Source organism: Centroberyx gerrardi, chromosome 10 (genome assembly GCF_048128805.1).
Source record: "Centroberyx gerrardi isolate f3 chromosome 10, fCenGer3.hap1.cur.20231027, whole genome shotgun sequence".
Taxonomy (NCBI): Eukaryota; Metazoa; Chordata; class Actinopteri; order Beryciformes; family Berycidae; genus Centroberyx; species Centroberyx gerrardi.
In genome coordinates, this window is record NC_136006.1 from 28715003 (window position 1) to 28859181 (window position 144179).

At 41.2% G+C, this 144179-nt stretch overlaps 1 protein-coding gene across 1 annotated transcript; it reads right to left on the reverse strand.

Moving 5' to 3' along the window:
• Window positions 1-18616: 18616 nt before the first annotated feature.
• On the reverse strand, window positions 18617-77046 carry LOC139924703 (contactin-associated protein-like 5). The gene is made up of 24 exons (XM_071915815.2): window positions 76962-77046; window positions 67268-67378; window positions 63946-64139; window positions 58154-58301; window positions 53004-53207; window positions 51414-51598; window positions 50504-50647; window positions 49117-49384; window positions 45692-45835; window positions 45358-45517; window positions 42788-42894; window positions 41030-41149; window positions 38084-38284; window positions 33805-33961; window positions 32890-33017; window positions 30827-30997; window positions 29472-29690; window positions 28074-28313; window positions 25545-25769; window positions 23199-23332; window positions 21321-21408; window positions 20547-20750; window positions 19237-19311; window positions 18617-18813 (listed from the first exon to the last, which is right to left on the reverse strand). Exons 1-24 carry the CDS (start codon window positions 77044-77046, stop codon window positions 18617-18619), a joined length of 3909 nt encoding a protein of 1302 aa, XP_071771916.1.
• Between the last annotated feature and the right edge of the window lie 67133 nt (window positions 77047-144179).

The window sequence follows — 144179 nt, forward strand, 5'->3', positions numbered from 1 at the left end:
TTTACCTTGAACTCAATTCAATGAGTCAGTGGAGCCAAAAAAGACCATTTCAGATTTGTTGTCGTTAAGCTGTAAGAAATTCTAGGACATCCAGCTCTTAATATCAACAAGGCACTCATTTTGGTTGTCAAGACAACAAGGGTCTCTGGGCTTTAAAGGTAGGTATAACTGTCATCTGCATAATAATGGACAGATACGTTATGTTTCTGGATAGCATGACCAAGAAGGAGTATGTACAGGATGAATAGGATAGGGCCAAGAAAAGAGCCCTGTGGAACCGCACAGGATACATACTGTGAGGAAGATGTATTACTAATTGAATGAGAATATTCTATTAGAGATAAGAATTGAGCCAATCCTATGTCAAATGCTGCACAAAGGTCTAAGAGAACTAAGACTGCACAGTTCCCTGCATCTACTGTTAAAAGAAGTTCATTAGTGACCTTAAGAATAGCAGTCTCTGTGCTGTGAAGTGGTCTAAAACCAGATTGGATAAAATAGGAGTATTAAACAGTATTAAAGAGCTCATTCAGGAATTTGGTGGAGACAATATCAAGTGGACAGGCGGAAGACTTCATGTGGAAGATAGTCTTTTCTAAATGTTGTAGCGAGATGAATTCAAAACTGCTCCAAACTGCTTTGTTTTCTGAGCAAATACACAGATCACGAATGGGGGTAAAATATGCTGTCTAATACTTTTTCAGAGAAAAATGCCAGGAATTCCTCAGATTTTGCAGAGGAGGCCTCAAAAGCATAACTGGGGGAGGGGCTAATAACTGAATTAAATAAGACCCTTGAATTATGACAATTCTTAGAGATAAGATCAGAGAAAAAAAATTACTCGTATCCTTAACTGCATTTTGATACCTCTGCATTGATTCTTTTAGAATTTCAAGTGAGACTCGTAACTTATTGGCTTTGCTTTTTCGCCCTTTCTGCATTCTCTTTCTACAGCCTAAGTATGCTCATTGAGCCCTTATTCTTCAATTTTATAAGGCACAACAGCGGCAAGAATACTTGAGGAGGTGTGATTGAAAAGATGAATAAATATCTCTGTATTTAGCAAAGGAATTTCTGATATAGCAGTAGTGTAGCCGGACGACTAAAAGGTCTCTGAAAACCTAATGGTAGAGTCTGAGTTGAAGGTGAGTAAACCAGGACACAGGACTTGGTCAGTAATAACAAAACCCAAAACTTCAAATGAATTAAAACTACCAATGGAAATGGGGTAGCATTTAAAACAATGTGTGTGTATATCTGCTACTCCTCCACCGCAGCCCGAAAGCCAGGGATGGTGAAGAACTCTGGTGGAGTTGCTTCAATTAAGGGAGTAAATTCACACTCATTCAGCCAGTGTTTGTAGCCATAAAGAAGTCATTTATTAATAGGCTAGTAATGAAATCCTGGAAAACAAAGAACTTGTTAACCAAAGATCTTACAGGAATATAAGGAATATACTGTATATCTATATATACAGTTCTTTGTTGGATTCAAACTCAACAAAAGCCTTTCTAGGTCTATTGCCCCAGATCACAGGGATAGGTTTTGTTCTTGTGGGCTGTCCAATTTGTATGATCCAGAGGTGAATGAAGATCAGTCCCTAGGGTCCAGAAGTTGAGAGTACAGGGAGTGGAGCATGTCTTTGATCTCTCTCACTTCCAGATCTGATGGTGAGGAAGGGTGAGTGATGGGAGAATGTTGGGCTCTGGACAGAGCTGCAGCGTAAAGGGCTTTTTACACAGGATGCAATAGTCACCTGGTCCTCATTCATTTACAATGAGAGGTGCGCGGGGAGACGCGGGGGAGCGGGCGGAACGAGACGCGGGGGAGCTCTTGTGAAAATGTTGCATTCGTGCTCGTATCACGACGTACATGCCCGCCTGCCTGCTCAGCCAGAGTTGAATAGTCTTTAACTTTTTGACACCGCAACGCAGAGTTTCACCACACAATTGATTAATCGGTGGACGCAATGTTGCTAGTAGTGAAATGAGAGATTGTTCTGTTGTCACCAGGTTTAAAAAATGGAGGAAAGTTAATTCTTGACGTCTGTGATTTTCCCAAACTTCAAGACTGCTTTCTAAGCAGCTTCTGGGACATTAATGAGACATCCTAGTGTCGGTGCAAGAGTGGGTGTCTCAGGTAGGCCTACGTACATTACAATGCAGTAGTTACATATATGGCTATGTACTGTATATGCAAACCTTAGCAACATCTTGTAGACTACACAGCTGTGCATTGCGGCCGTTTCTTTGGCTACCACACACGGAGCGGCACCTGATATTCCCTTCACAGGAGGCACAGTGAGTGCCACGGACAGTCTGCATGCGGTTGTTGCGTAATTTGTGTAAAAAGCCCTTAACCTAGCAACCACTAGTAATCACAAAATAACCACCTAGCAGCAACCTAGCAACTACTATTAATTAACTAGCAACTATCTAGTAACACCCTTAGCAAGCAGTAGTAATCACCGAGCAATCACCTAGTAATGCCCTAGCAACCCCTATGAATCACCTGGCAACTACCTTGTAGCATCCTAGCAAACACTAGTGATCACCTAGCAACCAACTAGTAGCACCCTAGCAACCACTATAAATGACCAACTACTGAAAGTACTACTGCAACTACTCCTGATTTACTGCAACTTCTTCAACTACTAGTACTACTACTACAACTACTACTACACGCACTACTGGAATTACCACTTCAACTAGCACTGACGTTACTTTCAGTCAACACTGATGCTGCACAGCCAGTTAGCCACTATATCCATGGTTTGCCAGCGTATTTACTAACTTTACCACAAATTACACTGATTTGAAGCCTCGATAGCAGCGTCTATATCATCCATGGCCATGGCCATTTTTGTTATTATGATCTGTCTGGTTCTGGCACAGGTTGAAAATGTCACCAACTTAAGTCCTGCCTGCAAAGGTGCTGATTGGCTCAATTGTTTCTCCAAGCAAGAACAAGCCGTTGATGAGGGCAACACCAGACTCTCTGAATCATCTGGAACCAGGCTACACACATCTAGCTATCCTTACAAATTACACTGATTGGCTTAACGGGGGTGCTATAATTAAAGATCAAAATTTCTGAGCACATGCATGCAAATTTCAGTGCGCTGAGGTGACTAGATGAGTGGCTTAGCCAATAGAACCTCGTTATAGGGCTCTGCCTGTGATCATAGAACTAGAGTTACAATACGTAACTATCGTTACTGTGGTAACAAGTTAGACTAAATTTTAAGCTTGCTTCAAGGAACAGAAAATCCCAGGCTTATATCAGAGATATAATAAATGTTTGTAGCGTTTCCAGGCCATTTGCCCACTCTGGCTATAAAAGAGAGATTCTATGAAAGAGCAGGTAGCTTCCATTATTTGACTATAGTTATCAATAATGAATGAAATTTCACCATTGCATATTAAGTGTGCTCTTTCATAGGATTCCTGAGAGTGATTGATGCATTAGATTGCACCCATATTCCATCACTGCAGCCCTGGAGAACATGAGGCCGACTTTGTGAATAGAAAATCTTTTCACAGCCTCAGTGTGATGGTACAGTATTGTATCAATGAAAAGTATGCCAACTGTGCCTTAATGACAGGCAGTGATAAACCTATTTACCTATGCATTTACACTATCTGCAGTTTTCCTCCTGCAGTCCTCTCTAGCCTTGGCAGCAGTGCTATGTTTTGCTGTTCCAGTGTTTTTGTATTGCTCATATGTATTCATTATAATAGTTTGTTTTTCTTGAGAAGAACGCAAATGTTAGTAATCCATTTCTGTCCCATACACACTTTTACAGTCTACTTAACATGTTGAAATTGTCGGCAGTATATATTTACATAACCCCAGAATTATTTATAGTCTATTGTTTTTTTTGTTTTTTTGTCCCATTCCTCCTATTGCTTCTTTTTATATTCTACTTGTGCGCCAATATTCTATTTCCTTTTCATATTACTTTTGCCAATGCAACAACCTTATTTCCCCACAAGGTAATTCATGCTTTTATTTCATCTCGTAGACTATTGCAACTCTCTCTATACCTGCCTCAGTCAAAAATCAATCTCACGTCTCCAGCTTGTTCAAAATGCTGCAGCTAGAATTTTAACTGGCACTAAACGTAGAGGCCATAGTACCCCAGTCTTAGCACATCTGCACTGGCTACCAGTAAGATTTAGAATTGATTTTAAGATTTTACTGATTACATTTAAAGCACAGAAAGGTCTAGCCCCTAGCTATATTGCTGACCTTTTAACTCTTTATGAGCCGGTACGCAGCCTTCGATCCTCAAGCAAGGCCCTTTTGGTTGTTCCACAGTCTAGGCTCAAGACTAAAGGTGACTGCGCTTTCGCTATTAGGGCACCTAGACTTTGGAATGACCTGCCTGAGGAAATTAGGCTAGCTAAATCAGTTTCATCTTTTAAATCCCTTCTGAAAATACACTTATATAAACAGGCTTTTATGTGAATCACTCCCTATGTACTGCCGTTCGGGAGTTTGGAATCACTGAGGGGTCTTTGTGTTTCCTGGGGGAGGCTGGTGGTGCTTTTGTTCTCTGGGGTGGCGTTGAACTGGTCGGGGAGTGCAGCCGGGGCGTTGATGGTGTTGCGGACTGCTGCCTCTGTTTTCGGGTGGCTGTTCTGTTCTTCGGACTTTCTGTTCATCGGGAGGCCTCCGTTTGTGGCGGTGACATCTTTGCTGGCCTTGGGCGTTCTGGCTGTCGGGCTTTCGGGATTCTCGGTTGGGGTTTCGCCGCGCGCTTCCTGCAGTGCTTGCCATGGGTGCGATTGGCTTGTGGGGCATTTCTCGCGGGCCTTGCGTTCGGGCTGTTTCCCGCAGGGGCTCGATGGGGTTTGGATCGGGCGGTTTTGCTGGTCGGTCTGTCGGAGGCGGTGCTCGTCTCTCCTGACTCGGCGGTTGGTTGTTGTTTTGGGGGATGGGGGCTGTTTCCGTGCGTGGGTTTTCCGGGAGGCTGGGGATTTCATGCTGGGGTGTGCGCCTTTGTGTGACGGTCTTCGGTTTCTTGGTGGTGTCACGTTGGGGTGGCTTTCGTCTCTCGGGGCGGCGGCCGGCTGGCGGGTTTGTGGAGACGGGTGCTGTCTCTGGTGGGTTGGCCGGTGCGGTCGCCTGGTCTGGGTCCTGTCGAGCTTTTGTTGTGGGGGCGGCTTGATTGTGGGGTCCGAGGGGGATGCCCTGTGGGCCGTTTGCGCCGGTGGCGGGTGCTGCGGGGGGCGTGGGGTGGGGCTTCGCCGGGTGTCTTGGGGACCTGGTGGCTGGAGTGCCTGGGGTCTGCGGGGCTGTCGCTGCTGCGCATGGGGGGTTCTTTGATGGGCGGGGGGTTTGGGGAGTGGAGCAGTCGTTTGGAGTAGAGGTATTGGTTTGTGGCATTGTCGGTGTCTCGGCTGTATTTCTGATCGGTTTGGTGCTGCCCTGGTGGATTGGGGTATCGGTCTCTTTCGGGGGCATGGAGATTTCTTGGTGGTTCCGGACTCTTGAACGGTAGTTTAGACTACTTGTACCTGTATCTCCATTTTATTGCTTTCGTGTGTTTTGGCACACACTTTTATTAAGTTCCATCTGTTTTTAATTGTATCTCTGTTTGTTTGTTTGTTTGTTTTTAGTTGTACCTGTTTACCTCATATTTTATTCCTATTTTCTATTATTGCTGCTTTTGGGTTTTATTATATGTAAAGCACTTTGTGCTATACAAATAAAGTTATTATTATTATTATTATTATTATTATTATTATTATTATTATTATTATTATTATTATAATCAATCAAATAGTTTAATCTTATCTCATACTAAATACGCAGCTCTGGATCTGTCTATGTTGCATGTCATTGGTTATTTGTTACAAACCCCACCCATTGTAATTTGACCATGCAATGTGGTCCTTTCACGAAAGTATATTTTTCCCATGGCGCAGCCGAGGGCATCACAAGGCAAATTCAGGTCAGTCAGTCAGTCAGGCAGTCAGTCAGTCAGTCAGGCAGTCAGTCAGTCAGTCAGGCAGTCAGTCAGTCAGGCAGTCAGTCAGTCAGTCAGTCAGTCAGTCAGGCAGTCAGTCAGTCAGTCAGGCAGTCAGTCAGTCAGGCAGTCAGTCAGTCAGTCAGTCAGTCAGTCAGGCAGTCAGTCAGTCAGTCAGGCAGTCAGTCAGTCAGTCAGGCAGTCAGTCAGTCAGTCAGTCAGTCAGGCAGTCAGGCAGTCAGCCAGTCAGGTAACGCTTAGTGAGATGATGCGCTTCATCAGATGGCCTCTAGAGGGCGATTTTTTTGACTGTGAGATGCAGTGTTTCCCATACAAAGGCACAAAATCAAAAGTTGGTCAGTGTGTAGAAATGGATCTAAATCGATCTCTAATGCGCCTGATGTCGCATCACATCATGTCTGTAGTTTGGAGATGCACAGACAGCAGACCAGCAGCACTGAACTCAATCCACAGAGTCTCCCGGTGTGAAGACAAAAGTGAAACTTAACATTCCACAGTCAGTAACGGGGATTTGCAGACAGTAACTCGTCTTCGCTGCCCTACAAACTTTACGGTAGGTGACGTCAACTTGTGGTATTTAAGTAACGTTAGTGGAATTAGGCAATTTAACCGTGTCGTAGTGCTTCAGTGCAGAGAATTGAATACAGGCGCCGTGGGTCTGTACAGGATCTGTGCTTGTTTCTAAATATGTTGGAGACATGAAATAACAGGAAAGTGAAGTTAATTAATTTTGTGACAGTAATCCTAAACAGCAGAGTTTGACTGAAAGGAATAATTCCTGATTGCATCTATAGCACTACTGATTAACCACATCAATTAACATGCTGGGAGTAGCCACTTGACCAGCTAGTTGGTTAGGGTTAGGCACTAATTAGGCACTAATTGTTAACATTATGAAATTTAAAATTCATACACATCTGGAGCAGTGACCTTCATGGATTCATCTTTGAGCTGTACAATATTTGCTGTGACCACATCATGGTCAGTGATTAAAGGATAAGTTCAGTGATTTTGGACTTCTATATAATTAATCTCTTACATACCTGTAGTTCTTGGACCCACAGAGAATATTGACTCCAGAGTCAGCTCTCAGTTGAAACAGCGAGCTCTGTTACCTCTTGCTGCTAACAATGAGTCCAAACAGGGTTTGTCAAAACATCTCCATAAAAGCCAGTAGTCTGTGAAAATGATATGGTGACCAACCAACGTATTTCTATCCACGGCCCGGAAAGCAGCAGCACCGCACCATTTCCACTCAGTGGATCGTCTTCTACCAAACTCTACTGTTTACAATCTGACCTGACCGTCCAAAACTAGATCACTCCGCCTGTAACACACTTTCACCCCACAGCAATCTGTGCTGCATCTGAGAAAAGTAGTTCTATGATTTCCTGATTAGTTAAAGTGTGAGTAATGGCAGAATTGTGTCATGTTTACTCTCAACTCTCCTGTGGAGCCTACAAAAGGCTTTTTTGGAGATATTTTGACAAACCCCATTTGGACTCCTTGTTAGCAACAAGAGGCAATGGAGCTCACAGTTTCAACTGACAGCTGACTCTGGAGTCAATATTCCCTGTGGGTCCAAGTACTACAGGCATGTAAGAGACAAATTATATATAGGTCCAAAATTGCCAAACTTATCCTTTAAGTGACACAGGTAAGTCAGAGGAGTTATCTGTAGTGGTGGTAAATGAGTTCACCAGAGTGAATTAATAATGGTCAGGAAAAATGTGTAACAGCATTGCGCAAAAGAAGAAAAAATATTTAATCAGTAACTGATAAAGCAAGCGAGTAAACTTGTTAAACTAGTAAACTTGCTACCTGTCTCTTCACTTGTCATTGTGGGACATGTAACCTTCAGCGGGAGAAAACTATGGCAAAGTGAGACTGGTAACCGGTGACACTTCTCCGTAGGTACGGTTAGCTTAGCTATTATCCTTTATGCACGGTTTGTCCTTGGGGGCCTCCGTAGTCCACCACCTTTGCTGTGGTTTGTTGACAAATGTGTTGTGGTTTCTGTCACCCTCTAGTGGTCGGAAAAACGCTTAGTGTAGCTTTAAGTGTGTATATTGTAGGCTAATATAGCCCAAATAACTAAGGCTTATAGAATTAAACATAACTTACAAAATTCTAAATTATATACTATATTATTGGATAACAGCAGGGTAATTCTGATTTTCATCTGTGTTGTTTTATAGTGTGGTCTGGTCCTGCAGTGTTCTGTTTGAGCACACTGCAGTCTGAACGTTCCCTAACCGTATACTGAATCATCACTTTAATGTACAGTATACAGTACTCAGTGGTTAGTGTGTAGCATGTTGTGGGTTAGTATCTGGTTTCGAACACAGCGCTGTTCCTCGGGTCTCAGATTACTGCTGGTTTTCTATCCTACCAGGTAGTTAATTGCACTCACCTGGCATCCCAGGTATAATACAGTTCCTGATTAGATGGCTAGAATGAAAACCAGCAGGACTCTGGGTCCTGAGCAGCAGGGTTAAGAACCATTGCCCTCTACTATACAAACATAATGGGTATGGGTAACATAATGCATCATATGTGGGGGAAGACATGTTTACTGTTGCCTTGTTTCCAAGTTTGCAATGGAGGTTAGAATGACAACTATGATAATGTTGCTTTTGTATGTGACAGGTCAATTACCTGTTGCATGCAAAAACTGACAGGTATAACATAATAAAAAATTGTACTTAATGAACCACTGTGCTTCATATATAGCCCTTCATCACAAAAGCAAGTCACCAAGGACAAAGACAGGCCTACCTAGATCTAACTAATCAACAATCAGTCGCAAGACACGCAGGTCAGGTGGATTGAAGACCCTAAAAATTGCCCATAGGCATGAGTGTGTTTGTGTGTAGCATATGGTATATAATGTATATAATCTATAAAAATTATGTATATGACATAGTATATGATATATAGTGTGTGTATGATGTAGTTTAGGATGTATGTGATGTGTATATATGTAGTATATGATGTAGTATGTATATGACATGCACTGTGTATGATGCTATGTAAAGCCCTTTGAGACATGCTTGTGATAAAGGGCTATATAAATAAACAAGACTAGACTAGACTAGACTAAAGCAAAATGGAAAAAAATTGAGGAAACCTTGTCTGTTTTGCTACTCTCTGTGGCTGATTGCTATAACACAATAGTGATTCAACCTATAGCCAATTAATGAAAGCTTTTACATTTTCTATTCTAAACACCCGGTGTCTGGTAGAAGAAGAACTAACTGTGTAGTTAGCATGAGCAGTGATAGCCACCATGGCTGAACAGACAAAGAAAAGAGAAACTCAAACTGCATCAACAGAAAAATTGAAAAAGACGTCACAGTACTGGACACACTGTTTGATTGACAGGTGATCTGTGGGAAGAGCAGTGCAGAAACAGCACAGCAGCAGTAGCGGCTGCAGATAATTGTGGCTGGGGGAGCTAAGGGGGAGCTTAATTATTTACAGCAGGTGCTAACTTTTTTCTAAATAATATAAAAAATAATAATAACAATACAATAGACTAGGGTGTAAATTAGGCTATACTGCTACACAAGGAGGGCCACTGTTTTTCCATTGGGAGCCAAATCCCCAACCCAACATTATATGCATGCGCGTGCTTCAATGAGCTGAAGACTGACTGTATATTTAGACCTATGCCTATTAGACTGTATATGATATAACACCGAGTCCAGTTAGACACAAGGCTATGCAGCTATGCACACAATTTTAGACGGCAAATCAAGTGTTTATATAGTCAGAAGTTACACAAAAGATGTGCTATATCAGACAAATTAATCACTGTATTAGTCATGTAAACAAACAGTGCCACATACACAGGCACATCCATTCATCATACAGTATATGCTATAGTAAAAAGCAATAGAACCATTCATATAGACAACGCTACATAACAACCAGTTTTATAGAGAGCCTAAGTCCCTCCCCTTCCGGTGGACCACCATGGGACCTTATTTCGGAAAAAATATGTATGGAAGTCAACGGCGAGAGACAAATAATTGTTTGATCCCGTTTGAATTGTGCCATGAATTACACATATGATGTTTTGTCAATTTAAAAGATAATTTTGCAAGTCAAGAAAGTCGCAGTTTGTCGTAAAACTGTTGAAGTATAAGACTGAAAATACGTAATTAGAAAGACTACACACCCAAAAGTCGCGTAAGTGACGTCATAACTTCCTCTCTCCACAAGCTACCCAGAGCCGCTGAAGCGAAGTCCCTCTCAGATAGCAGTAGTATTATACACAACCTGGAAGGTAGACAGTAAGAATGGATTTAAACTGGTTTAGGATAGTTTTAGTACAGTGGGGGCCAACGTTAACTCGATGCCTGTGTGTTTCCTATGTTTCGTTCCATGTTGGTGTCGGTGACGTATATTGTGCGAGACCAGAGATGTAGTTCACTGAGCAGTTTCACACAAAACTAAACGTTACTTTACTGTTTTACGACAAACTGCGACTTTCTTGACTTGCAAAATTATCTTTTAAATTGACAAAACATCATATGTGTAATTCATGACACAATTCAAACGGGATCAAACAATTATTTCTCTCTCGCCGTTGACTACCGTACATATTTTTTCCGAAATAAGGTCCCATGGGGGACAGCGGAAGGGGAGGGACTTAGGCTCTCTATGGTCTAAAAGCAAGCAACTGAGGACACTCACTGTGTAGATGGTACTTCTCACATGATCACACTGTTATGATTGGCCCACTCATTGCTGATAATAACTAGTCACTTAAAATCGACAACCAAAAAAATGTGTACTCTACTCACTAGTCACAGAAGAACGATCCGCCTGTTTTTGTGGTTCACAGCAAAGCGGTCAATCACACTGTCAATGTCCAATCCATAGCTTCCATAGCTTGTTTATGCCAACATGCATAACAGAAAGCTGCATCTGCCGTGACTTTGCTGAGAGCCAAATGGTCGAGTGGGGTACAACTTTAGTTGAGGACACCTTGGTCCTTCACCTTGACTTAAATCCACGGGGCCAGTGGTGGGATTGCTTGCAGGGCTTTTCCCCCACACTTTCATTTTCAGTTGGAGAATTTTCCTCAATCTCCGAGTCCCTCTCTAGGCTTCGGGTCCCTCTTCCGCCATCACCTTCCTCTTCCTCTGTAGCGATAACGTTATAGGCCTCACCACCTTGCCATTATCCATTTTTTTCACATTTGCCGTCCTCCACCCTTCCTCGTTTTAAAGAAATGACAAATCGGTCTATCTTGACACACCACAGTCCACAGCTAAGCAACTTAATTGAGCACCTATAGCTAAATTATCCTAATCTCTTTGACTCTTGCAACAAAACTCTCTCCGATACATAATGAACAGAGCAACCAATCACACCACACTTTAGCAGAGGTCAGTGGGATCTTTTTTTTTTTTTCAAAGAATAATAAACTTCTTATATTTTCATAGGGAGCGAGGGAGCGAGTGAAGCGTGTCCCGTCAACTGGAACGTCTCCGCACTCGTTACTGTCAAACTTTTATGCTTTCGCGACTTGGGTTAGGCAGTGATCATGTAATGTTTTTTAATATTAAATTTCCATAGATCTAGTTGTAAGAACATTGACAGTGAAATGCTGTTAATGAGGTTTAGTAAGAATTTATTATCCCCAAAGAGAAATTTCATGGCAAGAAGGATTAATACAGAATGAGACACACATCAAGGCTTCTTACAGCTGTGGATTTTATCTGTCATTTTTTCTACACATTTCTGATGGTATGGAGCTGGGCTTAACCTATAGGCACGTGAATTATCTTCTCTCATTATTTCTGCATTGAGGATACACCTGAGTCATTGAGAATACACCTGAGTATCCTCCGTCCACGCCTCATTGGAGGACGGAGGCGAGGAGACAAGCGCCTTTTAACCAGTTGGAACATCCCTAATGATGGCGGCTCATTTTTGGATGCTGAGTCAGCGAGGAGGCGAGGCCGCGAGGACGGAGGAGAAGCACTTTGGCCAAATGGAACGCACCTAGGGTCTTGCAGATGATCACTTTAAAGCAGTATTCCACTTAGTTTTAACATGGGGGTTATTTGGCTCTTGACCACCATGAAAACCAGAATATAAACCAATCACCAAGATCAGATGCAGCTGGACGAGTTTGTAGCGTTTGGGATTTTTACTTCCCATTCATTTGAATGAACTGACACAGATCCTACTACTGTGATTTTCAACTGACTGTGGGTCCAACATTTTAGGACGTCATTTTGCCAAACCCCACTGTTAAAACTAAGTGGAATATTGCTTTAAGTGCAGTTGCATTGACAGTTGTGTTGCTGGCTCTGCAAGGGGATTCCACTTCAGCTGAAAGTTGAATTGCAAAATAGACCTTATCTGTATCTTATGTCTTAACCTGATGTTCAGTCTCAGCAGGACTGCAACTTTTCTTTCAAAGGAAGTGTTGATCTCTGCCCACTAACATGTTGTAGGTGCTGAGGGCCACTGCAGGGAAAATTACAGGCCGCTCCAACCCGAGACCACATAGTGGAGCTGGGTGAGTTTATTAGATGGATGCTGCCTTCAGGCTGTGGCAGGAGAAAGACCTGCTGAACTTACTGGAATTACTGGCTTTTGGATGTTAACCTAAGCCTTCTGGATTAAACTCACACTTGAATAAGCCTTAAACCCTATCCCTGTGTTTGTTGGTTGACTGGGAAGCCAAAACTGCTCCACCTGCCTGTTACAGCATATTGTGCATAGTGATTTTTGTCATGTGATATACCATCCATAACATCACACCATCGCAGCGTTATGTTACGTTTAGGTTTAAAAATGGGGTCAGGTTGAGGGTTACATAGTCTGTGGAGATGCACCAAATAAGCAAGTAACACTTCATTGACTTTTTGCAACCCAATAGTTGATTATCAACATTGGACGATCCAAATAAAGTGTTACAAAGTAACTTTTCCTCATTTTAAATAATGGCCTCTGGTAGCTCATTAGCGGTACACACCGGTAGTGGATTCATTGAGGAATGCTTAGAAAATTAATGATCCATTTCAGGGCAGCTTAAGGACAAACAGCGAAACATATTTCCAATAATGTGACAAGTATCTGCCAAAGAAAATCAATTGAATAACATTCTAAATGAAAAGGTGTCCCTTGACTTTTATAGCCGTTAAAAGCTCCATCACAGAGCCAGAAAAAGCCTCTGTATGGAGACAGAGTGAGAGAACCCCAGGCACAGAGAGCTGCCCAGAGCAAACACAATGAAGCAGTGTATTTGATGTATTCATTTGGGTCTAATTCTCCATACAAGGCTGTAGCCAAAGTAACAGCACACCAGCAGTCCAGAGGCAATGGGGGTAAAAACAGTACAGACTGCAATATTCCTGCTACAGTGATTCTCACCTCGCTTTCCCACCAATGTCCATACTGACACCAGAATTTAATTTAGGCAAATAGGGTAAATGTACGGTGTCTCAATTGTGCGGATGGGACACTCTTCTGTGCTGCAGCCTCACTTTATTTAGCCTGATAAAACAGGTGTATTTTTATATAAAAATGTTGCCTAGTTCAGCTGTAATCCGATTAAGGCAATACTCCAACTCCTGAAATTGTCATGTAAATGCCTTTATCTGATTATCTTTATGGGTGTAAAATCATAATCAGAATAAGTATAACACCATTAACACCTAGATTTCTGCTGAATGTTTCCATTTGTTGGGGCATGTATTTATGTGTGAAGGATTGCTCGATTTGAAGAAAGGTTGGTGCACAGGGAATAGGTTCTCAACAAAGCAAAAAACTGTTTTCTCAATGATGCCACTGACATGCAGAACCTTTTTTGATGAAAAATGAAAAGCTTGTCAGTTTTTTGGCACAGTATTACAAAGAATGCTAAGCCTGGTTACTGTACCAAATTGCTAGTTGCACCTAAAAGCCAAGCTGACGGCAGAAACACGAATCCTTGTGACTTTTGCACAAACATACAACAATGTTTTTGCTTGGTAGATGAGGCCAAACATAGTAATTGAAAGCAGAGATGCTGTCAGATGTCGCGGAGGTCTTGTCCCGCTGCTAGTCTGAGGGAAAAGGAAGCGAAAAAAGCAAAGATGTTTACCAAAAAGGCTGTGGAAGGGAAGGGTCCACTCAGTAGAACAGCAAAAAGCTTTGTAAAAGTCCACATTTTGTTCCATCACTCTGCCACCTTCTGATTTCAAATTACCTCAGGTGCCACTAGAGTGATGTCTTTTTCTCCCCCTCATCAACCTGCCCAATGATGCTTTGGAAAAACTCAAACTGACCATAACAAACTTACATTCCACGAGCAACGTATTTGAATATTTACATGAGCGATGGACTGGCAGGTGAAGCAAATGAAAAATGCTGTTCATTATCTAAGTCATAAATATCCCAAGACATGATATGGTATTTTACAAAGTTATTGCAAGGATGGAAAGGTCACACATCTACCACTGAGCCATGTTGAGAACAGAATACATCATTTGATATAGGATAGGATTACAATATATTGGATATTTTGTCCTATATACTATATGTACTGTAAAAATCATTATTACAGTTTGTCCAAAGCATTAAACCTGTTTGTCCCTCTTGGAGCCAGACAAACATCTTTCTGAGGACAGAGAAGAAACAATGTATATGATAAATTAATTAAGGTAAATTTCCTCATACAACCCCTAACCCTGCACAAAATGAAAACGCCAACACAGTAATCCAAAAGCAGAAGTAGAAACATGGTGAAAACACATTTTGTGCCTATTACTGTAATCCTAATCTGGATTTGTATTTGAAGCTGGGAGAAAGGACTGCAGCTTCCCTACATGTTTTTTCCCCCTCACTCCTTCCTTGGTGAAAGGCCTGGTGAAGAAAAATGAGAGAATAGAAGATAAAGGCAGGGAAAAATGCCACATGTCCATAGACAGCAGTCAGTGTTTGGCAGTCTGGTCTTTTTCGGCAGTGCATGCGATGTAAAATAAAACAGACTGGCCTTCTTTTCTTTACATCCTTACTTTTGGTTTTAAGTCAGAATGAAATAACACACATGACTTTCACCTTGTTGGCTAGTTATTTTTTTTTGTTTTTTTTACATTTTTATCTAAATCAAAACATTGTATCATGGCGTACCTGCAGGCAAACATAAAAATTTCAACCAGTGGTATGATGCCAGACTTTTGACTCTGGATTTAACTGAAAAAGTTAATGTCTGTTTGGAAGCACTGAAGGCTGCAGACTGCAGACAGTTATGGAATCATGTAAATGGCTTAATCGGACTATTGCCTTACTCGCAGTATTGGCAATAGTCTGGGTTGGGTTGCCTTTATTAGTTGCACCTGGGTAGTGGCTGACAGGGCTGAAAAGGGCTGCTTCTCCTGGCAGTCTCTCTCTGTTTGGTTTTGGCCTTTGACTTTTCACACCACATCACACTTTCCAATCATTCATGCACTCCGCCTCATCACTGATATTGCTGAACTACACACTCCATTACTTTGTTTTTGGTTATATTCTTTATAATACACCGTTAACTGGTGCATAGTCTCCCTCATTGTTACTTCCCTGAGCCAGGTTTTAACAATGTGAAGCAGGATGTTGCTGAACAAAGAAAAGGTACTCAACCATTCCTGGTAGGTAAAGGTAAATAAAAGTTTGATCAATGTTTGGTAGATGAGGCTGAGCAGTACAGTCTCAGTCAGGAGGGCAAGAAACAATTTCAGGAGTCTCGATCCACTCCCTCCCAGCAGTTTGAAGGTTTTGCGCAGAATCTTAGCTGTTCCTAGGACTGCACTCTTCTGGACGGAGATCTTGTATGTTGTTTCTGGAATCTGTCGGAGCCACTCTCCCAACTTTGGGGTCACAGCCCCAAGTGCTCCTACCACCACTACGACCACTTATGCCCTCACTTTCCACATCCTCTCTACTTCCTCTTTCAGCCCTTGGTATTTCTCTAGCTTCTCATATTCCTTCTTCTTGATGTTGCTGTCTCTTGGGACCGCTACATCTGTCACCACTTTTCTTTTCCTTGTCCATTATCACGATGTCCGGTTGGTTAGTACTTGTTTATCTGTCTGGATCTGGAAGTCCCACAGGACCTTAACTTTGTCATTCTCAACCACCCTTTGTGGTGTCTCCCATGTGGACTCGGGAGGGTCCAGCCCGTACTCGGCACAGATGTTCCTGTACACGATCCCCGCAACTTGGTTGTGCCGCTCAGTGTATGCTGTTCCTGCCTGCATCTTACACCTTGCTACTATGTGCTGAACTGTCTTGGAGGCATCTTTGCACACTCTGCACCGTGGGTCCTGTCTGATGCGGTAGACCCCTGCTTCTATTGACCTAGTGCTGAGTGCCTGCTCTTGTGCTGCTATGATTAGCGCCTCTGTGCTATGTGTCCTTCAGTCCAGCCTTTTCCAGCCACTGGTAGGATTTCCCAATGTCAGCCGCCTCTTCTATCTGACGGTGGTACATCCCGTGCAGGGGCTTGACTTGCCATAGCACCTCCTCCACTTGCTCTTCATCCATACCCTCCATCTGCTGCTGTCTGAGATATTCTCTTGGCAGTTCATCCTTGGGAGCCTTTTTACTGATGTACTCATGGATGATTAGTGTTTCATTCAGGACAGTGGCCTTGACGTTCACTAAGCCCCCCTCTTTCCGACTGGTGTATAGTCTCTGGGTGCTGGACTTGGAGTGGAATCCTCTGTGCATTGTGAGGAGTTTCCGGGTCTTGATATCAGTAGCTTCCATGTCCTCTCTTGGCCAGCTTACTACACCAGCTGGGTATCTGGTGACCGGTAGGGCATGTGTATTGATGGCTTGGATCTTGTTCTTTCCATTGAACTGACACTTCAGGACCCGTCTTGCTCTGTGGAGGTACTTGGATGTTGCTGTCTTTCTTGCCTCCTCCTCATGGTTCCCATGTGATGGTGGAACCCTCAGGTACTTGTAGCTGTCCTGTCTGCTATGTGGCCTTCTGGTAGTTTGGCCCCCACTCTTGAACCTGTATCCGTATCCGCTCTTTGTGATGATTTGGCTGAGGAGGCCTATGCAGAAGAGCAGCAGGGATGGCACATCACCTTGGTATATGCTGCACTTGATGTCACCTCTGGTATTGTCTGAGTTGGCTCCTAGTGTGTTCTCCACAACCCCATTGAGTCCACTGTTGCACACACAGACACACACACAGACTGCAGGTAGGTACATGAATGTGACATGAAAGATGACCATGAGTCAAGCCATGTTCACTTTTATCTTCACTTTTATTATTAAATTATACATCTATACAATATACCCTTAAAACTGCAGCTATACAAATCATTAAGAAGGAGAAGTAACCACATGATATTACCCATTGCAAAATAAACAAAACACTCTGAGAGGTATGTATTCAATTCATCGATACTAGAGATCTGCAGACTATTACATCTTGAGACATACTTGGATGCAAGCATGTGCACAGATAGGGTCAAAAGGTTCAAGTCCCTACCTTTTGGCGATGCCACTCACATAGTGCCCTCTTACAATGTGTCACTCATGTATTTTTTGTGTGTGTAAGGATTTTTGCTTAGCACCACCCATTCAAATAAATAAATAAATAACTTAAAAACCAGGTGTGGGAGTGGCCTTTTGCTTGATCCCTTACCTACAAAAAGTTCTAAGCACTGTTGGCCTGGGTAATTCCAAATCAGCTAAACTCACGCACTGGTGTTCTTGTAGACAATTTACAGTTACAAACATTAAGGGATTTGAAGGGGTTTCCAGGTCTGCAAATTTCTATGCTACTTCAAACACTGCAGTGCAAAAGAACTGTAGAAAAAACCCAATTGAGAGTCACACAGAACTCAAGTCTTGTTTTGCAACGTAGCCTAATGGTCAACCAGCAAATGTTGTGGTTGAGCTACTCCATCTATTGTAGGTTGCAGAATTGAAGGACAATAAGCTCCTCTTTATGTAGATGTGATTGCCATTGTGCCAATCACTCCAACATAGTTAAAATGTTGAAATTAAAAACTTATAGGCAAATTAGGCACTCGTACAGTAGGCAGTATTGGCCCCCTTTTCCCATTCCCTTTCAACACCACAACATTCACCACCATTTCCATACCGTGGAAAAAAAAGACGGCAGCGAATGTGCGCGTATCTTACAGGCCTGGCCTACATTTCTTGAGTGTCATTTAGCGTATTCCACGGAAATGTGGAAATATTCAGCATTTTGAATGTTGCTAACAAAATGTTACATTGTGCGCATTCAGGAGGTGCGGCAGCTTGTGTTCACTGCACTTACAATTGGTTTCCCTCTTTCCCTGTCTCTCATTCGTCCGCTAGTTTACATATTTTGCAGAAATCACACCAGCTTAGTTCCAAGTTTCACCAACATCAAATACACTCACATCCATACAGATTCAGCTAGCTGCTGTCCACTTCCTACATGTCCTGGAGCGTTTAGACAGTGGGCCAGTTCCTAGTCTTTTGTAGCGTCCCTGGGGGATTTCCAGGACATGAGTACAGAGATTTGTAGTTCTAAGAAATGCTGCAACAACACATCCACCTGACAGTCCTTTATGAGAGAGGTATCTGGTTTAGGTCCAGGGAGGACACGCCGCTATGTGTCCGTCATATGTAGTACTCCTTCATGTTGTCCCTGACTGAGTTGTGGAGGTGCAGCTCTGCCCGGTAAGCTGTTTCCATGCTGTGTCTGTGCTCCTTCTCCTTGATGCTGGCGCTCCTCTGGGCCTGCCGGTGCTGGTACAGGAAGCGCGTTACCACTGCCAGCACACACACAGTAATGAAGACCACCGCTGTGACCACACCTGAGGAGCAGCCAAGGCAGCTGTATTAGTAGATCAGTGGTGAACAGTGTCAACACCAATATGGGTCAGTTTCAAGTGCAAATAATCTGCATGGGCATCTTGGCTTATTCTAGATCTCAGCTGAGAAAAATATATATTTCATTAAACTGCAGAAACAGGCTTCCCTGTTATGAAAGCATACACAAATACTGTTTAAATTATCATGATTAACTTAATTTCAATTCCATGGTTTAAAAACATAATTGCACAAGTATCAATAATTATGTGAATGAGTGGGAACTAAGGAGACAGAGACAGCGAGGCATCAGGAAGAAGAATGAAGACGGAGGCAGACGGAGACAGAGACAAATAACAGACAGCTGGGACTCATTTTAAATTAACACCAGAACAATAAATTAGCACAAAAGAGAGAGGAAAACAGACCTACTATTACAGCAGAATCATTCTGGGTATCGTTACCACGCTGCTCCTTATCTTTATTTGCCGTTGCAGCTTGATCTGGAGAAGGAGAAGTGAGAAACAGGCAAATTCATTAACTTTCAGTAATTAGTGAATGAGCCGTGCCGCCAGCGGATGTTGTTTTCAATGGGGTGTTAGCTCCACAAGATAAGCCATTTCGTGTAACTGCCAAAACAATGATAAACAAAACTTCCATTACACTGGAAGGTATCAGTTCATTGTTGTTTCAACTCGTTCCTGAATTATGCCTGAAATGTAATAATGACGCATAAAGCTGTAGGCGAGTCTGCGAACATCCGTAATCGAGTCAGAGCTCTGCAGCGTGCCGCTACGTGGGACAAACAACTGTGTGGTGGAGGAAGCTGGATAAAGGATGTATCAAGGAATTCATTTATTTGTTCATTCCGAGTTCATCCAACAAGCCGCCTGTAAAGTGAGTTTGGCAGTGATCAGTGTCCGAAATTAACTTTTTGGCTCACCTGCCAAGGGCTGGTAAATTTAAAAAAATGACATGCCAAGAATAATTTTTAATGGTAAAAATAACGAATATACATTTTTTATAGAAATGTCACCTTACCCGTTTTCAATACTCTTTAGAAACAGGTACTGTGTGAAACATTCAATAAAAATAAAAGATTCATTTAGATTTTAAAACTTTCTCTTTTCACTTTTTGCCTTGTCCTTCATTTTTTCTTTTTGTTAAATTTCAACTAACCTTTGACCTGTTAACCAACCAGATAGTGGACAAACAGGAGGAAAAATGCGCACAATTTCAGTGCAGTGTTGCCAACTGTCTTCCAATGAAAGTAGCTACCAGCTGCTCAAAAAGTCACTAGAAGTCACCAGTTGATGTCGCACTAATTTGCATATGAATGTGTTTACTACAACCCAGAGAAGCAACATTGCAAGAGGCATCTGAAAAGTCGCTAAATCCTAAATCTAGTAACAAAGTTGCCATGTTGGCAACAGCGGTTTAGTTGCTACTGCAACTTTCTGTAGAGCCAGCATAACAAGCAGCCAATCAGAGCCATGGTTTTGCTTTTATTTGATTGGCTTACGGTCAGAGAAAGTGTACGGTGGTCAGCAGGGACAAAGTTTGAGAACAGACAAAAACCAAAGACTGCATATAACAGACATGAAAATGTTGTCTCAAACAGTTACTGGCAAGTGTGGCAGGTGGATTGATTTATCCACCAAGACCACTGACACTTTACAGATGTTAATTTCGGACCCTGGCAATGACCATAACCCAGCAGAGTGTGTGAGTGTGTTACCTAGCAGAGTGTGTGAGGTGGTGGAGTCTGCAAGCGCCCCGCAATTTGACTGGACCAGTGGACCGCGGATGGTGACCAGTGAGCTTCCTCGATTCAGCAGCGCCGCTTTCAGAGGAGCCACATGATTGAACTGGACCGAGGATAGGCAGCCAATGAAACCCTTTGATCCGGCTTGCATTACTTCCTCATTGAAATTCTCCCTTCCTACAGACAGACAGACAGACAGACAGACAGACAGACAGACAGATAGATAGATAGATAGATAGATGGATAGATAGATAGATAGATAGATAGATAGATAGATAGTGGTTATGTCAAATGTCAATTATTTCAAACAAATAATTTTGACATCTGCATCCTCATTTACAAGCATGGGAAAGTGAGTTGTTATAAGCAAGCTTGTGCTGTTTAGAGACTCTCTCTTTTTTGCTAGCAACCTGGAGCACATAACACCAAATGAATAGTGGATTAGATTGAAGTTTCAACCCTCTTCCATCCTCTGCTGCATAAAAGATCTTTCTATAGCCACAGCAGTGAGCAAGATAACAGGAATTATCCCTGGGTATTGACGGTCAAGTCTTTATTCTTTTGAAGCATAATAGATTTGTGAACATGCACAAATTGGGATCTACAATTGAAGTAAAGAATGGAAGAGAAGCACTTGTGGGAAATGACAACTCAGGAAATGTACCTCTCCAGGGTGATAATGTGTTGGAATCACAAAGGCACTCAAGCAATTTCTCAGGAAAAGCTTAACGCCATGAGACGACTTACCAATGACTTTGCCCAATGTCAAGGATCTGATTAAGATCAACTCTGCATCAGATGACAGGGTGTACTTTCTGTGGATGTCCTGGTCGATCTGGTTGAGTGGAAAGTAATCAAATAATAAGCCGGTTACAAGAAATCTAAACCAAGGCAGTAGCGCATTTCAATACATTATAGATTGAGTATTATGTTCTTGACCGCTTCATACAAATGGCATCTGCCCACGACTAGCTTTTAAGTGCTTCGGTTCTTCCACTTCCGCGCTAATACACTGGCACAGATGCATTGCTCAACTTGATATACATCAGACAATCTAGCACTGAACTATCGTTGACTCACGAGGTACAGATGCAAACATATTGAAGAAACACTTGTACTGATGCGTTCAAGAGCCTGTAGGACTTTCATTAGGTGCCACATCTGAAATACCTGTGGTAACTTACCCAAAGGTAATCGCTCGTGTTCTAATTCCCCTGGCAAACTCTACTCTAGACTAACTTATCCTCCTGAGCCAACTTACTCAGGCCAACAAACTCTACTCTAGACTAAAAAAAATCCTCCTGAGCCAACTTATTCAGAGCCACGTTTATATAGCGCTCTAATTTTCTGGAGAGCGATTCCCTCAATATTTCCCCTCTCAGGATCTCTCCCATGGGAAGAATCCCCCGAACCCTCAACCCATCCAGCAGAGAGTCTGGTCTCTTGTGTGGGGATCCTGTTTGTGATGCCAACTGATGAATAAAACTGAAATAAAGACTATTTCGCCATCATCCAATTCAGTGCTCTCTTTAACGATACATGCAGCATGGAGAGAAGTGCACAGCAAGACTGGTACAATTCTTATATGGACAAGGCCAAACATTTCCTAGACAATGCGTTTGCTAGACAAGGCAACATCTCAAGATCACACCACTGTCACAGGAATCTCAAGATCGCAACACTCTCATAGGAATGTACAGCACTTGTCCTTTCTGAGGACACATACACAAAGCAGGTGTCCCAGCCTAAAGCAAAGAGATACAGCAACAATGCAACATTTCTCCAGTTAACTGATCCTGTTGACGCTAGTTTTGACTGCTGTATATTGTTTGATTCATTAAGATGAGAGTTAGGTAGAAACAAAATATTCCCCTACATGTTCTTCATAAGTTCCACACTGCATGATTTCATATTTATCAATAAACTTGTCAGCAACTCTACTCAGCCAGCTAAAATGGCACCACAGTGTAAAGTACAAAAGTAATTCAAGTTGTCCATGTGGATGTAATATCAGTATGAATAATTAAGTCAATGTACACAATTAGATACAGTGTATATAGAGGGAATGGATGAATAAATAGATAAAGAAATATGTGGATAATACATTTTATTTACTGTTTTTTTTGTCAGGTTTGCTTTCAGTGGGTAAAGGCCTGCACTGCAACCAATATACCACTCTCAAGATCTGATAATCGTCTTATGAGTTGTTGTTTTTTAAAGCAACTTCAGTCTAGTTAAACCTGTTTTAATGGCCGCAGAACATTGCAGAAATTGCTGATTCACAATCGCAGGATTTTAAAAATCCACCACAGAATTTTACATTTTTACAGCAGACTCCTGCTCCTCTTGCTTTGTTGAGGATGTAATAAAAGTGCATCTTAGCAGTAATGTTAATTGTTAAGTTGTAGTAGTGAGATATTATTGGTGATTTCACTTTAAATTGCATTGCCATCACAGCTGGCTAGTATGGAACTAGGACTAAGCCAGTTTTCAGTTGTTTGGGCTTTATTTACCCAAGGAATTTTGTTTATTTTTGCAGTAGTATGCAGTAGTAGTTTATCCTGTACTGCCCCCCCCCCATCCCCCCCATATCTACATATAGGACATTATGTGTCCATCACTCACCTGTACATAGACGTCTTTGCCCTCTCGGTGGATTCTGATGCGGTGGAGGCGTCCGTCTGCCAGGCTGCTGAGGCTGGGGCTGAACACATCTGGGTTTCTGTCCATCTGGAGACGGTACCAGATCTGCAGACTCCCTGGACACAAAGCAAGGCAAACAGTGTGAACAACCGTGCAGTGCTGGCCTCGAACGGGACCGCTGTGGAAATCCCCACCTGAGCCTTTTAGGATGTCTTAGAATCTGTATTGCCATGCTGTGTTGCTGCTATTCAACTGCCAATTGCACCTGAGAGACCATCTCAGACGCTGATCGATTTAAAAGCCGCAGACTCGAGTCCAGCCCGCTGAAACAAAAACTGCGTCTTACCTTACACGTATTAGAACTTTGATTTCAAATACGGTTACATCACGCTGCAATCCAGAATAACAGAGAAGAATGCACCTATTGACTGGAAAGAGTTGGCGTCTTCTTTATAAATAGACTTCTCTATCTAAACTTCTCCAGTCGCCTTTTGAGATATATAAATATTTATCCCAAAGCTCTTTGCTCCCGTACTGAATATGTCAATATGCGCTCAGTGTTACTCCCACACACACACACCACCAGATCAAAGAGTCAGAAAGCTTTGCATTATCAAGTGGAGTTGGGTCAATATTACAATTCCAGCTCTGTTGGTGAAGGGCTTTGAGTTGTGTTTCAGCAAGTCCTGAGAGTGCCTCCGTGGATGGAGATTAACGTGGATGAAGTGTCCCGTCGATCCTTCAATATTTACAGAGACCCGAGTCACTCGTGCATTCTGATTAAACACAAAAGAGCATGAAAGGGCACTGACTCAGGGAAACATAGAGGTATCACTCAACACGATGCTCAGAGGCTCGGATACAGCCTGAGGGCTGTCGGCTTAAAGGTCTGAGGTTAGCGATCCAGAGCGTTCAAGGCTCTCATGTGGCAGAGGCTGAATAGGCTTAGACGCATCGCTGTACCTCCGCTATCTGTTGACAGGCGCAGCCTTTGCTTCAATCTGGGAGGGGGGTGGTGGTTGGAAAAATAACCCTAATATGGGAAATGGAGTGTGAATGGATTATGATTTGATCCTTTTTTTTCCCCCCAAGGAATTGCATTTTCTGTTTTTTTTCTTCTTCAAATTGAAAGCTGTCCCAGGCGACAGTTGGTTCTTCTCATCTCTGTTTAATATGGGGTGATTGGGATTGGCACAACTTGGAATCCTCTCGAAACCTACTTACTGCTGTTGTCAGACAAAAGCAGCGTATCCGACAAAAGTATGTTTTTCAGGAATGAAGAAAAGAAGGCTTAGTTGTTGTTTTTTTCATCAGTGCACATGAATATTTTAAAACGTACCGTGTTTTTCTTTTTGACGAGCCTCAAGGGCCAACGGGTCAAAAAACTCATAAATGACCATGTAAACTTAAGGTAAGAACGATTTGTAAGGAAAAGAAAAACGCTGAAATTGCAGTTACATGTTTTTTTCTGCAATGCCAGCATTACGCCATAATACTGTTGGAATACCTCACTTATACCCTATAGTCACTCTCCATTACTATATCATATTCTCTATTATAAAGATATTTGATAGTGCTTATAAGCCAGAAAAGTTGGCCTGGGAGACTAATTTCAGGTGCAGGGAGAGTTACACTCACACACACTGTAGCCGACTTTAATACCTAGTTTTAGTCACTGAGCTGCTCAGCTGGAAAAAGGGTTTTTGTTCCATGACCGTTCATCCAGTGTACCTCAAAAACCTTCAAATCAAAGCGGACAGTCTGCACTTTGACCTCACACTTATTATGTCGCCCCACATCACTGTCATTGTGAACTAGTGAACCGAAACACTCAGGGCTTAATATGTCAAACAATACGTTGCCGTCCAAATATTTATGGCGCTCACTGTAAACCGGTTCAGATTTGTTGTCAAGAGCCAAATTCAGCCAGGGCAACTGGAAGTGACACACTTCATTCCTTATGAATTAATTCCTAATTTTGTACGAATCAACTGTGTTCTTTAGTGAGCAGTATATAATGAAGTGAAAGTTGTATTATTGTGAAAAATGTAAATTAAATCTTCACTCGTTAGCTGCGGTTTTAATCTCCCACACTCCTCTTTGTATGCCAATTCAGCGATGTCACTTACTTCTGGGTTGCTCATCTATTAGTTTACATGGACTGCTGCGATATGCTGCCATATAGTGATTTATATAGCGTTACATACAACTTACAAGCTCTTAAACAGCGCACCAGCGTGCATAAGAACAGATGCTGCTGCTGTAGTTTGTGTATTTGTTGACTAATATTTCTCCTCACTGCCAAATGTCAAAGCCGTGTGTGCGTACCGTTCCTGGCCAGGACGACGGCGATGTACTGCTGGCTGAAGGTGCTGACAGTCAGCAGCATGGCCGGACTCTGGGAGGTGAGGAAGCTGAAGGCCACGTTCTCTCTGGCTCTGCTGGTGTCTCTGGAAACACTGGAGGCCTGGGAGCTCCTGTTCTGCATCACCGAGAAGGGCTCCTGGAAGGTGTAGGTCACCGAGGATTCTCTGTCGAAGGACACCGACACCTCTGCACGCGCGGGGACACACAGAAAGCCACTTCAGCACAGTGACACTCTCTTAGAACTGTATTTTTTTATTTTATGTTAAAGCAATATTTCACTTGGTTTTAACATGGGGAGTTATTCGGGACTTGACCGCCATGAAAACCAGAATATAAACTACTCACCCATGTTAAAACTAAGTGGACTATTGCTTTAAGCCCATTTCTCTAATCTCTAGGTTACTGCCCAGCCATTGCTTATCATTAACTTTTTTTTCAGAATAGTCCTTGGCTTATAAATGAATAATACTGAAAACAGAAATAGTCTGCTTCACCAAGAGGTGACATTTGTTGTTTAATCGTACAGCTTTCAGTGTGAAAAAAAACAACCTTCAATGACATATATAGCTTTGAAAATCTGAGCTGCCACCATACTAACGTGCAACTGAATAAGTGTATGTAGCGACTACATTTTACTCCTGGAATTTCAGAAAGTTTAACTCCTGAGCCGAGAGAGACATTACGCATTTCACTCGGCAGGCGATGGGATCAAAGGGAGAGTCTATTGTATTTCATACTGGTGACATATCTGATAGGCCCTCTACCACAATAATAGAACTCCAGATGAGTGTGAAAGTGAAAGCTTGATCCTTCCAGACAGACCAGAGACTGCGAAGCAGCCGTAATCTGTCATCTGCTCCGCTCCTACTTTGATCACCTCCTCATATTGAATCTAAATTCCACTTTTTGAATATCGCTAATCTTAACACCCTCCTTTCAAGAGGCGGCGAGCGTTGCGACACACCAACCTGAACATCATATTCTCTTTTATTATACATAGTCGCTCACCGCGTCCCCCTTCGGTGAATGCGATGCAATTCTGTTTTTGTGAGCGTTTTTCTGACGAACTGAACTTAATTGAAAATGCTTTTTGCTGAGGAACATCTTGTAATCACAAAACTGCACCACATATACTCATAACAAAGGAATACAGCGTTCAAATTATTCAAATTCAAATGATGCTGAATGAACCTCAGAGTGAACAGGAACGCCGTCACATCTAGGAGGGATTGGAAAGTACAGAAATAATAGTCACAGAATGCTTAACACAAGACAGGTGCAGCTGCTCATTTACTACAACTAGGGAAATGTGAGACTATGCTGACCCCAGTGGTCTCCTTTCCTCATTTGTCAGCCTAGAAAAGTTGACTGCAGCTGAACCTTGCCCAGCAGCATTCATTAATTCAATGTCTTTACCCGCTTGTTCCTGTTCAGGGCCACGAGGGGGCGGAGCCTATCCCAGCATGCATCAGGTGGAAGGCGGGGAAACGCGCTGGACAGGTCGCGAGTTCATCACAACGCTATCACAGAAAAACTCACATCGATGGGCAATTTAGAGTCTCCGATCCACCTGACCCAGGAGGAAACCCAGGAGAACATCATGCAAACTCAATTCATCTGAGACGGAGCAAACAAGCGATTGGCTACAGTATTTCAAATCAGCAAGATTTCCACGCTTCCTTGTTTCCCAACCGATGCGATTATGTTTCATAAACAGCGGTTCCGCCTCGCAACTGCAAAACGGACAAGAACTTGATTACAGCCGTTCATAATTTCCCAGTTCTCTTCAACTTTTTCAAAGCCTGCAGGAATAACAGTCTCAAAAACAATGCTTGGAGGCTGCATCCATCATTGGTGCCAATTAGGGATGCAAATTTTAAGTAATTTCCTTAATCGATCATCAGCCACGTTAATGACGAATTGATCAATTGATCTATATATAAAAAACTTATGACATAGAAAATAGAAAATAGGCCTTTAACAAGTTAATCAACAAAGCAAGATTCAAAAGATTAACCTTAATGACTAAACATGCAGGGCAGGCATAGCAAAACAGACATTTTTTCTATGAATGAAAAGGGAAAATTTACACCATGTGTTGGAAAACGATTTCAGAAAAAAAACAAAAAAAAAACAATAGCATATCCTACATTGTCGGTTAATATATGCTTGATTGATCAAATTCTTAATGGTGATTAATCGATCCTCAATTAATCATTAACATCCCTAGTGTCAATAGTGAGCACTGAAGCACTGTTTATTTTTTATTTAATGCTGTCTAATTAGTGCTTGCTAGTTATATTAAAAATGATTTAGTGATAGGCAATACAAAAGCAGCCAAAAATAGATGCTTTGCCTTTTAAAAACTTTGTAGCTGCAGACCAATACATAGATGCAACTGGAGCCTCTCACACCGCACAGTGAGAGCACCGTAACATGGTGATGTGGTTGCCTGTCATCCGAACACAGAGTACGTTAACCAACACCCACCTTCTTTACAGGCCGGCCCCCCGTATGCGGACTGGGAGCAGTCGCAGACGTAGCCGCTGCTCTTCTCGATGCACCTCCCTCTGTTGTGGCAGAGGCTGCTGGAGCCGCTGCAGTAGCCGGGGCAACCGGAGCTCACCCCCGGCGTCAGCTTGGCCCTCTCCTCCAGGTCGAAGGTCACGCCGTTGACGCTCAAAGTCCTGATGCAGCCCAGGAAGCCTCTCTGCCGGGACGCCGTTCCCCCTGGGAGAAGGACGGCCGTTAGTCCGCCCCTAACGCCCACCACTGTGCTACGCAGCATCTATAACTACTTTATAATCATAATTCCCTTCAAGGCTGATGGGGATTTACGACAAGCCTTCATTTAATTCCAGTAAGCATCTAAGGCGACTCTGGGAGCACTCGAGTGTGTGAGGCCTCATTAAAACTAAATATACAAAGTTATAGAATAATATGGATTAGGATAAAGTGTTGAGTTGATCATAATCTAGTCATTCAGTAGCACTTTAGATTACAGCCTTTTACTGTAATTACTGTGTAACTAGACAGTAACAAAATGTAGTTAAATTCAACACAGCTCTATTGCTACCATTATTAATGTAGTAGCAATGGCATCAGTGTGTCAAGTCCATATTATTTACAGTATTTGTTAGTTGAATATGGTTTCACTTTTAGAAAAACTATTGCAAAAATAGTGTTCAGCCTTTTCCTTTCTCACAGTGTTTTTTTGATAATTCCACATTTAACATGCAGTATTTTGTCACTGCTTACTGACACAGTAATGAAGAAGGGAGGTAGCTTTAATGTAAATACTTAAAAGTACTACTGTGTTACACAATATATAAATAATAGTATTTATACTCATAATCCCCTGTGAAGCACATGAGGATTAATAGCAGCCATTCATTACGGTGTGCTACACTTTAATACACTCATTCCATTTATTACATATGAAAAACTAGTCTTCACTTAATGACAGAATCTTTGAAGTGGCTGCCTAAAATATAGTCATTTCCACTAAAGTTAAAACAATGATACAGCACTTCTTAGATCCATAGTGGTTAAAGTGGTTAACTGCTTTCATTTGTCATTTCATTCTTCTACCAAATGATTTCTTAACAAAGTAAATGGCCCATTAAGTGCAGGAATATTGTCAACCCACTTCAAGAAAGACTTTTTAAATTATATCTCTGTCTCTCCTACAGTGGCGGTACATTATTAAGCAGACACACTGAAAAACCAGTGGGGGAAACAAGGTTGTTGGAGAAATGTGAAGAGTGTGGTGATGCTGCCCACCCAGAGCTATAACAGGAACGCGATATAATAAATCAGCTGTTCCGAGTGGCTTAATTAAATCCCTGCCTCTGGTGGGGGGTTCGGTGAGGCGGAGGCCAGGCCTACCCACAAACAGCTGGCTGTTGAGCCGCAGGCGGAGGTGTCCGTCAGCCGGAGCCTCCAGGAAGCGGAGGGGAAGCTGGTCCACCTGCAGGGACGCCTCCTTCACGTTGCGCTCCGCCCTCACGTAGTGCCACTGCCTGTCGTTCAGGGGAACGTGGGACTTCACGGCCAGGACCACCGGACCGTTCCCCACGTCGAAGGAGAAAGTCACCGCCGAGGGAGCTGGGAGGGCGGCGGGGGGCACAGACATGACATGTCGGGTCAGATTCAACGCGATACTCGTTTTTTTATGTTGTACTATATCATCCCTCGGCGACGCAATGTGATACAATGATGCTGGGAAAGCTTGATGACCTGAATGGATTTATGAGGGGGCTCGGCTGACGGCTCGTCAATATTTCACAAAGTCTCTCGGCTACAGGAACCTGCGGTAATACATTATGGCTCCAAATATCCTGAGAAAAAGTGAGAACTTCTTCCTTTTTACAAGGCTTACAATGACTCGTTGCACAATAACTGTAAAGGGTGATACAAATTCGGTATACATTAACCATATTATTCATTATTTAACCTCATTTTGTTTAAAACATATTGTATTCCACAACCTCACATATTTTTAACACCTATGATAAATACACTTATCTACTTCTGCCTTAAATACCTCTCTGGTGACTGGAAATGCACTCCATGCATATTAAAACTGCTGAGAGGAAGATACAAGCTGGTGTCCCTGAATTGTTTTATATAATCTAGGATGCTCAAACACTACAGTGTATTGCTTCATTCAGCAGATGGTGCTTACATATAAGTAAATCGCTATTTATAGCAATAAATAGCTTGATTTGTCTGAAACGCCATTAAATCACTCAGTAATGTTTAATTCATAGCTTCCCTGGATACCTGGTGTGTGCTGCAGTGACACAATATAATTCTTTTTTGATCAATTGTTACTTACTATATTCATCTCTTCTATATCCTCCTTATCGAGGATCTCAACTTCATTACACAGTTGGTAGGGAAATTATCCTCTGCTTTTAAGGCCTTGTATGACAGCTTGATCATATTGCTGTTCACTGTGTCATTAGGATTACATCATGCTGTGCACAACTGACAGCTACATTCTTGGGAAATTTAATTGTCAACTATAGCTAGCATTTCCATCTGAAAAAAAAGAAGCAAAAACATCACTGCCAGCTTTTGTGTGGGTGTTCACATGTATGGAAGTATATGGCTGTTCTTTTTTTGCTATTTATTGTGAACATGCCCATGTCCTTGTCCTTTTCAATCCTATTTCAAGTAATTTGTGCATGCTCTGCAGGTCTCTTATTACGGTTAGCAGATCTGGAATGTTCACTCACTGCTGAGCTCCACTCTGATGAAGTCCTTGAGGCCGAGGTTCTCCAGAAACACTCCTGAAGGAGCGCTGGTCTTGAAGTAGAAGGAGATGTCAGAGCCGAGCTCTGCCTGCAGGGTGGGGAAGTGGAGGTAGGACGACTCTTGGTAGAAAGAAGCTGCATTCCAGATGGATTCTGAAAGAAAAGAAAAGGAAAGGAAGGAGGTAAGAGGAGGAGGTAAAGTGGAGGTAGGATGACTCTTGGTAGAAAGAAGCTGCATTCCAGATGGATTCTGAAAGAAAAGAAAAGGAAAGGAAGGAGGTAAGAGGAGGAGCTAAAGTGGAGGTTGGACGATTCTTGGCAGATAAATTCTGAAAGAAAAGAAAAGGAAAAGAAGGAGGTAAGAGAAGGAGGTAAGTGGAGGTATGGCGATTCTTGATAGAAGAGGCTGCGTTCAAGATAGACTGACAGAAAAGAAAAGAAAAGAAAAGAAACAGAAGGAGGTAAAGTGGAGGTACGCTGATTGGTAGGAGGCTGCACTCCATATAGGCTCTGAAAGAAAAGAAAAGGAAAGGAAGGAGGTAAGAGAAGGAGGTAAAGTGGAGGTTGGACGATTCTTGGCAGATAAATTCTGACAGAAAAGAAAAGAAAAGAAAAGAAACAGAAGGAGGTAAAGTGGAGGTACGCTGATTGGTAGGAGGCTGCACTCCATATAGGCTCTGAAAGAAAAGAAAAGGAAAGGAAGGAGGTAAGAGGAGGAGGTAAAGTGGAGGTTGGACGATTCTTGGCAGATAAATTCTGACAGAAAAGAAAAGAAAAGAAACAGAAGGAGGTAAAGTGGAGGTACGCTGATTGGTAGGAGGCTGCACTCCATATAGGCTCTGAAAGAAAAGAAAAGGAAAGGAAGGATATAAGAGGAAGAGGAAAAGTGGAGGTAGGATGATTCTTGATAGAACAAGGACTCTGAAAGAAAAGGAAAGAAAGGAGGTAAGAGGAGGAGGTAAAGAGGTAAACAGGGCTCTATTTGCTTAACCATTCATCTAGTCGCCTTTGCATGCACGTGCTCAGCCAATCAGGAGGAGCCTACTCAACTTTATGAGCCGGTTGCTCAGCATCCAATTTTCTTCAGCGCCTGAAGACGACAACATTGCCGAGGACGGCATCACCTGAACACTTCACAAGTGCTGAGATGTGCCCCATGCTGGTTACTGTTGTTGATTCCCTGTGCATACTACTTTGAGTGCTTCAGAGCTGATGACAGTGAGGCAGGCTGAGGCGACGCCCCTATTGGGCTGGCAGCCTCTCGTCTATCTCTGCCCAGGTGGCGACATGCTCTTAAGTTGTTCAAGCTCAAGGCAGTGAGGTCATCAAGCTTCGCCCCCTAAGTCAACAGAGCCATGTTAGAGGCCGAAGCCTGTGTGAAATAGAAGGATAGTTACGTATTGTAATTGCCTTATATAGGGCGAGGCCTCATAGAGTTGAGTAGGCTCGTCCTGATTGGCTGAGCACGTGCATGCAAATTTCAGCGCCCTGAGGCGACTAGATGGGGGGTTAAGCCAATAGAGCCCTGTTAGCCGGCTCCGCCTGTGGTCATAGAAGTAGAGTTACATAATAGAGTTAAGTATATATTGTTAGTGATCCTCATCATCCTCCTTATGCCCAGAAGCATGTGATAGGCCTCTAAGTCAAGAGGCATGTAAAGGGTTGAGAGAAAGAGAGGAAAAGAAAAGGCAAAAAAAAGTAGGCTAGAGTCCACATAGCCAGTTGACACGGTAAAAGAACAGAGAAGTTTATCTAATATTTTAGTGTCATCTAAATCACGGCTAAACACACAATTAGTTCCAGTGAATGAAATACAATTTAAAAAAATGAAAGAAGACATAATTAGTGAACGGCAGCTGAAAATCTGTGATAAGCAGGTGACAGGACTGGACTCTCACAGCCATGAGGGGAAAAAAGGATGAGTTGAAAGGTAAACAGAGCATTTGAACATGTTTTGTCTCAGATCAACTTCAAGCGTAGGAACCAAGCCAGCCATCTGCAGCCGAAGCCCATACTGTAGCTCCGAAACTGAAGTGATCACCTACTGTCTCCATAACAACGCAGAGGACCGACTCGATAGACGGCCTCGGATCCTGTTCTGTTGGTGTCTCCAATCACAATCTGGCTCACTGGCAGGTGGTCTTTATAGGAGAGGATTCCCGTGTCATTAGCCCTGTAACGGAAAAAAAAAGGAGAGCCCTCTCACTTTCAGGGTCCAGATAAAGGAATCCATTCCTCTGCATTAACTGGAACGCAGAGTAAACACATTAAAAGGGGAGCAATCTATCACAATCCAGACAACTGCCTCTGGAAATATGCAAATGAAGCTCCCCAATGCGGAATCCCAGGGCAGGCTCGCTGAGGTGAAGATTAACATACAGTATACAGAGATTTAGAAAGTGTAACGTACCAAATTGTAATAGGGTCTTTATTCAATGTTTGGATCTTCATTTGGTGCTGGAAAATTCGGATTAGTTTGATTATAATTCTAATATATGTACATACTGTATTGAACCATTTCTCAGCAAATACTGGCATATGAAAATTGCAGGTTTTATGGTCAGAGGAAATTCAGCAACATGTGATTTATAACTACCACACAAACATAGCACATAATTGTCACCAAAAATTAGAGTGAGGAAATTATATTTTCATCCAAAAACTTTCTAGATGCAAATTTTGAACGTACGTAGATGCAGATAGATGCAAAATCTGGACACCCAACAGAATACCGTGCTTGTTTTTTAATGCACTGTGAGTAGTGATTACTGTGAATTAAAGAGCCACATGTAACATTTTGGTGGTTCATGAGTATTCATTTTGGACTTGAAATAACTTCATTTCCACATGATTATGCGCACTTCTATCTCCACTCTTACTTCATTTCCACAGTTTGGAATTGCAGGAATAGCTTATGTTGCCGTATTAATTTTGTATTTGTATGTGTTTGCGTTATGTACCATGCATCCGTGTCAGCGTCGCAGTTGCAGAAGTAGTTCATGTCCATGCAGTTCTCCTCCAGGCTGCAGGAGCACTGCTGAACTCCAGGCAGGAAGCCTCCCCAGTAGGTCCGCCTCTCTCCTCCCTGGTCCAGCCACCAGGACAGCGGGGTACCATCTGCACCGACACACACAGCGAGACAGTCAGAGAGGGCTGCGGCAGCCTGTGTGCCTGCCAGTGCCAGAGCCCAAGTGGGTCAAGGTCATGGATTATATTTGGAGCATTGTGATTTTTTGCTCCATTGGTTTTATCTTCAAAGGTGCAAAGATGTATGCGAAAGCACATCGAAAAACACAAACAGATGCCGCGAACGAAAAAGCCCATGCATCTGTATGAGCAGGGTGTACGTGACACATTAAAAACTCATTGATATCTTATTACATTTCAGTGGGTCGTATCTAGGCATCTCTAGCAATATGTACCAAGAGCATATCAATGGTATCTACACTGCATAAAATCACTGGCATCTACAACACTGTGTTTAAAGATAATCCTCTTCCTGCTGCTCACAGAAAGTCATCCATGCCTTACTCAGGCGCCCGCTAATTGCCTTGAGGGTCATTTTTGTAGAGCAAGCAGGGTGAGTGTAATCAGAGCTATGGGTGGCCTGTCTGTTGGCATCCCATGACATGGTGTCTGTCAGTGTCAATGAGGCCTCAGCGATGCCACTCAGGCAGGACTCATTACCTCCAGTGTGCCTAAGTGGTCCGGCTTCAGTCATCTGTCACACAACGTGACCCTGCATTAGAGGTAGTGCAAGCTAGCAGGGAACAGGACCTCGGCTCACTTAGCTACACCGCGCCATGCATAATCAAGTGTCACGTGCTGCGATGCTTTCTTCCCACCCAGCATACATTAAAGTTGCACTAGACGAGATTTTTATGTAAAAACGCAGCTCGGTATAAATCACAAAGCTGGGCCGGCGACAGAGAAAAGCGACCCATCTCCGCTAATTGAGACGCTGTAGAATCACCACATTGGCACAAATGAAATTCTGGTGTCGGGTATGGTCACTGGTGGGAAATCTGCACGCACACAAGTGACAAATTGAAAATTGAGAGCGAAACACAAACTTTCTTCGGTCATCGACGTTAGATCTTTCATCTCTCTCGCCCCTTTGGTATCCTTTGGTATAAAGCGTCACAGGATTTCTGGGTATTGAAGTTCAAACAGTTTTCAAACCTCTCACTGCAGCTACCTAGACCTTGCCTGATATCAGACAGAATTGTCAACTTGTTACACTCCATTTCCATCTTCAGTCTGACATTGCCTCCACTCTAACCGATTTCCGTGGGGGAGGGGGATTCGATTTTCCCTAACCAATCACTAGAGACCAAAGTATCCGCAACGTAATTTTAAGTCGACACTTATGCGTACCATGACAACACCAGAGACGGTTCAGAAAGTATAGAGCATCTTTGACAACACGGAGCGAAGTAAAAACAAAGTACGAAGTACTTTTAATCGATTAAGAACAGCCTCGATAGCAGCGTCTATCTTGTCTACAGCGGTCGCCACTGTTGTTATTACTCCTCCTTGGTTCCGGCGCACAGCTTGACAACGCTTGACAACAGCTTGACAACGGTGTTAGTCCCGCCTGTGGCGCTGATTGGCTAATTGTTAGTCCCCCCCGGCGCTCATTGGACCGAACATTTTTCAACCGAGAGAAACCGCTGTTTCATGTCACGATGCGGAAGTGGGCGGATTCAAAGGTCTGGACCCAGGCAAACCTAGACCAGCTTTAAAGGTCTCATACGGAGCCTTTCTGACACATTAATGACTACATCAACACTGAAAATGGTGGGTCGCGAAGAAGGATGCAGAAAATTACATCATGACTGCAGTGTAAGACCGCAGAATAAGTAATTAAATTGATGTTGTGAATGTTAATTACTTGTTTCTTGTCATGTTAAAAGCCGCTGCGTTGTCTCTACCACAGCACTATTTTGCATCCTCAGTTAATCCAATATGGATATTAAATAATGAACGAATTAAACTTGTAATTAAAATAATTCATAACAATACAAATTAGGCTGCACATTTTTCTGGATTACAAATGATACTTACACATATTGTTCCAATCAGTATTTTTATTGTAACTCATTAGCTAATTTTCAGCAGAAAAACTGAAATATGTTGCTTGGGTTAAGTATTCAAACCCCACACATTAATATTTGGTAGAGGCACCTTTTGCTGCAGTAACTGCTTTAAAGGATAAGGCTGGTGTTTTTTAATGCATTGCTTACCGTCAACAAATCCTATGAAAATAACAAAATCAGCAATGATTTTGTTTTGCCAACAAGTCTCGTCCATGTAGCCGGTGCCCAATGCAGCCATGTCCCAGCAGCCATAGAACTCCATTGTATAAAAAAAACGATTAAAAACACGTCACAGAGCCATGTCGTTGCTCTGGGCAACATATTTCATCATCACGATGCACCGGACCGGCTGTAAACACGTTTGCGATCTCAGGAAAGTTCGTTAGTTCCGTAGCACCGAAAATAGTCCCCGGCATAATGAAGAATTTGTTCCAATTTGAATTTGATTTGGTAATAACTACAACAGCCTGACTTTTCGTGGTAACAGTTAGCGATTTTTAAAATTGGAACTATGTCTTTGTGAGCTGTATTTAAAGGTTTTTAGCTTACAATTGGAGCCAATTACTTCCGGGTTGACGGCTAAAAACGGTACATGGGAAGTCAGAAAGTAACGGGAGTAGAGTAAACGCATTGTTGATTTTGTTATTTTCATAGGATTTGTTGACGGTAAGCAATGCATTAAAAAACACCGGCCTTATCCTTTAAGTCTTTTGGGTATCTACCAGCTTTCTCCATCCATTCTCCCTCAAATTTTAACAAGATGTCCAGTGCCTGCTGATGAAAAGCACCCCCACAGCATGGTGCTGCCACCACCATACTCCACTGTAAGGATGGCATTTCTTGAGGCATGGGCGGTGTTAGGTGTTCGCCACACATGGCGCTTTGAATTTTGCCCAAAAAGGTCTGACTCATCGGACCACAAAACCTTTTCCCACATCTCAGCTGGGTCTCTCTCTAGCTTTGTGGTGAACTCCTGAAATGTTTTGAGATGGTGCTTTTTGAGTAATGGCTTCTTTCTTGGATTTGTATAACTTATCTCTCACGTCTGTAGAATTCTCTTCAGTCTTCATTTTCACAATTTTCCTTCAGATACACAGCCTGACCAATGTTCCAGTGTGGTTTTTATCTAGAAAACGTGACAGTTGAATGGTTCAAAGGTAAAGGCCAATGGTAAGGCAATTGTGTCCTCATTAGCGCAGTTTTTTTTCATCTGTGTAAGCTTCCAGAGCACAGGGGTTGAATACTTATGCAAACAACATATTTCAGTTTTTTTGTTTTTTCTTAAAAGTATTTTCTAACATAAAACCAATGTCACCTTAAACTAATTAGTTTTAAATTTCAGTGTTTTTAAATAAAATATCACATAGAACGAAATTTCAGTGTATCATTTGTAATGCAGTAAAATGTGAATACTTCTGCAAGGCACTGTGCAGCCAAGCTCCACAACTGGATGTGAACTTCACAGGTACCTGGCACATGCCTGAGTCTGCAAAGCCAACAGGCCGCTTCAAACAGCTGTTTTTTCCCCCCCTGTAGATTAGCGTGATTAGCGAAATTAAATTAATGAAATTATGTCCAATCATCTATTCAAATTTGTTTTAAAGTGTGTTGTTAAATAAAGGGATTTGTCCGCGTCTACGTGTGCAACAAGGCAATGAGCGAGAGATTGAGAGTCGCTGACCTTTTTTCCATAGGAGACGTCTGTGTTCAAGCAACAAAGGCAACCACTAAGCAATTCAGGCTATATCTGATAGTGTTCATAGAGCTATAAAATAGCTTGTTTTCTGTCTCTCTTTGATCTGGTGTGATAATGAACTTGTTTGTTTGCACACACACGGTACCTAGGGAATGGTGGAATTCAGGACTTCATGAATGTTTCATGATTTAGGAGCAAATGTGGGATGTCTGGGACACCACAGGCTCCCACAGCAATTCAAGATGAATGTACACAGAAAAGATTGGAGATCGCCTTTCAAGTTATTGCAAAAAAAATAATGAGAATAGCAGCACAGGAGGCAGTTTATATATTCACTCACTGGGGTCAGAATCAGGTTTTCTCTCAGTGTAGTACAAATGGGTCAGGGGGAGGAGGGAGAATTTGACGTTTAGAGAAAATAATACTCTTAATCAGCCGGCTCACCTTTGGTGTTGAAGAGCCGGGACTTCCTGCAGCTGTAAACCACTTCCTGTTGGCACTGCTCTGACCCTGTGATGACGGCGCGCAGCTGCTCAGCCGAGGCGCTGTAGTTGAACTTCATCATGTAAGGCTTCTGGACTGAGGATCCCTGGACTCTGACTGGAGCTGTGCTGTTGTGGGTCACCACTGTCCACACCTTCTCCTCTGCATACAAAACCACATTAAACTGTTAGAACCCACTGTCCACACCTTCTCCTCTGCATACAGAACCACATTAAACTGTTAGCATCATATCTATCATGCTATGCTAAGCTATCATGAACCCACTGTCCACACCTTCTCCTCTGCATACAAAACCACATTAAACTGTTAGCATCATATCTATCATGCTATGCTAAGCTATCATGTACCCACTGTCCACACCTTCTCTGCATACAAAACCACATTAAACTGTTAGCATCATATCTATCATGCTATGCTAAGCTATCATGAACCCACTGTCCACACCTTGTCCTCTACATACGAAACCTTAAACTGTTATGCTAATATATTAGCATGAACCCACTGTTCACATCTTTTCCTGTACAAAACCACGTTAAACTATTAGCATCATCATGTTAAACTATTAGCATCATCAAATGTTAAATTTTTACTGCCCACACCTCCTCTACATTCAAAATAACATGTTAAATGATTATCATCAGCCCACTGTCCACACCTTCTCTGATAATAGTTCAACTATTATCATCACATATATTAAATTATCATCATGAACTCACTGTCCATGATGGTGTGCACACGTTCTCCTCACATACAAAACCACACAGGCCTATGTTAAACTATTAGCATCATATGTTAACATGTTAAACTACTATCATCATACGTTAAACTATTAGCATCATATGTTAAACTATTATGTTAAACTACTATCATCATATGTTAAACTATTAGCATCATATGTTAAACTATTATGTTAAACTACTATCATCATATGTTAAACTATTATGTTAAACTACTATCATCATATGTTAAACGATTACCGTGCACCTACTGTACACACCTTCTACTCAACCACATATCATGTTAAACTATCATGTACAGAAGTTGATGGTACCCACTGCCTATACCAACTCCTCTACACACACAGAAAATGTGTTGATGTATAGACTTATGATGCTTGTTATATGTTCAGTATTATAGTGTATGGAAGATGTTGGTTAGCACTGCCCATCCCTTTCCCTCCACACACACAGAGAACCACAGCTCACTTCCACAGTCTATTTCATAAATTATCATGTGATATCTGTCTATTTTGCAATTTTGGAATTGGCAAATTTAGTTTTTAATTCAAACGATGGCAGACACTTGTGATTTTGATCAGTTCTTCTCTTATCCTGCATAACACCCCTCAGATTCTGTTGAAAACAAGGCAAGCAGACCCTCAGTCCACTGGCCCAGTCACAGTGACGCTATCACCTAGATGCATTTGTGGGGGATTTTCACAGCTCGATATTGTGACTCAGTTCAATAGTGAGTCAGTGAGAGCCATTCCCTGTGGTTGGCTGAACCATTGAGTGCCCGGCAAAAAATGTTGTTACCAACATTTTCACAAATCCCTGCAATTTTGTGGCACTAAAAAGCCTAATCAATGTATTTGTTTCCAAGCAGATCACTTTGACCACTTTATCTATCCCTGCTCTGTGGAAACAAATAAAAACAGAAAGCCTTACAATTTCTAATCACAGGAAAAAACAAAGCAAAACAAAAAAAAAAACCCTGCAAACAATTTGTATGTGTTGCTTAAGAAAAATGTCTTTCAATCTATTTGCTTCGAGTGCTGAAATCTGATAAAGATGCAACATTGGTGGTGAATACCAATAGATACTGAATGTGCAGGACCAAATTTTGCTGACCGTGAATGGAGTAAGATTTTGCATACATTCCCCGATGAAAGGGTTAACAGTTTGTACAATTAATTGAGGTGAGGACTCCAACTCATTCACATCCCCCACTTAGTATGTATTATGGGGATTTCATGTTTACCTAGCCTAAGAGAAAATCCCACTCCACTTTGCGATTATTCACATCCTAGGTTGTTAGGCTGAGAGTTATTTACATCTCTAATGGATTCTTTAATTGAGGTCAACCTGAGGCATCTCTACAGCCAAATGATTAGGGTTTGTGAGGGGAGAAGATTGAAAACACAAAATGGTCCAGAGCCAGACAGCAGGAGGCAGCGGCGCTCACCTCTCGCATGACGTCACTGTTGAATTAACCTCTGGGAAGGACATACAGTAGTGTGTAGTGCGGCTGTGGAAGTTGTGACAGCTAAATGAGTACCGTCTCTAGTGTGTCAACACTCAACTGAATGGGTGTGTGTGTGTGTGTTGGGGGAGGGTCAAGTGCTGTACACAAACAAATGTAATGACAAAATTACACTATAATTAAAGGTCAATTTTAAACTTTGAAAGGTGATAACTGCTACACCACCGGTCCGATTTTAACGAAACATAGAGGGATGATGCATCTTGTTTCTGATTGGCCCAAGGGGTGCCTGCATCATCCGCGGGGGACGACATGTTTACCCTCTCTTCACTCCAGACATGTGTATGCGGTACTTTAACTGTTGTTTTCAGTAACAGTAACCTTTTTGATGGGTGGTATAATTTCACACGCACGCACATTTGGAGTATCCACATGGCCCTTGATAAGAGATGTTTACTACACACAAATGAAGTTCCAAACTGTCAGTGATTCTTGGCAGGAAGCGTATCGAGTGACCGTAATGATTTCTTACTGGATGGCAAACTGTCAGATGCCAGTTGTGGCAGGGATCAGTGCAATGTGATCTGTAAGCGACTGAACTCTTTTACTCGGCGCTTTCTGTTGCGATCCCGCCGGAGCTCCGGGAGAGTAAAGGTGACAACGGTTGCACTATGGTGAACTCACCTGTCATGTTGCAGTAGACCTGCGTGGGCCCCAGGGGGCCACTCCCATCTGGATCAATGGAGTAGAAGCCCGAGGAGCTGCCAATCAGCTTGTAGGCCTCGCAGGATGGCTCATAGATGGCTGGAGGGAGCAGAGCGTGGATGGGAATCAATCACTCCTTCTAGAATAAACAAGCGCTCCTACAGCTTTCTACCGGCTGAATCATCAGAAGGCACTTAATCATCATCACTTGGTCAACTTATTCATAACTCGTGTTTCCGTTGTGATTTTTTGTTGCACTTTTGTTGGTAATCTAGGTTTTGGTTCTATGTCCATTTATATTTTAACCTCAGTTTTGGTTCTGATGCAGGTCGTAGCACAGAAAATATTCTTACCTGCATTATTTCATTATAATAAATTAACTTAAAAACACTGCATGTTGTGTTGTGTTTTAGGGGGAAAATGGCAAATCATTATATTTTTTTTTAGATAATGTAATGAAATTGTGGATTTTCCAGGTCCACAATTTCATTACATTATGTACTAATTATAGGGAAAATAGAGAAAGATTTCAATGGCAGCTAGTTGGTACGTACCTCGTAATTTCTTTTCCAAGACAGAACCATGAAATGATGTAGTAGTTATATAGAAAATTAGAAATTAGAGGAAGGAATTCAAATAACTAAATTACATAATTATATGAATAATGACTTGGGTTACCAAATTGACCTCTGCCTATTATTTTTCCAATAAATAGTTTATCGTTGTGCAGTTCTTTCCAGGAAAGTCTTTTTTACAAACTGACAGTATCTTATCAACTCCACCAAACCAACTGCTTACATTTTCTATGTAACAACTGCATCATTTCATGGTTCTTTCCAGGAAACTTCCCAAGACGTTTCCTGGAACAGTTACTTTCTATGAAATTATTAGGAAATTGTGAATCCAGACAATACTCATTTCTCTATTATTGGTGAACTGATTGTTGAATCAATATAGGAAACACTGCACAGCTCTTACTGCCAGGCGCTTTCACTGCCAAGGACAGGGGTTCACTTCTTTTTGTGGCACCCATTATAAACACTTATGGTAGTGAAATGGCCTTTGAATCAAAATGCTTAACAAATGGAATAGGTCATGCGCTACGACATCAAATGCGCAGGCGACACCAAACCAAATGTAACAAAATAGCATTGTGCATAATGCGAATAAGTTGATGAACAAAGTTGGAAAGGGGCCTATTTTTAATTCAGGTGGTGCTCTTTTCTGTCACGTCGCCTCCGACATGCAAGGACAACTGCATTTGCCTGCATACAAACAAGAAATCAGTATTCCGGGGCCGGGGAGTTTCACACACACACACTCCAACACCCGGCTCCACTGTGAATATCAAGGGGCTGCCGCAGGATGTCAAGAGTTGACACCAGCCAGGAAAAACTACATATATATGTCAGTCTGAAGCTATTTAAGGATATAGTAAAAAAAAAAAAAAAAAAAAAAAAAAAATCAATAGATTCTCAGAAATTTAACAGCGAGAATAGCAGGCAATGATTATAAGGTCACGCTGAATTGAACCAGGACATGTTGTTGTCTTGCCTTTCAGCAGCGGTGCGGAGAGATGACAGCCAAGGAGGCATGGCGCGCGCTAGGTAAAGATGCGTGTGTGCGCTGAGGAATACGCCACAGCTCAGTACACCGAGAACGTATGGGAGTGGCGGCGGAGTGTAAGAGTAGGTTTGAGACTAGCTGGGGGAAATGAAAGTGAGACGAACTGCTCACAGTTGTGACAGGTCGCTCCGGAGTAGCCCGTTCCCGAGCAGTCGCAGTAGAAGGAGCTCCAGGACTGGGAGCACTGGCCTCCGTGTTCACACAGGTTAGGAAGGCATCTGGAAAGGAAAATCACAGTTTTTACACTGCAGTTTCTTAGCTGTAATATACTTCTATCTTCACAGTCGACACCACACTTTAATACAGCTTTTTCAGAGAAATACTCGAAGCATAAAAAGCTGTTAGGAGGGACAAAACATGATAAAGGAAGATTTGAAAGGTCATACAAGGACATGAAGTATTTTGATTTGGTAACAGATGCATGTTTTGTATGTGCTTGCTTGCCTAATCTTTTCATTTTCAGTTAAGCAGGACTCCTCCTCACCAAACGCCATTATTAAGACCCCCCCAAAAAATGAAGATCTGAGACGACAATCTTGCTTTTGTATTTTTCCCGGCAGGCGTTTATCCGTGATCTGCGAGCCTCGCTTTGTAAATCCCAAACAATTGTGGAGCGATCGCGTCTCACATTGTGGTGCGGTCGGGAATAAAAGCTAACACATTGTGGTGCGCGGCTAAAAAAAGAAGCATCGCCATCACGTTCAGACTAGAGTGCATGTTTACGGGATTCGAAAACAAGCGCTTCACGGAAATTCCAAACCACACTCTTCTGATTAATAGTCCCTTCCTCAAGCCTTCTTGAGTTTCACATAATTGCCAGCCTTTCAAGCATGCATCTATAATTTCATACACTTTCATCTCTCGCCCATTAATTGCAGTGGAGCGGGCCGGCCGCAACACGGATAAGGTTGCAGCCCATACTTTAATTACCATCAAGCTATTTCTATTGTTGTGTTCATGGGTGCCCTCGCAGGTCATGAAATTACAGTAGCCGGTGCACAGAAGTGCACACTCGCCGTAAATTGACTCATGAAGTTTGATTGGACACAGAGAAAAGGAGATTAACTCTCATAAAGGTTAATCTTCCCGTCCTCTTAACAAAGCATAACTGTGGTCATTACCCTAAAATATGCCACAGTGAGAGGAAGTAGACATGAAGGGAAAGATTTGCAGAGAGCTGAGCAGGAACGGAGGATAAACTCGTGTCTGTACAACAGCCTGGTCTCAAAAGTCTCCGTGCAACAAAGGATTATAGTGGAGGATATTGCATGGTGGTCAACTATAAGTCACACTCAAGGATGGAAGTAACTAATTACATTTACTCACATTATTGTAACTGAGTAGCTTTTTTGTGTACTTGTCCTTTTTGAGCATTTGTTAAAGTCAGTAATTTAACTTTTAAGTACATTTTTACTGAAGTATTGTACTTAGCTACATTTTAAATCAGAGAACAGATTTTGTGGCTCTCCATCAGCATCAGAAACTAGACCAGACTAGACTAGACTAATTGTGGAGCCGTTCACAGTGAAAATGGTCGGCAAAGAAGAGAAGAGTAATGTGGGTTTACTTTGTTTCTGCACTATTTTGTAATTTCCAATTTTTCCAATGAAAAGAATCTAGTTTGAACTCTGTCCTCTTGTCCTTTTAAAATTGCACAGAAAAGATCACATCTAAAAATGTTCTCTTTTCTAAAAAGTAACTCAGTAGCTTTTACTCTGAGTACATTTTAAAAGAGCTGCTTTTTACTTTTACTTCAGTAGATTTTTACACCAGTACTTTTACTTAAAATATTAGGAAAGTAACAGTACTTCTACTTGAGTAGGACATTCTAGTGCTCTTTCCACCACTGGACATACTCTGCTTAACATACTGCATGTGTAAGTGCATTAATCTGATTCTACAAATGCTACTATTCCTATTGAAGGCTTAGCTGACACAATTCATTCATAATAATTCATAAATGACATAATGTAAGTGGTGATTCAGTGGTGGCCAATGACGTGATAAACAGATGTAGCTCAGTTTGGGAAAGGAATAACATCTCGTTCCGTCATTCAGTCATTCCTTACAGTGCATCCTTTACCCCACTGACAGTGCTAGCACCCGCTCATCTGTTGTGTTGCATATATCCTCTGACAGAGTCTGAGTCAGGCTGTGGCGAGCAATCTGGGCAACAGAAAGCAGGTAGTTTGAAATCTGACATGAGAGGGATTCCCCTCAGGGCCAATACAAGAGAAAGCGGCAGCTAACTTGTTTGTCTCCTCCCTATAAATGTTCCAGGCAACTTGCGGCGCGACATTCATCGAGCCGGTAGGTCTGCTAATCCTGTTCGCGGGGCCCACAACAGTGTGGAGTAATGAGGGACAGGATGCCATACAGGACAGGGAGCAGCTTGTTAGCGGGGTCCTCTGCCAGGGAGGGTGTTACCAAGCTCTGTTGCAATTTAATTGGATGATCCTGTCAGTAAGCCTGTCTCCATTGGACAAGATGTCAGCGACTTTCCGGCACTGAATGCTCTGGAGACAACATGCTGCCATCAACAAATTAACAATGTAGCCACAGATAATTCTCCGTTACCATGCAGACTTGGAGGAGTTTTTAGACCAGGCGAGTCCAGTTTGACTCCTGAATAGCCAAGCATTCTTGACAGTTAGTTTCCATGAATGAGAAATGTGCCTTACCTGTCTCTTATATTACACGTATCAAATTGAAGCTCATTGTAGTATCCCAGCATCCCTTGCTGTACATGACTGAGGTTGATTGGCTGGCTGTTGATAAATATGAGCCGCATACACCCCTGGAAGGCCAGTGTCGGGTTCATACAGCCCGTGGAAGGACAGCCTGGGTTGGAAATGACACATGATGCAGGCAGACAGCGCTTTAGTTTCACATGCCACTGTACTGTACAAATCATGTCATGCAACTGGACAGTATAAACCAGAAAGTTTCCAGAAAAGATGTGTCTGGTATCTTTACATTGCCGCCACATACAATTTCCTCTGAGCATCCACTGACCTCCAAAGTAAAAATTGCCTCTTGATTCCAGTTGCTCCCACAGTTCAATAGTGGAGGCTGGTTCATTATCCAGGGTCAAGGTGATCTGGAGATTCCTTGTGTCGAGGCTCACAGAATGCCACAGTCCGTCGTTGACTCTGTGACCTGAGGAGGAACATTTGATTGAGATGGCACACAATCCAGTGGTCTATAGCACAAAAAGAGGGCCAGGAGGCTTCGAGGACTTCCGCCGCGCGACGGTAGCCTCCCTTCACAACATCAGACAATCAATTAGAAGTCCTGGCACAGCACTATGCAAATCCGGTGTGTAATAAGCCGAGTCAGCCTGATCCACTGAACCCCTTTCTTTTTCTCTTTTTTTTTTTCAGCGAGACTGAAAACTGCATCTCGCAGTGCCACAGCTATCAAAGAAGAAGATGCGGCGATGACAGGTGTGAATGGAAATTACTGAGACATGCCGGGGCCGCTCTGACAGCGTCGGTGTCAGATCGGGGAAAAACAACCGCAACCGCCGTCCCCCCTTGGCTTTGAGCTCAGAGGAGCCAAAAAAGGAGTCATGCAGAACGCACAGTGATGGGGATTTATTTTAATAAGTCATAAATAGGGGGCTGTTACGTGTAAGTTTTGGTCCCGGCTCTCGGGAGAAACGTACACTACGCCCCCGCTCGATGAGTCTATCAGAATCCAATGATGCCTAACGCGTACAGTGGGGCGTCATCCCAGAAGACCGCGAGCGCCACGGGCTGCTTTTTCTCCACTCGATTGCTTGTTTCATGGAATAAGCACCGTAGCCGCGAGGGACCGCCGGCGAGTGCCATCAGTGGGAGGTGCATCCCCCCCTTTACTAGCTCACATCTATCTTAGCTTGTCCCCCGCTGACCCGCCGGCGGCCAAGCTTGAAGTGACGAAGTAGCAGGGTTGCAGCACGCGCAAAGTAGCCGCCACCGCCGCACTACATCTGTGTGAACGCTCTACTGCCTTGTATATGACATCAGTGATCTGTTTATCTACTGCTCACCTCATGTGAAATAAAGTATTTGCCTACACAACATCGCAAAAATACATTTTTTCCCTTACCACCCTGGTAATTTCCCCTATGGCTGACCTGTCAGTTACGTTTGAGTCTAGATCTATCCTCAGGAAATATCCTCAGTTTGTTGACATCACTCCCCAAGTCTTCTAGATGAAAGCCAGTGTGATGGCTGCTTCATGAGTTCTTTTTTTTTTACATTTTGGACAACCGAGTGCAGATGAACAGCGAGGAGAGTGACACAAAAACTGTCGTTTTGAATACTGCCACTCATAACAAAGCATTTTAACCACAGCAGACAGCTGAGTCATCTGTTTCCTTTGTATTTATAATATCCTCTTAGCGCTGATATTTACATACATCCTCACAAAGCTGTTTTTCACACAGGTACAGCTAATAAGTTTACTGTTGTTGACATTTGTATTTAGCCAAGTTATTTTTTCTCATTGTTTGTAGCCTACTTGTCAAATCTCGGAGCATCTATAAAAAATAAGAAGCTGTCAATCTAACCCTATCATCTAGACTGCAAAATTTGTCTCCTGTTTTGACTGTAAGGCGAGGATGTTTGCTCATGTGAGAATTAGACTCCAGGTGCAATCAAGACTGCTTTTTCCCCCCCAAGATAAGCTATGGACTGGACAGAGTGAGGTACAGATCAATATTCTTTCCACATTAGCGCTCTTGTGCACTTTAGCACAAATACAGTACTTTATCAGGCAAGGCCATCGACAGTGACAGTGCTCTTCAAACTATTCTATTATTTACTTGTCAAATTGAAAAAAAAAAAAAACATGACAGCTGTTGAGTAGTTCAAAATTCCGATCAGTCAAGGCTGGAATAAGTGAGAAGGACATACAGTAAGGTATAGTGAAACAAAATGACGCAACATCTTTGCAGCTCAAGGTTATGCCGAAACACCCCCACTGCACTATATTTGACATTGCTGTAGGAGAGCAGGCATGTGATATTGTTGTGACTTGGGAGGAGAATGGAGAAGCAGAGGGCGAGCGGTCATTGTTTCAAATCCATAGAGCAGATAGACTTTTCAAAATTGGAATTCACAGATTCCCTCTTTTCAGTAACTGAGGTTGGCATGCATGGAGAAGAGCATGAACTCCCACTATTAATGCATTCATTTCAATTTAGTGCAGTTAGTGAGGCAAAAGATCTAATGTTGGTGAGTCCATCCTCGCTCTCTGCTGTTTAGGATCTGGATTTCACTCTTTAAAGTTTTGATTTATCACTTTCTGTGTGGAGAAGATTGCCCACTAGTGACCATACTGATGCCAGAATATGATTTGGACAAATAGGACAAATCTACGGCATCTTAATTAGTGGGGATGGGACGCTCTGCTCTGTTGCAGTCCCACTTTGTGGGTGTATTTTTCCATAAAAATCTGGCCTAGTGCAGCTTGGTTAAAGATGTAAATAATATGAAAGGGAATATTAGTTGACAAAACTTCCATTAATCTGTTTCCCCTGACAACAATACAATAAACAACCCTTGACAGTTGGAGGTGAACATACTAGACACTGAGCAGTTGGGGGGGAGTAGGCTATTCAGTCTTCCAGATCTACAGCAAATGCCTGTCGGTGGATCGAGTGGCTGCACATGCTGCTATTATTACATAAGGGGTTCATTTGGCATGGGGTTCAGCCTTCAAAAAGAACCAATTGGTGGTTTATGAATTTTGATTGAGCATAGCCTTTATGTTGAAGGGTTCTCCAGCTGCGGCCGTCCTCTCTGTCTGTTTTTCCGTCTGTGCCCGCCATCTGCTGAAAGTCTGGCTTTCCCAGTCAAACGTGATTATACGTGTTATCTCTAAAAAAGCAATCCCACGATCCCCTTTACGAAAGGCTGCGTGCAGAGGATGACATTTTTCTTCAAGTAATTCCAAGGAGATGAAGAATTCGTTTGAGTTTATTGAGGGCAAAGGTGGCGAAAATAATGAGGATGAAATTATGTGTACTAGCCAACACAGTCTCTCTCTGGATGATGGATTAGGTCAGCACTGTCTCTCTGTGTCTGCCTCAGTAGAATAAAGCATCACGCACATTGCACAGGCACAGAAACAAGCAGCCAGATGGACTTTGTGCAGCCCATATTGCAGACAGGGCATTTTGGGGTCAGTGTGTGTGTGTGGGTGTATGTGTGTGTGGGCATGTGTGCATATGTGAAAATCCTCCAAAGTGAGGACATTTTGCAGCTCCTCACTTCTTTAGGTAGTTAGATAGTTTAGGGTAAAGACTTGGGTTTAGGATTAAGATTAGAATGATGATGTTTAGGGTAATGGTTAATGCACGTAGTGGAGAGGTGCTCACAAGTATAGTAATACAAGCATGTGTGTGTGTTTCTGTGTGTGCGTGAGTGCATGTGTGTGGCCCGTAGCCTCACCAGTGGAGACCTCGGATTTCTGCTGGCCAGAGGTGTGCAGGGTCAGCCGGAGCCGGCTGTTGCTGATCCGCAGCTCCAGTCTCTGGGGCTCCGGGTTCAGCCGGGCGGAGAGCAGCAGCCCGTCCGGGTTCCACGTCCTGAACTGGAAGCGGACGGAGAAACCCCCCATGGCGGACGCCGCCGCCGGCAGCGACAGGAAGCTGCTGCTGGAGCTCAGGAAGGTGGAGGCCACCAGCTGGGGCTCCGAGCACGAGAAGGTCACGTTGCCCTGGAGAGCGAGGAACCCCGAGGTGGCTTACACTTACACATATCTCCAACAACATTATTAATAATGCATTCGGAAAATCATGTTGAGACGACCATCTTAACTGCTACATGAAAAATCTCTCTGAGATAATTAACAAATAGCAGACCTAATAACTTATTCTATTTTATCCATTCTTTCCTGTGGAATAAGATGGATTTTCCCCATGATACTAAAGAACATGATTAAGTTCAGAGGCTATGTGAAATTTAAATTGCCCTTTTAAGAAGAAGCAGAAATGCAGGCAAATGCCGCATCCCGAGATGAATCTATGACATTCTCAATTTGCTCCCAACCAATCTGCTCGGGCCAATGGTAAGGCAGACGAGAAAAAAAACATAGACTTTAATTCTGAGTGGTGCAGAGGTCGAGGTAGGTACATGCACCCGAAGACCAGTCATGTCAATTGAGGTCAGAGTCATATCAGTCCCGGCGCCTGCGAGGCAGCGAAGAGCAATCATAGCTCTTTGACTCTCAATGTGATTCCCTCCCAACCACCTGAGGGAGAATTCACCATTGAAATTCCATTACAGGTTCCATCATGGCAGTCAGTGAGCAAAACTGGCCGCTCTCTCTCTCGCTCTCTTTTTCTCTTGTAAGTAAAGGCCTTTTAACATAGCAATCAGAATTTTGACGGCAGAGGGTGTCTGAGATTAAATGTGGCTCGTGGCTCTTTGGCCCCCGTCTGATTTGTGTGGGAGAGGAGGACTCTCCAAATGATAGCTTCCTCCCTGGGCCCAATCCATTGATAGATTTAGACTTAATGACATAGTAGTTAGGATCAGATTGAACGTAATGATGAAGCAAAAAATATATTTGTTTTCACACTGATTTTCTCCTTCCGTGTAGGCAATTTCTGCCCCGAATCCCTTCAATCCATGTGACTACGCAAATGTCATTATATGTGGTCGGCTCGCAGTTTTGGAAAATGTGAAACCCCGCAGCAAGGACAATTAAAACTCACTCACTGTTAATTTTTTTTGTGCTGAGTATTAAGAAGTCATTGACTACCCTCCTGTGAGCCATGACCACCTCGTGCCTCGTGGCTGAATGATGCTTTAATAATCTGCGGATCTAACTCACCACGCTGTATATCTGCGGCTTGCGTCTCTTTGCCAGGTCTATGATATTGATTCCGTTGTAGTAGAGGTTTTCGATGCAGCCGTGGAAGTTCTTCCTGAGGAAGGTGCCAGGTTTGCCAGGCAGCGGGATGCCTCCGAAGCTCAGCTTTGATGAAGGGAACAAGAGGTGGAGCCCTTAGCACTAGATACACAAATTGCTCCAATACACACTAGTACTACAATCTATATTCACAACTATGCACTATGTTATTTATAAAGAATCATATTCATCAAATTCTACTATTTGGCCATATAGATTTTAGCTATTCACAGATTTTTTTTAAAGTTTGACATGGCAAATAATACTCAACCCATCTTTTACAGCCTTAAAATACATGTATAGCCTTGCAAGTAACTGTATGAACAGCTAACACCAATAAATCTTCAAGTGAAAAAGTAGCACCACTTCAATGAATCAAAACATAAACAAAGCCAGTAGTAGAGTGATTGTGTTTCAGCATGGGGTGCCATTGTTAAATTACAACCTGGAGATTTTCTATGTGTAGAATTTTGTTTCTCAAAATTACTGTTAGACATTTCCCATAAACCCCACTGTTACAGGATGTTGCTACTTGTCCTTCCTCCTCCTCCCTGGCGTAGTTTGTTTTGAAGAGCAACAGTCAATATGTTTCACAAGTACGTAAGCTAATGTGAAGTGGAAATTATGCAGTTAGAATAGTGGAACTGGAATAAAGTTGCGTGTTACTTCCAAAATAAAAGCGTTTCTGTTTTGTGCCGTAAAGCAATCCAGCAGATTTCACGCCAAATTCAACCCGGTGGCACACAATGTAAAATGCAGTGTAGAGGCCGCAAGAGGCTGACAATCTTCTCAGTGTCTGGTTTGTTTTTCAGTAACAAATAAAAGGACCCACCTCATAGTCCACTTCCAGCGAGTCTCCTTCCCCTTTGGTGCGGAAGTGCTGCGTATGGGAATCCACCGTGAGGTTGACCTGCTTGTTGAAGCGCTCGATAAGGACGGAGTGCCAGTGCTGGTCGTCCAGCAGGCTGCCCAGAGTGACGGCGACGCGCCCGCTGCTGAACCTCAGCCTGGTGTCGTCTGCAACACAAACAGCGTGAAAACACTCGCAGCGGCTCGCGCACTGCCGGTGTGAACCTTTAAACTGAGGGCAGCCAGTCAATGGAGCTCAGGTGCACTGGTAATTGGAAGAGCAAGGATACAAACTCATGTAGACACACACACACACACAGACAGACACACCAACATACTGTACACGCACACAGAGGGGAAAGAGACAGAAAGGGATAGATTGATAGACAGATAGATAGACAGATAGATAGATAGATAGATAGATAGATAGATAGATAGAAACAGAGAGCTCAAGAGAGAGTAACCAACAGAGGCACAGAGGGACGCACAGGGAGAGAGAGTAATATTCCCAGTGGTGATTGGAAAGGCCAGGACAAATACCTACACACACACACACACACACACACACACACACACAGAGCCAACTGTAAATCCCCACATCACTCCCCCGATGCTAGTTGGTATAAAGAGGCTCATCAATCCATCCTTTCATCCACCCAGTCCCTCTTGACCAGTTAACCGTGACCCATTGCCTCCTTCTCCTGTGTTTCTCACCGAGGTTGACTACATTAACCCTTTAAATTCTATATATAGAGGCGTCACAGATCTATACTATGTTAGTAGAAGCCTATATCTTCCGGTATATTGATTTCTAAAGGTGGTTGCTATGGCTGGTTATTAGTAGCATGTTTGCTAGGATATTGATCTGTTGTTATGTTGTGTTATGCTGGCTTGTTAACTTGTTAACTTAATCGGACTGTTTTTGGTAGTAGCATGGCTGATGTGGTTTGTTAATGGCATGGTTGTTGGTGTGTTGGTTCTTTTGAATATTGATATGTTGGTGGGATGGCTTTTGTCTGTCTCTAGCATGCTAGCTGACATGTAAACCATTACACTCAAAAACAATGGCAGAAACAGCAATGGGGATGGGTCTCATCCCAAAAAAACACAGAAAAGAAATTACAGAAACCAGCAAAATGAAGAACTGAGTGATTGACTCTTCTTTTTTAACTATTGGAGTGCTACGTCTGACCTTGTTTTTGAGGGTAATGGTTTACTGTTGACTAGTTTATGGCAGCCAGCAAAAGTTTTTTGGAGAAGCGCGCTTCTTGGTTGTTTTTCTCACCTTTTAATCTCCCTAAGGGGAAACTTAAAGGTAAATGAAGTTGAGTTATAACAGATAACACTATTTGTAGTCAGTGATGTAGTGAGAATTAAAAAGGTGGGTAAACTATGACTTTCAGTTGGTGATTATTACCAAGCACCAATATGATCAAAAATCAATTATACTTTCATAAAAATGTTAATTTCTGCTTTTTTTCCTCTTAACTAATGTCAGTTTGATGGCACTTCCTCATAGGTACATTATGAATTTCTGTCGACCTAAACAGCAGGTAACAGGTGTGCTTCTCACCCAGGTTGAGGTAGAGGGCCAGTTTTCCTCGGTGCAGCTCCAGAGTGATGTAATCCCCCCTCTGCCCCTCTCCGTGGAGCAGAACCCCCTCGGCCTGGCGGCTCTTGAACCGCAGAGAGATCACGTCCTTCACCGTCGACATGGATTTCTGGTTGAACCGGTACAGCAGGGAGCTTCTGCCGTCAAAGTCCGCCACATCCGACTCTAAAAGAAAATCAGTTCAGCAGGATTCCCCTTAAAAATTGTATTACACACTGTACTTGTGGTGAATAATCAAAATAAATACAGGATGATGATAATAATAACAACACTATTACAGAAACTATTATAGTTGCTATTATTATACCACTACTATTATTACTACTAGTATTATAACAACTATTATAGCAAAAATAATAGTGATGATAACAACAATAAGAAGAAGAAAGATTATACTATACACTGCACTGAACCCCTGATAATAATAATAATAATACCAGAAAAAGAAGGAGAAGAAGAATAGCGATACTACATATCGCCAAGGAAGATAATGTGCTACACTGGAGGATGCCTCCATGTCGAAATGGGGAGAATCTCAACTGCACAGCTGTTATTTTGCTTATATGCTCCCTGGTTCACCCTTGCCGTTCATATGAAATTGATTCTTGTGTGTCCTGAAGAACATGGTTGAGACCAGTTATTAGTTTGGGGGGCTTTTTCAGCGTTACCTATATATAATTCTGCTCCAGAGAGACACTCATGCATAGATTCATGAATTTATGGATTGCCAGTCTGTAATGCAAAAGTATGAGAGCTGCATAGCAATGTTCCCTATCTGTCTATGTCTCTCTGTCTCTGTCTTTCTGTGTTTCTCTCTCTCTCTCTCTCGCTCCTAAATTCTACCTTCCTTTGCATAGTTTGAGATATGAGAAAACTCTGATGATTCTATGATTCATGTCCATCTGCCATCATTCAAAAGTGCTTTCCTGGAAGAGTTGTCTCATGTAATTTAAGTATATAGTAATTAATATAGTAATTTATATACATATATATATAATGTGTTACTCATTACTATATATATATATACACACATGGTGCTTCTGAGACAGCATATTAGTGGTGTACTCGCTCATCCAACATTAATACAGGGAATCATGCTGTGGAACGGGTGGGCATTATAAAACTGCTCACTCAGGGATAATTATAACTGTCTTTCACAGTGCAGTAATTCACTGGCTCATCCAGTTAGTGCTGCTTCACAATGTGTGGGAGAGGCATCCCAGTGACTCCCCTTTATTTTATTTAGGATTGCTCAGGCAGAGGCTGCCTGCCATTACCTGTCTCGATTAATGTTACTGTGTATGCTACTGTGTCTGCTCAGCGTTTCCTCCTATCATGCAAGATCACAAAAATCTGGCCTTTTTTTACTTCTCATTACTATCACAAGTGCAGCCTTTAACCTCCAGTGTATTAGCTGCAGTGACGAGAAAGATAAGTGAGGTAAACAAGATGGTGAGATTAAGATTAATACCCGTGTTATATACATGATGATGACACAATAATGTAGATAAAATGTGCTGTATAAATAAAATGCGTCACAATGCATTAGTAGCATTAGCATTAGGAGTGAGCTTGTAGCCACAAAACGTCCGGTTTGAATCTCTCGACCTGAGAATCTGGGTGGGGAAAGTGAATGAGAAATACTCTCTCCTCCCTCAATAACTTCCACTGCAGTGCTCTTGAGCAAGGCACTGAACCCCCAACTGCTCTAGAGGAGCTGCTCAGTGGCCACCTAGAAGCATGTGAGTTCAGCTTATTCACACGGTGGCCACTTGGACACTCTTGGAAACTACCTCGAAGAGCAAGCTACAGTCCAGCTCTGTCCTACTGTTGTGTACCAAGCTGTACACCATACAAACATTCACATATTCCCCACTGAAAAAACATTAGAAACATATGAATCCAGATAGGCCTATAGGTTCACATTTATATGTAATTGGCCTAGCTAGCTAGTAGCTTATAACTAGCTAGACAACTAACCTACCTGCTAAGCTGAAGTCCTCACTTATGTGTTGAAGTAATGCTAGTTGTATATAGAGCCTATGCCAATCTTCCAGGGAGAGTTTCCCACCCCGAGTGTTCAAAATGGCCACCAGCTGCCATGTCTGTAACTGTATGAATGTGAAGCAGGACATTGCTGGAAAGGAGCATGGTGGTCTGTCCCTGGATAAATAAAGGTTATAATAAATTGGATTTATGTTAGTATTATTTGGCATTAATTTTAGTATTGCTACTAGTATTAGCATTAGCATTATTAGTATTAGCATTAGCATTATTAGTAGGCTATTTGTCAGTGGCAGCAAATAGTGGCAGCAAATAGTGGCAGCAAAACTCATATTATATATATTACTCATATTGTTGTTCACAAATAATACGAAATAATTATGAATGGGATAACTTGCAAATTCTCCCAAAAAATGTTTTTCCTATATTATTCATATTATATATCTACTGTATATTCCACTCACGAAAGCCATGGTAGACAAGCATTTATATTTATTTTTGTTTTCCTTTTTTTGAAACTCTAGTGATGACCCTGGTATTAGCATTAGTATTAGTATTAGTATTAGCATTAGTATTAGTAACTGTGATGTAACTACTTATCTAATATGGGCTCAATAAAGAGTCAAAAAGATTTTGAGCTTGTAAAAAAGATTCTGAGCTTGTGAAATGATTTTTGCAAATAATTTGAGACTTGCAGTTGTATATCACCATTTGTGAACATGTGAAAACATTTTGCATGAATGTATTTGAATGTGTGAATGTGTAAAAAAGATTTAAGGAAACAAAAATAATGTGTAAATGTGTAGAAAAGATTTGTAGTTGTAAACAACATTTTGTGAATGTGTAAATAACATTTGTGGACAAATTATTTCAAATGTGAGGTTGCAAAAAAAATCAGAGCAAACAGATATAGTTTTGTGAATGTGTAATGAAGGATTCAGCGCAGCAAACTCTGCGTGAAAAATGTCGCTCACAGTTTAAGTCTGTTCATGTGACATCCAGGTTACAAGCACGGATTTTTGACCCTGTTTTGCCTCGGGAGTCTACTAGCCAATGGGAACGCTACTCTTTTGACTATCCAATCAGGGAGTGAGTTTTACTATCCAATCAGGGGGCGATCGGTTCTGGCACTCTGGTCAAACAGCTGCAGTCCTCCTCCTGTCAGAGTTCGTAGCAGCTAACAGCTGGAGAGCTACAGAACTAAGGGCAGCACATAGCAACAGACACCTGCTTTACATTAATATCTCAGCTGAGTAACTGCAGGCTGCACCGTACAGGTGGCATTTTGCTAATGCGTTAACGGTTACCAAATGTCCCAGGAGATATATCAGCAGCGTTCTGACAGCGAGCGGAAGTCTGCGCTTGTTTTTAACACCGGGGCGCTCGGGCTTGACGTAGGCGGAGTTAGCCGATAAAATAAAGTACTAAAAGGCAGCCGGTAGTGCTGCCTCAAATGCTCCACTATTGTTTCTGATATTCTTTGATTTCATAAAAATTACATTGTTTATGATTTTTGACCTAGTCCTCTGGTTGTTGTGCAGCATGTGACGTATATTTTATCGGCTAACTCTGCCTACGTCAAGCCCGAGCGTCCCGGCGTTAAAAACAAGCGCAATCTTCCGTTCGCTGTCGGAGTTCGTCATGATGAGCGCTGCCGATACGTCTTCTGGGACCCCACGTGGGTTAGGGTTGAATAGCGTTCCCATTGGCTAGTAGACTCCCGAGGCAAAACGGGGTCAAAAATCCGTGTTTGTAAGCTGGATGTCACATGAACAGACTTAAACTTTGAGCGACATTTTTCACACAGTTTGCTGCGCTGAATCTTTCATTACACATTCACAAAACTATATCTGTTTGCTCTGATTTTTTTTGCAACCTCACATTTGAAATAATTTGTCCACAAATGTTATTTACACATTCACAAAATGTTGTTTACAACTACAAATCTTTTCTACACATTTACACATTATTTTTGTTTGCTTAAATCTTTTTTTACACATTCAAATACATTCATGCAAAATGTTTTCACATGTTCACAAATGGTGATATACAACTGAAAGTCTCAAATTATTTGCAAAAATCATTTCACAAGCTCAGAATCTTTTTTACAAGCTCAAAATCTTTTTGACTCTTTATTGAGCCCATAAGCTAAGCTTGGGCTTGATTTATATCTGTATGATTTATATTGTGATCTATGTTGTTAGCATTGTTGTAACAATGTAAACAAAACAAACACCTGTGTTTTGTGCATAACGCAAATATGAGATTCAGATTACCTCTATTTGGTAGATGACAGCAAAACAAACACAAACACAATCAAAAACAAACACAATCATAGCAGTTGCAATCATATCAAAAGTAGTTCCATTCTGGCAGAATTGAATCATCATCATGCATATTTGCCTCCCACTCTTTGTTTTGCCATAAAGTACGTAACAGTGCGCAGTAATAGAAAAAATTTGTTGTTCAATATGATAGATTATGATAGTCAAGGCCGCAGTACATCTCTGCCAGCTGTTTTTAATGTATTTTTGAAAACAATGGGACTTCCAGGATGTAGGACTAAACCTGCAGGAGAACAGACAGTCGTAGTTTCTGACTGTAGCAAATACATAGACATTAATGGTGACTGGAAAAACTAAAATGACACCAGTGTTCAAATCTATACCAATCACAAAGGAGGAGATGTAAAGAAACAGATGAGTTACAGAATGATTTTTAAGCTTTGAGACAATTGAGATGTGGACTGTGCAAACGGGGCTGCATCTCAATATCAGGAAGATGTCCCTAATATTTTGTACATTCAGTGTATAAATCAACCATCCTTGGTGGTGTAACTGCAAGGTTTGCTGTATAAATTTACCCTTCTAGGTGGTGTAAATGCAGGGTTTGCTGTATAAATTTACCTTTCTACTGCAGGTGTTTGGGTGCAAATGAGTTCTTGTATGTGGTGGTGTAACTGAAGTGTTTGCTGTATAAATGAATTCTTCTATGTGGTATAACTGCAGGTTTTGCTGTATAAATGAACTCTTCTATGTGGTGTAACTGCAGGTTTTGCTGTATAAATGAACTCCTGTATGTGGTGGTGTAACTGCAGCATTACTCACTGTAGGAACAGCCATACACCTCCACTCTGAGGCCCAGCCAGCCACTGGGGTTCCAGTCCAGAGGGATGAAACGCAGGAAACGGGTTCTGACAGAATGGGAGAGCTTGTTCTGGACGACGGCCTCCGAATTCACGTTCCCTACAAACCTCTGTTGGCCCACAGAAACACATAGATTGATAGTAGATCTTGGTTATGATGGCAGTATATAATTGAAGCAGACAAATTACCATAGTTCCACTGAAGAATAACAGAACCTGACCTTAGATGCGTATAAAATGAATAGTAATCTTTTCACCAGGGAGTAGAAAAGTCCTTTCATTTTAGCTGAACGCTTGAAATCGAAGCAGAAAAACATCTAAATCCTTTGAATAGCACGGAGAACAACAAAGTGCTGACGAGGCAAACCCAAGGGCAATGTCTTTTCCTCTCCTTGAACATACTATTTGATGAAAAGAGATAAGAATCATTGTGTGGTGTGGAAATATGAGAATATCCGCTGAAACAGGTCTGAGGCAGGGTGGGGTGGGGGGGGGGGGGGTAAAAATGACCAGTGTGGCAAGTGGCAAGTAGAAAAACAAGGGGTCTTGCATTGTGTCTTCTCCCCGGGAGATAAAAATGAAAACCTCTCAGTGAAATGGTGAGATGTCATTATTCTTCTTCATTTCCATCCCCCTCTACCCTCCACAGCATCAACAGTCTGCGCCCATAAAAGCCAGGGGATATAAGCAGAGAAACAGAGAGAGGGAGAGAGAAATACAAAGACAGAGAGAGAAGCCGGGGGGAGAGGGGGGTGTTGTGGGGTAAGAAAAAAAAAACCTTCAGATGACTGATTACCAGGGCTCTTCATAACGGATTTGAGGCAGGTGACGCGTCAAATCGATAACGACGTGTATTAGAAAGTAACGGAAAGATAGATTGTTGACACCGGAGCTCCGGGCTTTGTGAATAGCCCAACAAAGTCAAGCAAGGCCAATAATTCAGCTTTCTCCGGCAGCTGAAAGCACAATGGCATACGGGGAAGGAGTGCTGACTGGTGGCACAAATGACTGTACGATGCCTTTGGAGCGCTGCAAAGTAGAGGCAGAATCTCTCTCCGAGGAAATAAATACACCAGGATCCGGCTTCTTTGTAGATAATGAAGGAGACACTCCGACAAGGTAACTATTAAGGCTGTTATTGTGATTTATGCCAGCGCTTTCCTATTTTGAGCCATTTAAGTGGAGCCTTGCGGCGGAATCTTAAAAGAGGTGCAAGCTAAGCACTTACACATGCACAGTAATTCACGTCGGTGCAGAGAGAGGCATTAACAAATTTCACTGGGGGTTTTACACGTTCGTTCCGAGGCACATGTATTATTTCAGTGTTCCGAGCCGCGAAGAGCATCTTTTGGCAAATGAAATTACAGAAAACATGTTTGCCTCGTCAAAACATGGAATACATATTCATGACACTGGAGTTTCCTAAACGCTTTCAGCCCAAGACTCAAATTTAGTCAATTTTGGTCCTGTCCTGGGAATCAGGCTAATGAAAACATGCTGGTATTTTTGTCATGCAGAGGTTGAGCCATGACCTATTTTGGGCCTAGTTTAAGAAATGCTGCACTGGGCAGACAAGTCTCAGCAACCCGAAAGGAAAAATAACATTCAATATCAAATTCAAATTTAGTATTCTGAATAGAACAGCAGAGGCATTGTGTTATCTCAGTCTTTTCTAGACTCCCAACTTTCTGTCTGGCTAATTTGATAAAACAAACAACCACTGATGAAAGCTGCAGTACAGTCATTCTAATGATTCATTAGCCAACATAGCAACAGAAAGGGCACTTGTCGGCGTGAGTCATTACCAGTCATGTGTAATACCCCTACAGACTGTTTTTATTCATACATCGGAAACCGTGGCGAGCACACCTTGAACCATGACGTTTCTTTTTTTCCGCTTTGGAAAAGGCTCGCAACGATACATCCTCCCAATTACGGCGCGGAGATGAAGCAGAGTCTCCGGATAGAGGCCTGAGGGTGCAGAAGAGCTCCCAGAGGGCCGGAGGGCTGAGGTTAGTCATTGTCCACATAAACAGTCCTAACCCCACAGTGACTTCATTATTTCTATTCCTGTATCGACTGTTGAGCCGCCTCCCTCCCCGTTCATTAAGACTCTTTACTCTTCCTCTCCTGTGATGAGCTCCCTCGTATCACTTTTCCTGTATGTCGGTGTTACGTACGGTAAGCAGCGGCACATGCGTTAATCCGATCCATAATCAATTCAGTATGGAGAAATATACAGATACAGTGATGATAACAGTGAGGATCCTATATGCTGTAATGTCATTCAAAGGCTCATTGAGCAGCTAATCAACTGAAGGGAAAGACATGCTGCAGAGAAGGCAGGGGTGAATCCAGCTCCACCATGACCTCGGCAAGGCTGAATCAAAACATCCCAATTACCCTCGCATCAATTCCCCGAGTGCCAGTCAGTCAGCAACACATGAAGTAACACGACCAGAATCAAAACAGTCTTACAGTAAGGATACCACTGTTTAACAAATGATCTTAAACAAAGTCAGCAAAGTCTCATTGCAATTAGGCTCATAAATTTAGAGTAGGGATGGGATGATATGCTAATCTCACGATATGATTCGATACGTGATATGAGGTTCACGATTTGATACAACCACGATAAGATGTAATAAATAAAAGTTCAATGACAACAAAGTCTGACTGTGCAGAATTCTGTTTATTTCTGAGCCACAAATCTTTCTAGCGATGCCATTGGCTTGCTAGAATGTAAACAACAATTTAAAAATGTCATCACAAAGTGACAATAATATAATTTGGATGGAGAGCTTGTGAAACTGTGATGGTCAAGCGTCTCATTTGTGATTACTACAGCAGAATAAAATGGAGCTAATATCACGATTCATTTTTCTTCCCCACGATACGTATCGTCACATTTTTGTATCGCGATATATTGAATTTCGATATATCGTCCCATCCCTAGTTTGGAGAAATCAAATCGAGCAAATTCTGTTTCCAGCAAATTCCACCTTCCGCAGCTCCAATTTTCATTTATGAAGTTAAAAAGGCAATCAATACACGGGTATTTCTATTCTGGTAATCAAAGAAATTTGGAGCAGCAAATATGCGCTCAGTAAAAGACCAATTAGCACTCTCGCAAACGAGCTTTCCTCCTCGTTACAAATCGCATGGGTATTCCCATCTAACATACCTGAACAACTAACAAGCATGAAAATGAATGTTTAAACGATCCTGAGGAGGGGAAAAAAATCCTTCCACCTCCATTCGTAGCTGTATAAATAAGCGCTCTTTACACACGCCTCTTCAAGGGCGATGATGGTAATCTGGACCCCCCACCAGGAACTATTTTCAACTTGCCCACCACGCACATTTGCTATGAGTATTTAGCTAATTTGTTTATACCGTGGTGTAGATTGCAGATACTGCACAGGGAAATAGCGTGGAACCAGTTAGTGATAGTGAGTTACCTTTAATGTATGATCAAGCATAAAATGTCTTTGCTTCTACTTCCTCTAAAAACTTGTTTTCTCATATAGAAGAAAGGGCATACAAATAAGCCAATGCAATTGTTCTTTGGATTGCATACTACATTGCTCAAACAAAGTCCACATTTCATCACCTCAAAGCTAGTCTTCCGCAGACAGAAGTCATTTTCATGTCTTTTTCTCCCTGACTTTGGCTAATTAGGTCATTACCAGCTTGTAGAGGAGTGCCATCCTGTTGTTTCACACGTTCTCCGCAATTCCCATTGTGCCTTTTTGCAGCTTTGCTTATAACACTCCCACAGACAAGCATCGAGGAAGATTTGCAGGAATAGATAATGATGCTGCCGCTGTGGCCCGGGTCAGGGACAGGGCACAGATAAAACAGGCAAGTGAATTCTTGAGAGAGAGAGAGAGAAACAGTGAGACAGAGAGAGAAACTCTAGAGGCAAATGTGTTGGTGTTTGCACGGGAGAAGAGATTACAGGCATATGCATGTGTGTGTGTTTAATGCGGCTATCACTGGGTAAAACATTAATTATTTTACTTCCACCTCCTGTATTTTTATGTTTTTTTCTATGGAGTTATACAACATAATGCTAAACCTAATCTGGCAGGAGGAGGGTGGCTGAGAGTTAGCAGTCATATCAGCAGCTGCTGCTCTCTCATTAGCCCCCTCAGTCCAGGTACCGGCAGCAAGCCATTACCTTTGAACTTCACTTGTTAAAATGCCAGACGGACGTCAATTAATATCACCCAAAGGCCCGGGTTAAAGCTGTGGTTAGCCACCTTTGGAGTGGGTTTCATTAGAGATGCCTCGTTAATTAGCTGCCACTCATCCCACAACATCCTCAGATCCAGGTCTGCCGTCGCATATCACCAAGAGAAGAACCCAACGAGGTCTCGTCTAATAGAAACCAACAACAAAACAAGACATGTCTGGTTTCCAGCTTGTCAGTTTTCAGAGGACTGATGCTGCTTATTTTGAGTAGTATGACATGATATGCCCCTGGTTGGCTGCAATACGAATGTTAAGATTTGAAAGAATTGCAAAGTCTCTCTGTCTCTCTCTCATGAGTCAGACACCAAGTGCAAAAGGCCCCAGGTCATGTTAGGGACAGTTAAGAGTTGATCTTGAATACAAACAGAGTGAGAGAAACTCTTTCCTTCCCCCTCGTCTAGTCTGTTCCCTGTATAGTAGCTTTATTTCCGTCTGCAGTCCTTTGGGGAGTGACAGGACTATGATCTGTTACTGTTTAAAATAGTTAAAAAGCAATAATTAGTTGGGCTAGTTCAAAATGTTTGAAGGGAAAACAGCATGTAGATTGTAATATAAATACAAACATTATTTTACACATCTTTAAATAATCGATGCAGCACTTGTTGCAGGCGATGATAATAACACAATTCAGATTACTGTCTTGACTACTGTTAGTCAGTAGTCAAGACTTGAAAATGTCTCAAAATAAAAATGTCTTAAATTAACTTTGACATATTGTTTGTTCTGTTTGATTTCATCCCTAAATTTTACATGCCAGTGTACTGTAAATAATACATTTTCACAGATCTGTGGAGGAAGATCAATAATTCAGAACAGTGCACAGTAGTGGACGCGCTGCTCACCCTCACATCGCCATGTTCTTTTAATTTCAATACAATGAAAGAAAGACCACGACACAGCTGTGACATGCCAATTCACACTCTGTTAATAGCACTGATTAGCAGACAACCCCACAAATGTGAAGCTTAACCAATTCCCCTTTAATGTTTCCACTGTGATTATTGTTACATTTTTTTTTTTTTTTCAACCAATTTAAACACTTCAGTAACAGCGTTTGACATAACTGGGGCGAACACAATAGGTCATAAAGAATTGATGCAAATGCCAAGATCAGGCGGCAAAATGGGCTCTTTTTTTTTTTAGACGTTGACTCAATTATGCACAGGCTGGGCTAAAAACATCACATGGGAGATGAAAAAAAATGCACTTAGAATAATGTATATACACCACACACTTGGTAAATCTCACGCCAGGGAATATCTCACTCAGAATGAGATCGACACATGTTACCGTATGTGAGGACAACCTGCAAGAAAGCGTCATACATGATGTTTGGCCCATGGTGATCAATGCCCAAAAAAGAATTGAGAACATTTCTGTCATTGACCCGACACCAGAGGTGACCATAGCTTCTATGGCAAAAAAATAGAAAAAGTCAAATTCCTGCTATGTACAAAAGAAAAAAAAATCAAATAAAACCTCCATGCAAAGACTCACCCCTACTCCATCCTCCTGTCTGTACTGTTTCCAGGCCCGGCCCGTGTCGCTGTAGAGCAACAGGTAACTGCTGACCCAGTCGGAGCTGTCGTAGCGCCCCTGTGTGGCCACCGCCGTCACCTCCATCCTGTCCCTGAGGTCCAGCTGGAGCCAGGGCTCTCGGTCTGTGACCAGGGGAGACCAGCCTCCTGCTCCTTGGGAGAGCGGAGACACACAGGACAAGGGGATCCGTTTAGCATTCTGTCGATGAGCGGTGGATTGTTGTGGTTTATGCTCAGTCTTGCTGTCCCCTCTGCCAGTGGGCTCAGTTTGCAGGAATTGTTGAATTCCTGCACATGATGCCTGCACAGGAATAGTCTTTGCTCTGCTGCTGTTTGTGTATAAAAGGCTTTGAGGTGACGTAACCAGGGAGGCAAAGTAAAAGTGTGGATATTCAGTGGTCAGCAGCGGGGGAGAGGTAATAAATAAAAAATAATCTCTTATATGAGCAAATCAAAATCGTGACATTGACTTGCCTATGTGAACAAAATGTATTTATCACAGAACTCTAACTTTGGTAAAAAAAAAAAAAAAAGGTACTGTATTCTATCATGTAAACCTTTATTAATCTACCTGTAAATGCATTTATATGAATATTCAATCCCCACAAAATGTCTTTTAGTGCCCAGCTATAAGGCAAGATAATCTCTCCATTAAAAAGCCATCTTTATTATTAAAAATGCAAGAACCTTCATCACAATTTCAATAAATAAAGATGGCTTCTTAATAGTGAGAATGGCGCCTCATCTTCCATGGATCCTATGCTCATTTCAGGTAGCACCTGTCCTCCAGTTGTTCGAGCCAGTGTCCAGCTATTATTTAACTGCTGTGTTCATAGCGAAAATAAAAGACACCAAAGGTGAGATAAATCCAATCTGGTGAATTAAAGGGTAATTCTCAATTTGATGTAGTTCTCAATTTTCAAAGCCTGTAACTGCTAGTGCATTTCTAACTTATAACTCACTTAGCTGTACAGCTAGCAAAGTCCAGCAGTCTGTCACACAGTAGCTAACAAAAGTAGAAAAGAAAATATTAAAAAACGCAAAATGTTGGAAGATAATTGGTAGAAGGAAGTACGGACTGGAAGGCCTTCAGAATGTTATGCGTGCTCGTGTTTCTAACTACGTCAACGCTTTTCCCCCCTGGTTGTTAGCATAGTTACAGCTGCTAGCATTTATAGCGTGCAGACTCTATGGGCAAAATGGCAACCAGGGAGCGAGCGAATTCTAGCCGTGCTTCGCCACTGAGCACACCCCATTAGAAATAAACGAGGTGACGTCATATACAAGTCACTGTGTCTGTTATTTTTCACAGTCTGTGGACGTAACACACCATCTGACCGTGGTTCAGTTCGGTGCTGTTTTTGAGTGGGAATGGACCATTTCACCACTGATACGTCTGGTCAATTTTGGGTTTAGATAATGTTAGCTTGTTAGCTAGCTAACCATAGTATCTGAACATGAGGAAACAGAAAATAAATGTACAAAGTTGAGTGAGTTTTATGAGACTTGTAAAAGATTCCACTGTTTAAAAAAAAGGGGAAGAAAAAAAAAGAGGTAATAGGGCATGGGATGCGAGGTCGGTGGGTGTATCTAATATCTAATATCTTGACATGATCTGGCTACTCTTACATCTGACTCGAACAATTTGAGAACAGGAAACGGTCAAAAGATCCCTCAGGGGCCATATTTACGATGGCTCCATATTTGAATCTTTTTCTACCATGGAGAGCTACCTTTGTGCCAAATTTGGTGCTTGTATCAGATTCTACAGCTTCGCCACCCTACTATCTATAGCAAGCGTGTTAGAAGGATACAGGGGTGGGGAGGTTATTTGTGGAATATCGAACCATCGTTTGGTGAAAAAAAAAACATGCTGTCAGGTATATAAACAGCAACAAAAATAGTTTCTTACGCTAGCACATACTTCAAATGCACAGGTGTATTTGATATGCTAAATGCAGTGCTGAACAAGCGAGGGGCACGGACTACATGAAAACGCTAATGTAAACATGTGATGTGACTGTGTAGTGTACAGTTAGGTGGAGACCCCACACATTACTTCAGCAGAAAGGTTCATTACTCAGCCGCTGTGGGCTGGGAAACAACACCATGGGAGCAGATGAGTGCAGAATATCAAAGCAGCGCCCCCCCAACCCCCCAAGGAAAAGGGTTATACTGTTTGTTAGAGGCACACATAGCGGAGGCTGCGCTCGCTTCGGGCTAATAATAGCCTGAGGTCATTCCGGACCATTTTCTCAGCTCCATCTCCTCACATTAAACTAATCTCCCCTGTACTGCTCACATAATGTTCCATCTGCCATATTTGTCTTCAGGATGTTATTATTTCATGAAAAACTTTGCAGTTCAAGTGCCACGGGAATGTTGTATCGCAACACAACTGTTTTCCGTTGTCGTATTTTTCCATTCTAGCATTCCTTCCTCCATTTTCCTGCTTTGCATTTTCCACTTTGGATTGCCCCTTTAATTTCTTTTCTAGCCTACTAACTGTCGTTTCCCTGATGAAAAATTGTGATTTCAATGAAACGGCTGCATTAAAAGTGAATATCACAGCATGTGGGAATCGTTTTGTTTTTGCACCATCTGCTTCCTTGCAAATATAAACAAACCATTGTCTTGGAAATAGACACAGATATAAATAATACAGATGAGAAAAACACGCCAGTCAGATACACATTCATCCCCTGTTCATAGATTCCCATCCATTTTGCAGATTGTCAGTGAACCAGGACTGACAAGATATTTTGATATTTTGTTAGCCTGTCATGATGAATGAAACAAAAAAACTTTTCTGGAATTGTAACAGGCATGAGGAGGGATTGATAGTAATAGTAGCCAGCTACTATTAGTGGTGAGTGGTGTGTTTTTATAGGGATGGGACGATATGTTGGAATTCAATATATTGCAATACAAAAATGTGACAATACATATCATGGGGCAGAAAAATGAGTTGTGATATTAGCTCCATTTTATTCTGCTGTAGTAATCACAAATAAGACACTTGACCATCACAATTTCACAAGCTCTCCATCCAAATTATATTATTTGCACTTTGTAATGACATTTTGTTTACATTCTAGCAAGCCAATGCCATTGATAGAAACATTTGTGTCTCAGAAAAAAAGGCAGACTTTGTTGTCACTGAACTTTTATTTCGTGCTTGTATTGAATTGTGAACCTCATATCGCGTATCGAATCGTATTGTGAGATAAGCATATCGTCCCATCCCTAAAAAATACTGAATACTGAATGGAGGAACTTACCATCTCTTCTGTTAAGCTTGGCGTTGTAAGGAGCGTTACTGATTGAAGACTGTGAGGAGCTCTGAAAGGAGGCTTGGGGTAACATGGACACCAGAGGACCGTTGCAGTTATCTATGCGAAGAAAATAGAAAACAGAGAATTCAGAGTCAGTAATAATGAAAACAAAATGATGAGCTCACAGCGGCAATTTCAATGAAACTGGCTTGAAAATACATAAAATACATCAGAACTCTAGTTAGACATGCAAGAAAGGAAATATCCCATGTTGTGAAAATTGTTAATTGCAAACCACTGCTGTTTTGTTTCATTTTGTTGTGACATCATTTATTTCACCTGCATATTGGGCTATATCTGTGTATATGTGTTTCATAATTTGAAACATTAAGCACTTCACTGATCTGAGAAAGATTCCTGGAAGGCTCCGATGGGGTTCCACTGCTTGCCATACATGGATTTACTCTGCTGAAAGAGAAATAAATAGAAAAAGCACCCTTCAGTAGTTAAATGCTTTGCTTGAAAATAAATCTTGCCAGTGGTGGGATCTTCACACTATAGAGTTTTAAAGCAAGAATTGCGAAAATAACTTGGCTGCCTCGCTTATCCGCACCTCAAATCTCTCCAACAGTCCATTAACTCAAGCAGTGACCCTTAAAAAAAGGACAGTGGAACCTAGAGTGCTGTGTGTGTGTGCGTGTGTGCGTGTGTTCCTTGGGAGATTAGAGCACTTCCAACACACAGGAGGAGATTAAGAGGCCAGTGATCTAAGCCTGTCCGTCTCATCTTCCCCTGATCCGGCCCTGCCAGGCACAATAAGAGCAGCGAGTCGGGGCGGAGCCTCCCTCCCTACGACGAGCGCAGATCTGCATTAGAGCCCGCATCTGAGGACATAATGAAAACTGGCACCGGCTTGATTACAATTATCCCCGTGCTCTCTCCATCAGCGTGCGATTCACTCCTCTCAGCGCAAAAAGGCATTTTGTTTTGGATGCCGTTCCACTTTGAGTGTGACTTATTCTGAGCACATCTGCAGTGGCAATTGGCCATTCATCTGGTAGACAACAGCACGTTAGAACTGACAGCATAAGCTCGTTTACTGTACCGCGCACGGGGCTTTCTGGGCGTCCCACCGAATTTCATCTGACCCGATTTGACTGCTCTCAGATCACTTGCCAAGAGATTTTTCTAATGCTGATTTGAAGTGTAACTAAAGTGGATCAAGCTGTTTTTTCCAAGGCCCAAATTATGGCTAAGCTGCATGTAGTTGCAGATGTTCATCGGGGGAAAGGCGAAAAACACTGGCGCGGCATCTTACCGTGCCATTACTGGAGCTGTTATTATTAAGCAAGCACAAGACTCTTAAGCTGTCGAAAGTCAGCGAGATCCTACTTGGCATTTTAATCCCGAAAGGACGACTCTCACTCTTCCAATCTTCCTTTCTATCTCTATGTATCTATCGCTCGTCTCTTGCATGATGACGCCTCACTGGCCGAAGATCTGACAAACGTCTCTGGTTTGAACCAACACCTTTGATGTGTTTGCCTGTTCCCCAAACCGGTCGCAACTACAGCATCGCTATAAATGTCAGGTCGCAGTCTTTCACCTCTGTAAACTACCTCAGAAGCCTGGTCAATTGCTTCGCCATTCCATTTGAGGTTTACACCAATACGACAAATGAGACCTTGACAGCCTGGAAAGGGAAAACAAACCAATAACATTTTTATGACACAAGACATGTTCTCAAAGTGGCATGTGGGCCATAACTCTCAGGCTGTGTGAATGCAAAGACAATTTCTCCATGTGCAAAATGTGCATCTTATAAACCGTGTTGTTGTTTACAGCCTCCATCTACGGACTTGGTGGTGAGCCAAATGCCGGGCTGTCAATCAGGAAGACTTATGGATGGAGAATGATTTGCCTGCAAAGCTGCGCCGCCGTGCTCGGTGCCTCCTTGGCCTGTGGGATAATTGAAAATCCTCTGAAGCTATGAATGCGATCGTGCTACGGCGCACTCTCTATGCAAAGTGCAGGGGGCTTAAATCTTATAGTCACGCGTGCGCCTGCGAAAACCAGACGCGCGCGTGCACACGGCGACATAAACGCGCGCTCATACGCGCAATTATGACCCGCGCGTAAACACTTGCATTCTGCCTCTTCGCTCGCTTAAAATCATAAACACATCAATTGTTTAGAAGCTAGCGCAAGAGCAAACACTTTCAACTGCAGACATCAGAGATTCAGGAGCACTAAGATAACATTTCCCTGTACATATTGTAGCGCTACAGCGAGTGTGAATGCACAATAGAGTCATCTTGACACCCCTGGGCTGGTATTACACCACCAGAGGTTATCACTGATTCTGTTTGGGATAAAAATAATAGACACCACCACTCCCCTCCTCCGTTCCCCAAGGAGAGCGATCATGCACTGATGCATAGGAAGATGGATGACTGCAAACACATTTAGATTCAGAGTGTGAGCACTCGCTCACCTCTTTGGCCTATAAGATGTACATCAATTAATAACGAGCGCCATGAAGAACGTCTTTGTCATGTGAAATGACGATCCGTAACTAACTTCATGCAAAGGAACTTTAATTGTAAGGACATGCAGTGTCTGGAAAGTGAAGCAGAAATATGGTTTTAGCTGTAGTGAAAAAAATAAATCCATATGTGGGGCTTCGCCGTTAATTTGAAATGTCATGTGAAATCATTGGTAAATTATTCTCCTTGAAACTAACAGCAAAGTCACATGTTTTTTTGTTTTTTTTTCACAACCAGTCATCATTGTCAGCTATACATTAGTTTGACAATGGTATTTTTGACTTTCAGCCATAAATACCCCTTTTCCAATGTGCTGCTCTGCTCATTAGCAAGCCTGCGTTAATTGGAGCGCGCAAAACAAACGCTGCTCCACAAAGAAATCAAACTCAATTATCCCAACAAACTGCCTTTTGTAGCACATGTGGGCAGGGTATTTTTAGCTCTTGTTGCAGGGCCCCGGCGCACCTGAAGATGACTAGGTGGCGAGCGTTTGAGATGGAGAGCTGTTTGCTAAGCCTAAATCAAATAAACAAGGCTCACTAGATATGAGGATGAAGGCTTAGTTTTCTCTCTGATATTGACTCCCTGGAAACACGCAAAAAAAAATAAAAATTGGGAGATGGAAAATGCAAATGCATAGGGGTTCCTACGCATAGAACGCCCTGCAGTGATTGGTTTCTCGAACCGGTCCCATCCTCTCTGCGCTGTTAGAGAGTGGATCAGACCGATGTGATTAATATTCCAATTGCACAGTCAGAGTGCAGCGTGCCTACCTAGCCTAAAGAGGTGTTAAGTAATCTATGACTTTTATCGAGCTCTATCAGCAACGAGGAATTGCAACATCAACAGGCTCGCTAATTAGAGCAGAGATCCAACAGAAACCTCAAGTGAAGAGGCAATATATGACCATGCTAAATTCTGCAATAATAATACTGCTTTGTCATTTGTTTTTTGGCTTCAGAATGAAATGTGCTGTGCTTGGGAATGTCCAAAGTGTTGGGAATTTGGGAGTACAGGCCTGAAAGTGAGTTTTGAAAGACAGAAATCTCAGCACATGGAGTAATTGTTCAGCTATTGGTATTGATCAATAACACTATCATCCACCACTATCATTATGGTTATTTTGTGCTATGGGGCGTCAAAAATCTCCTTTAAACATGTGATATCCCCACCAGCGCATATAGGGAGTCTGTCGGAGGGTGTAGAAGTTAGCAGCCCTTCAGTCAACATAGACCAAAATGTCAATAATATCAAAGGGTGTAATGATAGCATTCGGTATCAGGGCGGCTCCAGACCTCCGGGTGGTATCGATAAAGCTCATACGATACCTAGCATGGATTAATAGACTTTGGGGCCCCGGCGATTTCTGCTCAGCGATGCCTCGAGTAGAACCAAGGTATCGGTTGACAATTAGCCCCAGACACAGGCTGAATTCGAGGAAGCGCGCGTCAATACAAGTGATTGAGAAACACAGGCCGGTTACTGTAGCACTTCATTTCCAACAAGATGGAAAAACGGAGCCCAGAGACTCCCGGTCCTGCACACAACCTTAGGGGGGACCTAACTTGTTTACAGGCTGGATATATTGTACTGGGCTACTGACAGCTTTAGTGATTATTCGCATTTCATCTCCCAAGCATTAATTATTCAACTTCCATTCATGCATTTTGTGAAACAGGATTTCTGTTCATTATCAGCTGGATTATGAGATTTCCTTTGGCCGCAGTCTACCCGTGGTGGCGAGATAGCCCACTAGTGAACCCCATCATTAGACGCCGCTGTGTGTTACTATGCAAAGAAACCAGAGGTCAGAAGCTGATTAGCCTCTGCCGAATATCAGGCCGGAGGACGGAGGAGTCCGTTGGCGCGGAGTGACAGATTAGCTCCAGCGTCCCTGCAGCCCCAGACGCTGCTCCTGATACAGCTGTCCTCTCCTCTGCCCATAGAAATGTCACGCAAGTCACTCACATAGAGATAATCACTGATGCACAGTGGCTGCAACAGGTTGAATAAGGCCTGCCCAGGACATAGCGATAGATTAATAGACAATAAACAAGCATATTTACACGCTAAGAATAGTAATTGCTGGTTCCCTTTGGATGAGCACAATCAATATCTGATAGACAAAGTAGACATGTAAGTATGTGCTGCTATACCATTCTCACCATGAGAATTAATACAATAAAGCACACATTGATTTTTAAATTTTGTTATATAATGTGTGAAATTCTGCATTGCAAGTCTGAGCCGTAGAACAGACGGATGCCTTCCCAGTGCAATTTCAGGCCTTGGTGTTTTTTCTCAGTTGAAACCCCAAGTTGTTTATTCTTGGAAATTAAATGTTCAAAAAACAGTATCTTGCCATTTTTCATCACTATAGCAATCCCTTGCTGCATATTGCATTTGTCTTATTGGCACGGTCAATAGAAAGTGGGTGTTTGTAATCCTTTAAAACCCTTTGCCAGTAACACCGAAAATAAATAGAGGATGAAACTTACGGACTATACAGCTATTTGAAGCATATTCATTGCAGTCTATAGATCGGGAATGGGTGCAGCATTAGTGTGTGAGCAATACAGTTGGAAATGGAAAGGCCTCCACTGGCGCCACATTCATCAAAATAGATTTTTTTCCCCTCCCAAGAGGCCGAGTAGAAATTATTGCTCTAAATAGCCTTATATCATGTATCCATCGTGTTTTCTTCTTTCTCTGTAATTTTACTCATTACAACCAAGTAGCAATTTGTTCGGCACACTGAACCTGCACAGGAACAACAATGTAATAAGCTCTCTTGTTCCCTTAGTTCTCAGAACAAAAACCTCTGACAATAGAAAGACATATACTACATTACATTTTAGCCATTTAGCAGACACTTATCCACACTAACTTATTGTAAGTGCAGTAGCAGAAGAAATAAATCCATATATCACCAACATTCCAAATAATGAGTGGGAAAGGTTACAGTGTGAAGACAGCAGAGCAAGTCAAGAACTTTGCTGTGCCACATGTAAGATTAATATATTGTCTGCAAAGCAAGCAGCCAAAGAACAAAATAACAGAAAAGAAAAGTGCACAAATGATGTGAGACCAAACAAAATGTTTTGACAGAGATAAATGAACAACTATAAAGTATTTTCACTCGGTGTCTCCGCAGAGCAACAGTAAGACAGCAATCATGCAGAGAGCCCTGTAAGGCCGCATTAGCTGTCTTTAACCCAATAAAAGCACAATCCTCTGTGGCAGTTCTTGAACTCAGCATGCTCTTTATTCCACTTCACTTCTGTACCGAGTGAAAAAGAAGCCTAAGCCATCTGTTTTCTTCAGGCAAAACCTATTCCGGCACAACACTCAAATAGTTGGGCGCCAGCAACAGCTTGTCCAGTCAAATAACTCTAATGCAATCAACACCTTCGGTCCCCTATTGCTTTCCCCTCACGACGGGAAAAGGAGGTACGCATTCCCAGAAGTCAAAGACAAAGAGGATGAGCAAAACATCAGCATTAAAAAAAAACAACAACAACACAAGACCGATGGACCGCTGGCTCCTTTCACTGAAGCTTCCGTAATTGAAGTCTTTTGGGAACATGTCGGGATCTGTACAAATGGCGCCGGTAAAAAAGCGGAGAGGAAATCAATTGCAATCAACATGAATGTTAGAGTCCAGTGCCGGTTATTTATTCAGGGTTGAGGCTGTCCCCGCACAGTAGCCGGTGCCCTTCATGGATAACAGCCCCCCCCCCCTCACCAGCAGGGCCATGTCACTTCAGCAAAAGCTCCTCCAAACCCAGATGTCCACCGAATGTCCAATGTATTTGCAAAAAATCCCAAAGATTAAGGTAATTTTGAGATTTCACAAATGTTAGTCTTTCACATATATATACACCATCGCAGCCTCGAACCAAAACAGTTGATAACAGTGATATTGTGTTTCCACATTGCTGAAAGTGTAAGTAGATAAATTGGTCATTTGTCTTTTCATTTTCCACTGCCAGCCCTACAAAATGCCACCGCCTTCCCACTGCCAGCCTCAGCTATTACTGCGAGGTAAGGGGATATAATTCATCTAATATTGCATAATCATACGCTTTTTATCCCCCAGTAGCGGCCTCCGCCTTTGATCACATGTATCCTGCGTGGTTTGTTCCCGTGTTTGCGGAGAGCCGCTGCCTGTGGAACGTCTGGACCGAATATTCCGTCCAATTACTTTTGTCTCGGTGGAGAAGTGCGCTGTATGTTTAAACCGTGGGGAGGTAAAGTGCCGGTGCCATCGCACCGCGGTGTTCTGCCTCATTTACCTTTTGATAAATTCATCAGGTCTTCATGAATATGTACAACAGTAGGAGTTCCTTGAGAGATTACTTTACATTAATTAGCCGAGCGAGTGGAAGCGCGGCTCTCGCAGCTGCACCGACTTGCGGCACACTGTCATTTCCAATGTGTTGCCGGGTGCTACTCCAACATGCGCCGAGTGCTTCGGCTAGGAAATAATTTGCCCTGAAGTATCTGCTCACTGAGCTAATTTGAAGCGTAAAATTCTTAGTAAATAAAACAACGTGTAGGTATGACGCCGCGCCACTCCCTGTGACAGATTCTAGGTTATAAAAGATGGATGCTCGGTGCAGCGGGCTCCACCAGCTGTGAGGGAATCACTGAAAGCGAAGCAATATTCCACCCACAGACCCTTGGTGAAGAGTGTCATATCAGACAGTGCCCCGGTAATGAAAGCCCCCGCTGTTCCCAGCCAAAGGCAAGCTTCAAAAAAATCACACTTCCACTCCCAGCAGGAAACATTCGCTTAAAAGCAACCTCACTCTGGCCTTAATAAAAATATGATAAAGGGAAATATTGAGGGCCCAAACCGCTGCAGTTCCAATACGCTGTGAATAGCTTCTGTGCTGCCAATCATTTGGCACTAAAAGGACTTGATAATGTACAGCATGAATGGATGCCCGCTGACAAAAAGACGTATCGAATGTTTCTTAGCAGGGACAAGAGCAAAAAAAATGCCTCTTGTCTCTTTGTAAAGGCAAGAGAAGCGCAAGAGGACATTGTCCTCTGAGAGGATGTGGCTGCCATTATCTCTGTCACCTGACACAGGGCCACATAAACCAGCCATGATAGATCTCTGCTCCCTCCTTTTGTTTCTCAATGGTAAATATGAGAGCAGTTGCTTGTCCTCCAGGAGCATCTTGCCATTTCATCTCAGCACAGCATGTCAATTCTGATCACTGGATACATTTGAGAACCACAAGAACGTCATAAATGAGTAATGCAGCTGTCAGTTTAGCTCAAGTCATTGGCTTACATCACTGGCATAAACTGCTCATGGCCCAACACAGCCTGGTGTCGTGGTCATCCCCTGAGAACAGAGATGTCCGAAAGATCAAGTGATGTAATGCCATTGGTATGTTCATAATGTTGGTATTCACTCTGTACGTTTAAAAAAAAAAATGCATTCTACTCTTTGTTTTTGTCCCCATCTTTGGTCCTAAGCACTCATTGCTGTGGTGTTTTTTACATTCTGTCTCCATCTTTGATGCTAAGCGCTAATTGCTGTGGTGTGTCTCCATCTTTGGTGCTCTTTGCGGTGGTGTTCTTGCACTGCACTTCCCAGAGATCACTTGTCAATTAGTCGAGATGTTGGCTGCTTGGATCATCTCTCTCTCCCCTTCAGCTCTGCACTGTGTTACCGCTTTCAAAGTCCCACTACAACGTGCAACAACAACAACAACAACAAAGCTAGCCGTCCATCTAGCAGCAGAATGCTAGCAAGTTTATGATGGAAAACTGCCAGAAAGAAAAATTCTTGAAGGCCTGTACCATTCATCCAGTTGATTCATACAGTTGGCTAAGCAAGACTACTTGTCAATCAAACAGTGTGACCAGTACTGAGTCTTTTTCCTTGGATTTTCTGTTGATGCAGCTTGAGTTTCTCTTTTCTTTGTCTGTGCAGCCATGGTGGCTATCACTGCTCATGCTAACTACCCAGTTCTTCTTCTATTTATTCCAAACAAACCGGAAACATAAAACGCATCACTTCCTGTGCAGCAGAGGATTTTTCCCAGGAAAGAGCTAACAGACACCGGCTGTTGAGAACAGACAATGTTGAAGCTTTCATGAACTGAATATAAGTTGAATCACTGTTGTGTTGGGTAATCAGCAATATAGCAAAACATTTACTTATGAAAATGCCATGGATTATTACTTCAAGCCCATAATTTTTATATAAATGTTGAAACACTATGAATGTATGTCTTGCCAAAAATTTAAATAATGATAAAACATAAACTAGCCTAAACAAGAGAGAAATTGAACATATTGTAGCATCCAGGTTAATTTAATTAATTAACACTATGACACAATGCTCCAGTCAATTTTAGGCATTTTTGGCCTACATTAAATGTAAAATGCATGTCCCTGATTTCAGGAAATCCATAGGGAAATGGATAACTGCCTTGAAAAAATGGGGGATTGCACCTTTAATTTTCCACCTCGGTTGGAGGAAACACGACCTCTAGTGTCTGTGAAATTACAGCACTTCAACCTTTAAACTTCACCAGGCTGCAATTGTGGTATTTTGACATTCGTAATGAATGTTTCGCTCTTTGAACTGTAGAGAAAACAAATTATTGATTTCTAGAAATGTCACACAAAATTTAGTACCACGGCCTCAATAACCCGAGGCGCACCTACCTATGCAAATAAACACAGAATCTGGCCCAGAGTGAGCAAATTCGATCTGAATTGAGGAGTTTCGAATGAATAAAATTAATCGTCGCATTTTGCGTAAAGAAAAAAATCCCCTCATTGTTCTGTATGGCGGCACATCCTAAATGAAAGCGAATGGCACCAACTTCTCACTGATTGAGTAGGCCCTCTTTACTCTTTTAACTTCATCTTACTCGTTGATTTTTATTGAAGTAGATCTCAAACGGCAACAGCATCAATTTCTAATAGTGATGATGCTGTTTTCTGCAGGAGAGACAATGAGGACGATGCAATCCACGGGCTGGAACTTGTTAACGCACAGTGTAACCACCGCCGCATCTATACATCAGCAACTTTAATCTGATGAAAACACACGCAAGCTGCTGTTTCCACGCAGCCATGAACAGACCGGACTCGAAGGGAACTTGCCATAGGTTACTACTTACAGTGACTGGCGGCGGATGCCGAGCTGATGACGCTCAAAGCGTAAAGAGTAATGATATTCGGCGGCATCTTTTTTCGCAAATCCATCTTAGCGGCGGCGGGATGTGTCGCTGCCGGTGTATATCCGTGCGTCAGCGGGTTCATAAATCTCGGGGAAAGAGGAGAGCGGGTTCCTCCTTGCGTCTCCGGCATGGAGGGGATGGAGAGAGAGTGTGGTGTGAAGGAGTAAACCGCTCCCACGTCGACACTCCCTCACCGAGGCGCATCCTATCACACACACCGAGCGCGCGCACACACACACACACACACACGCACACACTCCACACACACGCTCTCTCTCTCTCTCCCCTTCTTTCTCTCTCAAATTCCATTTCTTATTGACAAGAAAAGACAATTTACATTTCTTCATCCTCACCCTCCTCGTTTTTGTATTTGTGATATGGGTGCTAAAAATTAGGGAATATATTTTAAATGTAAGGTTATGAGTTTTCCTTATATTGTCATATTTCTCTCTCTCTCTCTCTCTCTCAGAATCTTTATTGGCAGGACAAGAGAATGACTAATGATAAGCAACAAATGAAAACACAATAATCAAGCATCGGGACATTAAAAAAAAATCAACAGAACATAGTGTACAACAGCAATTCATATATGTGCATATTCATTCAGATAAACAAAATGAAATATATACAACATATGAATAATCAGAGATTAATTTGCAGTGGCAGAGTATTGTGGCATACTGATCTTCATCCTCACCTCAGGACTATTGGTCGTTTTTTGTATTTGTGATAGGGTGCCAAGATTTTATATTTCTTTAAATTTGGTGGTTATAAGTTTCTCTTATCTTGTCATATTCTGGGCATGAGAACAGATAGTACCCCCCCTCTCCCTCCCTGTCCCCTCCTCCTCTCCCTCTCTCTCTCTCTCTGGCTGTAGATCTTTTCAGCACCACATTGGCGGACAGCTCCCCCCCCTCCCCACTCCCATACACACACAGGCAGCCAAGCCAACTGTCTGCACTGCCTCCGTCAATGCAAATGATTTCTGAAATAAACACAGGCACAGAGCGTCTATATAGGGGTACGAGTCTAAATTTGATGGTGCAGCTTTTGTCATTATATTGGAGAGCAAAGGTTAGGTGGAAACGGACAGAAATGTATTTGGAAGCCAGATATTATAATCATATCTTGTCTAATAATTTATCTCATTGACCAAATAATAATGTCTTGTCTGTAACCAGTCGTTGCTGCACTTGTCCATGAAAAAAATAGTGGATATATACAGGTTTCAGTGTTTTATTTATATTAGATGCAGGGGTTTAAGGACTTTACTGTGGCATAGGAAAGGTGTTTTGTATTAATCACATACCAAAATATATATAGACATATTCTGTATTAGCCCAATTGTTGTGGTGCAACTGGTGATGTGGAATATTTGGAACCATGGGAACATTATGTTCCCCTGTTACCACACCTTCACCTTCACCATTGTTTTTACATGGTTTAAATATGGGTTTATTTTTTTGTGAATTGTTATTTTCATGCTTGGATGTATTTGTATTACCTTGGCAACAGTGCACTGCAAAAATGCCCATCTTAATCCATCTTAACAAGTGATTTAGTCTCGTATGGAGTCTTAAAATCGTGTTTCCCTCAAAAACAAGGGAAGAAATGAGCCAATGGGGTGAGATAATTTCACTTGTTTCCAATGCAGTTTCACCTGTTTTGACAATGTTCTTGATTCAAATCAGACAATATCTTGAAATAATCTCACTGATTAAAGAAAGCTCTTGAGAGTTCGATTGGCATTGCACACAAGTGCAATTATTGGCATATTTTTGTATGTATTTGAAGAAAAATAAGAATAAGGATACTAGATGAAGTGACTTGTTGAGATGGATATTTTTTGCAGTGCAGTACTCTTTGTAATTAGATGCATCAGAACCACTTAGCTTTTGCAAGTCGCGGGGGAATAATGTTTGCATAATACAAACCTCCACATTTTATAGATTTCTCATAACGGACCCTGTTATCAAATTATTTTCCCATTACAGGTAGATACTCCTTCTCTGGACCGAGCTCTTCAAATAGCTTTAGTAACATTATTGCCATAATATTTGAACTGAGCGAAGAGGCCAGAGCTAATATGAAAAGGCTAACACACCGATGATTAGATTTGGAATCTCCCTGCAGTCCATGGATAATACAGCATATGAACAGCCAGTCCTGACCTGCTGGGGCCCTAAGCAAAATTCTGCTAAGGGGCCCTCCTACCTGACCCGTGAGCCATGTAAACCATTTGCCATTACCACACAGTCACACCTGACACCCCAGTGCTCCCACTACAACCCTCCCTCCTTTAAAACAGTTTGCTCCATCTGTCGGTCTAAGAATAAGTAGACCTATACAGAACAGAATGAGGTATAAACAAACAATATTTATTGAATAGAATATTTTCTATAGAATCTTAAGATAAGTGAATATTAACATTAACATAAATAAGAAATTGTAGAAAATATAAAATGTAGAAAATAATCAAATATAACACTGAGCTTTGGCTCTGCTGCCTGGTAATTAGTCCAGTCCTCACAATATTATACAGTTAGCTTTGGCTATACAATGTAAACATAAGCCTATAGGCTATGGCTGCAGCTTTATGTCTCAAAATAGTAAAATAAAACCTATACAGCTGTGTGATTAGCTTGTGGTCCCCACAGAGGTTGCTGCTGGAAAGCGCGAGTTTAATTTTGTGCACGTGCATATGAACGCATGTTCACGCGCAACGCGGTTATCTTTTCCGAGCTGCACCGTTGCCGTTTATCAAACGTAATAAATAGTTGTGTTTCACTCTCACTTTTGTCAGGCACAAAGTCACAGAACAGCCCTGGAAGTGGCTGGCAAGCAAGCAAGACACAGACAGACCAAGAGATGCACTGCCCAGCTAGGTTAGCGAGACAGACAGACTAGAGAGAGATGCACTGCAAGCTAGCACATCAACTTAACGTTACTGTTATTTGCTGACATCAAACTTGGAGAGGAGAGAACACAAGTTCACCTGATTGCTGTTCCCGCAATTCACTCTCATGGTGTTTTTTTTTCCTCTTTTCGTGAACAGAAGGATAGTTCCTTCATCCTCTCATCGAAGTTGTAAACACTGACACGCTTTGACACGAAGGGGAGGCGGGGCCCTACACAACTTGCGTAGTGAGCGTATAGGGCCGCCCGGCTCTGCGTTTTTGTATGATTACCATTGACATAATATAATATAGGCTATCACAAAAAAAACAAAAAACATTTCAAGCGCTCTTGGGGGCCCTAAGCAGGTGCTTACCGTAGTTCGCTTATGCGTCGGGCCGGCCTTGATACAGCAAACCAGAGCTTGAGAAAACAACTGGGTGCTACAATTTCAAATCAGTTAGTTTGAAAGAAGATTCATCTGTTGAACTAACGCTCGGGTCATGGTGCAATGCTTATTTATTAAAGAGAAGAGCGAATATTTTTTCTCAAAGTCTTGGAGGGGAAAATCTCAAGGGCAAAATCACCTAACGAGCTCGGTGTGATGCTACCAAAAGTAACACTTACGGCTTAATTAAACTATTTGGAGAGGCACCGGTGTCATAAGGTGTCTTGTAATTAGGTAGAGCTCAGAGGTTAAAAAAGAGAAAATGTGTTAAATATTTAAAAAAACTGTTCACGTTTACTCTTTGCATGACTAGTTTCACACCAAATAAGAAGCATCGTGACCAGGAGGTTTGAGTGTAACTTGCTTCCACCTGAAGCTATGGAACTGTGTTTTCTGGTTCCTCGGGCACTGCGATTGTGAAGGGGAACAATCGCTCAAGGGCACTATTATCAGAAGTGCTCAGCCCTAAATGCGAGAGTTCTTTGCATCCGAAAATTCCCGCTCATCCATCATCCATATGAGTGAAACTCTCAGCAGTGTCTCCGTTTCCCAAATTAAATTCTCCACAGTGGCTGCATCTGAGGACGGTTCAACCCAGGAGTTATGTGCCAGATAGGAGATCCTGAGAAAGCTGCAATCAGAGAGGTGTCACAGATTCAGGTGATCTGTGAGCCCCAAAAGGAGAGGCCTTTTTTTGGTTACTTTGCTCCCACAGATAGCCTTAGCAACAACATTTCACAGCTGACAAGCTGACAAAAGCCTTGCAATTCCAGCGTTGGAAGAGTGACATAAAATTAGATTCAGTTCTTCAGTGCCAAGCAATTTTTTCCCTGACATCTTACTGTCTAAGTGGGTTCTTGTGTCCACATCATGCGAACATAATTCCCACATTTTAATTGCGTACAGCTCCAGTCACCTAAATAAATGTGGCTAAATGTGCCGCTCTCCTCTGGACGCACAGCGGTTCACAAAGAGATCAAAGGAATGTGTTGCTGAGAGGAGCTGAACACGGGCGGTGCTACAATAGCACAACGGAAAAGGCTAACTGTCATTGTCAGCCATTTCATTTTAATTGCATGGATTATGGAGCTCGTTTCCAAAGATAATGTTTCTTGTTTCATTGCCTTTTCAAGTCCCGCCTTGCTTTATTGCTCTCTCGCAGCTTTTCTTTCCAATGAAAAGCCTATTCATTTCCTTCATGCTTTCATCTGAATCACATAGCTCTTTTCATTTACTCCGAGGCAAATGCCCAAATGGGAAATCCGGAAGTGCTTATCATCACCGACTAGAATCCATCATGGAGAAACTGCGAGAAATCCATGGCAGTGACTCTGTCAAAGCAGGTCCACGGAAAATATAAGGGTATAATTTACTGATGTCTTCTTTGGGCTACTGACTAGTGAATGCAAAAATAAGTTAGCAGAATGTCACACATTTTCATAAAAGCCTATATGAAATAATTGCAAAAAAACACTCTATTCTTTAAAACCCCGTAGTGACTTTTGTCAGCTTTATGGCATGGTTTCCTTGGTCTCCTAATTAGAATCACATTTACTGTCTATACAGTATGTAGAACTAACAGAAATTTGCCGTTCTGCTTTTTTAATCTGACAAAATTGCTCACTTAGTTCTCTGGCTGTAACGATAGGAATTGTGTAAATATGAAATTGCAAGGGACTATGGCCCCAAGGACAAAAGAAAATAGCCTCTCAGAGTAAAAAAAAAAATCCTTTTGAAGAAGCTTTGTATCTTGAAATACAAAATTACTCAAATGCAGTTATGCATTGTAATGTGTCAATTTGTTGCAATTATTGCTCAATTCTAGAATGATCTCAATGCAACTACAGTTAAAAGAATAATAACCCATCAGAATGTACAGATGACTGCAACCCAAAGGCCCAAATGTACTGATCTCTTGGCTGGGGATATTCATATGACTGTATTCAGTTGCCAGAAATGTAGACACTGTAGCTGAATGTGGCCCAATTTCAGCTGCTTACTTCTTTCCCTGTTGCTGCATCAATGTTCTCTCCCCAAGAAAAACTGTTTGAAAAATAAAGGAACAAAACTATTGTGTTCTCTCTATTCACCTTTCTGCTTCTCTCCCCAAAATGGAAAACTATAAATATGTCTGTTTTTGAGAGTTTGATCCATTGGTCAACTTTGCTAGTACTGATAGTAGGCTCCACGCAACACTTTAATATACACTATGGTGAGTGATAATAGGCTCCATGCTAACACTTTAGCATACACTATGGTGAGTGATAGTAGGCTTCATGCTAACACTTTAGCGTACATTATGTTGAGTGATAGCAGACTACCAGCATTATCCAAGAAAACAAGTAGCCTAATAAAAAGTTGTTAGTGGTTTTTATTATGTGTCCTGTTAATTCATTAGCAGTGTTGCTTATGATGTGTGTGTGTGTGTGTGGTTGTGGTGGGGTATTTGTTGATGTTTGCAACCGTCCATGTGTGTGTGTGTCTCAAAATTGACCATTGTGTTTCTTGTTGTTGTTAGTGCCCCCAAATTGATCAGTCGCTATTCCGTATTACTGTTTACAAGTTGTTTTTGTTTGCTTGGTGGTGTTTTGTTAGCATTGTAATTTTACAAAAATGGACCAATATTTGAACAATATTGGTAAGTTTGTAAGTGCTAATTCTCATTTTATTCTCATGTTACTGCTTAGTAAGCTGCTGTTCTACTTTATTTGCTTAAACTTTGGTTAAAGTTCCAGTCCATGGTAAAGTCTTCCATCATGGCTTTTTTTTGTTGTTGTTTTTGTTTGTTTTTTAATGGGAAATTGCAGACATGTTTATGAGACATGTCTGCAATTAAGACCAGCCAAGGCTGGTTCATTTATATGATGGATGGTTATTGGTGCGTTGTTTGGTCTAATAGTGGGTCAATTAATAGTGAATGTGGGATTTGTTTGTGTAGAGTTTGTGTCAGAGCTAGTTGTGTGCACTTGTCAGTCTAAAGAAGTGTTTGCAAAAGGCTTGCATGCCACACAATACTGGCTCTCCATTACTGTGTGTCTGTGGGTCTTGCACATTCATATTCCTACAAATACCAAAGCACCCTCAAATTTTAGTCATGACCTTTTAATTGTCAGATTGTCATTAGAGAATTCCTGAAGCAACAGGGGAATTTGACATTGGAAGAGTCAGCATTAAAATGCCATGTGCCGCAATGCAGTTGTTGCATGGAGTTGCATTTTACACTCAAACTGACATGATTTCCACCTTTTGCACCTGCTTTCTTGCTGTCATCAACTCTGTCTGCTGGTGTTCATAACAGAGGAATCACATTGGTTTGAGAATTTGCTGCTTTGAGTGGAGGCTGGGTTTTCATTGTACAGTAAATGTACACACCAAAGGTCAACAATCTCATATCTTTTATTAAACTAGGAATGACGAAAATACTGAAACGCTCATTTCACAATAACAATAGTGACGTCTTTGTTTAGAAGACACACATAATAAGTTCAGTGTATTTGCAAAGCAGGTAATTAATTGGATGTTCCAACAGAGCAGATAGACTCTTTGTCTGTTCTGGTCCACTAACAGCAATGTTTACAGTGCTTGTTGATTTTTAGAAAATCTATTATTAAAAAAATACAACTTCTGCTCTTCAGTCTGGTTGCATTGGAATTTCAGATGCATGCAATACTTACCTTCCATATCTTGCCAGCAGCAGTGAGAGGCGCTAACCTCGGGCAGTGAGACAAGATCAGTCATTTTGCAGAATAAAAACCTGAATTAAACGCTATCACAATGGATAAAGTGCCTGCTGTATGTGAGTTACGCCAGTGATGTGTGTCCCTAGTTCTACCTGGGGAAAAAAAACCACCTTGATATTTTAGGACTAGATAGAAAAAGGAGAGACTGCTATCACTGACTGGAAAATGGTGAACCTCTGAATGAAAGATATCTAACTAAACATCCTTTCGAATTAACAGGCAATATAACATTTATATATTTCTTGAGATTACACTGCCGCCTTCCTTTTTAATGTAGATGAAGGACAGATGATGAGGTGAATTGTGAAATCGTTTGTATTCAGTGCAGTAAAATCCAAATGTGGGTTTAAAAATGTTTACGAGGCAAAGGCTTATTGTACATTCAGATCAAAAATAAACTCTATCACCCACTCATTGTTCTTCGGTGTATTCAAATGTAAAAGCTGTTGCAGTAACATGAAGGATATACAGCAATGATGGCCGCTGAGGAATTCTGTTGCCCAACATTTTATCTGCAGACAACTTGTCTTTGCTGTCCAAATGGCAATCACTGTCAGCTCATAAAAAAGTGAGTTGTTTGCAATGGGCATGCTTGGTTAGTTTTGTATTTACACTTTATATTTGTGAGCGGATACTGGGCACATGGTTTAAAATACAGGGGAGCCAAGGGGATTTGAGCTGAGACCCGAGCTCCCCTGAAAGCAATACATTTGGGGCGGTCTCTAAAAATTGCAATCCATCATCTTAAAGGCATACTGAGTAGAGTAAACACAACTTTCAAAGTTGACCCCTCCTAGCTAGCTCAATAAGACGCGAAGCACACGGCACGCAGTTGCCAGAATGGTACAAAATGTACAGCGAGGCGAAATGCCTAGCAGACAAGACTCATTCCAAAACGAGAGTGAATCTGGTGTTAGCTCTCACCAGTGGGCGAATATTGAAGGAGAGGATGGGATAAAGAACGATGTGGAGTTGGCCTGTTTTCCGTTGGACAAGTAGGTGCCGGTTCGCTTAGCTAGCTAGCTAGGTATCAGCTTTTCTACTACAACGGTAGCTAGCTGCTGGCTCACGATACACACTACTCTGACCAGAACTCCAGTTACTCTGTATTAGCGTTCGGACCACTACCGTAGCCAGCGTGGCTTTTAGATATAAAACAATTCAGCAGTGGTTTTGGTTGCAGCCGGACACACCTGCTGCCAAAAGGTTGACGCCCAGAAACGTCCCGAACATTCAGAAATGAGAAAATCCAGGCAGAAGGCAGGGTCTCTGCAGACACACACACTGTCACAGACCAATGGGCAATAAGTAATGATTGAGTAGGATCATTTTTGGATGAGTTTATTATTATTATTTCAAGGGGGGGAAATCCTGCCTAGTATGCCTGTTAAATTTTCCTAATTTGTATTCTATGATCACTGAAACTATTAAATATATTATTGGTGTCCAATTGATGGCGAGATGAGGTCATCTCCTCTCGTGAAACCAGTCCGATGCTGCTGCATTTCTTCACCAAGCTACAGAAGTGGCTGCAGGTTGAACTGGGAATGTGGAATAACACTGACACACTGACTGTCAGATATTAGGTTATCAGTGCGGCACCACTGTGTGTGCGCATGTGATTCGGTGGAGGAGTTATTGTCATATTGCTGCATATTGCTGGTTTTATATTGATTATTATTGACGTTGACGAAACTGCTTTCTGATCAGATGTGCACTGTGTCTGCATGTGTGTGTGTGAGTGTACACATTTTTTTCTACAGCCCTATAAGTTCACAATTATTCAAAAGATGGAGGCAAACGGACAAGGGCTTCAGTTCTGCAGAGCAGTGGAAATACATGTTGTGCACACATCTCAAAATGGAAAGAGAGGCTACATTGTGAAATCAATAGACTGATGAATGCTAAGTGCTACTCCACCATTTCCACCCAGATAGCTGGACTACATGCCTGTCATGCCTAAACATGCACAAACACAATCTGACAGTCTATTTGCAATTTGCAAGTGTTTGGCTGAAAGGTGAATTGCGAAATCCCTAAAACTGTCACTCTTTAAAGTTACAAAAGAATTGGATTCAGATACTAAATGCATTATCTGGTTAAAACAGTATTCTCCAAGCTATTAAATCCCAAGCGGGGCAGTGGACAATTATGTCTGAAAAGAATGAAAAAATTAGTATTCAATATTGGTGTTTACTATTTTGCGTATTTTGTGCTTTGTTTTGTTTCCTTGTGTTTGCATACTGTATCCCATAATTTTGTTCTGTGATTTATTGTTGATCAGTTAGATCTAGTTAAGTTCATTCTCTGCAAAGTCCTTTGAGACATACCTGTGATGAAGGACTATATAAATAAACTTGACTTGACATGAAATGTCCTCTCTGCCTTGTGCTCTGTTATTGTTCTGCACCATATTGCTGGACCAAATATATACTGTATATTCAGTAACCGGTATATTAAATGTGCCACCCTGCTCATGAAAATGAATCACTCCTACAGTACACAGAGTGAATCACATGGATGTGCTTTGCTATATAAAGCAGTTAGACATGCATTGAGTGATTCATGTATTGTTTAAATTCAAGAATGGTCAGAATGACTTCATATCAAGGACCCCTAATTTTAGTCCACATTAGGGCCACGGACCCCCATTTGATGAGATTTTGTCTGTCTGACCCAAATCTGAGAATAGTTTTATTGTTAGATATGATTTTGTCCAGAATTCCATGACTATCTGTATTGTAGGTAGAGAGATAACAGTGAAACTATGATCAAAACAGTCATTCTTCTGCATTCTCTAGTTCTGTTAACTTCTTGTAAATGAAATAATACTAAAGTTTAACAATTCATCAATTTGCTGGGGACCCCTGGAACCCCCTCAAGGACCCCTGGTGGTCCCCGGACCCCACGTTGAGAACCACAGACTTAGGGGACTTCAGAGGCAGACGCCCCCTGTTGACTGTTAGGTTGAGGTTTACGGAGAATACTGCAACAAACAAGAGCCATCCAGTCAGCAGCGGTCCTGTGGGTGAAAACAGCACGATGATGAGGTCAAAGGGGAATGGTAAGAATCACACAGGCTAACAGAAGGGCCACAAACAAGCCAATAATGGGCCAGTGCAACAGTGACATGGAGACCACTGTCTCAGAAGGCACAAGTCGTTGGGTCTCGTTAGGGATGGGCTGCAGTGGCAGGCAACCACCCACTACTGGATGGGTGGAACTAGTACACTCACTATATTGTAGGGATGGGACGATATATCGAAATTCAATATATTGCAGTACAAAAATCTGACGATACGTATCGTGAAGCAGAAAAATTAATCATGATATTAGCTCCATGTTATTCTGCTGTAGTAATCACAAATGAGACGCTTGACCGTCACACTTTCACAAGCTCTCCATCCAAATTATATTATTGTCACTTTGTAATGCCATTTTTAAATTGTTGTTTACATTCTAGCAGCCAATGGCATTGCTAGAAAGATTTGTGGCTCAGAAATAAACAGAATTCTGCACAGTCAGACTTTGTCGTCATTGAACTTTTACTTATTACATCGTATAGTGGTAGTATCAAATCGTCAACCCCATATTGTGTATTGAATCGTATCGTGAGATAAGCATATCGTCCCATCCCTACTATATTGTGTTAATTTGAATAGTTTTCCTTTCTGCATTGTTACTGTCCCTTCAACAAACCCTGTAGCAACTGACAGTTAGCTGTACCCCACAATTATCTGGATATGCTGTGTAGACCAGTGATTCTCAACCTTTTTCATATCAAGAACCCCTAGTTTAGTCCACATTAGAGCCACAGACCCCCATTTGATGAGATTTTGTCTCTCTGACCCAAATCTGAGAATATTTTTATTGTTAGAGTCCAGAATTCCAAGACTATCTGTAGAGAGATAACGGTGAATCTATCATCAAAATAGTCACTCTTCTACATTCTCTAATTGTGTTCACTTCTTGTAAATGAAATAATGGTGAAGTTTAACAATTCATCAATTTGCTGGGGACCCCCTGGAACCCCCTCAAGGACCCCTGGTGGTCCCCTGACCCCACGTTGAGAACCACTGGTGTAGACAATAAGAAGCTTTCAGTGAGAATGTATGTGATATATATCAACACAACAAACTGTAGCAAGATTTCTTTCCAAAGCAAATACTGCTACAAGAGACAATAACTTCATTTTGGAAATTGCTGACCCATTGTAATCAGGCTAAACAGACACATTTTGGATGATGGGTAAACTTGACTTGTATGCTTTACATTTCTGATGTAACCCCCTCCTTTTTCTCTTGTAGTCTCTCTCTCTCTCTCTCTCTCTCTCTCTCTCTCTCTCTCTCTCCCTCACACTGTATTCGACTTACATTTGAGGCAGAGGCTCTCAGAGGTTTTGCACATTACAAAAAGGGAGGGGAGTTGTTGAACATATAACCAGAGGCGGGTTGGAGCGTTATCAAAAATGGTTAGAGGCAAAATGATAGAGCTAAGCGTTTCGCTGAAATGTTTGCCGTGCCCAAGAGGGACCTGAGATTTGATTTGATTTCGCCAATTTACATGTGAAAATCAATTTCAAAATGTGACGTAGGAGATCATTTTGAGGCTGTATTGCCGGATCTGATTCAGGTTTAGATGAAAAGGTGGATTGAATATTGACTCTGCCCGATGTGATTGAGTTTGCCACCTTTTTCAGCTGACATACATCTTTAGGACGGAAATTCATAGTATACATTATAATAATTAGTATCAAACTGATACATGAGGAGAGGATCTTCTAAGGGAAAAGCATAAATGAATGAAAATAGAATTGATTTTTCTTTATATCGGTGGTTGTTTGCCTTATGATGGTCATACTTCACCCATCTTTTTATTTACCACTACATCACTGGTTGAAGGTAATCACACTTAATATAAAGATGAGTGGTAAGATATATAATTACCTGTCTGTTTTAGTGTAAGTACTGTATCCCGTGCACACTCATTGGATCTAATTTAGACCGCACATGCACACACACACACACTCACTGTGGTAAATCCGTGGACTATTATTCCCCAGTGGAAGTTCTCAGAGCCTGTGTGCTTTGGGAGGGGAATTGTTGAACATATAACCTGCGGCTGATTGAATTGTTATTGAAAATGGCCAGAGGCCAAATAATGAAGCACAGCATTTGCTGAAATGTACTCGCGGGGGACCGGAGACTTTATTAAAAATAGACATAAGGCTATTTCCATGTCAATGTAACAGCTTTAAGTTGGAGATTATTTTGCATGACCTGAGAAAGCGTTGGGTGCAAGGATTTATAGATTTGGCCTAGAATATGATTCTTTGTCTCAAAAAATTTGTTGTAAAATCAGGATTTTACTGCACTATATTTTTGCAAATATTCACGCTCGATTTAGAAGATGGTAAAACATGCCTTTAATTAGTGATATCTGTTTTACAGTGAATGTCATATTCATACAGCCTGTTCTATTCCGCAGAAAACCATCATTTTCTCAAGTAGATAAGAGAGGAGGCAGCCGGATTGCAGGTGCTGGAATCATTCAGGGCCACGAAGCACAGCTCCTATCCAACATTCTGATGTATTGCAAGCGTACTCTCATTTTGAGGGAGATTTGTCATAATACCCGAGTCGGCCAGATGCATTCCCCCATTGTAAAAGCCTTTACTCACCATTGGCTCTCCCTGTCAAATACGGAGAAATATACTCTTTGTCATAGTTGGGGTCCAACCATCTTACATTTACCAGGAGGGATGGAATGGAAAGTCCTTGGCTGAAAATCACGGGAGCTGAACAAGTTGTATCTGTGGTTTCAGCTTGGGCAGCTAGGTGCGTGTGCGTGTGTGTGTGTGTGTGTGTGTGTGGCCTTTCATAATGGAGAGGAGGAAGAAGTAGAGCAACAAACAAACGATGAATCAGAGCTGTTACTTTTAGAAAAACACTTGATCATTCCACTTAGGAGATCCAATACTGCATGGCAATGAGCTAATCTGTTCTCTCTGTAGTCTGTTAAGAAATTTCCCATCCATACCATCTACAGCACCCCGCCTGGACCAATAAATATGATGTCATCTCTACTGAAATGCCTCCTTTAATATACCATGAATATCCTAGTTTTACAATCAGCCACTTCAAGCATAGAATGTGTCTGATTATCACTGAGAGATAACATTATTGACCCTTATTTTTATGAATTGAAGAGATCATTTTCACTCAAATTGCTTGGCTGAGCTGTTAGTACAAGGACTGACAGTTTGTGACAGGTAAAATACATTTTCAATGTATTTTGTGGCTGTAAAAGTTACATTTACATTGGCGATGCCAGTAAATATGGAAGTAAAACAGGCCTTTATTTTGTTTTATGAGTTATGAAAACTGCAACAAGCTTATTTTTCATGTTCAAGTTAAACTGTTTAAGAGTCTCTGTGAGTGCAAGTGCACACATACTTCTGGTCTACGGCAAATCAAATGGGTCAAAATGTGTATTGCCATACTAGTCCTGCCTGACCTGAAAACTACAGAGAGAAAACTGATATATCCACAGAAAAGATGATGTGAAACAACCATAATCCAAACTGAATGACTGAAATAAACTTGTGTAAGGAAGCCTGTTGTTTTCCCCACCGCACAAGACCTGTTCATTAGGCAGCCTACTGTAGCGATGGCTTTGACACTGTGGGTGCTAATCGAAAAATATTTTTTGCTGGCGAATGTTTTCGTTACAACTAGATTGAGAATCTGTGTGGATAGTGCTATCCCGTGATGCAAAAAAGAGGGTGGATATACATCTTCCTAACAGTTGCTAGTTCTGTCATTTTTAACAATCATCAAATAAGCATAGCCATCAGAGATCGTGATGAATACTTTATTTCCACAATATATATTTAAAAAAAGACAGTTACAGCTGGTTAGTTACAACAGGCAGGCATGTTTTGTTTTGAAGCGGCTTTTGACATGAACTGAACTTCAACAGAACTCAGAAAGTGTGATCATTACAAAGTAAAGGACTATTAACAGCTACATGGTTCATCATAGCTACTCTCCTCCTGAGCAGGACAGTCTAGCTTTTTAATTGCCTATGTGCCGCCTCACCTTGCTGCTTTTTCGCTGCAAGAAAAACATTCCTGCAAAGTGTGACTTTGGGGGGAAAATAGATATACCTCTTTCTAAATGAGACAACACCAATATGGCCCATAGCAGCATGTACGTTCCTAAGATGTTCAGCAGGGGGAAATTATCTCGGTGATGAGGGAGCAGAATCTCATGGTAAGTATAAACTCCACTTATTTTTGTCTCAGCAAAAAGAGAGTTTCAATTATGAAGAGGTACTATGATTTGGCAGTGTCAGCTGGCCATGGTGTGGAATCCCCAGTAGGGAGCTTAGCCCCTCTCAATTAAATCCACACTTTGACGGTCGAGGACTTCATTGTGAATCAGCCTCTATGTGAGGCTTTTGTAGCACTGCCATTGGCTGAGTGCACTCACGCTGACCTTTTCCCTGTCCTCAAATAGAGATTGAGAAATTATAATGGAAAGAAGAGAGCAATCAGCCTCAATTGAAAAGTACAGCATTATAACAATAGTGAAAATAAAGTAAAATATTAGCTGGGTGTCGCTTTGCAATTTCAATATGTCATGCATCAGAAGGGTTGTCATGAGTGCTTGTGATTAATTTTTCAGCACATCGGTTTAGCCTCAGTGTTAAATTATTATAATTTATACTATATACATATTTAGTATACATGCCCCATTTAGACTCATTGTTAGCAGGCCTAGCAACAAGCTCGCTGTTTCAACCGACAGCTGACTCTGGAGTCAATATTCTCTGTGGGTCCAAGTACTACAGGCATGTAAGAGACAAATTATATATTGGTCCAAAATCACTGAACATATCCTTTAAGGTCCCACCAGTCAAATCAGCAGCAACTAAACACATTTGGAACATAATTTGTTCTTTATCGTTGTTTCTTGAATTGAAAGCTTGCAAGCTAGTTCTCAAATTTCTTAAAAACGGAAATTGGACATAGAATTTGCACTGTGTGATAGTGTCCTAGATCATTTGGACACTATTTATCATATTGCCCTCCAGCTGTACAGGAGATGTATTTCCCACTTATCACTGGGAAAAAAGTTAGGTTGGTAATCTCCACCTTTGCAAAATGGCACTGTCAATGATAATAATAATAGGTACATATTGGACTTTTGGACACAATGTGCAATTGTTTGTTAAATTTTTATGCTGTAACTTTTAGGGCAAATTTGCCGGCACATTTTGCTGGAAATATTTTCTCACTGAAAACAATGTGAAATCTATCCCAAGCTTGATTGGAGAGAGATTGCTGGCAAGGTTAAACATCAACCAATCAAAGGCAAGACAAATGGTCAGGTGACCTGTCTTCAGCCCAAAATATTTTCAAAATAATGGCGGACGGTTCCAGGTGGAGGACTACACCTGCTAAACAGTAAACAGTACTAGGAAATAATAGCTGTGACTCTTTATATACAGCAATGTAGCAAGCTAGCTAGCTGTTGGATGCCAGTAGAATAGATTTTTCTTTTTTGTTAGCAAAACAGACCCACACACAAATCTATAATGCCCACGTTATGAAATTGCAGTGGATAACCTTGATAAAATGATTAAATTATGACATTTGCAGTAGAAAAGAAGATGCCAAGATGACAGTGATGACAGCAGTATGTTACTTCATCCATTTTCACTCCTCCTACGGTCAAAACAGGTGAACAATACAGGTGTCGTGCCAAAATGTACATTCCCTAAATAATGCGTTCCCCTGGCAGTGCATCCTCATTTTGTCCTCAGTGTGTGTTGTTTTGCCACTGCATGAGGAAATTATTGTGGGGGAAATGCGCTTACATTCTTTGTAATCCTGTGAAATGTTTTTAAAACATTTTACCATTTGAAAAGCCAGCGCTAGGAAACCAATCCACCAAAATGTAAATGATTTTGTTTTTTCCTCCCCGGTGTGAAATCCAGGCAAAGACACCGCCTAGGGGAAACAACTTTTGGCCCAGTTTCAAAGCGTAAAACAACTTTTTCAAAACATTTCACTGGAATGCGAGAAGGAAAATAGCCTGCCGCAAGTAACCAAAGTCAGTAAAGTGCCTCATAACGAACAAAGATCCCGCCGGTTTGTGATCTTAGCATCTCAAACCAGGCTATACATTAGTCTACTTGTTATTTATTAAGTAGGTTTGGTAACGATGCTCCTCTGCTGTCACCAGGCTGTTACTAATGTCACCAATAGCTGATATAATGTGAATACTATGGATACCTTGAGAGTGCAAACTGGGATTGTCCCTTTTTCTTCTCTGTATATTGTCCTCTGCCTTTGGGAAAATAAACCACCCTTCACCTTGTATCTGTTTGCTTTGCCGTGCATCCTTTGTAAATTCCAGAATAGTTAGAAAAAGTCTTATAATAGAAGTGTGACAGCAAATATGAAAACTAACAAAACAAGTATGAGTGTGATTTTTAACACTGCATACTATATGCTACACACAGGGAATTAGTGAACTGTTTTCTGTAAGTTGGCAGTACCATTCTTTTTTTTCAGTTTTCCTGTAGAGGTGTATGTCAAATAAACTGCAAACTTCAAAAGTGAGGGGAAAAAAGTTGGATTGATTCTGAGAGGAAGGAAGGTAATGTAGAGGTTTAAACACTAAAAAATTCTGTTTCAACTTTCAGATAAAGTAACATCCATTTTGCCACTCTCTATTGCCGACTGATACCATACAATAGTAATTCAACCTATAGCCAGATCATGAACGCTTTTACATTTGCTGGGGTCCCTCTTTCCCGGGAAAAATCCTCTGTTGCAAAGGAAGTGATGCGTTTTATGTTTACGGAAGCAACAAAAGTGGTTTGTTTGGAATATACTGTATATAAGAAGGTAGAAATATAAGAAGACACAGTCTACACTGAGTGTCGATCATTACATTATATTGGGCCAGTACCTACATTGAGTACAAAACACCAAAGCAACAACCAAAGTTATCACTAAAATCAAGAAAAACAAGAATCTTGTGGTTCTCAACGTGGGGTCCGGGGACCACCAGGGGTCCTTGAGGGGGTTCCAGGGGGTCCCCAGCAAATGGATGAATTGTTAAACTTCACCATTATTTCATTTACAAGAAGTTAACACAATTAGAGAATGTAGAAGAATGACTGTTTTGATCATAGTTTCACTGTTATCTCTCTACCTACAATACAGACAGTCATGGAATTCTGGACAAAATCATATCAAACAATAAAAATATTGTCAGCTTTGGGTTCAAGAGATGAAATCTCATCAAATGGGGGTCTGTGGCTCTAATGTGGACTAAATTAGCATATGAAAAAGGTTGAGAATCACTGCTTTAAACAATAACTAGTGGTATGCTCTATACCCTTTATGAACTGCTTTCTATCAGTAGTTTGATTGATTGATTGAATTTTATTATAGTGTCATACACCATACTGGTGCCCAGCCCACATGAGCTTACAAGACACTGTGAAACAAAGTGATCAAACACAAGGTACAATGCTGAAAACAGAATGCATGTTGTCCATCTACAATGAAGTTCAGTATTGTAGTATCCAACATCTCATTCAGAATTCAAAATAAATAAGGATTCCTTCCTACCTTAGAGATATATTGGGCAGTGCCACAGTCATAGTTTCTAAACAGGTATTCAAGTTGAATTAAAGTAAATTTCATTATTTCCACATTATCCTCACAAACCTGATCAAAAGAAAGCATGGAGCAGATCACCGGAGCCACCGTTCACAATTGCGACGGGGACATTTTTCTGTACTTGTATGGCAAATATAGGAATGTTTCACTTCATCTTCTATTTCAGAAATGTTTCATCACAACCTCTTTCAAATGTAACATCTTTACATGCAAGGTCACACTCAAAGCAACCGATGTGTGTGTGTGTGTGTTTGCGCGCCCTTGGCTCTAAAGAGTTCCACAAAACAAGTTGCGAGATTCAAAGCCTAACACAAGCTGACCTTGATAAACACACGTTGTAACCTAGGGCAGGAACAGCCCACATTTTTTAAAGGTCTGTGTTCATGCATTAAACATGACACCCCATAGACAAGCATGAGCCGCACAAAAAAACAACTAAAAACACAGACTAATACCTTGCTTTGTTCACAGTGGCTGTATTTTTGTGGTAAGCAATTGACAGAACTCTTTACCAAAAATTCTATGAAACACCTTGTACACATGAATATACACAGTAATATACATCATGAAGGCTTCTTGAAAATGTGCATGTCAAACCATTACATTCTGAAAAAAAAATCAAAAAATCAACATTAAATGTATTTTTTTTTATTCAAAGAAAACTCCACACAGCAGCCTCAACTTCTGTTACTATGATATTACGACTGTTTGTTCCTCCAGCAGAGCAAGATCGAACAGATTTAGAATTGCAAAAAAAAAAAAATTAAATTAAAAGACGATGAGTCGAGACATTGTTGTCTTTCCATTGGCGGCGGATCCCCATGCATATCAAATCTCGCACAACTGGCCTTGAATGAATTAATGAAAGTCATTGTCCCTGCAAAGAAGCTTAAAAAGTCATTAGGCGGTCTGGCACTGATAACTCTCCCCCCTGCTTCATGTCACCTGACCAATAATGGCGTTCACTCCAGCGTGGCGGGTCGTTACAGAATTAATGTGTGTTTTGGCTGCCTGAGGACATCTCTAATCTGATACCTCGCCACCTGCAATATGTTAATGTTGGGGAAAGTGAAAGCTCATCCTCACAAGGGATGGTGTTTGTACTCTAAATGTCTATAACTATGATATTGCCAATAACCACTCTATTTAGATAGATTGCTTAAGACCAAATGCGATTATACACCGCCACCACTGACATTGACTGCCCGTCTCTGCCTTTGTTTTGCACTCGGAAACAGATAGCCGCACAGACGAACAGAAAGCATCCTGCTTCAGTGACCTTTATATACACAAACGCCTCGCTACCGCAAGCCCACACTGATGCTATCCTCACTGCAGCAGACATATTTCTATGTTCACAATTCTGTGCTATGGCAAGACTTTTCTGGAGTATTTTACTGTTCAATGTCACACACTTGATAAGGAGCTTGAGTTCAGCAAGAGTTCAGCCGAAGTGAACGCTGGTGTTGGTGAAAGGGTTCAAATCTTCCTGCCAGTGTGTCCAGTTCTACAGGGATAAGATCAAGTACTGGCGCTGGGCTTATCACTGGTATCTCTGTTCTGTTGTAATTCGATCTGACCAAACCACCCAAAACCTGGCCCAGCCTGTTCTCATTTCTGATGATGAAACTCTTGGGACATTCACTGCCAGTATAAAGCATGTCAGCGTAAAGGACAGTGGCAGGTACCGGTGTGCAGTAGAAATAATCAGTATAGCTGTCGCAGTGACTTTTATTTTGTATGTTTTTTAGTTAACTTTAGTTACTGTTAGATTTCATTTTGCTTTATTTCGATAACCTTGCTTGTAGTGTATCATTTGAGGCATGTGTTCAGCCAATCAATGTTCCAGCATAGTCGGAGCGGCGGCCATTTTTATGTGTACTGTTGGGCTAGCTTCTGTATAAACCAATTTACAAGTTGCTGAGACGAGAGGAGAGCTAATATGCTAATGTTGACTAGAAGAGCCAGCGAGAGAAGTACAATCTTTGATAATGCTACGTTAGCCTCGACGCTAACGCTAGCTTTCAGTTGAGTTTTGATTCAAATGTTCAGAATTCTTTTATTCTGCTTTTAGGCTACAGCCACAGCACAACACATCTGTACAGTTCTCAAGCAAGTGTGACACACTTTACAGCCTTTCGTTGTCACCATAGCAACTAACCCTTAAAATTCCATAATCGCCATTTTATGCTGTACTAGCCAAATTACCATGGCAAACAGTGGAGTGACCGTTCTATCCATTCATGTTCTGTGTGCCCGACTAACCTCCAACCAGTAATTGCAGCGAGGCAGTCAGCCTAAAAGCCGTTTCACACCAAGTGCGAATTTCCGTGCGGATTATTCGCACGGAAATTTATAAAAGATGATTTTCGTGGGTTATGATGGAAGCTTGCACACCAACTTTCGTGCGGCAAGAAAAAAATTCGGAACCACTTTGTCTTCTGCGGCATTCCGTCTGCGAAAATATACACTTGACCAATGAAATCTTTTGTTTTCTATGATGTCACATTTTCAAACATTGTCCCAGGCTGAAATAAATGTGTGGCTTTCGATCGCTAAAAGGCTTGGGTACGGGGATGATGGTTAGGCTGTGCACCTTTACGCAAAGGTAGGGCAGAGGCACACTCTGATCCACATTCACTCATACAGTGGACTAGGAAGGGTAATATAGATATATAGGCACAAATTAAATTATCGCCTGCCAAACTGAGAGTATGGTAGTGCTTCACAGACAACATATGTAAACTATGATCTATTTTCTCCACAGCTGTAGCCAGAACAACAACTGGTTTCACCTCAAACACACTGCAAGTCGTTGCTCAGGGTCGAGTGGCACCGCGTCATGTAAAATCCACTCTGCATAGGCTTTTTAACCATTGTAATATCAGTATTTTGGTGTATTTTTTAACACTAGAAAGGCCATGGGCTGGCGTTGAGATTTTAAATTTAAATTTCTGAAAAACTGGAAATACTATGGTCTTGCTTTAAAGGCCTTTTCAGAATTCTAAAAAACAAGTATTGTACCTAAATAATTTTTTTTCAATTTTCTCCCTGCAACATACCCGCAAATTACACCAGTACAACGGGCTACAGGGCGTTGGTAGACAGATGTGAAGTCTCTCCCTCTCCTCCTCCTTTCTTCCACTGACCAACTCAGCGCCATCAAAACTCCATGTATTTCACACATATGATTGCATACCTTTAGAACAACAGTGTGATGAGACACAGAGCTCCTGGACATGAAACGTGAGATATTCTGTCTGTGGATAAACTGAAAGATTAATTGAGCAATATTGTGCTTCTGTATTTCCAAGGGACATCCGTGCGTAAAGCACGTCCCCAAAAGGATTTAATGGACAGAGCTCATTATATATCTACAAATATTTCACATTTAGCAAATGTTATCCATACTGGTTATTTCCTATTGTTTAATACTATATAACACTGTAAGGTAGGCTTTGGAAACGTGAGCTGCGCTGCGTAATAGCGCATTCCAAGGATTCCATGCAGTAAATTCACAATGATTGAAAGAGCCTGTCATGTTTTTTTTAAATACCTTATAATTCGTTATTGTTTTATCATTTAATTGCTCAGTTCTTTGTGCCGTTTTGTTGCTCAAGCACGTTTGGCAATGTGCCTGTAATATTTAATATAATGAAATAATGGCTATGCCTCCGTTTCCCCGTATGTATTGTATTTTAGAAATTCATACACAGATGCTGATTTCATTGCGATGTTTTTTTTTTCCAAAGATGAAGTTTTGAGGTAGGCTGTGGTGTTTTTCCCTGTAGGTAACATTAGGTTAATCATGCGGTCTGTTGGTCTTTGCTTGGCCTGTAGTCCAGACAAAAGCTGAGTGATCCATCTCTCCATGGTCAACTTCTTTCTTTTCTATATTCGTTTGGTTTCAATTATAAATATTCATCATGGACTAATGAGTAGTCCTAAACACCCCAATGATATTATACCATTTTAACTTTTATGTAGGCTACGAGAGCCATAACTATAAAAAATACATACCGATTCCATAAGTAAAATAAATAATCACTTATAGGCTTTATGTGTGAGCACTGTTGTTGCTGAATCGTGGAGAAAGTTTGATTATTGAATGACTTTTGTGTTACGCCACATACTTCAGTATGATAGTTACTGGCATGCTCCTGGATGAGCCTATAAACTCTCTGTGTTCCGTCCGCCTTTCCAAAATAGGATGGCCCAACACTTTCTCCTCTTTTTACTGTTTAAAAGAATGAAGATAACGTTGTTGTGACTGCTACTTTCTATGTCCATTTTCTCTCAGATAATAAACAGGATTTTTTTTTTCTGTTGGTGCGAAATTGGAACACTAGAATGCGAAAATGTCGCACCGGACCTGGTGTGTAAGCTTCACATGCGGAAAATTCCCGCACGAATATTCCGCAAATCCGTCCCGCATTTTCGTGTCGCACCAGTGTGAAACAGCTTTAATGCTGAGCAGGTGTGAACTCTGGTGTGGCCAATGGGAAGGGGAGAGGAGCGGTATAAAGCGGCTGCTGTTCCCCAGAGAGGGCAGAACTCACTTGGGCGGTGACACAGCGGGTTGCCAGGTCTGAACCCTACAGGAGGCCCGCTGCCATGCCGGGAGACTGCAGCCAGGAGAGCAGCAGCACTGTGTTCCCACTAAACGTAGCTATAGAAAAGTAAGAGCTCCTAGGGCTCTAAAAACTCCTGGGTAGAGTTGTCAGTTTATACAGCCTCGGTCATATTGACATAAGTATACACCCACAGTGTGGCTCTCTGTTTATCCATATAAGGTATGAAATGATAAAACTATTCTTTATTGTAATGCTTTCTAAACTGGAGGGGGGTTGCTCTAGTTGGTATACAGTATGTTCTGTTTTCTAAAAAGTCTATACAAAGCATAGTTATGGCCGCGATTTTAAGATTTTGTTTAGCTTTTTGACAAAAATGTGTTTGTGTGTCTTTTTATCAACCCAGACCTATCTTGGTAATGACCTGCACAAAACAGCAGAGGAAGAATTCTGCATGACACAAAAGCAAAAACAGAAAGAGCAATGAAAGTGATTTCCACCATTCCCGAATCTAATCGTTATTCTGAAAGCAAAGAAACCAGTTTAGCATTCTTTTATGGCAGTCATTATAGCTTTGGATGTGAATGCTCTCTGAGAGAAGCATTAGTAAAAGTAACCCCAATAAACATTTCAAAGTTTCTTTCAGTCTCTTTCCTTCTCTGTTCTTGACTTTCTCCTGCCTGTGTGTGTGTGTGTGTGTGTGTGTGTGTGTGTGTGAGCTAAAGCCACAGCTAAAGCCTTTACCAAGATACGATGGGACTGTGGTGGTACCTTGTGTATTACTCTCTCTTACTCAGCCTTCATTCCATTTGTGAGTTCAGTATTTTTCAGAAATGGACTTGCAGTCATTGACGTGCTTATAAATATTCAGACCCATGGGAAATACAATGTAATAGCTCAAAAGCTATTACTTCTGTTGACACAGGAGCAACTTGTGGCTCGATCCAAAGACAACTGAACTTCAGTTACAGTATCTGACATTTTCATTTATGTCGTTCAAAACCAGTGATTCTGAACTAATCAGTATGGGATGAAACATTATGAACTGATTCTTTCTTTGTTTTAATGGCGGCCAAAGCCTGACTCTGCTTTAAAAGTCTGGTTGACCAGCAGGTTGCTCATTACAAGCAAACTCTTGGAACAATAGATCCAATTTTGCTACCATCAGATGAGCACAGTGACAGTACAACATAGTGACAATACTGTGTGCAAGGTAGCTAACTGCTAGAAGATTTATCAGTTTGTTTTCCTGGGTCAAATAATAAAAAAAAACCTAGGCAGAAGTGGCAATAGCCTGATTCAGTAGTCACAACTCTCTCTGTTTGTGACAATGAGGGGCTGTGTGTGTGTGTGTGTGTGTGTGTGTGTGTGTGTGTGTGTGTGCGCTTATCACAGTGAGAGCTAAGATTGGTAGAGGCAGGCAGAGGCAGGAGTGGGACGCTCTGTGCTTACATCTCTAAAGGCAAAAAAGAATCCGTAACCAGTCTCAGTCAAATTTTCACCTAGGAATCTAGTGTTTTTGGTGAGAAAAATTACAGATCCTCTTAGTCTGCTCATTGTTACGATAGTCATGGTTGCGATTTTTAAAACTGCACTAAGCAAGAGTTTTTTGTTGTGAAAATACAGCCGTCTCGTCAGCATAAATCACAAAGTAGGGCTGCAACAGAGAAGAGCGTCCCATCTCCACTAATTGAGACACCGTAGATTCACCCTATTTGCCCAAATTATTATTATTTTTTTGTTTTAATTAAATTTTATGCCATTTCTGCTTTTTTGAGCATGAATTGTTCGAAGCTCCCTGATGAAGGCCAATGCAGAAACGCGTTGGAGTGTTGTAAGTGTTTTCAATGTCCCCAGATGAGCCCGTGAAATAAAGGCTTTTTAAAAACATTTCAAAGAAGAGTGCCTTGGACTTTTGTTTCATTTGGCATTTCTGCTTTGTTGGACAGTACAGTGAAGAGAGACAGGAAAGTAGGTAGAAAGAGGGAGATGACATGTGACAAAGGTCCAAGCCTGGATTCGAAGTCTCAAACATAAAAATCAGAAATTGCATTCCTCATTGGTACAAAAATCCTTTCACAACAAACATCACTTTCATTGACATTGTTCAGTAGCTCTCTTTGTCCAATAATTGACAGTATATTTCATATGAATATAAGATTTTATTAGTATCTGTGAGAACACGCTTTAGAAAACTGAAGGTGTAGGTGTACCACAATAAAAATAACATTGTAAAAGTAAGCCATTGTTAAGAAAATCCATTTATTAAGAAATCCAATACCTATGCTTTCAAGCCTATTAGAAGAAATGCAGTAGTAAGACCAGCTTGTACGGAGGAGGAGGACGACAAAGGGATGACTGAACTTCTACATTATAGTCAGCGCATAGGCAATAATAGGTGGTGCCAGTGTGGGGCTTGTGATGCCTGATGCCAGCACATGAGGAGAGTATGTGTTGCCAAGAGGTCAGTTTGGAGCATCTCATACAACCAGCGCAACCTTTCAAATGTTGTGTGGAGATAGAGAGGGATTGGAGGTTTCAATCTTGTCTCTGCGGGACTTCCTGCTGAGACACTGGATGCTCAATAAACAGCAAGCGAGCTTAGAGCATACCAAGAACCCAAACCACACAAGACACAACTCTCCACACCAAGTCTGTGCTCTACTACTCACACCAGCAGTCATGGCCACACACCACCATAGCATAGGGATGGGATCATATATCGAAATTCAATATATCGCAATACAAAAATGTGACAATACGTATCGCGGGGCAGAAAAATAAATCGCAATATTAGCTCCATTTTATTCTGCTGTAGTAATCACAAATGAGACGGCTTGACCATCACAATTTCACAAGCTCTCCATCCAAATTATATTATTTACACTTTGTAATGACATTTTATATTGTTGTCTAGATTCTAGCAAGCCAATGCCATCGCTAGAAAGCCATATACCATTCCCACCTAGAAGTCAAGTCAAATCTAAGCACTTTCTGCACCCCGAAGCAGGCAGACGCACAGGCAAAATAAATAAACGGTATGACTCACCATCAAAAACAACTGTCGGAGCTGACAACAATGTTTCTCACCGCCATCACAGTTGCAGAGCCCAGATATTACTGATAGTGATGAGTAGACCTTGAGATGAGTACAGAACCACCAGAATAAGCACTCCATGCTACACAGAGTAGGCCATACAGAGAAGCCTTTATGGTGTCGTTTCCTTTATTTGAACAACACTGTCCCGTATACCCAGCAGAATCAGCCCCCTATTTGTGGAAAATCCTTAAAATGACAGTCTGTCTGCATTCTCAGATAACAATACCTGTTATACAGTGTGCAAAATAACAGTAAGTGACAGTGGGTTGTATTTTGTTGGAGGGCATGTATCACAGTAAACAATTACAGAGACCTTGGCACATCGAAAACCTCCACTTCCCCCAGGCCTGCTGCATCAACACAGCATAAAACATCTATAGCTGCCACACTGACAACTGCAACAGGCTCTCATTCCCTGTTGCTCTTTCTTAACTCCACAAGCAATGCAGCAATGTACAACTGAAAGAGCCGTGTTGTCATTTACTGAAGCTATTTAAAAGGTGTTGTGATTGAGTCTTTCAATTAGAAAATGTGTGTTTTTATGTCCCTACAGTTTACAAAGTCATCAAGATGATCATGAGTATTATCTTTGATATCTGACATACTGTATGATGGAGGATGGAGACATATTCTGATTGATGGAATCAAGCTGTCAGAACTTTTCCAGTGTATTCTTAATTTACTGTAATTGCCTGTGTGAGATTGCTTATGTTTATGATATGATTATGCAAGATGGGTAATGCATCTATGTCAATTCATTTAAAGCTGTACTAGGCAACTTCACATGTTGGTGGCCCCAAATGGCAGCGAGAGGTAAAAAACCTCAGTCCGAAATGTCTTCTTCTTAGAGTCTGGTGGGAGTGGAGGTGGTGAAGAGGTTCAGCCATCATTGGTGCTGTTTAGGAGACACTTTTGGATTTCGCTCTTCAGTTTCTATTCATCATTTTCCCACCAGAGACCATACCGACACCAGAATTTCATCTGGGCAAACGCGAATCTACAGCATTTCAAGTAGTGAGGATGGGATGCTCTTCTCCGTTGCAGCTCCCACTTTGTGATTTAAGCTGATAAGACGTTCCGGAGTTTTGGCGCCACGGCAGAAAACGCACACCTCACCTCTGGATTTCAGTTTGGTCCTTTGGAAGGCGAGAAGCCCTTGATCAGAAGACCTTAGAGGTCTTACTTAGATCAATAGTTCACTGATAAAACTAGGAGCCAGATCATGCAGAGCCTTGTAGGTAATTAAAAGAATCCTAAAATCAATTCGAGACACTTGTCGTTTTTTTATTATTCCAGTCCACCACTCTTTGCGTATGAATATATTTGCAATAGCCCCCGCTTTTAGTGAAGGGAGGGGACTTCGCTGTTTATGGGAAGCGCTGTAATCATCAGACATCTTTGGATTAGACAAGTAAGTAGCACAAATGTACGTGCAACGGCATCAGATGGACCGGTCGGTTGCCAAATGCTTTGGGAGTCAACATATCAACATTGTTCCCCATGGTCCGAAAAAGAAGCTAGATTTGTCACTTTTGGGAAATAAAGTTGCCAGCGGGTTCTGAGAAATCGCTACATCTGGTGACGAAGTTGCCAGGTGGGCAACAGTGCTGCTAAACCTGATAATGTGTGAGCTCACTGATGCGTGGGCTACAGTGGTAAATATGTGGATTTTTTCACTAAAATAACTTACTGACAGTTACAAAAAAGGTACTGAAATCTGACCCCAATGCATTATAAGTCCTGAACAAAAAGCTTTGCAAACGGTTCCACTCCTACTCAGTGTGTATCAGAGCTTCAACTTGAAGGCCAAAATGTTGTCTTTGAATACTGTTCAGGTTACTATTGGCTCAACTTGTATTCTCCTCCACAGACAATGTCACGGCTCGACAGAAATCAAAAAGAAACCGATCGCAGAGAGGCAACACAGAAATAGCCTCATACGGGTTCTTCAGTCCCTCAAACCCAAGAGAGTGAGCTGGTTTCCTAGAGAAGGCATAAATAACCGCACCAATGTAAGGCACCCCGTCATCCCCCTTTGATGTCCTCATGTGATGTGATGTAAACCCTGATGGCAATAGACTTCTTTGAAAAATAAAAATCGAAACTTGGCATAACAACACCAAAGGAATAGAGAGACAGTAGTGTTGTAAACAAGCCGTTCCTCTGAGGGGGGAAGCTGCATTTGCAGGGTTGCTCCACTCACCAAGAGAAACACCCAACTGCCTGTCAGCACTACGCCTGATCTTACAAGGAACCTGTCAAGGTCAGCTGATAATGTAACAACTGACGGATAATGTGATAACTTGTCAAAATGTAATAAAACCTGGTATTGTCATAAATAAAAAACACTTTTTAATAAGGTTGTATTAACTAACATGAGTTAATGCATTCATCATGACCCATTTATGACCGATCTGTCTCAGTTTTTGAACTTCCTCTTCCTTTAATAAACCATTTACTAACATTAACAAAACATGTCCAAAACTGTAGTCATCACAACTCCCTTTAAAAGGTCTTCATCCTTCATTAACGGTTTCCTGCTGATTAGTGGACATTAATTCATGCTTGGTAACTCTCATTAATCCATTTCAGATTAGCACATTACTTAATTAAGGGTTCCCTGGCAATGATGCATACAGTTGGTTTTCCAACTAATTGGCTTACTAGTCAATAAGACGTGAATTCATACTTCCTAACTCTTGTGACAGCTCTTTATGCTTCACAAAGGGTTACTGAAGCAAATCACAAAAAAAAGTCTTTATAAATCAGGGTTGAGAGTCACACAAGTAAAACATTTCATGACAATATCAAACGAATATACTGTATGTAATTATGCCAAACAATCAAAATATTCAATGAGAGATGCAATTGAGTCTAAAAGAAGAGAAAGTAAAATCAGGTCAAGATTACATGGAGCATGTGATCAACAACATTTCTCTCCGTCTGCTTCCTTTAGTGTCAAAATTCACAGTATGACAACAAAACAGATCTGTCTTATCTTTGCTAACGCTAGGCTTTCAAGATACAAGATAAAACATCCAATACTTCAACCCACACAGTAATAAAATGTAATAAGATCAGACAGCAAAAGTCATCAAACTTATATGGAGAAAAGTTTACAGCTTTCATACGGTTTTAAAAGCGGTGATGCTTAGCCAGCATAGCCATTTTTAGATCTACAAGAAATTCAACCCGGGAAAAAATCAAAGATGTCAATGTCACCATATATATTTTACGGTTCCGGTTCATCGATAACAACTTGAAATATATATAAAAAAATGCTCATAAGTTGATTTTCCATTTTGGATACAGTTTAAATGAGTTAAAAATGATGGGCAGTCTTGGGCAATATAGTGAAATATAGAACACAGGACAACTTTGATTGAAATATAGAACATAGAACATCTTTGATTGAAATATAGAACATAGAACATCTTTGATTGAGACGGACACTGTTTTCTGGGAGGCAGCGCGTCAAAGAGTCTGCAGGGAGGACTGACTTTTCTCCATATAAGTTTTGACGACTTTTGTTGTCTGATCTTATTACATTTTATTACTGTGTGGGTTGAAGTATTGGATGTTTTCTCTTGTATCTTGAAAGCCTAGCGTTAGCAAAGATAAGACAGATCTGTTTTGTTGTCATACTGTGAATTTTGACACTAAAGGAAGCAGACGGAGAGAAATGTTGTTGATCACATGCTCCATGTAATCTTGACCTGATTTTACTTTCTCTTCTTTTAGTCACACTCAATTGCATCTCTCATTGATGTTGTCATGAAATGTTTATTGTTAAATTAAAGCTTTCACTTTGCAATAGGTAATGTGAAATAGATTAATTAAGAGTTAAGAAGTATGAATTCATGTCTTATTGACTGTAGTAAGTCATTAGTTGGAAAACCAACTGGAGTTAGTAAATGGTTTATTAATGGAAGGGGAAGTTCCAACTGAGAAGATTGGTGTCTCAGCATTTACAAATGCATTTGTTAATTACTTAGTTAACATGAAGAAATGTATTCATGCCTTAGTAAAGCATTTGTTCACCATTAATTAATGCAGTAATGTTAGTTAATACAACCTTATTATAAATTCCTGGATAATGTAATAATATCACATCATTACATTCACTGGCCATTATTACTTCATAAGGGGTGCAACAGTTTTAGCTGATGATGTAATAATAATATTGACGATGAATGTCAAACTTAACTGATGATGTAACAATAAAATTGACGAATGATGCACTAACTTGTTAGAATAAGAAGAATGTAATAACTTGTTCATTCTAACAAGTTAGTGCATCATTCGCCAATTTTATTGTTACATCATCAGTTAACAATGTCACACCATGTATGAAGCAATAATTGCAGGTTAATGTAATAAAGTATGCTTTATTATTTATGACATTAACATGTTTTATTACATTTTCAACCCATTTAAATGGACATTTTATTACATTTTCCCCAAATTATGATGTTATCTGTTATTTTTGACATTATCACTTGCTACATGCCTCATTGCAAGATATTCTTCATACACAAAGCTGGAACACAAAAACTCAAAAAGAGAAGAACTCAAAAATACATTTCAATTAATTAAGTGCTCATTTCCAAAACCCTAAATATCCAGTTTGGGAAAAATAAAGCACTATCTTTTAATATATCTATCTATAAAATAGAGAGGATACAGTCTGTAAAATTGTGATGATTTTGTCAACCAAGGATTGCCTCCTTTTGTTTAAAAAAAGTGCCTTAATTTGCTTTAGTTAGAGGCTTTTGATCATTTTGTAAGAGGAGGTTAACTCATTTTGAAACAAAACTCTTCATTGAAATTGAAATGACATTTTTCAGGGCGACTTTAAAGTGAGACTTTAGACAAGTAAATTAATGTGTGTGTGTGTGTTAGTGTGTTTGAGTCTTTTTGTAAGAGAGACAGAGAGAGAGAGACCTCAGTATACAGAAAAGCACACAAACACATATACTGTATTCTTCTGTGTGTGTGTGTGTGTGTGTGTGTGTGTGTGGTAGGTAAACTGCACAGTTACTGGGGAATTAAACTTGACAGCAGTGTACATTTTATTAAGCAATTCTATGTAAGAAGCCTATTGTTTTTGTATGTGTTCTTTATCGCTTTCTTGCTTTCTTCTGGCAAAAACGGCCTTCCCATGCATGAAAATGTACAAAACTTTGCAGAATAATCCGGTCTGGTCCATAATGACGCATATTGTAATATGGGGCCAATCTTCCTGATGGTGGCACTATAGCAACCATCCAAAGTTCAAAAATTCTGCTACAGGTGTTTTTCAGAATTTTACCTGCAAACCTGAAAATTTGGCAAACACTCAAACTTGTAACTACATTAGACACAAGTGGAATAATTTGCATGACAAGCCAAACCCTAAGGCTCTTGAAAGACTGAACAGATTTGTTTCATCTACACCAATATCTGATCTTTCAAGGGTTTCTCTATCAATCCATCAAAATTTCGACATCTCCACTGATATACAAAATCTCACATCCAACTAGATTATCATTAAAACCATCATCCAGGTTATCTGTGATAAAGATTTGTAGATTTTTTGATGAAACTCTACATGCATAAGAAAATAAGATATATGCAAATAAGTGTAGCAGAGAATGATGCTGCAGGCTGCCATTTTGACAAAATAAATTCATAAATTTTTTCACTGTCCCCTTTGTTCAAGCATATTCCACACTAATGGTGGCAAAAGATAGTCCGCTTCCTTGGTTCGGACCTAATACCAGAATGACACAACACAAAAACAGAGAAATGATCACTGAAATAATGCTGACATTATGACAATATTTAGTAAATGTGATCATTGTACCATTGTGCTCATTTGGTGTCTGAAATTAATTACATTCAGTCCAAAAGTTGATGCCTTTTAATGATCCATTTCATGCTTTATGCGACATTGCACATCCCTCTACAGATATATCCATGAGTTGATGAAATACAGGATGGCTTGGAACACCATGGTTTGCCCTTCCTGACAACTCAAAGAATCTGTTTTACATCTATTACATCTATCAAAAATGCCTACATTGCATGCACAAATAGAGAATTGATTTTCTTCTGTGTTACGATAGGCTAATAAAGGGGTTTGTTGCAACGCTCAGCACTCGCAGCGTTCAGTAAGAATGACCAGCAGCAAGATCCAGCTCTTCCAAGCTGGCTGCCGTGTGGTCCTCTTTTTTGCAGCAGCATTGAACTTCAACTGTGTCAAACCCACTTGCTATGTCAACCTGCAGGCCTGTCTTCCATCATGAATATTTATGAGAGTACCAGTACACCAAGGAGACTCTTTTCATTTTCATGTAGACCAAGCTTCTGTACCTGCATAGTACACTCAACTCATATGTCTACTGTAAACAAAACTAGAGTTTCGTCAGATGACAGCAGATGCTGGTTACATAGCTTGATTTTCCACTAAGGCATGCCTGAAGATTGATGTTCTAGAAGCTGAGGTGCTCTGGACGAAGAAATGATCTCATTGGTTGAGTTAAACGTCAATGGGCTGAGCCAAAGTGCAATTTAGCTAACTCGCAAACATTTCGCTCAATGCTTTCTCTTCGTTCATCGTGATGAAAAAGTAGCAGAGGAGATCATTAGAATATAGCCAACTTTCTACAATAAATTACACTCTGTAAACAACCTTGCATCAAACTTTATTCATTGTCTAGTGGCTGGTTAAGTAGCTAAACTAGCTATCAATCGATTCCAATTCTATGCTATTTGGTTAGCAAGTTAGCTAGCTAGCTAACCTAGCTAAGTAGCAATCAGTTGACTATGATGCTATGCTATGTAGCTAACGTTAACTGTAGGCTACATTAACAGTAAAACCATGAATGAACCAACTATATTATATAATATTATGGATTCACCATGGTGGATTTTTTTCCTCAGAGGTCAACACAGCCACATAAGTGTTTCTATTGGCCGGCTCCTCGAATTCGTAGGTCAAAGTCAACAAATTTGAACTCAGTGTGAAGACGAAGTGCAAAATCGATTCACAAATGGAAGTGAATGTTTTTATTCGTCCTTTGCATGGTTTTCAATTGACATCAATGGGAAGCAAAGCAAACTTCTGCATAGGTTCACGCTGGTGTGATAGCCCAAGTCGGAAAAGGAACAGCTCAAATGTGTGATCAATTTATTTGAAAGATTTTCTTGAGAACTGATAGCTGAAGTGTTGATAGTGTAGTTTATTCATTTATTTGTGTGTTTATTTGTTATATGATCATCCAATAGGTGTCAGTGCAATAAATCTATATGGACTTTAATTTCAGACCGCTTAATTAGTTTGCAACTTTCTTGAAACTTGAAGAGTAATTCCACTTTCTGACCTGGATTTATGAGCTTATTCAGGCTGAAGTCATGTTGCTCTGTTCATGTGTAAAGTGTCTTGGATGAAACTTTGGCACCACTGCACCGACGAGCAGATGCCTGGGAGTATAAATTGGCTGGATGAGGTTTGTAGGGCAGCTGTTCAATCCATTCTGGTATGGGACATCAGATGAGAACATTCACAGCTCCATTTGTTAGCAAGTGACAGGCATTCAGAAATGGATGGGATGAGTTGGCAACCACCGTGGGGTGGTGAATTAATTGTTTGTTGTGAATCAAAAACTTAATTAATGAAGGAACATGACATGATGTCTTAGGGAAGACAGATAATTCATGAATATTAGATTTGATGGTGGCACTCTAGTCAATATCAAAAAGCATGTCTGTTTACAGGAAAAAAAGAATAGAGCTTTCTTTGAAAGTGGAAATGAGGAATGAGGTGAGTTTTTTGTAAAGATTGTTTGTTTTTTAGGGGGGGAAAAAAGTATCTTTTTCCTCCAAATTAGATATTTTAACATTTTTTCTTTCATTTTGTTTTCTGCGGGACACACCTGAGCATGTTCTTTGAATGCTTACTCCTTGTAGCAAAAAGTTAGGGAATTGAACCGAGACTGAACTGAGATTAAAGAAATTCAATTCAACTGAATATCTTCATTCCCTTCGCTGCCTTCTTGTGCACTGAACGGATCCATTGCTGCAGAGGCAATTATCTGAATTAGACCTTTAACTGCGCATATCCCCGCAGATGGCTCAAAGAACTAACCACTTGAAATATCCTTTCATTACAAAGACAGCACTGAAGATACCTCCCCCTAAAAAAAAAACATCATTACTATGCTATCTGCTTCTCGCTCACATGATTTGCTCTTCAGAGTATTGCCACCGCTTGACTTTACCTATTACCAAAGACATCCAACATAGCATGTCTGTGTTTTTGAGGCTTTTGAGCAGCATGTGTGGCCTATGAATAATGCATACCTGTCAGAGTTGTGTCTGGTTGTTGTGTTTCAAATGAGATCTCCCTATTTTGGGTCCTCATGGTAAGCCCGGTTTAAATGTCAGCTTTGGCTTTGAGTAATCTATTACTCGCGAGGAACCTTTTGTCCTGACCTCTGTTGAATGCTATGTTGTCACATTCTCAGGAAATGTTTTCTAAAATATGCAGCTTAGTTAATATGCTAATCTTGACAGCCTGTATTTCACATTTTGAACTCTGTGCCATGAATACAAATAACAGTTTAATGCTTTAGACGCTTGCCACATTTGCTTTAGGAATTAAGAATGGACACATAACTGAAAATAGAGGATGACCAAACTGGGATTCCTAACTTAACACCGGAGTTGTCTATGTTTTGTGTATGACTCATGACCAAATTCATAATTACAATAACTATCTATCCTAGAATCTATTGCACGGCTAACATTATGGCCCCATTTCCGCTTAGTATTAAAATAGAATCTATTTCTAGACATGCTATCCATACAATGATCAATCCGATCACGGCCTTTGCATTCACACCTGGTATTTACGCACGTTCTTGTTGTCTGCATTGTGTCCACATTGTGATCAGATCTCATTTTTTGCGCTATATGCACAGCAGGCGAGTAGGTGGGGAGGCGGCATTGTCAACAAAAACAAAGATGGCGGGTGTAGGGTCATTAGACGCAATACTGTACAGCCTATATTTACTTTTCATTCGAGGTGGAAAGGGATGTCTTTTAGGACTCGTTCGTGGGAGGCGACGGAAACAATGGCAGATTGTTTTTGCCTCCATAGCGTTTGCAGCTGCTGGGAATGCTGCCACTGTGACTCCTTCACTGTGGATAAGGGGAAGGAGTGATGACTGATGGGAGCAGATCCTACTGGAACCCTGGATGGCAAACTTCAGAGTGACTTACTACGTTTCTCCTCCAAGGGCGGGACTTTCTCACCAAAGCAAACGCACCGCTTGGATTGCATTTCCACCCGGCTGACTCTGGCGGATCCAATCACATTCCCGTTGCAATGCGCGCTGCGAGCGTTTACAACCTTAACATGCGCTTTTCCTTATCCAGATAAGATATCCCGATATAGATCGCATTTTATTACCCGGTGTAATTGGAGTCTATGTCCAATCAAATTAGCATGGCTGCCAACAGATGCATAAATAATGTTATTATGCATCTATTGGCAGCCACGCTGCATGATGTTGTAGCAGTGGGGCTCGCACTCAAGTTTTTGTTCTGAAAGTTGTTGTCAAGTCAGAGATACACCACATAATTAGCACCCACCTGAGAAACACTTAGGTCATAAAATTATGTGTAAACTGGGCAAGGTGCCAGGCTGAGACAGGATGCATTAAATCAAGATTGCCCTCATATAGAGCAGCCAAGCGAATAGGCAGTATTACTGTTGAGGTGCATACCTTGTTTCCAGTTACTGATCTCAACATGATGTAATTATAATCTACCATGCCCTTATTGGCTTCACTAGCGTTTGAAGCACAGCATTCATTATTGCTTGCTCCTGCATGAAAGCGTCAGTCAAATTTGTTTCACGCCGTCAGTTAACTGTGAGGGAGATGGTTTATGTATCCCACAGACAGACATTATGTGCTTGAACAGGCATGGGATACTATGATGCATGGGTGAAATAGTCAGTCACACATTGAGGCGGACCAGTATAGCAGGGGTTTGGTGTGGGGAGTCTGAGGTGTGGAATCATGTGCTATAGAAGGCCAAGAGTCTGTAACTTTTCAAACCAAAGACTACTGCAGGTTATTTCACTGACTGGTTCCTCAGTGATATCACCTGCTTTGGTTGGACTGAAAACCTGCAAACTCTCAATCCTCCATGCCACATGGTTTGACACCCCAATCCGGCCCCTTATCACTCAGCCTAGACACTAACCCTCAGATTTGCGCGTTCCTGAGAGCTGCTGACACGTTTCAGGGTGTTCCATTACCAAGTGAGCCAAATGAAGCGAGGGCCAGTGGCTGTTCAGCCCTCCAAAGTTCCCTCGAAATTGAGGCAAGTGCTGGCTTAAAAGCGAGGGTTACCCAGCAGGCATTGCGATACCAATATGAACTACCGCAGAAAGCATGACAGAGGAGGAGCCAACTTCCTGCAAATGTAATAATGTAGCTCTAAATTAACTGGCTACAATTCAAATGACTGTAGGTTAATATTTAATTATAAGAAATCATGTAAATAAAATAGATGTGGATCTGCCATGTTTTGTTTGAAAACAATTATGTGCAATAACATGGATTGGAATTGCACTATTTTCAGTGGACTGTTTGTCAACTATGAAATTATCATAAAAGGGAAAAACATTGGGGAAAAACCATGGGGAAAACAGAAACAAACATTTTTAATGTTTTCCCCAATATATAATACAAAGTTGATAAAATAGTATCCTCTCAGGTAGAAACATACATTTTACAATTTCGCCGTTCATTTGAATTATACTTTGATGATTATTATTATTACTTTTTTTATTTTTGATGTTTAAATTTATTTATCCAGTCACGCGCATAGGACTCTGAAACAAATATACAAACAATGATAATGCACCAATGATGCCATGCAAGCAGGAGTCTTCTTTTTATGGTTGATAGGCAGCGCTGCAAATCTCCAGTAAAACTGAAAACATACGCTGCAACTATGGCAGCAGCTGGCTGGTGACGTGTCATGTCAACGGGAAGTGATGACAGAGGGAAGTGGGTCCCACAGCTGTTGCTGCAAGTCATACACCCTCTCGCCTCGGTTCTTCGCCTGTGAGCGGCCCTTCTAATACATCATTAACACTCTGAGTGTCACAAAAGGAAGAGAGAGTGTTTAGGGGGCGTAATGGGACGGGTGGGACACTGCACTCGCTAAACCTAGCCAAGATGTTATGAACACACACTACAGGCCAGAGGAAAGTTAAGGAACTTCCTTAAGATGATCTTCGGAGGTTCTTTTCTTGCAGAACTGAAAGAAAGATTATTGAATATAACAAGGTCAAGTAATGTAAAAACAAAGATGGTCTAATTGCCATTGCAGCTCAACAGAGCCAGGTAAGTACAGTAGCTTAGCTTGATGCTAATTCATAAGTATTCCTATAGACTACAATTAGAGCTCTCTTTGAGGTTGTATAACTTGGCAAATCTTCCGACAACTGCATATTCTGAGAGCTAAAACCTTTCAGTGATAGCAGAAATAAGGTCATTTGCATACAGGTATATATTTACTGAGGCTTTGTAAGAAAGGAGTGATCTAGATATTCTCCCTTTATCGCCTTGCAAGCACTAAATTAATTTGTTAATTACTTAGTTAACATGAATAAATCTTTTCATGCCTTAGTTAAGCATTTGTTCACCATTAATTAATGCATTAACTCATGTTAGTTAATACAACCATATTAAATAGTGTTACCCAATATTGCCTAAAGCCCACACATGAGTTTCTTTTGTCCATTTTTACTGTCAGTATATCAGGATATAGCACAGAATGTCATCCATAACTGAATATGTATCCCACACTGTGGCTGTACCTAAAATCCCTTTGAGCTATATTGAGAAGGTGGGATATTATCTTGTAAGAATGTAATAAAGTGTTTACTATGCTGCTTCATTTACGTCTTACGTTTATGTTCATTTATGTTCATGTCAAACTGCACCAGATTGATGCATTTTGCTGTTGAAAAAAATAAATAAATAAAATAAAATAAAATGCCCTCGAATGCCCCGGACCCCCCTACTATGGTTCTGTAGCTTCCTCTGGGATGAGCCCCAGATGTTCTAAAATCCTAACAATGCCCCTGCTAATTTATCAACCAAACACTTGCGCTCATCACTTCAGTCTCCCATCGGCTCTGTCCTTTCCCCCCCTCTGTCTCTGGACGTACTCCCTCCCCTTTGTCCCGCCTTCTCAGCAATTGCAATTAGCTATTTTTGATGACAACTAAATGTGTAGACACAATTAATGCTATTGTCTTCACTCAACACGTGTACGTATGTTTCAGTCTACCCTGCCAATATGGAATAAACTTTATCTTCACTAACTTCCTGCTAGTGAGAATTTCTCCTTTGCCAAGAATGAATTTCACTCAATTGAATGATTTTCTTATCTTCAGTCTTTTCTTATCTCATTTAATTATTATTTCTTCTTTAATTATCTACTAAATAATGAACTAAATGTATATGCAAGCAGTTCAAGTGAAATTAAATCAAATACCAACCCACTGGCTTAGCTAGTCACCACAATACTGGGATTTTGTAGAGCTTGGTATGCAGACAATGATTGATAAATAGTATTTTTCATACCTATTATAGCATATTGTTGTATGATATTTGGGACAGAATCAATGTAGGTAATATGGTCCTTGAGTTAACATTAGACTACACTAAAGCAGTTTCCATCACTATTATCTACAAAACACTGAATAAATACTACTTCCCAACGGTGCTGGACCCAATTCACCTTCAATTCAATCAATTAAAAAGAGTACACTGAAGCTATAATAAAACCATGAAGTGTAATGTATTTTATTATAGTTTGAATTTAATGAAAGGGTTTTTAAATTTGTTGCATTTTCTCATCTTGTCAGCTCATTGTGTCACCTGAATGTCTGTTTGTTGCCACCTCTGCCTCTTTGAAAATATTTGTGTATAGCCATCTATGAGGATGAAAATAGACGTGTATTTATACAAATTTTAACTTCTACCACTTTTTCAACTGCAAAGTGTCTTTTTCCATGTGATAACGTACTAGCTACCAAATGCATTTATACAGCACATGGTTTTGTATTAGCTATACTGTTGTGAAGCATTAATTAGGCTTGCTTGACCAAGAGTTAAAAAGTTGGTAAGCTGAGTTACGCTAGCAAACTAGTCTAACTAGCCTTCACAAGCCAACAACATAAATGTAGCAGACAAGATAATAGCAGACACTGCATCAGGCTGATCACAACTTGTGCTTTTTAATTGTGTTTTCTGAGTTACTGTAGAAGGTACATGGACTATTTGTTCAATGTTCTATAAACTACCAAGCTAGATACCGTCTCTATTTAAGTGGGCAACCTGCTCCAATGTAGCCTACGTCTCGTTCGGCTTTCATAAAGACACGGATGCCAGTTTGATACAACGCTGCTTTATGGGGGTATTATTGTTTCAAAATAAAAGAAATAAATAGTGTTAACATGTCACAAATAAAATGAAATCCACAAATAAATAATATGAATGATACACAAATAAAATAAGATCCACAAATATGTTTTGTGTTTTACAAACAAAATTATTGGTTCACAAATATGTTTATGGACTCACAAATAAATCTCGATTGAATATTACACAAATAAAATAAGATCCACAAATATTTTTGGTATCTTACAAACAAAATAATTGGTTCACAAATATGTTTTCTAAGCATCCCCTGGCATTTGTGGAATCACTTGCGCTTTTGTGGAATCGCTTGCATTTATTTGTGGATTTTTGAGACAATCCTACCAGCAAGAGGGCAAACTGATCCACAAATAGCTGTTTTTTTCCACTGAGTCTACTCCAGCCAATCAGATTTGAAGATATCCCTTGGCTAACGCCCACATTACTCCGACCAATTACAACACGTATTTGCTCATTTCAACCGATCAGCTCACCTCTAGGCCACGGCATACGCTCGAAGCACATTCACCGCTTCTTCTTCCGGTGTTGACCAAGGATGTTGACAACTACGCGGCTAGCTGGCGGTTAGCGGAGGCTGCTAGCTGTATCCACCAAGCTAGATGACAGTAAACTCAACCTACAAGTCCGCTGACATATAATATAATATAATATTTACTATAATATAATGACATTTTATATAATATAAGATCCACAAATTTGTGGATCTTATTTTATTTGTGTATCATTCATATTATTTATTTGTGGATTTCATTTTATTTGTGACATGTTCACACTATTTATTTATTTTATTTTGAAACAATAATACCCCGTACTGCTTTCTCATAGACCGCACAGCACAGCAGGTTATGGCAGCGGCGTCTGCAGGGTCCTAAACTCCGCAAGGGGCTAACAGTCATCTACATGCAATTCGCTCTCTGGAGTACTTATACAGTTACATTGTGCTGCTTGCCCGTTTCTGCCTCCACTGTTTACATTCTGTAAGAAGCGGCTAATGTTAGCTAGCTAACTGGGTGAGTAAAAAAAAAAAGAGTGTTCGGAAAGAATAACTAAAACTAATGTATAAAATTTTTATATGAAAGATGACGTTCACAAATATTACAGTACGTCAGAGAACTGCCTTAAATGTAGAACTAAATTCATTGGTACATGCCTTCTGGGAGTGTCACAAAGTTCAGAAGATAGAACGTTTGTCAGAGGTACTAAAAGTAAAACTTCATCTATTTGCTTACTTCATGATGTGTCGTACGAGGGTACAGTGAGATACCCTTGGGGTTGGATAATTCTTTTTTCATCAATATTATTTAAAAAACCTTTACTTAAACATTGGAAATCTACCAACTCTCCAACACTACGACATTGAAAGAATCAAATGCTTTATTATTAAAACATAGAAAGGATATTAGCCACAGAAAATAATAAAATAGAACAATTTGAAGCCATATGGGATGGAATAATGAAGGCAGTAACCTCTGGGCACTCAGTCATATTTGGTAACCGCTTAGGAGGGTGCTATGAGAGTAATAGAAGAAATAAAGAGTAATTATTAGGTGGATATCATAAAAGAAGTGATAATAATGAGCAGATAATGTGTTAACTTGTGTTCGATAGAGGCTGTGTGAAAATATACGGGATGGCTTGGTGTGTGTTAATATGAACAGGTGGTATAATTTGGGAACATATGAGGTATGTATGAGGTATGAGCAAGTTTGTTGATTTGTTGTATGTTCTGATGTACGCTTAGTAATGTTGGTGTCTTGCATGTATGTTTTGTTGGCAGTCGAGTAGATTTTCTTTTTTGGTTGTTTTGTTTGTAGATACATGTATGGGATGTCATGGTTTGTGTTCATCTTGAAAACCAAAATAAAAGGAAAAAACAACCAGTGCACAGCATCTTGTAAGTATAACAGGGTTTTAGACTGCAATATCTGTACTGTCCCTGAACCCACTTCACTGGACAAGAAAATGATGTCTTCTGAAGAAGAAATAGAAGCGCTAAGGAAAGAGGTCCAGGAACTGCGCATACAGTGTACCTTTATTAGGACCCATAGGTGCTGTTTCACATTTTGTCCTATTTGACCAAAAGACAGCGTCAGGGGACTGAGCTATACAAACCTACTATAAACCAGCCTAATAACATGACCCTTTTGGTCGCTATTAACAAATTAATTTGCAAAAAATCATGGCCAACTAAATAAATGGCTTTAACAAGTTTCATTAGAAACGGTCAAAAAGGGCCACCAGAATAATTTTTTTGCAAATTCCTGTAATCTTGTTAAAGTTAACGTTTTGAAACGTGCCACTTGTCCAACGGCCCGAACTCAACACCATATACTTAAATATAACCATGGTTGGTCAAAAGGGGGCGCTATAATCCCCTTCCAATCTTACCAAGAATGGTAAAATGTGGATAAAATCTGATTACATTGTCCAAGAGAGCAGAAATTTTCAGGACAAGTCGGCTGAAGTGAGATAAATCTTTCGTACACTGGTACCCATTGATTCCGGAGTCGCCCCTTCTGTTTTTAGCAAAAACTGAGTGTGATCCCTCAGCGTTGTCCTCCTTAACTGTATCGTTATATCGTTATACCCTCATTAGTAAATTGTAATGATATCTTGAAAACTGAGCGTACAGTAGATCCAAATATCCAGCTGCAAATAGTTTCATAACATGCCAATGTGACATGTTCAAGATAGTTTGATCAATCTTCATCAAACTAAAGACAAATGATGTCTGTACTCTAAAGATGATGTTTGTAAAGCCATGTTGAAATTGATTAATAGGGAGCTTTATTAGAGTTCTAAAACCTTTCAATCATAGGCTGCAGTATCACAATACTTCTCTCTTTAGTTCTTTTCTCCTTAAGGAAACTATCAGAGGTGTTTGGCTTAGTAGGTAAAGCATTTGTCTTTCAAGCTGAAGATTGTGGGTTTCAATCCAGGCCTGTTCACAATGTCACTTTGCCAACTACATTTTATCTTCTATTTTTGTTTCTTCTGCTTGCTCTTTGCACTTGAACCCTACAATCATGGATTGCGGCTATATTATCTATTTCAATTAACTCAACAAAGTTAATTGACATTCTATCCAGCCTCGCTTTGTGACCCATATATAGGGTTCACCTGCTCTTGGTGTCAAAATGTATTCTGGATTTTGTAATTATGGATGTAAGATGAAGCATATTCGATCAACATCGTTCACTGTAAGTTTGGGATGCTCTTGCAAACACCTATAACCTGCATTGTTTTCAGTGGAGCTTCACCACCAGAAATGCAGGAGCAGCATTAAGAGGAATGCAGAAACATATGGGCAAAGACTACATTAGGTCAAACAACTTGCATATTGCAGTCGATTAAACTAAAGGCTGAAAAATTACATTTAGGGGGGCAAAATAGATGGGAAATGGGGACTAACCCCCCCCTAAAATGGGTCTAATGATGCCACTGCAAAGGAATAAATACACACTGAGTTAAATATGTTATTTATTAAATTAAATCTCAGAGTCTCTCTTTCTCTATATAGTGCTACAGTGGATTATGGGTAAGTAGTACTCTGAACTGCTTGTTTGCTTGCTAAAGCACATATATTTAATGTTTCAAATAATTTCTAAGTAATGCAAAAAAAAAAAAGCATGTCCTCTACCAGCCATTATGTGCTGGTCGGTTCAATTTGGACACAGTGATGCCTAACCATTAAGTGAACACACCACAAACACTATGAACCATTTCCAAACTTTTTATTGCCATGGAAGGCAGTACAAGTATGTGTATGCTTATGAATGTTTGGAATACTGACTGGTAATAAATTTGGTCCTAATCAGGGTTGAGTAAAATACCCTAGAGGTAACTCAAATATTCAGAGTACATTCCAGTGGGTTATATTATTGACCTTCCCTATGCTGTTGCTACTTCAGGTACTAATTTCCTGACTATCTGTATTCTGAGAGTTATCACCAGTCGGCAGTGCAGCCTGTTCTCCATCAGAGTGATATTGACTGTGCTCTATTTTTCCCAGCCGTCGTCAATTGGCACTGCAACTGGTTCTAAGTAAGTGTATCCGTCAATGAACTACCATGCTGTACTTCCACCTTTTGCACTTACTGCCCTGGATGAAAGCCACTGCAACATGAAGTCCTGCGGAAGAACTGACAGCACCGTTTTGTCAGCTCCTGAGACAGAACAGGGAAACAAATGCCGTGTCATGAAATGCAATCAACATGCTTTGTGGAGAGAAAAATATGAATGCCTCTTGAGGTAGTGTTTGGAGGGGGTGACATTAACAGCAGCTGGTAGGAACTTGAAGCTGACCTTTATAGTTTTCTGAAATATCTGGCACCATTACCTTCTTTTCTAAATGATTTATAGCCTATTGTTTCCATCTCAAGGAGACCGGCCTGTTTACTTTATCCACAGTCGTTCGTATTCACACCATATCCGTACATAACAGTTGCAAGTCGGTACATACATCACTAATGCATACACACACCAGGCCCGCATGTGTGGGCTCATACACTCGCACAACACAATTTTGGCACCCTGGCATAGCATTGTTTTTGTGTCCCTGGGAATAGAATGTTCAGAGGTGGAAACAGTACCGAAATAGTATACTCAAGTAGAAGTGGGGGTTACTTTGCTGAAATGTGACTGAAAGCTGCACTAGGGAAGAGTGGAGCTGCAGCAGGGAAGAGTGTCCCATCACCATTAAATGAGATGCCGTAGATTCGGTCTGTTTGCCCAAATGGAATTGTGGTGTCAGTATGGTCACTGGAGGGAAATCGTCTCCACACAGGAAGTGATGAGTTGAGTCTTAAAAGTGAAATAGGTGTCTCCTAAACAGCAGTGAGCTTGGCCCCTGTAATTGCTGACCAATCACGTTATTGCAAAGCGCCATTTGCCTCACATTTCAAAATCAAAACATGAAGGCTACCACAATTTTCTGCAAATCAAAACGGTCATTTCTGTCGGCTGTGTGGAGAATTTTGTTTTGTGGAGAAAGTTATTTGTGTCAATAATATCACTGCACAAACAAGACCGGCAAGGTTGTTAATCACGAGTGTATTGTGTGCAGTTTACTGACCTCACCTTACGGGATTTCTGGGCAGTGAAGTTGAGTTTTGAAAGAGATTCCTTTCACTGCCATTTTCTAACTGCCAACGTGCAAAGTGGCTAAGTGCAGCTTTGAGTAGAAGTAAAATTAGTAAAGGTAAAGCATGAATCAAGCAATTTAGGAATGTGTTAGTGGCTGTTTCTATATACCGTCCCTATTTTCTACACTAACATACTCAGAACTATAAGAACTCTAGTCTGAATGGACCAAGGCCATGGCTAAGGGCCAGGAGCTGATTTGGATCTCATGACTTTCACCTATTAAATTCCCTCCCTCACCAACTCCATCTTTCCTAATTAGTTTTATTTTGCCTTTCATTTTCCCTCTCTCATAAACCCCCCAAGTCTTTCCCTTAGTTTCCCAAATGAGGTTGCCATGTTAATGTTAATTGCGAGTGTGTAGCAGCCCACATGAAATGCAGGTTTAAGACAGAATGACATGAAGAGGCCAAATGAAAATATGGTGTGCAACTGGCATGGTTATGTGCTTTGCTCTGGAGAGCATGGTTAAGTGCAGCATGAAACTTCCTTAACAACTTGTTTCGGTACTGCAAGTTGAGCGTTATAAAAATAAGTTGAAAATGAAAATACCCAGTCCTGTTTCAGTTCAGTTCAGTAACACTACGACATTATTTATTTTGCTACTACTGAAGCTGTCTGATTAGCTAGCATTAGCAAGGCTAGCAAACTAGCTAGACAACCTAGCTGACGCAACTGACTCTGTAGCTGGGTGGATGTTAACTAAGCTGCTGTCATGGATAAATTTGAGTATTTAATGTTACAGTTGGTTAACTTTACATTTCCTCCATATGTTTGTGCAGGTTTGATGCTGATACATTTCACAACTGGCCAGTTTCTGATGTACATTTTTGGAGAACCTAAAAAAGTTTGTATTCTGCAATTTAAAATGTAGCAAAGTATACTTAAGTCAAAACATACTTAAAGCTGCAATCCACAATTTGTGCTGCAGTGCACCGTCTCACACCTGTTCAAGAGGAATTACAAAAATATATACTCCAGAATGTTAACATGTTTTTAGCTAAAGCTAACCTTGCTGGCTAGCTGATGTGATTCATAAATTACAAATACTTGGCACGGTGAGCCCTGTCTGGACGCGATTAGTATTATAGGGCAACTTTGGTAATGTAATTTAACACATTGCATGTCAGTGATTTTATAGAATGATCCAGACAGCATATTGCTTCCATAAATCACAGTCAGATTCCAGAATATGTCTACCATGCAAAGTATTTGTAATTTATGAATCACATACATCAATATATATATACATCAATGGATGTCAACTAGAAGTGACAGAGGTCATGGGAGTTCACTGAAAAACAGTGTGGGACATTTGCATGGTAACTACTACTCCCGCAGGGACGCTGTATTAACAAAAATCGTTATCCGCAGGGGATTGAAATCACTCTGGTAAAAACATTACTGCATGACCAGACCTCCTCTAGCAATACTAATCCTGTCCGGACAGGGCTATTTTCATTCTGGATGGGATAAAATTCTGTGGCCCTGAGGCTAAAATTACCAATCACCAGACCCCCCTGGTAATACTAATGCCGTCCAGAGAGGGGGAAATGTGGGGATCTCAGAACATCTGGGGCTCAAGATTTTTTGGAACATTTCAACAGCAAAATACATCAATGTAGTGCAATTTGACATGAACATACATAGGTGTAAATGAAGCAGCAGAGTAAAGTCTTTGAACAGCAGTCTGTACAGGCCTACAGTGAAGTCTGGGCCAGATTATATCCATATATGGCATCGGGCGAGTGCCCGGGGGCACCAGCCAATTTGCCTTGTCGGGGGGGCAGCACACATTCAAACCACAATTATACCTTTATAAGCTTTGTCATATTTTCTTTATATATTAGACCTACTCTCTGGGGGGAATGCATACGCGGCCAAAATTAACATTTGATAATAAAAAAGAATATGCATAAAGAGAAAGAATCGTGATTGGTGTGTAGGTGCCCCCCCACCTCCCCACATTTGAATTTGTCCAGTTCAAGCATTTTGTGCGGTAAGAGAAAACCCGTTCACGGAGGCGCTGCTAAGAAAAGGTAGGCTCAAAACTACTTTCCCAAGTGTGTTCGCCGCAGTCAGGCTTTTCTTAACCTGCCTGTTACTAACTGTAAGGGTGAGAGATCTTTCTCACAACTTCAAAGAGTGAAGAACGAACTGGTCGAGTTGATGCTTGTGGAAAGGTTTTCTCTTTGAACTGGATGCGCGGTTTGTGATGTTGCAATACATTCAGGGATGGACTGGCCATCGGGACTACCGGGAGACTTCCCGGTGGGCCGCTCTATCTACTCTATAAACAGAGTGAGAGGGTGTCATGGGGCCAGAACGCACTGGAATCCGGGAGTGAATCTGACGACAGAACGCGCGTTCCGGTTCTGAAAAAATAAATACAGAGCAGTCAAAATTTGGTGGCTGAAACAACTGGTTTGGTTAGTTTTTACACCAACTTTGCCGGCTGGCCGGTGTTTGGACCTTCGAGCCAATCACAGTGCTTAAAAACGCGAGCCCCAACCAACCGGGAAGCCGTGCCACATTAAACAAACTCACTTCAAATAACCGGCACAGTTTAGTTTGAGCCACGAAGCTGACAGGTTGTGTTGTGAAATCACCAACAAGGATGGTTGGTGTCCGGCCGATTGTGGGCTGGTCTGGACAAAAGTCCAGGTCCATCCCATTGTCTCAATGTGCTGCTCCTTTCACCTTCTGCAGTTCCCACTGTCACATCAACTCACCTGAAGTGATTGTTTGCTACAGTTATTGAGCTTTATTTGGTGGTATGTGGGGCCTTGTCTGTGGTGCTGAAGTTGCATTAGATGTCTGTTTAATGATTTTTTTCTGTTTTTTGTATTATGATTTTTTTTAGTCATGCTCTGTAATGGTTTGGTATTTAGTCTTCATTCAGGCCTTTGAAAATTTATGGTGGAAACAAATTTTCCACCATTTCAAATATGATACAGTATAGCTCTGTGTGTAAAGCCTAAAATGACATTTGTAGGCTCAAGACAATCTATGGTGTAAAGTAATTTGTTGGTTAGTACATTGTCTTACATTTGTCTGCAGTATGTGTGTTGAGCCTGTACTGTTTACGTTAATGTAAATCTATGATCTTTATTGGCATAGTAAATTTCACTTTTTTGCGTGTCAAGTGGACGGAGGGGGGCACTTCAAGTGAAGTCACCCTAGGGCACCACACTGTGTTAATCCGGGCCTGAGTGAAGTATAGTGTGCTGTCTGTCTCTCTCCTGTCTCGTTCCCTTCTGAATTCTTCTCTTGCCTCTTATTTCTCTCCTCCCCTCATCTCTTTGTCTCTGTCCTCTTCTCTCATTCAGTTCAGGTTGTACAGTATATAAACAGAGAGACTCAGTTATCAATGAATATATAAAACTTTAAAGGCTATATATGATATACAGCTGTGTGCTCATCACTCCTCATCTGTCTGTTTACTGTAAAAAAAAAAAAAAAAAAAAAAAAAAAAAAAAAAAGATCAAATCCAATCCAAATCCAATGAGTTATATTTAATCAAAGGTTGTGCCTATTCAGTAACTCATAATATTAGTACAAGCTAATAGCAAGCTACTTTTGTTTGTTAGGTATGGAAACTTAAGTTATTTTAAGAAGTCAGATATTTCACCTGTCAAACAATGTCTCAAGTTGAAAATAATACGTTTTATGTGAAGGGAAATAGATTTTATGCATTTAATGTTCAGCAGCCCACATACATAGAGCTGAATGGTAGAATGAACCTGACTGGCAGACTGGAGACACAAGAGACATTTTGAATGATCCAGCAGACTATTATATTGACTGTAGCAAAACACACACACACACACAAAAAAACCATTTCAAAAGCCATTTTGCATTTGGAAACTTGATGTTTTTAGCTGTAGCTTGTAGCCATCTAACCTTGAAGCTACCAGCCAAATCAGCCAGTGTTAATCCAAGCTAGCATCAAGTGTCCATCTGGCTGCTGTGGTAGTCAGCTCACCAGCCCACAGCTGCATGATTGTTTTTCCAGATTTGGACAATCAATCACTCATTTAACCAAACCTCTCACATAACGTATGCTACCTTTATTCTTCTTTTGAAAAAGTGAAGAAGATCCATATATCATGCCGTGTCTTTTCTTGGCATTGTGTTTCCTGGCCTCGTCTAGGTCAGAGGAGGCAAGGTAGAGCCAGAAAACACAGATTAAAATCATCCATAATGTGTTCCTTTAGTTCAGCTCAAATTTACATGATTGGCAGAGCCCCCCACTAAATACACGCACACCAAGCGTAGACAGGGGAGCTCAATTTGTGTCCTGGTATGTACCTCAAGGCACCCAAAGCCGGATTTAACCAGCCCACTCTGACCACTATATACTTATATACAGTATATTTCCTGGTCAAAAATTTTGGGGCTAATCTCAAAACATTCGGGGCTTCAGTCCCCAAAAGCCACATGGACAGTGTCACCCTAAACTAGCGTGGCAATGGCATTAAAAGTTCACTTACTGGTGTAGTAAGACAGTAGCTGGCTCTTTGTCACTGGAAAACCCTTTCAAGTTTTTTAGTGTTCGCCATTCTCCATTCTCCAAAAAATGCAATATTGATCCGGTGCCGGGAACGGTCATGCAAAGTTTCTTTTCTGTGCGCCGTTTCTTAGTTGGAGGTGGAGGATCAGTAGTTTGAGAGTCAGAGAACACACATAATTACCTAGCGTTAGCATTTTAGATGGCCAGCTTCAATTTAGCCATCTCTAATCCAGCTCCTCGCTCTGCCCCACTACCCCCCACCCACCCCTCCCCCCTCCTCTCCTTACTTATACGCTTACCTGGAGGTGTCACTGTTGCACTTAGCCCCACCACCCTCTCCAACCACCCTACTTAACACAAAATGAGCACAGAGGAGGATAGACGGTGCAATTCCATCAATTGTGGATTGTACCTTTAAATAAAAGTAAAATTCCCACAACACTCCAAAAAGTGCAAGCACACAAAAAAAGCTTTGCAATAGCAAGAGTAAATGTAATTTATTACTTCCACCCTGGAGAACGTTGTAGCATGCTATTGGTAGGACATCATGAATGGCGGTGAAAGTATATTTTTGGCTCACCACTGTATATGACCTGACCACAGGAAATCTCTCCTACCCTCCAACAGTGTCATAGGAGGACAGCCAAACAACAGCAGATGCTCATGAATCATTTATCTCACTTGCACTTTGATGCTAAAGCCCTTATTGTCTGGCTTCCGCACAGAACAACTCAAGCCACCCCGAAACAAAGCAGCTGGGCCATACGACTCATAAGTGGAGCCATTTTTAAAATCAGAATGTGATTTATGAATAAGATTTTCCAGAATAATCATATTCATTTGGAACCCCATTGAACTGTGCAGCGAGTTTCAGGTCTGCAATTACCGCATGCAAGTGGCATGGTGGGGAGACAGCAAAAGGGAACAGAGAAAATACCAGATATTGTTCAAGATCAAGATGAGTGTTATTACTGTTGGTTCACCTAGTGTGAGTGTGCTCCAGATGTCATTTTGGGCTGCATTATTATAGGCAATAGTGAGCACATGTAAGAGACGACTTGTAAGAACTACTCAGGGAGAGTGTATGATGTTGCCAAATGTGATGATGTTTTATCCAGTAGGTACAGCTTTCAAAGTTATCACTGAGCACTGAAGTTTTAACACCTAACTCATAGAATTCAAACAGTGCAACGTTTATAATGATGTGTCTGATCTGAAGGCAATTCAGAAAAGCGATAATTTTCACAAGCTGGCATTTAGCACACATCATCTAATTAATATTATCATAACTTAAGGCACATTTCCTCAGCAGTTAGGGATATGACTAGACTGGAACTGTGCAGTGCATATTATGTATCCAAGACAATAAATGAATTAATATTATTACATAGTTCTAGCTCTATTGAATAATCCTCTACAGACTGGAACTTTGTGTGTGTGTGTGCGTGCGTGCGTGTGTGCATACACAAGCTGTGGCATGTACACATGTATGTGGCTACGCCCGCAGCCCAGTCTGACGCTGTCCTGGAGCTACATGACATTTAGTTTCCCATGGCTAGTCATTCCATGTGCGGTTTTGAAGTGCTTTTCAGCGGAGGACAACATAGGAGGAAACATGCTGCCACTTTGAGCCCTGCACTGCATGGCTTTTTAACATTTACCTTGAATTCATTTCTGTGGAAATCAGCAGGACGGGTCTCATAGAGTGTGTGTGTTTGTGTGTGTGTGTGTGAGCGGGAGAGAGATGTCAGATGCATATCTGAATAGTTGACAACAGCCCAGTGCATGGTTGGTTGAACCTCAGACACCGTCTCTGTTTGGTCTTTGGGGACCGTGGTATTTTCCAACATTTAATGACCTTGATAACCTTTTAAGGAATATGCCTCACTGATCGCCACCCTTTGAAACGGGTTGCAGTGGTCGAGGTTTGGAAATAAATTCCATCATTTTGTTTTATCGCGATATTATTATATATTATTATACTGATATTGACGCAAGTGGATATAAAGACTGGAGTATGACAGTTTAATTAACATGCCTTATCATAAACGAACAGGGAGGTCCATATTGTGTCCATGTTCAGCGTTCCAATAATGGATGTTATTGGCCTGACTGACCAACTGCAGCAGTGCCATGAGAAATCTGGCGTGTCAATGTCATGCCTCTATGTCAGATTAATAATTGGCATAATGTGCATGTCTATCACTGGTAATAACATGGCACATGTTTGTGTCTTTTAATACAGTTGATATGGTTGCTAAATAACATGTATATATATTTATACACACTCCCACTGGGTGTGCTTGATGTAACTTGTATGTATGTTAAATAACCTAGCATTGGATGTCAAAAGCTATGATGTTATAGCGGACAAAAAAAGGGGATCACCACTCTATTTATGCATTCCTATATGTTATTTATATAATCTAAGAAAGTTAAATTAATATTTCTGAACATGACCAACTGTCTGCCAAAGCCAGAAACTAGAAAACTAAGCCTCAAACCAAAGTTTGATGCTGCTCCATTCGTGGCTTTGGGAGAGATTTATTCCTATTCACGTAAATAGGCTGTTCTGGACCATAAGAGTAACATGTAGCAATTCTAATCTTGAATTCTGGTCGCCTTTAAATCAATTATATCTTTTTTTTTTATATGTTCAATTAAGGGTGTGTCAGAAAAGGCCTAAGGTTCCTGCAGCAGAGCAAAGTAGACTGATGTAAGCATGTTTCACTCTGTCTTCCCGTGGGGGAACCCATACTGAGAACAGATGAACTCCTTCGTCAAATGGATGACTCAAAAGGACCTGTAAAGCTATGGCTGTACACCAGGTCAACATGACATTTTTTCCCCCTACCATTTTCCTGAGAAGAAAAGTTAGATAATACCTTCTGGCTAAAAGAGGTTTTTCTGAATGTGGCCATTTTCCAGGATAGATATTTTACATTATGTTTCCTATGTCAAAACTAAGTAATTGCATGAGAATCTCAAATATTATGTACTAAGCGTCATGTTTCATGTGTTTTATCAATGTAGGCTATTATTCATGAACCTCAAGTGTGTTTAGAGGCATAACGTTTCATGAAGCAAGTTAAAGTTTATCCCATATCAATTATGATCTGTGCATGACTGAACCTGTTGTAACTTGTTGAAAAAATTGTTATATTGTTTTTTATAGTGAAGGATGGGGCAGTTTTGATACCGGGCTTAACAGGTCAACACAGGCCTCACAGCACCAACTGGTCAGGGGTCGAGGGTCTCTCAGTAGGCAGGCAGCTGACTGACATCCAAGTTTATTCAGTTCACATTGGGCAAATTTACCAGTCTTATATACTTAACAGAACCATACTGGCTACTGTAAATGGTCAGGAGCAGGTTCAGTAGAGTGTACAGTTCTCATATTCTTTGTGGTATACAATGATATTGATGCTGCAGTTGCGTCACAACTCCAGCTGGAGCAATCATGGAGCTCCACTCAAAAACTGTCTGTGTACAAATCATGACTAATATAATTATTTAGTGGGTAACTGTGAGTAACTGACACAGTAAAGTGTCTTGTCTTTAGCCCTAGTCTCTACTCCAAAACATACTGAGTTGTAGCTTGAGAACAGTCAGATTAGTTAACCTGAACTGTTAGCTAGGTAACTAGCCAGCAGGCTAAATTGCAAAGCAGCCGATGCAAGTAGTGATAGTTAGCCTAACAGTTGCTAACAAGCTGACATTATCTAAACACAAAATTGATCAAATGTATCAGTGGCAAAATGAAATACAGAAATGTGAATTACAGAAGTACATCAAATATGCAAGTACATGAGGACATGGTCACAACAGTTATGTCAACTTTGGTCCAGTCTAAGGTTATCATCGTAAATTGAAACTAAGATCTTAAAAAAACATTGTAAGCTGAAATAAAAAATTGTCTAGCAGTGTGATTTATCCTACTGTGTGATTACTAAGAGGCTCTTTCCTAAGATCTAGGTAGAAATTTTCTGTTTGAGATTTTGATGTCATGTTTTCTGATTAAAGTTTAGAATCCATGGTGTCTGTTATTAAAAATATGATGAGCATCATTTCTGCACCTTGGAAAGATTCTGCAACTTTAATGGTAATATTTACCTGTTTAATACAAATAAATTTGAACAAAATCAAGCTATATTGAAGATTAGCGGGCTGAGAAATTTGTCTCTAGTTGCTTTTGAATGCTAAACGAGGGGAAAATACCTCATTTAGAAGTTAAAATGTCACCATGTGAAGCAGTGAAATGCTTGAGGCTGATATGATTTCATCACACCAGTTAATGGTGACTGAGTTGGTGATTGGCTGACTATAATACGTAGTCTCAGGGCCATACCTGTATGGTTTGAATGAATTTTTCATCTTTGTAACATGTTTTTTCTCCAGGAGACCTACAGATACAGCTTGGATTTGGTTTCAGCTATATAGATATACTGACACTCTGGATAAGCTCTTCAAAAGCTGGAAACCAGAGAGCCAAGACTCAAATGTGTCATGTCAGCAAGGCGCACAGCCTAGAGCTCCACCTAAAGATTGTGCTTGCAAAACAGTCACAACCATGCTTACCTTCACCATTATATGATGTATTTGCTCTTGTGCTCAAGTGCTTGGGTAGTTGACACTTTGTCTCAGTAGAACTGAGAGCATTACTTAATTTCCACTTCATAACTGAACTTACAGAAATTTGAAAAGATGATTATTACTGTTGCCCAGCTAACATGTAGATGTTGAATACATGTAGATAGAACAGTCTGCACCAATGTTGAAAAGCAGTGTAAATATAGCGCAAAAATGCTACTTGACTCATTTTGTGAAATCAGGGCCTAAACATTGTTCTGATATCAGTTCAAAACAGTTTATAAAGCAGTTTTAATATGAATTTTTACTGTGCCATACAATTACTGAATTTTGTAAAGCTTTAATTTTGTAAAGCTATTTGCAGTACTTTGCAACCTTACATTCTATGCAAAATATTTATCAAGCAGTAGTTAGATATTGTATCTAAAGAAGTTTACATTTTGACAAGGGTTGTCAGGAGTCTCCACTGACCTTTCAGAAGGTCTCTCTTTCTCTCTCACTGGCCTTACATGAGAGAAATCATGCAGGTCTGTTACATTCAGGACTATACACTTGTCTCTTTATAAGCTCATGTTCATGATGTTTGCTTGTAATGATCTCAGTGAAAATCCACAGTGGAATAGCTTTGGCATAGCATAAGATCTGCTGATTAGTAGACGATAATTAGATTTTGACTTGATTGATTGCAATAAAAAAATGAACGTTCAAGGTTGGAGGAGGTCTTAACTGATTTTTTGTCTGAAACGGCATGGCAATACAACATTCAGTTGGACTTGCCAACCAAACAAGACTGTTGAGAGCTTGATAAAGGGTTTATCCTGAACCAGAATATTTTCCCGGTGTCCTCTGTCAGTCCTCCAGAGGACTGTACCGTTTTGCTTTTTCCATCTTTCCTCATTCACTCTGTGTGGAGGTATACGCCGGTGTGCCATTACACATTAACTTGCAGCAAAAAGCCCTGCAGTCTCTGGTTTCTGTCTTGGGGCTGGGGAATGTTATTTTTCATGTAAGTATTTTGGCAATGCTTGGTATGCTTACTAATATTGAGGGTTGAGAATAGTTCATGTCTTTAAGCATCCGATGATATAGCCTAATGTGCTGCATTGAATTATTGTATAATGGCAATAGCGTGCTATGTGCAGTAGATGAGGATATGCAGTAAATGTATTTTTCTCAACAGATTAACCCACCTAGAACCATCTGTGAACTTTGGAAAATGGAAACAGCACATTTTGAAAGGGCACTACAGTCCATACTTAATATTCCTCATTATATCCAAACATACATAACTATTTTGGAAAAAAAGCTTTCCTAATTGCAGTATCAAAAGTTCTTGTACATAATAGTTAGCATGCCACCCAGTGCCCTGAGTGTGAAGCTGACTGTTAAATTAAAATGGCTGAAGTATGCTTAAGCAGTACAGTGAGGTCGAGGCTGCATGCTCGGATGCAATTATGACAGCGCATGAATAATTATCCCACCAAAGTAAAGTGGAGCAAATTTCTCTCTGACTGATGTACTTAAAAGTGGCCAAGTGTTCTGAGAAGGTTGGGCTTGAATAGGCTGGTCTAATTGTATAAGCCTTGGCCTTTCTCCAAGGGCCTCCTTTCACATTATAAATCATACGAATGTCTGTTTTAAACCACAGCACTGCAGTAATTGGTCATTTTTGCTGGGGGTTTTCAATCCTCAGTCCTCCAATATCCCTTTCCTCGCCACCTAATCATTCATAACTTCCATCAATCTTGCAACCGGATTATCTTGCAGTCTTGATCGATTCAGGGGGTACATCCACTGAATCATAATCATGAAACAAGTTGCTCTGAGTTGTATAGAAAGTTAAAGTTGTTGTTTTTCGCTGGTATTGGACTGCTATGACTCACAAGGGTAATGAGAGCACCTGCCGGACAACACCATGTGCTATTACAACAATGGCAGTAACTGCTATAAGGATCAGCGCTTGGAGGTTGGCATTGGTCAAGGGGAGGGATGGGATGTCTCCTTTAATCAGCGGACTCTTCCCATGCCCGTCAGTGGTTGCCAGATCAATTTCACAGCACTTTTAGGGGTAAAGTCTCACCCTCTTTGTTCTAAGAAAGACAGCACACTAAATCCACTTCAGTTGGATGGTGATTTAAAACGGTTTTAAACATTGCCACAAATCAGAGTGTGTGTCAGATACAGCAAAAATGGCCTGTTTGTCTGCTCCTACTCAGCACTGCAAAATATGTGTTTCAAATGGGAAGCCTTTCTCTACACACCATTATACACTGTGAGGGAAAAAGCTACTTTGATATTGAGAGATGACTTTTATGGCAGGTACAATCTCCAGATGGGATGAAGTCAAGGTCAGCGGAAAATGAGAGGACAAGGTACAGGTTGATGTGTTAGGATAAATGTTATTGATCAGAGGCCCGGACCATTCATCTTCTATGGTTCGCTTTGGGAGAAACTACCCATGCTCCATCTGACCAGGTGACATTCAATGAAACCTCCAAATGATGAGATATGAGGAGCCAAGGAAACGGCGACCTTCACAGGTTACACTGCCCACTAGTATACTTTCACTCATTTTATTTTCTCCCCTGAGCAAGCCAAAATGCTCAAACTGCCTTATGAAAGCTAAAAGTATAGTTTAGTTATACCTATATGTCTTGTTATTACGTTTTTTCCTGGCAATGCACTGTTTGGTAAATTATGAGTCAGGAATTAGAGTGTTTGTTGTGCCCTATACAAACAGCAGAGAATTGTTTAATGATATGCATACACCTCCACGCATAACACGCAGTATCCAATCGGTTGAGGCCGAAATTGCATGCATCATACTCACATTTCTGATAAACAATGTCTCATATGGTTGTTCGGAATCTGTATATCATAACTAGTGCACTGAAATTATGCACAGTTTTCACATCTACTTTGCAAGTGCTTTCTCTCTCGAGTATTCTTTTTGGAGCACGGTAAATTGGTTTTGCAAACCTTGGATTAGACATTCCCCCCTACCTCCATTATGGTTGCTGTCTATGAGTGATTGCCTGCATGCTGAGATGAAAGGGTAGCCTGGGAACTGAGGCGATGAGGCGAATGGGACGCGATAATGAAATGAAATGAGGCATGAACATTGGCTGTGGCTGTTATCACTTAAGAACATGGGGAAAGGGTGAGGGGAGCCCTACCGGAAGGACCTGAGAGATCTTGGCTCTGCCCAATTCTTTACCACCTTAATGGGCCTGCTTGTATCTGCTGGTGTCGGGGAGTTCATCAATATGCTAAATACATTTTAGCACCTTTTACTTCGGGGTCACGGGAGAGGTAAAAACCAAGACAGGCAAACAGTAAAAGCCTCGCTGCTGTGCTGTGTGTTTCTGTATATTTATGAAATGTTTCTGTATATTTATGAAAACCTGTCTTTTCCAATGTCAGATGTTGGGATTTACTAGCCTCCAGTTGTCACAGTGTCAAGTTCACTTTCTCCCTTGGACAGTATTTCAGCTAACTCTATCCCTACCATTATCTAACATGTAGTTCTTGGCTTAACGTAACCTTTTATATCCATTACCTAAAGTATACCTTAACCTGGCTCACTCAATTACCTGTCTAACTTTAACCTGACCCTCATTAAAGCCCCCATGTGCTGAATATTTACCTCAATATATCATTCTCAAATGAATTCTGATGACTGTAGAAAAATCAGACCATCGTGAGAAAATGGGTTAATTCTATGTGTTGCTTTCTAGTCCCATGGCGCCTAGCTAGGTGTGCAGCATCAACTGTTGCTGTAGTTGAAGTTGCTACAGTCATGGAATAATCAGAATAATCACATCATTCACCAATGCATTGTCAAGAAGAATAGACCCACTGTACTATATTGTTACGCTCCGGTAGGTTAGCTGTCGTTCAGTAGCCTATCATAGTAGCCTTAGCCAAAATCTTTCATTAGCATTGCCTGAACTTAAATTCCCCATCTGTTAGGCAAAACTGCTTGCTAGTTCAATCTAGTTGTAATTAAAATATTTGCCAGCAAAAATAGTTTTTGTCTCACATAGACTAGCCACCGCAGTAATATCAGTCAATATGCAGAGAGAGTGCCGTTTTGCTAGCAGTGGGCAAACTTAATTAATCCCATAGCTGTTTCCCAAAAACTGCTTCGCTAGCTCAGTCCAGCTGTAACTAAAATATTCAGCAGCAAAAATATTTTTTTTGTTACACATAGATTAGCCATCGCAGTTGCAAAGTTATACCTAATACCAGGTTAGCAAGCATTACATGATATGAGATGAAGTGCCATTTGACTGACTGACCTGAATTTGGCTCCTGATGAACGCGTCTTGTACCATGGGGAAAATAACTGGCCTCCATACACAAGTTTATTCCAGTTCCATTATTCAGTTTACATTATGACAATTTCACATCACCTCTTCTGTATACATATTTGTCTTCTCTCTGCGGAGGGTGGGACAAGTGGCAAGTCGTCTTTGCGACAGCTGACAGATAGAATACTACCACAATGAGACTCAAGGGGTCGCCCAAAATCAACAAGTTTAAATTCCAATTTAAGTACAGTTATTTTTACCTGGCTCACCTTAACATAATAATCCCTTTCAGGGTTTGAAAGGACAGTGTGAGGTTCAGAGCAATGTGCTCTGAGTGGTTTTGGAGTTTGTGTTGATGTACACATCACACAGGACAGAACTGAAAGTGTGCAGGTGATAAAATATGGCAGTCCTTGTAATATTTGTAGAGAAGCTATTTGTAGCTATTTGACTTTCATGATAAACTATGAGTAATTTGGTTTTGATTTTGGTTATTATCACAAGCCATCCCTATCTTTCAACAGTATACTTAAAAGTAGGGGGAGTGGAACTGAAAGGGATTATGGAGATTACCACATTTGATTATGAATTAGTGAAAAACAGTTTAGAGGCCTACAAACCCACTATAATATTCTGTGATTGGATGCACATCAAAAAGAGAGCACACTCTTGAAGTGTAAGAGATCATTTTTAATGATGCGCTGGAATATGCTGAAAAATCTAATTTATGAGGCAAGTTAGCACTAAAATTAAGAGCATGACACTGGAAGAATTAAGTAGGTGTCCCTCCCTAACTCCTAAACACACACACACACACACACACAAACACACAAAGTGTTTTTGAAAGAGCTCTTTGCTTTGTCCTCTAAATACTCTTGTGAACCTAGAACCATGTGGCTGAAATACTTTACACCCATGCAGTGGATTCATACAGCACCAGTGTCATTTAATTACATTAACTCTGATTGCAGTAGAGGGTAATTAAATAAGGTTGAGCCGTACCATAAAGACAGTCCTTGGTCAGTCCTGCAGGGTCCCTGTGTTTTTACAGCCTTACAGGTTTAATGAGAAGTCGATTCTGGCCTTGGCTTGTTCTGACTGTAACAAGATAAAGCATGCATCTGTCTAGAAAGTAGAGGGGAGCCTGAGGGAAGCACCAGCCCGACCACAGACACACCTCAAGCAAGGAAGGTCAGGGATATCACAGGAGGAAAACAACATATTGCCTTCACAAAAAAAGTCAACTTGCGCTGTTTTTATCCTGCAGCAAATACTGGAAGCCAGCATTGTCTTAAGGGTAACAGCATATTCTTGGGTGAAACAGAGCATTGTATAGGCTATTCATTTGAAAGTTGAAATATGAAACAAAACTAATTTTCGTAATTTTAGGGTTAGGGTTAGGGTTAGGTACTAAAAAAAAGTACTAAAAAGCCAATTGCCCCTTTCTTCCTGATTTGGTTAGTGTGTTTGATTGCTGCAGCATGTTCAGTATTCAAATGATCATCAATTTGATCATTTTCATTTAAATTAAAAGGCTCTGTGTGATATAACCCTGTCAAACTGCAGTATTCATTGCTTTGCATCCCTGATCATTTCTTCTGTTTCTGTTGCTGTGAGATAGACCCAATCAAATAAGTGCATTGATTTATTTCAAGAATTTATCCTTGTTAATGTATAAAGTTGGAGCTGGTATCTTTGGGATAAATTGATCTGAAGTTTAGTGAGTACAAGATCAGCCAAGAAATGCAAAGTACCCAAGAGAAACCCTAGATTCTATTTCACACAGGCCTCTACCAGGACTCTATTGGCTTAGCCACTCATCTAGGCACTGAAAATTTGCAAGCACATGCTCAGCCAATCAGAGTGAGCCTATCCAACCCTATGGGGCTCAGCCCTATATAACGCAGGAGCAACACCGTGATGCGATGACAGTGAGGCAGAATCTGGCGACTGCCCTCCCGGACCCGGCCCGTCTGCCCCAGTCTTAAATCTCCTGCTCTTCGCTCTCTCATCCGCAGCGTAAAGGATGCCCGATGCCGCCCCTGGAAGACGCCAATGACGTCGACCTCTCGTCTGTCTGTACCCAGGTGGCGTCCTGCTCCTACGCTGTTCATGTCCGCTCTCTGTGTCCTCTCTGAACAAGAGAGCAGCTAGTTAGCCGTCTCTCTCAGGCTCCAGTTCAAGAACCATGGGACAAAGCTCCAATGCATTCGAACGACCGGCCCAGCTAAGTTCACTACCAGCTATGCTTGTTTCTCCGCCAACCTCCCCAGAGGTGCTGCACTCTCTCATCTCTTTACACAAGAGACACACATGAACGGCGGGTTAGCTGTCTAAGCGAGTGAATGTGCATTCATGTTATGTTAATAACAATAAGCATTTTGCACGAGCTAATTCTTATAACCATCCTCTGTGCTCTGTCATCTCTGTTTAACAAGAGACAGACATGAGCAGCAGGCTAACCGTCTCTCTGGGGGCCCACACTCCACTGGCTAGTTAGGCTTAGTGTTGAGTGCAGCGAGCTCTTATAGAGAACATCGCTGCCTGCTCTCTGTCTGTGCTCCACACAAGGGAGGGACAAGAGAGGCGTGTGAGACGCTTGTCCCGAAGCCCCCTTTCCCACGGCCTCAGAGAAGGCCAGGGTTGTGTACGAAGGCTCCAGAGCCCCTGAGTTCTATCAGGAATGGCGGAGACGCTGTGTGTTGACAGCATGGATGGACAGGACGCTCCGACTGGGTTACGCACTGGGTTTATGGGTTTCGTTGCGTCCCGCCTCCGTTCACCGGGGTGGGAGAGTTGCTCATGACCTCACAAGAGGACATACAATCCCTCTCCTGGGAAATCCAGGAACTATTACAGAAAGAGGCTATTTCTGTAGTTCCTTAGGAGAACAGGGACAGAGGTCTGTACTTCAGGTATTTTCTTGTGCCCAAGAAAATTGGAGATATGACACCCATCCTGGATCTCCGCCTACTGAACGCGTGCATTGCGCAGATACCATTCCGCAATTGGTTCACCACAATAGACTTGAAAGTTGCTTACTTTCACATCTCAGTGGTGCCCCATAAGGGAACTGGCTGCAGACCTCCGCTGTCAGGCCAGTTCCACTCTCAGGGCTCTTCTTCTATCATTTTAATGGTGCAGTCCAGTGTTCTTCTTTGTTGGTTATTTTCAACTCCAATTGGTTATTTTAATGGACATTATTTTAATGGACCTTAATGGACCCATTAAACCATGTGTTTAATGGGCTGTTTTTGCAATTTGATTATATTTGTGATGTTTTTGCAATTTGATTATACTTAAGCATATGAGTAAATGAATGTTGCATTTGTGTAGCGCTTTTCTACCTCAGTACTATAAGTGTGTACGATGTCAGGGGTTTTCTGCCTCCTACAATGCCAATGTATAGCATCCACCTGGACGCCAGTATGCTCACCACATAATGGCTGTATGGTGGTTAGATAAGGATACCACCCAATTAAGCAGATAGGGATTTTCCTTGTATGCTTCGAGGGTCTAAGGCTGGTGGTTCCGGGTAGGCTATGTAGAATAGTTAGGCTGTTATCTTTTTATCTGCTATTGTATGCTTTGAACCTAACAAAAGCCGTAAAATATGTACCTCTTTTGAATCATATAAAACAGTTTCTATACCGTTGGCTACAATGATGTACTGAGAGCTAGCCAACTTAGGCTATGATGTAGCTAACTAACATCAGCTAGCCCTACTACTACGACAGGGCTCCGGAAGTCTTGACTACTACTCCGACTACTTGTTTGCTAACACTATCTCCTTATAATCAGACTACATTTTTGGGGGGAAACAGCAAAATAACACCACTTACCATGTTTTCAGTTCGCGCCATAGAAGTATTGGCAGTTGCAACTGTTTCCGGGTGAAACTAGTATTCCTTCTGATACTGGGAGTCGAAAATAACCAACGAAGAAGAGCCCTGAGATTGGAGCTGGCCTGACAGCGGAGGTCTGCAGCAAGGAAATTCCTGCGCTTTGGCCTTCAGGGGATAGCCTACAAGTACAGCAGACTTCCGTTTGGCCATTCCCTGGCGCCCTCATACCTTCTCAAAGTGTGTGGACACAGCGCTCGAACACCTGCGCCATCAGGGAATGTGTTACGGGTCCCAGGCGTGAGTTACCCGTGAACAGGTAAATTGTTCCTATTTAGAACGGGAAAAAGCAGAGACAGGAGACCTTAGTTGTGCTCTTCAAGCTGGCTGTTCTCTGCCTTTATTAAACATTCTGTTTTTCTCATTTTTACCCACCTGGATTCTCTTTCCTTTCTTTTCCTTGTCCAAAATAACAAAACAAAATACAAAAATGAGTTATTTCCAACCTTATTCACATCCAAACAGTATGGATTTTGTAGTATCAGGCAACTTTAATAGCTTGTAGCTACTGTATTTACTCTTCAACACTAGTATGAGTGCAAATACACTACCAAGTGATGGTGTAAATTCTCTGTTTTTGTTACAGTTCACATTCAGCCACTGTTCTTTTTGTGCGCATTCAAGCTGTCAACATATATATTTACTTTTAAAAATGTAAATGAAGCAAACACATTTAGAGGAGAAGGCAAGCATATAAGATAAGTACTGGTATAACATTTAACCTTTACACTGTAAGTCCCAGTAGCTACAACAGTGTACCTAGTACCCACTTCTCAACATGGCTATAGTGAATTAATCTAATGTGGTAATTTATGTAAACATTCAATTTGAGTTTATGAGTAACTTGGTTACGGATAGTTCTACAATCACAGGCGGAGCCCTCTGAGTCGCCCTGCCGCTGCACGAGTCGCTGAAGGCTTAGTGGATGAGGAATAGTAGTAGATGGACCTGTTGCTCGTAGAGACAGCTCAACACTACCAGCCGTCTTCAGAGATGGGAGGCATGCTCTTCAGTGGTCTGGTCATCATCACGTAAAAACATAAAACTTTATTGAATTCATGAATGAGTAAAAAAAGAGCAAATATTGAGAATAAATAGAAAGAGTTAAAAAGGAATAAATAGGAGGGAATGGAAAAGAGAGAAGGGAAAAAGGGATTAAAAAGTCTCGTTTTCATTAACATGTTTTATAAGCAGAGACATTGGAGTGCTGCATGTGAATTTTGGAGGATTTTCTCTTCCTTAATCATGGCCTTCAGTGAGGGGTTCATCCAGATAATTGATGTACATATTTTGTATTTGTGTACTTGGGGAGGCTGAATACCATCCCGGTTGCTGCATTCTGAATTATTTGTAGCTTTTTCTGCTGTGACTTTGCAACATTACAAAATGCTGGGTGGTGTATTCAAAGAGGGGTCTTATATAGCTCTGACACACTTGTATTGCTGTCTGTGCTAAGGCTAACTCCTTTTCTACTACACAAAATCTTCAGATGTGGAGGTTGCTAGAATTTGACCATAAAGCTTCAGATTTTACTCACTATTTTTCTTTGGGGGTTGTGAAGAAAGGACACATTGGGTTTTAATGGGGTTCAGTTTGACCCTCCTCATATTTCTCCATTGTTCAATTTCATTTATACATTTTTGATTTTTCTCTCAGCATGAGTAGAGTTGCTAGATATAGCCCAATGACACAAACCATCAGCAAGTTGGGCAACTTGCTGAGGTGTGGATAATAAATATCAGATAAAGTAAAAAGATGAGCGGTCTAAGTACTGAGCCCTGAGGAACTCCAGCTTCAGGTCAGAAGCTGCTTGTAGTGGAAGCGCCAACCCTTATTTTGATTCTCTTGTCTTTGAGAAAACTATTCAAAAGCACAATCATAGGCTTGGGGCAACATGATCTCACAAAGATATGTGAAATGAACACGAACTCTAAAACGGCGATTTACGTGTTGTGGACACGTATTATGGGAAAAAACGTGTCTCCACCACGACCTGAATTCCGTTCCTCCACCACAAATTTAAATACGTTCCTCCACCACAAATTTGAAAACGTTCCTTTGCCACGAATTGAATTAAGTCCCAAAGGTTGGTTAACGGTTAAATTTAGGCAACTAAAACAAGTTGGTTAAGGTCAGGGAAATGTTGTGGTTATGGTTAAATAAGAAAAGCGTTCGTTAAAAATTAAAATGTGACTTACAGTTGCATGTCCTATGAAAACGCTAGGAATCGAACCCTGGTCACTGATATCGAAGGCAAACATATACGCCCATCTGCCACCCCTAGATTTAACACTTTACATTCCATCAACACGTAATTTGCTGTTAACATGTCGTGTTCATTTCACGTTTTTCTGTGAGATCAGTCTGGCTTGGGGAGTTTCAAATTATTGTCCTGAAGCCTGTTAGGTCATTATGCCACATCTTGTCAAGTCTTTTCTCCATCAAAAAAAGACTGTGATGGTGACCTCGAGCTCTTTTTTGTTGAAACCTCTTTGTATGGATAAGGAGTGGTGTTGTTTCTGCCTTATATAGGGTGGTGGTAGTTGTAGTGTCGAGGCAACTAGATGAGTGGCTAAGCCAATAGAGCCCCATTAGAGGGCGAAGCCTGTGTGAAATGAAGTTATCGTTTTGCAACATTTTTAAGTCTCCCTTAATAAGTGCTTCTTGTGCTATGCAATGCCTTTTCCTACCATTAATATGGTCTGAAGTCAAGCTTAGGACTCCCTGCTTTGACAGGCAAACACTGCAAAATGTGCTTTAATTTATTTATTTTAAAATAAGGATTATATAATGCATAGGCTGATGTCTTCATGCAGAAAAAGGCTGGTATAGTTTGCAAAGTGACTTAATTGACGTGATCCAGGATGAGACTGAGCCTGCCACTCAAAGATCCTACGCAATATCTACCATTGATATGCTGTCAACACTTCAGGTTCTTGCATCTGGCTCCTTCCAGACACCTGTTGCTCTGCCTCAGGGGTATCACAGACCATCTATTGTGTGGGCATGTCTGTGCGATTACTTGATTTGCACAGTTTCTAGTGAACTGAATGAAGACAGCGCAGATTGTGTTCACAATTGAAGTGCAAAAAAATCAGCGCTATTCATTCTTTGTGAATTCCCCCCTCTGTGTCTTATATTTGGATGCGATTTCCCCTTAAACAGTTTGGATTATATTTTGCATCATGAATAGATTGTATGAGCCATTGGTCCTTTTGTGGAAAACTTTAATATATTCCAAAGTTTGATCATTTGAAACCTTGAATTTATGTATGATCAAAGCAGTGATTTATGGTGTCACATACTTATTTGAATAATAGCATATTGAGCACTGTGGTACTATCTACCTAGCCATAAGTATTGTAATTTAGTCCTTGAATAATTCCCTCTGGTAATCAGTGGAGCAGAGATCTTGGTGTGATTTATTATCACTTAGAATGATAACTGTACCCGACAGAGCACGCAAGCATGAAAGGAGGTGGCCACACCAATCAATTGCATTTGATCTCAGACTCAGAATCGCTTTAATTGCTAAGTTCAATGAAGGTACGAGAATTCATCTTGGTGACATTGGTGTAGAGACTTGAGACACAGTACATACTAGGACAGGGTACTAGGGCGGTAGGTCCTCACATACAATGAAAAGGGACAGTGAAAGATCTATTGGACAGTAGACGTATACATATCCACTTTGTTGCTTTATTGCTCTTATTGTTGTTTTTTTCACTGCTTTTAGGCCTATTGTTTTGTTTGTGTTCTATTTTCCTGTGCTGTATTCTATAACTTTTGCTGCTGCAACAACTCAATTTCTCCACAGGCATCAGTAAAGTTTCATCTAAACTTTAATCCAGAAGAATTTAAAGTCTTTAACATTTACACATTGATTGCAAGCTGAATCCCAATCTACACATGGCTGAGTAACAAGACTGTGCTTTGTGGCGATCACAGCTCACAGTATTGCTAAGCCATTTTTAGGACAGCAGAAGGACACTTTCTTTTTTACATAATAGGAAACTGCACTTTACAGGTGAATGACATCAAATAAAATGAAACAATGAATAAATGATAACTTCAAGGCACCTATCCACTGGTTCCAGGAAGTAAAGGTAATGGGACTTCATTTCATGGGGACTTTAACCAGCTCTTCTACCACTTATCGCCTGCACACCCACACACCATCCAGTGGAAGTGTTTGTAGTCCGTAGTGCTGTCACTATTTATAACCATTATTACCCGAGCAGGTTTTTGCCCAATCTTGCATTATCATCTTGTCTGCCAAGAGCTCTTCTTTAATGGTGACTTCATGCTGCACCAGTATCTGTAAATATAAATTCCAAACAATAAAAACATTATTACTGCCTTTCTCTCCTCGACTGATATTCCATTAGTTTACACTTTTGGATGATCCCTCACTGCATTATGTCCCGCCCCAACATCCTGTTTCAATGGGTAATATATCAAATAAGGTAAAGATAAGGTAAAGATGCCATTTCATGGGGTCTTGAAGTAGGCTGACAGGTCCTGAGAAGAAGCTGTTGAGGTGAAGAGTAGCCTTGGTTTGAACGGACCGGTACTGACAGAGGAAAAGTTTTGGAACAGATGGATGCGTAGTTGGGCACTGCTGGTGGTAGCAATCCCTCACGAACTTTCCTTCACCCTGGTGTCCTGTACTTGTTCTTGTGGAGAGCAGCTCATGGTCAGTGGCTGGAGCTTGTCTTTGAAACAGGACCAGACTATAATGAAGGATGTGAGGTTGGCTTTGATTACTGACTCTTAAAACTGGACCAGAATTGGTTGTGAATAATTGTGCCTCAGGTAAAGTTAGTAAGTAAGAACCTTTCATAGGTAAGAGCTTTTTCCATTGCGCCGTCTTGATAAGGTAGGAGGTGTTCTCATACCAATTGAGTGTGTTGGTGATTGTATTCCCCAGAAACTTGAATGACTCAGTTGGGTTCACCAATGAGCCAATGATTTTGAGTGGAAATTGAGCAGGCAGGTTCCTTTGCTAGTCAAACCTGATCTTAGGAGTCCTGAGAGTTTTCAGCTCCAAGTTGTTACTGCCACACCAGGACATGAAACGGCTCACCTCTGTCCTGTAAGTGGACTCACTGGTGATGTGCTTTTGTATTTAAGGTAAGGACAGTGGCAAAGGTCTTCGCTATGCAACTAGCCTTATTCTTGGGAACAAGATAGGATAGTGGATGGCTTCAAGCAGGGAGAGATGTTGCTTATTTACAGAGGGTAAAGATGCTGGTGAACACTGGCCAGAAGTGTCAGATAGTCCCAGGAAAGATTCTAGCTGGCCTAACTTATCTCAGAGTTTGCTTCTGGAGAAGTGTTCATACTTTCAGCAGATAGTTTAATACTGGTTAGTATATATCCAGGGTCCACTTGACGCTCTGAAAGTCTGAAGATAGCACAGGAGGCAAACACCGAACTAATTACAGCCCACAAAAACAATAAAGCTGTATGTGACTGTCAGTTTAACAAGCAAGAATTCTATTCAGTTTCCAAATTGAGACGGAGCCATCTGTTGCTCTTGGGTGAATCATGCTAACCAATGAGCAATACTGAAAGCTATTGCCATATTTGGCTCAATTTAGACATCAGGCTTGGTAGCGATGCCTATTGCGGAGTCAATGACACACATGCTTCAAAATTAACAGCATCCCCCACAAGCTTGGCTGATTGAATGCAGCATCAGAGAGATAGAGAAGTTTCCAGTTTGAAT

What these genes read in the sequence shown, in the direction of transcription:
- LOC139924703 (XM_071915815.2), bottom strand. Translation starts at nt 77,046, where the DNA reads ATGGATTTGCGAAAAAAGATGCCGCCGAATATCATTACTCTTTACGCT. An exon ending in GGTCTACTGCAACATGACAG is followed by an intron (nt 38,285 to 41,029) that starts GTGAGTTCACCA and finishes TTTTGTATGCAG; the next exon opens with AGGAGAAGGTGTGGACAGTG. An exon ending in TGATTCTGCTGTAATAGTAG is followed by an intron (nt 18,814 to 19,236) that starts GTCTGTTTTCCT and finishes GCTGCTCCTCAG; the next exon opens with GTGTGGTCACAGCGGTGGTC.